The sequence below is a fragment of the Silene latifolia genome, chromosome 11 (genome assembly GCF_048544455.1).
Source record: "Silene latifolia isolate original U9 population chromosome 11, ASM4854445v1, whole genome shotgun sequence".
NCBI lineage: Eukaryota > Viridiplantae > Streptophyta > Magnoliopsida > Caryophyllales > Caryophyllaceae > Silene > Silene latifolia.
The window spans coordinates 105572357-105716535 of NC_133536.1; the positions used below are offsets into that span (position 1 = coordinate 105572357).

Here is a 144179-nt window from a genome sequence, read left to right on the forward strand (position 1 = left end):
AGATATGAGAGAAGTCTCAAGGTTAATTTTTCATTCAAAAAGTCTGCCTAAAACGGATGAGACACAGGTCCTTATATAGGCCTGGTCTTTGCATTATAATTCGAAACCCTAGCATCCAAAGGTCCAGAATTAATCTAAGATGAGTACAAACAACATAAATTATCTTACAAACTGGTAAATAAAGTGAACAAGTGAAAATAAAAGCAAATAGGTAAAACATACTGAAAATAAAGCATTGTTGCAGGCTGTCACTGTCACTTGTCTTCTTGTGCACATTTTGCTGCACATTTTGCTGTTCATTTGGTGGCTAGCTGAAGTCAAGGCTTCTTGTTGTTGTATTGTGGCAGGCTTTGTGGAAAATGCTGCAGTACCCTTTATAAGGAGCCTCACAAATGCCTCACCAAATTAGGAAATGTTGCTTTATGCTTTAACTTCAACATGTGACTGCCTTACTTTGTTGCTGAATTTTCTGCTGGATTACATTGCATTTTTAGGAGGACTGGTGTGGATGCTTAGGGTCCTTGCTGGAACTTTCAATTGAGACTCCTTTCAGCTGGCCAGGGTGGCAGCTGAAAGCTTGATCTTGTGAACCTCTTGACAGGTACCTCTGATGGTGCAGTGGGTGTTGCCTGGACCTGGACTGTGGCTTGATCAGGATTGGGAGCCCCTGATCCAGCTCCTGCTGCAGGAACACCAAACTTTGGGAAGAGAGTGCACGTGAGATTTGAGGGAATAACCGGAAAACGAAGAGTGAGGTGAAACTTCGGGGACGAAGTTTATTTTAAGGGGGGAAGATTTTAATACTCCGTATTTTATAATTATATAAATAATTTTATGTCATATTTTATACGGGTTATTTATGAGACAGAATAATATAATAATAATAATAAGTTACAACGATAATAATAATAATACGTAATACGATACATGTATAATATACGTAAACTATACCCACCTTGCTGGAAATATTAATCTCATTAATTTAACATATTCATATATGTGACATTTTAATTTAGTCATAAAATTAAATCTAGATCTTATGCATGCAAACATAATTAGAAATAGAGAAGAAATCATCAATCCTTACTATGATAGTTTCGGATTTAGGGCACAAGTGAGTTCTCCTTCTCACTTGTTCTTGAGCTTTCCTTACAAATGGAAGAACAAGGATTCAAAGATAGAATCCCTCCTTAAAGCATATACCCAAGATGACCCTTAAAAGACTATTATTATTTGATCTAGAATAATTATAATCTTACTAAAAATGTCCCAAAACTATTGTTTTGATCTCTATTATTTCGGTATAGAGAGGAAGGATTTTTGGAGTTTTTATTTTTCTAAACTTCTCCAAGTTTTTGGTTGTGTAAAGAATGAATAATACACTAGAGAATGTCTTAGTGTATATCACAATATAAATTGTAGAAAACCCTTTGCCTTTGCTCTAGGAAAACCGGGTATAGTGGGGGTGGCAAGGGCCAATGCATGACCAAGATGCTCTTCAAAAAAGCAACTAGGTGTGCATGGCTATCAATTAGGTTTAATGATTATGCTTCTTATATATATTATAAAACATAATACAAACCCCAACCCACCCCATTATTTCGGTACATATATTGTAAAATGGAAAGTCCATTTTACAATTTATTTGTCAATTTGTCACATGTAACATGTTCCATGACATTATGTGTATAAAATGTATTTTTAACAATTAAAAATCAACATATTAATAAAATATGTCACTTATAAAATTTAACCTAGTAATTCATAATTACTTGTACCAAAAAGTGTTTCCGAATTATAAACTACAACATTCTGTATTTATAATAATTTATTCATTCCGTTTCAATTGTTTCCGTAAACAATAATTTCATCTAAGTAATAAAACAATTCGATCACTTAGACCGTATCTTATTTAATCAAATTACAACGAGACACGTAAATATTACTTCCAAAATCGTCCGTCAATTTAAGTAATTTAATTAACTCGTATTGTCATACGATCAATTAAATATTCAATTAAGAGTATCATCCTATAGGTATGACCTTACGGGATCAACTGATCACCACCGTCGTACTACAGTAATGTCAAACTGTAGTCAACCAATCATTACCGATATGCGTGGACCAGTTGACTGTAAAATTTTACTTCCCACATGTATTCTTAAATATGAGATTTAAACATGTGATCATCATGATCAACAGTTGTGATCGCATTATTGTCGGAGGACACTTATTCCAACACACCTTATATACTTTCACCTCACCTTATATATACCCTACCTTATCCACCCCAACCCTTATCCTTCTTTAATCTCAACACAATATCCACCCATCCTTTTTAGAGAGAAAAGAGAGAAAGAGAGAAAGGAAGAGAAAGTGAAGATTTTGCCCTCCACCTCGAGATCGTAAGGTAAAACCGTCTTAAACTTATTTATATATATTATTTAATTAATACCATTGATCCACCTCGACCTTGACCCATCCTAGGACCGTTATTGACCACTCCTTTGACCACCATTGACCACCAATAACGAGTTTGGCCGAGTATATATAATGGGTTATAGCTGTTTTGTACGACCGTCTTAAGAAAGATTTTTATCCTTATTTCGTGGACTGACTTGGGGAGACTTTGGGTGGTTATTGTTGTGGGTAGAGTGGTGATCACGGTGGTGGTCTTGGGTGGTGGCTAGGGTGGCTGTGGTGGTCGGAAATAGAGGGTAAACATGGGGGTGTACGGACTGTTTTGTGAGGGGTGTCGTGTTTGTTGCGGTTGGTGTTGGTGTCGTTTGTGGTGGTGTTGTCGTCGAGTGGGCTGGCGGCTGATGTCGTGGGATGAGGGGAGGTTAGGGTGGTGGCCGAAGGTGGCTATGTGGTGGCGTTTAGGTGTTAAAAACATTGGTTAGTATGGGATGGGCGAGTGAGTGTGTTGTTGTTGAGTTGTTGTTATTGGTGTCGTATATGACGGTTAGGGCAGCGATCTGGTGGTGTTGATGGTGGCTACGCAGGCCGTGATTGTGGTGGTTGTGGTGACTATGGTGAGGTGGTACTTGGTGGTGTAAGGCGGTAGAGTTAATCGAGATTTTGGTTGGGGTTTGGGTAGCCTTAAGACGAGTTTTATTGTTTAATTAATTACGTATTATAATTTAATTAGATTAGTTAATAACTAAATATATTTAATTATCGTATTTAGGTGACGGTTTTATGGAGCGGTATTTATTATTGCATTGCTTATGGAGCTTGCTAAAATGTAGGTTAATCCTACTCGGTTTTAATATATTTTAAATGGTAATGTGAGTCGTATTTTAATGGTCATTGCATTATAACATGATATTGGATAATTGTACTGAATGAGTCGGTAATTGGTATGTTATCCGGTATCTTGCATTTATAGTATTGTCTTGTATGTCGGAGAACTTGGTGGATTACTGTGGACGCGGGCCCATGGGGGCGAAAAGCGAAGCAAGCTTTTCACTCTTTGTTTGTTTGCATTTGTGGAGTCGCCACCAATTTACTGTGGAAAATTGGAAACCGTTCGAATACCTCGTGTCATATCAAGACACAAAGTAATGACATGAACACTAAGCACTCGTTATCCTTAGCATTCTATGTCTAGAATGACTCTCGTGGATGCCAATGAACACAGATGTTCACAGAGATCTGGAGTAAAGGGTGAGGGTACGTATTAGGAAACTCTTTTGATCGAACACCTAATCCCGCCCGCCTCGATAGCGGCCTCTACTAATGATTAGGGAAATTGTCTATACTCGATATGTTGTCGATTATATGCATGCAATGCAACATCCATTAGATTAATCCTAGCATGTGAGAATTAACTAAGTCGGTGAACATGTAATTTAACATACAATTAATGCCGAGGTAGAAATTTAAGTTGATTACATGTGAAAACATACAAGCAATAATAAAGAAATACAATAATACATACAATAATGAAAATTACAATAATTACATCGGGATTATTGATTTATGTCGAAAATACATTTAAAACGGATGGTTTTAGGAAAAGAAAGAATAAACAAAATTAACGAACAGATAATTAGGTGATAATACGAGTAATAGTAAATTAAATACGTAATTAATAAACTAAGTCAAGGCAGAAACGGGATTTCAGGGACAGAAATCAACCGGGAACAGGCGCAGCAGAGTTGCGTCCCTTGGAAGAGGCGCAACACTTGCTGCGTCTGTTCCTGAGTTGAGTTCTGGCTGTGAAGCCGGAACCGCATCTCGTTAATGTTCGTTGGTGAATTTAATGGTTGATTATGAATAATTGACTCGGATAAAACTGATTTACATATTATTTACATGTGAATGAGGTCATAAAAACGATAAAACATGAATGAAACTAAATAGAATGAATTATTTAAAAGACGAGACTAATTAAAGAATTAAACAAACCAAACAAATTAATTAGACTAAACAGGCTATTAATGATGAACTAATGATGGTGACGGTAAATAACAGATGCAAATATATCAAAGAGGAATTCCAGAGATTCAATATGGGTAAATCGAACCTCTAAAACCCGAATTGATTTTAATGACGAAAACCCGCAATTATGAATTATAAGGGATTTAAGTCGGGATTTAAAAGATGAATTAATTATGAAGAATTATTAATAAATTACAGGTTAAAGATATCATGCTTAAATTATCACGTTAATGAAACAATGAACAATTGAAAACGAAACAAAACAATAGAATTATCAAAGGACGAAGGAAGAAGAGAGGAAGCAGGAACTGCGGCAACCTCACGAAGAGGCGCAGCAGGTACTGCGTCCCTTCGAAGAGGCGCAACAGTTGCTGCGTCCTTTCTCGACGGTTGTCTTCTGCTAATCCGTAAAAAGGGTTTTTTTAAACAAGGTTTTACAAATCGGTTTTAAGAATACTTTCGACATAAATCTTACAATATTAATTACAAAAAAATAAAGAACAATAATAAAAGATGGATTTACACCCTCAGACTTACATGTTTGACGAAACGAGATGAACTAAGTTAACGTTTAGTGATGCTCGACTCGAATGTACGAAAGTGCCCTCTAGGAGGAAAACGAATAAGATTGATTAATGTTGATTGATGTGGAGTTAGTCAAATTGGTCGGTCATGCAAAACGAGGTTGGTACTCAGAAGGATCCGAGCTTACGTGGTCGAAATTTCAAGCACGTAGACGCCAAAAAGCAAGAGCGTGGTCTAGAATGCAAAGGGAGAAGAGAAGGGCGGACACTCGCGTGAGAAATATGTAAGACCGAAGGTCTCTATTTATACTAATCACACGGAGGAAGTAGGGTTTTCGGAAAAACTTTGGAAGTGAATCTCGAAAATATACGGAAAATACGCAGAAAAGGACTGAGGAAGAGGCGCAGCAGGCACTGCGTCCCTTGGAAGAGGCGCATCACTTGCTGCATCCTTTCCTCAGTGGTTTCCTCTTGCGGAAGAAAGGTTTCCGCGTTTCTATTATGGAATAGCGGATTAATCTCATTTCCTTAATATTTTATGTGAATATTACGGGAGATATTTTACCAAAGATCAAAAGATTGGAAAAAATATGGAATAGAAATATCCGGAACATTCCAGAACATTCTGACTCGGTTATTAGAAAATGAAGACGGTTTTTTGACCCGGACTCCAAATGTACTCTAATTACTGCCAAAACGACCGTATCGGCACGTAGATGATAATTAAGAGGTAGACACAATTGTTTGAGCGATCACTTGACGATAAACTTATGAACTGTCACAAATCGTTCCGTATACCAAACATGCGGCCCAATCATCACCGGGTGGTTTGCGGGAGGTGCAGAAATGAGGTATCTACAATTACTTGTTGTTATGGAGACGTAAGGCGGTTGGGAGACCATCTTACGCTTGAGTCGCCTCTTGGAGCTTCCCACTCCAAGAGGTTTGTGCACATTAATTGCTTGAGTGACGAAGGGACTCGTGTGGTTGAGACATGACGTCTGGTAGGGAATCCGGTTGGCTTCCGAACCCGTTATGTCTGGCGTGTCCCGGTACCTATTTGTGGTTGTTGGTGTGGACATGGGCCACAGGCCGGTCTGTGGATTTGGGCCACCTACCGATCTTCGGTCACGGCCCACCTGCACGCCAAGCCAATCTGTGGACATGCAGCGGTATTTTGAAAGTCACGCTCGGCGGCGTAAAAATGCTTTCGACCGGATCGTTTTAGATCGGTCGGTTTCGTCTCGGTAAAGGTCTCGAAACGATTAGAGATGTTCGGAGTCGCCACCAAGCATTTGTGGGATGCTTGGAACCCGTTCGAATCCACTTTATACCTAGGTCAACCAAGGCAAAAAGCGGTGTTTGACATAGGTACTAAAGATAAGGACTCGTCCCCCTTTTAGCATTCTATGCATAAAATGACTCTCGTACGCCCTGGATAAGGCCATCCACTATCCAAAGGTTCTGAGTAAAGGGTGAGGGTACGTATTGGGAAGCCCTTTAATCGGACACCCAATCCCGCCCGCGTTTAGCGGCCTCTACTGATCGATCGTGGTTGTTTAAGTGCAAGAGTTGATAAAACGGTTTTAAATGCATGAATGCACATCCAAAAGTTTAACCTAACATGTGAGAGCTTTCTATGTCGGTTGATTTAATCCAAGTATCAAGTATAAGATGTCAAGTTGGATTTAGATTGATTTGCATGTGAAAACGGAAATTAAACATCGATTTACCAAATTTGGGTTATGATGCTTAACACGATCCATTTATTTGAAAAAGTGTGTTTAAAAGATAAAGTATAAAAACGTAAGCTTGTCAATCTGATCCGTCACGTATTCGGATTAACCGTAATCGGGATCATCCTAGACAAGTGCTAAAAACGAAGCAGAACAGTATCAGGCAGTCCTGTTAAGGCGCGAGCCTATTGGCGAGGTAAGGGGCTCTGCCCAGGTTTTGAAATATGAAAGCAAAGGGCCTCTTGGGGCGCGAGCCATGGGGCGTGTTGGGAAATGTGTCCTCAACAATAGTGCGATCACATGATTTAAATATCATTATTAAATCTCATTTTAAAGAATACAATTGGGAAGTATTTATACTGTCAACTGGTCAACATATATCGGTAATGATTGGCTGACTAGAGTTTGACATTACTGTCGTGCGACGGTGGTGATCAGTTGACCCCCTAGGTCATACCTATAGGGCAACACTCTTAATTGATTATTTAATTAATCGTATAACGTTACGAGTTAATTAAATTACTTGAAAATTGACGGACGATTTTGGAAGTAAAATTTACGTATCATATTGAAATGTGATTAAATGAGATACGGTCTGAGTAATCGAATTGTTTCATTACTCGGATGAAATTATTGTTTAAGGAAACAATCGGAATTGAATGAATTTTTGTAAATACGATTTATAAATTGGTAAAATATTTTGGCACAAGTAATTATGAAATTACTAAATCAATTTTTGTATGTGACGTATTTTTATTAATACGTTGATTTTTAATATGTTAAAAATACATAACAAATTTATGTGACATGTGACATGTAACATATTGTCAATTGACAAAAATAATATGGAATCCATATTAACTAAAAGTGCCGAAATATTAGAGGTGCATTAGCTAAAATTGTGTTTATATTTTAAATAGAAAACATAATGATGAAATAGCTAGGTAGAAATGCAACCCTATTCACCTTGTGAAGACTAATATGGGCATGCATTGGCTCCCCTAAAGCACCTCCACCCACCCGGTTTTCCAAGAGAGAAAAGGCAAGGGTTTTGTCTTATTTTTCTAGATACACTACTTTGTTTGGTGTGTGCATAATTCATTCCATCCATTAATCTAAAATAAGAGTTTTTAGAGAGATAAAAAGCTCCCATCTCTTCCTCCCCTAAACCGAAATATTTTCAAGTGTTTAATAATATTTTGGTTCAATTTTCTTCTAGATTTATATTATACTAGTTCTTATAATATCAATCTTAATTAAGAGAAAGCCTTGGGTATAAAGCTTAGGGAGAGATCCTACACTTGGATCTTGGTTCATCCATAAGGAAAGCTCAAGAACAAAAGAAAAGGAGATTTCTTTTGTGCCCAATAAAACCGAAACACTCATTGTAAGAACATGATTTCTTCTCTTTGTTATATTGTTTGCATGCATAAAATCCGTATTTAATTTTATGACAAATTATTTCGACATATATGAATATGTTAGTATGTATATGAATCTACATTTCCTTCAATCGGTATCAAGAGCCACGGTTGTTTGCATGCAAATTGGTTAAAAGTTTTTCCGAGTTATAAGAATAACAAATAAAACTTGTAAAATTTGTGTTATTATGATATATCACGAAATTATTACATGCATGTTAATATTTCTGGTCCTAAAATTTTTTAGGATATTTTGGTTAATTTTTCGGATTTTTATTGTTCATAATTTACAATAATGGCATTTAAATGTGATTTTATGAGTAAAAATGTCATTTTTGGTCTAAAAATAGCTATACTTCGAATTTTAAGTTGATTTTTGGATATGTTGTCACATATATTATTTTGAGATAACCTGTAAATTTTCATAATTTTTGGACTTGTTATGCTCGAAAAATGAATTTTTCATTATTAAATTCGGATTAAAGTGAAAAATAGGTTAATATGAGTTAAATTTCGAATCTGGTCATAGAAAATTAATATGTTGTCACATGCAATTTTATAAGATGTGTGTAAAATAATTGGCTATAAAGAAGTCTTTTTGCATGATTTATGAATTTTTGAAGAAAAATAGCATAAATAGTGACATTATTAGTGAAAATTAATAAAACATAATCTATGACTTAGGAAAAACGTGTAATGTTGCATTTTATTATCTTTTTCAGATCTAAAATTGAAAAGTTAATGAAAATAATTTTTCCATGTTTTTATGATTATTTTATTAAAAATCGATAAACCGCAACATTGTTTTTCCGGAAAAATTTCGAAATTTTTAACCTAAGATTTTGAACATTATGAGTGTCATGGAAATTTTCCAGAATGTTCATGAGTTTAAATTTCAAATTTTGAATTTATTTGAAATTTTGTGATTTATTTGAAGTTTAATAGCTTATTTTTGTATTTTTGGTCCATTTATGAACAATTTTATAAAATATGGGTTAATTATGGTCAAATTATTAGTGAAGACTAAATTTTGAGTCCTAAGAGGTTAGGGTAATTAACTTATGCATAAATATGAGTTTATGTATTTTTGTGATTATAAAATGTTGAAATCACGCAAATCCGTAAAAACCGAGTAATATACGATATTGGCTAATTAAAGGCGATTTAGCATAAAATTGAGCATGTTCTTACATATTATAATGCTGCATTTTCTTTATGATTGTCATAATTTTAATTTATGTAATTTTTGAATTATGTAATTTTACTTAGTATGGCCTTAGATTTTAATTGGTATTTCCCGAAATGTATGGGAATACCGATTCGGTTGTAATTTTTATTGTGATCTCGTATCACCGTTTTGTAATTTAATAGATTTATTTTATTTTAGTTACAAATGTATAATAGGAAATTATGTAATTTATTATGTAATTTTATTCATTCCGGAATTCCCAAAGACGGATTTCTTCAAGAATGGCGATACATAAAGACGGTGTTACCTCGAGATGCGTGCCACAACCGAAGTTCAAGGGACCAATGAAGTTGGTTTCCGAATATGTAATAGTTAAATAGTTTTTCTATTTTAGGAAGGCCATACTAGGATTTATTTATCTTTATGCTTGCATTTTATTTTATGTCACATGCATCGCTAAATCGCCATAACTAAAACATGCATCCTTATTTTATCGAGTTTATCGACCGTGTCAATTAAAATTATCGTAGTTCACCGCTTTAGTTCACTTAAAACGTGATAGATAATAAATTGACATGACCTCTCGCTAAAACAAACAATTGAGACATAGCCTTACCAAAGAGTAGAAACCATGAAAACCTATTTCGTGAGGGAGTGCACTCGGCCACACCGGGGTACAAACCTTGTTACGTAGGGGAAGTGGGTGATAAATGTCTATCCACCGAATTCATGTTGATGAGGGTTTCATCGGCCACACCGTGCCCAAGTTAATGTGGGTTTGGATCATGGACACATTTATTCGAAATTTGGATTGAACTCAACAAAAGTTTTTCGATAAGGGTTTTATCGGCCACACCGTCCCCTTGTTGAATGTGTTTTGGGCTATAGATAAATGTTAATGTAATATTATCGACCAAGAGTTCTAGAAGTAGAATCGATTAAAGCGTTAATCCACCGAGTTATATTGATAAGGGTTTCATCGGCCACACCGTGCCCAAGTTAATATGAATTTGAGTCTTGGAATCATTTATTATAGTTGGGTAGAGGTCACTATATAAATGTTCATATCTTGTTAAATTTGCAAGTATGATTTAAAAAAGACAAATGTTAATATTTCCTTTCCTCCATATTTGTAGTGCATTACAATGAATCCAACAAATGCTACCGCACCTATAACTATTGAGTCATATCACCATGTTCTTGACGACGTATGCTCCAACAATAATTTCGATACAATTAGAGAACTTCATTTCGGGATAGGTTCGGATGGAAACCTTAACTTCATCACCTCTTCTAAACCACCCACTTCTACTAGACCTCGTGTGAGTCCGTCTCAGGAAGACTACCTCATACGATCTATAGGGTCTATATCTCTGGAAGATAAGGATGCCAAAGCTAGTGGGAGCTCTAGCAATCAAGTTCTTGCTTCAAAGGGCAAGAGGTTCAAGAAGAAAGGAAAGAAAATCAAAAACTTCAAGCAAGTTAATGATGAGTGCCATTATTGCTATGGCATGGGACATTGGCTTAGGAATTGCCCTATGTATTTGCGAAATATAAGGGAAGGACTCATTACTCCAAAAGGTACAATTCCTAAAGAAATTTATGTTATTAATATAAATTATACTTCCACTACGACATGGGTACTAGATACCGGTTGTGATTCTCACCTTTGTAATCATTTACAGGGTTTAAGAGATGTGGAGAGGCTTAGCAAGGGAGATGTGGATCTACGCCTTGGAAATGGAGCTCGGGTAGCGGCCGAATCCAAGGGAACTTATGTTTTAGCTTTGCCAAATGGATTTGAGTTGTATTTGCATAATTGTTTTTATGTACCTACACTCTCTAAAAACATTATTTCAATCGCCATGCTAGACGTGGACGGTTTTTGTTTTGTCATTAAGAACAATCGTTGCTCTATTTCTAGGAATGATTTGGTTATTGGCCAAGCTACTTCCATCAATGGCACTTACATTTTAGAGACCTCAAATCCAATTAATGATATTTATAACATACAATCAAAGAAACTCAAAACAAGTGACCCAAGTGAAGCGTTCATTTGGCATTGTCGATTAGGTCACATAAACGAGAATCGCATCAAAAGATTAATTTCGACTAATGTGATTACACCATTTGATTATCAATCATATGGTACATGCGAATATTGCCTACTTGGCAAAATGACTCGTAATCCTTTTAGTGGTAAAGGGACACGAGCTAGTGAGCTATTGGGACTCATACACACCGATGTATGTGGACCAATGACTATCACCGCTCGTGGTAATTATGACTACTTCATAACCTTCACCGATGATTTAAGTAGATATGGGTACATCTATTTGATGAAACATAAGAGTGAAGCGTTTGAGAAATTCAAGGAATTTCAAAACGAAGTAGAGAACCAATTGAACAAAAGGATTAAGGCACTACGATCCGATCGTGGTGGAGAATACCTTAGCCTTGAATTTGATTCACACTTGAAAGGTCGTGGTATTATATCACAACTTACTCCACCTGGAACACCACAACTCAATGGTGTTGCCGAAAGGAGGAATCGAACCCTACTAGATATGGTTCGATCCATGATGAGTCAAACCGAGTTACCGAACTCGTTTTGGGGATTTGCGATACAAACCGCAATTCGATCTTTGAACAATAGTCCCACAAAGTCCACTGAAAAGACTCCATGTGAGATGTGGACGGGTAAGATCCCAAATATATCCTATATGAAGATTTGGGGATGTGATGCTTACGTCAAGACTAAACCCGACAATAAGCTTGCCCCAAGATCCGAAAAATGCATCTTTGTAGGCTATCCTTTGACCTCTCGAGGTTATTACTTCTACAAACCTCAAGATAACAAAGTATTTGTGTCTTGCGAGGCTGTCTTCTTAGAAAGACAATTTATTTCTAAAAGACAGAGTGGGAGAAATTTTGAACTTGACGAAGTTCAAGAGCCACAAACCGAGGTAGAGACGCAAGAAGATGTTCCTTCGTCGTCCAACGCGGTTGTACCTCCTCCACTAAGAAGGACGGGCCGAGTAATTCGCCATCCCGATCGATATGTGGGACTTATCGAGGAAGATGGAACACTCGATGTGTTGCTTATGGAAAGTGACGAGCCCGCCACCTACAAGGCCGCAATCTCTAGTCCTAATTCCACCTTATGGCTTGAAGCCATGAAGTCCGAAATGGATTCTATGCTTGAAAACCAAGTTTGGGACTTGGTAGATTTGCCTTAAGGGGCAAGACCCCTCCAATGCAAATGGATATTCAAGGTCAAAAATGGCATAGAAGGACATGACGATGTCTACAAAGCTAGGCTAGTGGCAAAAGGATTTACCCAAGTCCAAGGTCTCCATTATGATGAGACCTTCGCCCCCGTAGCCATGCTAAGATCCATACGGATTTTGTTACCGATCGCCGCATTTCATGATTATGAAATTTGGCAAATGGATGTCAAAACCGCTTTTCTAAATGGGCATTTAGAAGAGGAGGTGTACATGATACAACCCGAAGGTTTTGTTGATTCTAAAATCCTAACAAAGTGTGCAAGCTTAAGAGATCCATTTATGGTCTTAAGCAAGCATTAAGAAGTTGGAATCATCGATTCAATGATGTAATAAAGGAAAATGGTTTCACTCGAAATGTTGAGGAACCATGTTTATACATGAAATTTAGTGGGAGCAATGTTGTGTTCCTAATCTTGTATGTCGATGACATACTACTCATTGGAAATGATATTCCAATGTTGTCTTCTGTTAAGAAGTGGTTAGGTAACACTTCCAAATGAAGGATTTAGGAGAGGCACAACGCATATTAGGTATCCGGATCTATAGAGATAGATCCAAGAGGATATTGGCACTAAGTCAAGAGTCTTATGTTGATAAGATTCTTCGACGATTCAGCATGGACAAATCCAAAAGGGGTTTGGTACCTATGGTAACCGCAACGATATTGAGCAAGACTCAATGTCCCTCCGAACCCCATGATGTTGAACGCATGAAGTTGATCCCTTACGCTTCCGCTGTTGGATCAATCATGTATGCCATGATATGCACACGTCCTGATGTCTCGTATGCCTTGAGCATGACGAGTAGATATCAAGGAAATCCAGGTGAGAGTCACTGGATTCTTTGTCAAGAACATCCTTAAGTACTTGAGAAGAACTAAGGACTCTATCCTTGTGTTTGGAGGAGACACTGAGTTGCGTGTTAATGGATACACGGACTCAAGTTTTCAAACAGATAGAGATGACATGAAATCACAAGCTGGTTTTGTTTTCATGCTCAATGGTGGTGCCGTAAGCTGGAGAAGCTTCAAGGAAGTCAGAATCGCGGATTCGACAACGGAGGTGAGTACATAGCAAAGCATCGAAAGCTGCCAAGGAAGCTATGTGGATCAAGCAATTCACGGAAGGTCTAAAAGTAGTACCTACCGCCAATGATCCCATCACTCTCTATTGTGATAATAGTGGGACGATCTTCCAAGCTAAGGAGCCAAAGTCTAGTAATAGATCTAGACATGTACTTAGAAAATATCATGTAATAAGAGATTTCATTGAAAGAAAGGAAATTGCGATTTGTAAGGTTGGGACGGATGACAACATAGCCGATCCGCTCACCAAGCCTTTATCGCAGGCTAAGCATGATGGACATGTTACGTCCATGGGACTTAAACGTGTACCAAGTTTTTGTTAGATTTTGAAATGAAATAAAAGTGTTGTTTTTGTTCATGTTCATTATCACATTTGTCTTTTATCTTTAATTTATACATTGTTACATCCAAACGGGTTGTAGAGACAATTGAACACCGTTAAAGTGAACACGGATTAACATAGTATTTGCCCATAGTCACTTATATGAGGTGACGTCTCGAAGTGACTAGAGTGTGAGGCGATTGATGGCAAGTTCAAGTGCCATAGAGTCATGTGTGATGACTAGTCGATCACATAGGCAGACTGTTAGGAACATTTTGTCGGGCCTTATGACCGCTTATAGAGTTCTGGCAAATTTTTATAGCCTGGTCGTGGCGAGAGCTACTATAGTATTCTAATGAGTCGATTCTTTTGACTAAAGACTATTCGCCTAAGATGGCACAGTTTCAGATTAACTTTGATTTGTGTTACTACGACCTTCGTAAATGGGGTCAAATGGGCATATTTTGGGTTATGATGGCTGTGGCTAGTCGAAGGGAATGAGTGCGATAGGAATTGTCCACCCCTAGTCAGGGTTATAACAATATCTCAGGGCCACTCGAGGAGTAATGAACTGGAAATGCGTGGCCACGCTCGGAAAGTATCTATGATAGATAAGTCCGGTCAATCAGTTATTCTCCAGATCGAGGAAACCACTCTCGATATGATCACTTGCAAGTACGACCTGAAAGACACCTTGCATTGAGTGGGAGATAGTAATAGGACAATAGAATTGGTGATGCACACTTGTCGAGGACAAGTGGGAGATTGTTTGGAAATGTGTCCTCAACAATAGTGCGATCACATGATTTAAATATCATTATTAAATCTCATTTTAAAGAATACAATTGGGAAGTATTTATCTTTGTCAACTGGTCAACATATATCAGTAATGATTGGTGACTAGAGTTTGACATTACTTGTCGTCGTGACGGTGGTGATCGATTGACCCCTAGGTCATACCTATAGGGCAACACTCTTAATTGATTATTTAATTAATCGTATAACGTTACGAGTTAATTAAATTACTTGAAAATTGACAGACGATTTTGGAAGTAAAATTTACGTATCATATTGAAATGTGATTAAATGAGATACGGTCTGAGTAATCGAATTGTTTCATTACTCGGATGAAATTATTGTTTAAGGAAACAATCGGAATTGAATGAATTTTTGTAAATACGATTTATAAATTGGTAAAATATTTTGGCACAAGTAATTATGAAATTACTAAATCAATTTTTGTATGTGACGTATTTTTATTAATACGTTGATTTTTAATATGTTAAAAATACATAACAAATTTATGTGACATGTGACATGTAACATATTGTCAATTGACAAAAATAATATGGAATCCATATTAACTAAAAGTGCCGAAATAATAGAGGTGCATTAGCTAAAATTGTGTTTATATTTTAAATAGAAAACATAATGATGAAATAGCTAGGTAGCCTTGCAACCCTATTCACCTTGTAAAGACCAATATGGGCATGCATTGGCTCCCCTAAAGCACCTCCACCCACCCGGTTTTCCAAGAGAGAAAAGGCAAGGGTTTTGTCTTATTTTTCTAGATACACTACTTTGTTTGGTGTGTGCATAATTCATTCCATCCATTAATCTAAAATAAGAGTTTTTAGAGAGATAAAAAGCTCCCATCTCTTCCTCCCCTAAACCGAAATATTTTCAAGTGTTTAATAATATTTTGGTTCAAATTTCTTCTAGATTTATATTATACTAGTTCTTATAATATCAATCTTAATTAAGAGAAAGCCTTGGGTATAAAGCTTAGGGAGAGATCCTACACTTGGATCTTGGTTCATCCATAAGGAAAGCTCAAGAACAAAAGAAAAGGAGATTTCTTTTGTGCCCAATAAAACCGAAACACTCATTGTAAGAACATGATTTCTTCTCTTTGTTATATTGTTTGCATGCATAAAATCCGTATTTAATTTTATGACAAATTATTTCGATATATATGAATATGTTAGTATGTATATGAATCTACATTTCCTTCAGGGCGAACCAAGGGGAGTCTCCTGGTTGTTAAAAAGGTTGTTTAAAACCGTTTTTTGTGATTAATGATTTGCAAGTATGATTTGCATGACTCGGAATAATTACCATTATATTAGTAATATTCGTTGTCGGATTTGCATGTTTGAAAAGTATAGTTTGCAAATAACAATGTAAAATATTTGATTTGAACTAATCATGTTAAGTTCATTTCTTTGTAATTAGTCAAGTTAATCATCGTACTCGGATTAAACCGACATGGTATAAAGAACCATGGATGATTATGAATTATGACTAATATATTTGCAAATGTAAACAAATGAGAAAAATGGTAAATAAAAGAAAAGGGTGTTAAAATACCCATTAAAATGTAATTAACCAATAATATCATCGAGTCACGGAATAAACCGTCATGGTATAAAGAACCAAGGATGATTTTTGTAATGGTCAAAATATGTTTATCATAAAAATGAATTAAAATGTTTGAAATGGTAAAAACCGTAAAAGAAAAGAAGTAAAAATAAAAGAAAGTGTTGAAGGAAAGACGAGAACAAGCACGGATGAGTCTGACCTGGACACCCACAAGAGGCGCGAGCATCCATGCATAGCAAGGAGCTTCTGTCTCAGGCCAAAACTCGGTTTTGGCTCGTCTAACCTATATTTGAATCGTGTTATGCATTGTTCATGTTCATAAAGTTATGAAAACAGTAAAGACATGAAATGAGTGAGATATTTACACCCTCAAACTTACGTATTTCGATGTTTGCGTGGTAGACGACTTTAGAGACAGTTTTCACATTGTGACTACTCGCGATCAAAGAAGTTTAAAAAGAGTGCCTTAAAAAAGGATTTGGTTTTGAAAATATGTTGAAAACATGTTAATTAAAACATGTTGATTAATGAATTGAATTGGTCAAATGGGTCGGTCGAATGCACGACGACGGTACCAAACAATATGTGTAAGGCTTGCGTTTACGATCGGTAGGTCGTAAACACGTGTCGATTTTGTGACTTAGGAAGTCGAGTCTAGAAGTTTAAGAGAGATGTGAGGGGGTGGACGCTCGCGTGAGGATTATGGGGTGTGAAGGGTGGTATTTATAGAGAAATATGGGGTGGTAAGTTCGTTGTGTTTGCTTAGAGGCTAAGCAGACACCTGCTTTAGGCGCGAGCTACCTCGTGATGCAAATGGGTGTATTGTCCCTTTCAATTTGGACGTGGCCTATTCTCCATCCATTATTGATTTGTGGTAATCAAATAGGATATCGTGTAACAATATGGGCATCTAATAAGATGATTTTGGTGTTACTTGAGGTAGGTGTTTTGTGTGCTTGACCCTAGTGAGTCGGGATTTGAATTTCGAGTCGGTTTTTGGCCCGGTGTTGGTTTTGACTCTAATTAGGGTCATTTTAATGGAAATGACATGATGAAAACATTCATGTCATTATTTTTGACATTCGAGATTTGGGTTGACTCGGGTTGACTCGGGTTGACTCGAGTTGCGGGTTTCTGAGTCGGTTTTGGGTCTGAAGATGGTTTTCACTCTAAATAGTGTTATTTTAATGCAAATGAAGTTAGAAAAATTTTGAAATTATTTTTCATATCCGAGTAGTGCATTAAACCGTCTCATGTATAGCCAATCCACGCACATCAAAAACACGTTATAGTCCGATCATCATCGGGTGGTTTTTGGAAGGTGCAGATACTGGGTATCTACAGAGCCCCCACTTTGACTGAGGCTTAGACAGGGCGAAAGTCAAAGTATGATCTCCATGTCAATCGAAGATTACAACCTGAAGACCATTGCGACGTCGAGGCGACTCAAAAAGGTTTGAGCCAAGGACCTGCCGTCGGGAAGGGCGACGCCAAGGCGACTCGAGGGTACGAGCCAAGGACCTGTCGTCGGGAACAGTTTAGAGTATGTCGACTTTCGATTCAGGTCGTTTAAAGTCCATTAGACTACATATAAAGGCTCGCCAGCCATAAGAAAGAATCATACCTGAGGCATCTTCGGGATACGTCCTTGAATCATTTGCGCACAAAGGCTCGCCAGCCGGTGTTGAAGGCGGTGTGTTTTGAGGCTCGCAAGCCATAGGAAGGAGTCATACCTGAGGCATCTTCAGGTTATGTCCTTGAGTCGTATCTTGTGTGCGTGCAAAGGCTCGCCAGCTGTGATAAGGAGTCATACTCGAGGCATCTTCGGGATACGTCCTTGAGTCGTTTCTTGTGTGCGTGCAAAGGCTCGCCAGCTATGATAAGGAGTCGTACCCGAGGCATCTTCGGGATACGTCCTTGAGTTGTATCTTATTTGTGGACAAAGGCTCGCCAGCCATATGCGTTGTAAGGCTCGCCAGCCATCTATGGTCGAATGATCGACTGTGGAAAATAGCATGTGTGACATCCATTTGAAAAATCGGCACTCGCTGGGGAGTTAGAAACTTCTCAGGACTCGCCGGGGATACGAGTTGCTGCTCGCTGGGAGGTAGCGTAAGCCATGTAATCGGCGGGGTTAAAGCTCTTGGACTTGTGTGGGATTTATCTGTATGCATCCCTTTAATTTAAGGATTATAACGAATCATAAAGTGATGAATACTAGTCATAAAATTAAATTGCATAAACAAAAACATAAAGGATTAAGAAACAACCTTCGGTCCTAGCAAATTCGGCCTAAGAACAATATCGCAATGATATTCGCCTATTAGTTACACCCAAGACGATATGAGAAATGCCCTTAACTTGTTTGCTAGAATCGATCCACCAAAAATTAACTGATTAATTAGGTTTTTGTGTTTTTTAGATGAGAGGCAAAGAAAATGAGTTAGAATGAATTAGGTTAGAAAAATCACTCCTTCTACCTCTTAAACCGTGTATGAGGTAGATTAGGGCAGATTTTTCTTTCTAATCATTCGGCCCAAATACCGAAATTAGGAGAGTTATTTCTCTTATTTTCGGTTATTCCAAAAATGTATAAAATGTGTAAATTGTCATCTAGTGAGGATCGAACCCATGACCTCTTGGTTTGAGTACCCTCACTATTACCACTATGACACATTCATCTTGTTGATATTAAATATAATCGATTATTTTAAATTATGAATTAACAGATTAATTCGTCCAAGCTAACATTACATACATTTAATTAAATATAACTTATTATATTCAATTTACGAATTGACAGTTAATTCGTCTCAACTAATATTATTTAATCTTCATTAAATAATTGTCTCATCAACACATTGACTAACTGTTTAGTCATATAAGGCATCAATGTGATTATATTTCTATAACCACATCTCTCAAACACATCCTATAGGTGTGACCTTTAGGGACCAGTTGATCACCGCCATCTGTATGATAATAACGTCAAACTTTCTAGCAAGCCAGCCGTTATTAGGTAATCGTTAATCAACTTATTAAAATACGAAGTATACCCTTGTGAACCTGTAAGAGATTTACAAATGTTATCACACTAATTTGTGGAGGACACAAGCTCCAACAAACTCCCACTTGTCCTCACAAGTGTATGTGCGATAACCGATTCTCATATCCTAAAATTTCTCCCACTCAATGTAAAACAATTTGCAAAATCTGTATTCACAAAGGTCGTATTTTACAAGTGATCTGCATCAAGAGTGGTTTCCCCGACTAGAGAGTAACTTAAGTGATAAACGAATCAACATTCAAGCATGGCCATGCATTTCAGTTACAACTCCTCGAGTGGCCCTGAGAAATAACTATACCTGATAAGGGTTGGATATTTTCCTCAACTCGAATCCTGCAGATGTAAGCACAGTATGAAATGACCCAGAAAAAATCTACTTAGCCTCCGATTCGGCAGGACCGTGAGAAAGAAACCAAAGTCACCCAAAAACTGCCTTAATCTCAAGAGACAGTCGATAGTCAAAAGAATCGACTCTAGGAACACAATGGATGTCCTATCCATGACCTGGCACCGAATGTTTTTAAACATTTAGGACTCCATTACGTTGTCACAAAAATTTGTCCTACGAGGTATCGTTATAATCTCGTATTTGTGAAACGATCAGTCAACCGTTTGACTTATGGCTCGTTGAACCCACCATCAATCGACTGCACAATATAATAGCCAGAGTTATCAGCTCTTGGAGGCGATTACGGACCAAACAAAATATAATGTAATTCAGTTCACTTTGTGGCGTTCAATGTTGTCAGTACAATCCACATGAAAAACAAAATATTATATAAAAACGATGAAGTTATGAATAGTATATGAAAAAGATAATGTATCAAATCCATAATCAACTACTACAACTCTGGAACACGTTTAATTCCCATGGAAATAACGTGCCCTACATGCTTATCATAATTCAACGGTTTAGTGAGAGGATCCGCGATGTTATCATCCGTCGCAATCTTGTCTATCACTATCTCCTCTTGCTCCACGTAATCACGGATCAGGTGAGCTTTCCGATGTACATGTCTAGATTTGTTGCTAGACTTTGGCTCCTTAGCCCGGAAGATGGCACCTCTATTGTCACAATAGATGGTGATCGGGTCATTCGAACTAGGAACTATCGTAAGTCCTTGTAAGAATTGACGCATCCATATCGCTTCCTTAGCTGCCTCCGAAGCGGCATAGTTCTCGGATTCAGTAGTAGAATCTGCTACAACACTCTGTTTGGAACTCTTCCAGCTGACTGCAGCACCATTAAGAGTGAAGACGAACCCGGACTGAGATTTTGAATCATCTCGATCCGTTTGGAAGCTAGCATATGTGTAACCGATTGCGCATAGCTTAGTATCTCCTCCATAAGTCAATACCCAATCCTTAGTCCTCCGTAGGTACTTGAGGATGTTTTTAACAGCTATCCAGTGTGTTTCACCTGGAGTCTTTTGGTACCGACTCGTCATACTCAATGCATATGCCATGTCTGGACGTGTGCATATCATGGCATACATGATCGATCCTATTGCAGATGCATAAGGAACACGACTCATGCGCTTAATCCCTTCAGGCGTCGTGGGTGACTGAGACTTGCTCAACTGCATCCCAGTCGTAATTGGGAGGTTCCCTTTCTTGGAGTTGGTCATGCTGAACTTCTCAAGAATCTTATCCAAATAAGACTCCTGACTAAGTGATAACATCCGTCGTGATCTATTTCGGTAGATACGGATTCCCAAAATGCGTTGTGCCTCACCCAGATCTTTCATCTGGAAATGGTTCTTCAACCATCCTTTAACCAAAGATAGGAGAGGAATGTCATTCCCAATCAAGAGTATGTCATCGACATACAATATTAAGAATACAATCTTGCTCCCACTCGACTTGATATATAAGCATGGTTCCTCGACCGATCGAGTGAAACCATACTCTTTTATCACCTGGTCGAAACGATGATTCCAACTCCGAGAAGCTTGCTTAAGTCCATAAATGGAACGCTTAAGCTTGGGATGTTCAGGATCTATGAAACCTTCGGGTTGCACCATGTACAACTCTTCCTCCAAATAACCGTTTAAGAAGGCGGTTTTCACATCCATTTGCCAAATTTCATAATCATGAAAAGCGGCAATCGCTAAGATTATCCGAATGGAACGTAACATGACTACGGGTGCAAAAATTTCATCATAATGCAATCCGTGCACTTGAGTGAAACCTTTTGCCACAAGTCGTGCCTTATAGGTATCTGGTTGCGCGTCTACATAATGCTTTATTTTGTAAAGCCATTTGCACTGTAGAGGTTTTACCTTATTAGGTAAATCAACTAGATCCCATACGTTATTCTCATACATGGAGTCCATCTCGGATTGCATGGCTTCGAGCCATAGCTTTGAGTCGGAACAGGCCATAGCAGCTTTATAGGTTGCGGGTTCATTACTCTCTAGGAGTAAAACGTCATTCTCCTCGACCATATCAATGTATCTGTCCGGAGGATTAGAGACTCTACCCGACCTCCTAGGTTCCTCAAGAATATCAACCGTGTCATCAGTTGGAGGAACAACTTCCTCCATTCGTTCCTCGGTTGTTGGTTTTGGAATCTCCGACAGCTCGAAGGTTCTATTACTCGTCTTGTTCTCGAGAAATTCTTTCTCTAAGAACGTCGCACTAGACGCAACAAAAACTCGATGTTCGGTAGGCGAATAGAAGTAATGACCAAATGTTCCTTTTGGATAACCTATAAAGTATGTCTTGACCGATCGCGGGCCGAGCTTATCCTCATGTCTCCACTTGACATAAGCCTCGCAGCCCCAAACCCGAATAAAGGACAAGTTAGGGACCGTTCCCTTCCACATTTCATATATATGGAGTCTTGTCGACAGCTTTAGTCGGACTTCGGTTAAGTATAAGAGCAGCTGACAAAAGAGAAAAACCCCATAATGAATCAGGCACTACCGTGTGACTCATAATGGATCGAACCATATCAAGTAAGGTTCGATTTCTCCGTTCGGACACACCATTTAATTGAGGTGTTCCAGGTGGATTTAACTGCAAAACGATTCCACAGTCTTTAAGGTGTTGATCAAACTCATTTGAAAGATATTCGCCACTCCGATCTGAACAGAGTGCTTTAACCTTTCTACCCAGTTGGTTCTGTACCCTGTTCTGGTATTCCTTGAATTTCTCAAAGGACTCACTTTTATGCTTCATTAAGTAGACATATCCGTATCTACTTAAATCGTCCGTGAAAGTGATAAAATATCTATAGCCATCTCCAGCGGTAATTGACATAGGTCCACAAACATCAGTATGTATGAGTCCTAATAGGTCACTAGCGCGCATTCCAACACCTTTGAAGGAAATTCGAGTCATCTTGCCAATGAGACATGATTCACACGTGCCATATGTAGAAAAATCGAATGCGGGAATAGTCCCATTATCGACGAGTTTCTTCACGCGTTTCTCATTTATGTGTCCCATTCGACAATGCCATTGATAGGTTTGATCTTTGTCACCAACCTTTATTTTCTTATTATTCACGTGTAATACTTCTGTGGTTTGGTCTAAGATGTAAATTCCATTCATGGAAACTGTTTTGGCATAAATCATTTCATTGAAAGAGAAAATACAGCTATTATCCTTTATTGAAAATGCAAAACCGTCTTTAGCAAGTACGGAAACTGAAATAATGTTCTTAGACAAACTGGGTACATAGTAACAGTTATATAAAAATAACTCAAAACCACTAGGGAGTTGAATTACATATGTTCCCTTCGAGACATCAGCAACTCGTGCTCCATTCCCGACTCGCAGGTCCACATCACCTTTTTCGAGAGGTATGATGTTCTTTAGGCCCTGCAAATGATTACACAGATGAGAACCACAACCAGTATCTAGTACCCAAGTTCCGAAACTTGCATGGTTAATCTCAATCATATGAATATAAGATGACATACCAACAGGAACGACGCGGCCTGCTTTGATGTCCTCACGGTAGACGGGACAATTCCTCCTCCAATGTCCAGTCTTGTGACAATGGTGGCACTCAATGTCACCGCCCTTGCTCTTTCCCTTGCCCTGTGAGCCACTAGTCTCGCCGGGCCCACTCTTACCGTTTTCTGGCTTTTTAAACTTTGGCTTACCTACAGCTAGGTCGCCATGAGCCTTGCCCTTACCTTTACCCTTGTTGTAAATTGTGAGAACATCCTGCTTCATGCTCCCACTCAATTTCATATCCTTATCGGTCTGTACGAGAAGGGAGTGTAGCTCATGAGGACTCTTTTCAAGTCATTCATGTAGTAGTTCGCCCTGAAAAGAGCAAAACCATCGTGAAGAGAATGAAGCATTCACTCAATGACAATGCTCTCACTGATTTTACAATCAAGTGCCCCCAGCTTCTCGACATTCTCAATCATGTGAAGAATGTGTGGGCTAACCGGTTGGCCCTTCTGGAGTTTCGCATCAAAGAAGCGACAGGTATGCTCATAAGTAACGATTCTCGGTGCCTTTGAGAACTCGTTAGTGAGCGTGGTGAAAATCTTATCTGCACCTTGAGCAATGAAGCGTTTCTGCAAATTGGTTTCCATTGCAAATATGAGTACGTTCTTTATCGCACCCGCTTCCATAACGAAGTCACTATAAGCGAGTGACTCGTTGACTTCTGCATTGGGGCCTGGGTTGACCGGTATTGGCTCAGTTAAGTACTTGAGCTTACCGTCAGCAATGGTAGCATTCCGTAGTGCCGCCTCCCAGTCCGCAAAGTTGGACCCATCATTCTTCAGTCGCGTGGACTGATTCATGTGGTCCATGAAAGCTTTCAGCCAGGACTCGCGTCCAAGTGTGGCACTAGGCATTGGGATTGCGTTATTTCCAGCCATTTTGTTGTAACATTATTATCAAAATAAACGTGTTCTACACTGGGAGAAGAAGAATAAAAATAATAAGCATGTGCATCGATTTTAATTTAAGTCTAATGATCTAATGTCATAACGCGAAGACTCAAAACATTTATACAATTGACCTCCCTCAAGAATTATATAAATGATCCTAAGACTCAATTCTCTGTAAATTGATAAGCTAACCTTTTAGCTAATTCTACCGTTAGAATTCTTGGTCGATAAATTTCTGTAAATTCTATCTTTAGTCCATCATAATCACGAGAAACTCTTCGGACTATGATGTTGAGGTAAACTAAGTCAACACAACTACTTACCCAACGTAGAAGGGGTCATATTATGCCTACCGACGAAGAAGGGATTCATAGTTGTTTGCCCTTATAAAGACTAATCTCAATTTCCGTTTTAGAGGAAGATCCCATCAACTTCGTTTTAATTCATTTTAAGTGAACTAATATCTAGCATGCGTGAATGAATAAACTAAGGTGATGGCTTAAAAGCATGTGACATCTGTATGTCTATGAAAACTAACATACAACCTATATGTGTCAATTTTCATGCATTTTAGTAGGTGGTTTGGTTTTAAGCGGAACATGATGCATAAACTATCATGTGAATGAAAAGCAATAGGAATGAAAACCTAAGAACAATAAAAAGTCCTAGTGTGGCCTATCCTATCAAAATGAACATTAAATACAAGTTTGAAATCCATCCTTGGACCCGAGAAGCTTGTCTTGATGTTCCATCTTGATCCATGTAGCGGGAGTGAGCTCCAATCTCCATCTTTAGTCTTCTTTGAAAATTACAATAAATAAATTTACATAATAAACCTATTTATTACATTCTAATTTCAAAACCCAAAACTAAAGGAAAAATAAAGGAGATTCGAGATCTCATAATTACATAAAAATCATGTTTCCTTCATTACGAAAACATAATTTGACTAAGGCCACACTAAGTATTACAAATTACAACCGATTGCAAAAAAATACGTAAATAAATTCATTCAACGATTCATTCAACAAAATAAAAATAAATAAAATGCATCAACTAAAAATAAATTAAACATACATGACACAATTCCTTAATTATGTTGATTAATTTATCCAAACCACCTATTTAAATTAAATTAAGTGACAATTCTTCAATTAATCACATTAATTTCAATCTTAATTCATATTAAACTTGTAATATGAATTTAATCCATCAATATTTTAAACAGCTTTAAAATAATTAGGTATCTATTAATTATGAACCGCTTCACAATAATCAATTGGCCAAAATCAAAACAAAAAAACAAAAACCTTTTTTTTCTTTTGGTCTCGGCTGAAAAAAAAAAAAACAGAATTTTTTTTTTATAATTTCAGCACGGCTAGGCAAAAACAGAAAACAGCTTTCCTTTTTTTTCTTGTTGCTCACGGCAAAAAAAAAAACAGCAAAAACCTTTTTTTTTTCTTTTTCGGCCGGAACAAAAATAAACAGCAGCAGCCAATTCTTTTTTTTTTTTTTTTTTTTTTTTTTTTTTTTTAAAATTTTTATAAACGGCATTCATGAACAAAAGCATTCGGCCGAAAAATAAAATAAAAAAACAGCCCTAAAATTTATCTTTTGCGGCAAAAATGCCTTAAAACAAAAATTGTAGATGAACTAATTCGTTTATAGTAGCTATTAGCACAAGATTAGCATACAAATTAATGAAACATGATTAACTTATATGCCAAAAACTATATAGCAAAACAAATTATCATCATCAATCAAAACTATTCCATTTACATTTTAATTTAATCCTAATTAAATCAAAACATCTACAAATTTATCATATTATCATCTTAACCGATTAAAACAATCAATATGAAAAATCAAAATGGAATTCAAAGTGACAAAAACCGAGAACAACTCGGCTAAATTTTTTTTTTCTCGGCATAAAAAAACAACAGCCGATTAAAATTTTTTCCGAAACCCTAATAATTGTTTACATACAATTTTATGAAAATCATCAAAATAAATTCGTGGCCTTGTCTCTGATACCACTTGTGGGATTTATCTGTATGCATCCCTTTAATTTAAGGATTATAACGAATCATAAAGTGAAGAATACTAGTCATAAAATTAAACTGCATAAACAAAAACATAAAGGATTAAGAAACAACCTTCGGTCCTAGCAAATTCGGCCTAAGAACAATATTGCAATGATATTCGCCTATTAGTTGCACCCAAGACGATATGAGAAATGCCCTTAACTTGTTTGCTAGAATCGATCCACCAAAAATTAACTGATTAATTAGGTTTTTGTGTTTTTTAGATGAGAGGCAAAGAAAACGAGTTAGAATGAATTAGGTTAGAAAAATCACCCCTTCTACCTCTTAAACCGTGTATGAGGTAGATTAGGGCAGATTTTTCTTTCTAATCATTCGGCCCAAATACCGAAATTAGGAGAGTTATTTCTCTTATTTTCGGTTATTCCAAAAATGTATAAAATGTGTAAATTGTCATCCAGTGAGGATCGAACCCATGACCTCTTGGTTTGAGTACCCTCACTATTACCACTATGACACATTCATCTTGTTGATATTAAATATAACCGATTACATTTAATTATGAATTAATAGATTAATTCGTCCAAGCTAACATTACATACATTTAATTAAATATAACTTATTATATTCAATTTACGAATTGACAGTTAATTCGTCTCAACTAATATTATTTAATCTTCATTAAATAATTGTCTCATCAACACATTGACTAACTGTTTAGTCATATAAGGCATCACTGTGATTATATTTCTATAACCACATCTCTCAAACACATCCTATAGGTGTGACCTTTAGGGACCATTTGATCACCGCCATCTGTATGATAATAACGTCAAACTTTCTAGCAAGCCAACCGTTATTAGGTAATCGTTAATCAACTGATTAAAATACGAAGTATACCCTTGTGAACCTGTAAGAGATTTGCAAATGTTATCACACTAAATTGTAGAGGACACAAGCTCCAACAACTTGATGGGTCGCCGTTTGTTGGGAAGAACCCAGTACTCAATTGGAGTGAGTTTGTCTTCTCAAGATTATCTGCATGGTTAGTGACCACACAAATCCGCAGTCGCATAGACAAGCACGTTGAATGCAAGCATATAGGCACATAAGCACATAAGCATGTGAGCAGTTAGCATATAAGCAACTAGCATGTAATATCTCACGCGAAGGGAGATAGAATTTTTGAATGTTGTGAAGCTTAAAGGTGAGTCTTGTTACTCGTAAATCCGTGATTTGATAGATTGGAGACACGTGACCGTTGTGACACTGACTCACACAGACGCATACTGACAGACTGACAAATGGGCAGTCGTGAACGTGATGCCAATCAGTATCGACACGACACGGGGGTGACTCTGACAGAATTTGGACATTTAAGTACAACTCCTTAGCCAAGAAAAGGGTGACAATGCGTATCAAATACCTGAGGTAGAAGGTCCGCTCGGCTGGGGAACATGAATTGATTAACTTCTCCAGACATCTTTGCCCCCGTTTTCTTGTTTGAGATCCCTTCTCGAGTTTTGATGATTCGGAGAGCGGAACCAAGATCTTGTCATTGTCCGAACCGAGCACTAGGCTATGGGGGGTTTTATTTTGGGCTGTAGCTGAGACTTAAAAGATGTTTGTGGATAAAGGACGGGTGGCGTCTTGAAAGAGAAGCCCCCAGAGTGAGAAGGTGGGGATTTGACAAAACAGGGAATGGGCGACGTCTTAAGAAAGAAGCCCCCGGTAAAGAGGTATAAGATTAATTTTTGCAGCTGGGTGGGCTGCTTTTGAGGATTGATGTTGATGGTTGAGATTGAGATGGGTGCGCGGTTGTGTCCTTGTTGGAGGACTGCCTACGTATTCGCGTGTTTGCGAAATGAAACCATACCGTAGTTCTGAGCTGTGTGTTAAGGATTGAAAATTGGAAATGTTGTGAAAGGAGTATGCGGTTGTGCCTTTGTAATAGGACTGCCTACGTATTCGCGTGTTTGCGAAATCAAACCAGATTGTAGTTCTGAGTGTGTTTGTGTGCCTAAGTTAGTTGTTAGGACCTTAAATTGGGGGGGGGGGGGGGGGAGGGGGGGTCACGACGGTAAATTCCGTTTGGTGACTCGTCTGAATGTGTGCCTAAGCGAGTTGTTAGGACCTTAAAGTGTGAGGGTCACGACAGTAAATTCCGTTTGGTGACTCGAGAAATTGATTTGAGATAATTCCCCTCGATCATGAATCGAAGAGGTGTAATTTGTAAAAATGTTCCTTATCATGTGAGCACACTAAAAAGTTGACCCTAAGGGTAGATTAGGTACGTCCCGTTCTCGGTAGCAAAACATTTGAGGACTCCGTATCTGGGTCAGGGCAAAATGGCTTTGGCATTATGGAATGTGGAGCTCGGTAATAATAGGTTTGTTTGACAGATAAAAATCTGGAGTTTGTATTTTGTGGTGTTTAGGCCGATGGGTTACGCCTTGTAATGTGGTGTGGATTGGGGTCTCAGGCTTGATGTGGCCCTAGCATGAAATGGTTGGTAAATAATTTGGGATAAGAATCCCATGTCTGGACCTTAAAGGTTAATGTGTGATATTACGAGCTTGAGGGGAATCCTCAGAAGCCTAGATAGGTCTCCCTGTAGTAGTCTCTAGAAGGACTTAGGGGTGAAGCAGTGTTGGTTATGACCTTGAGGGGAATCCCCAGGATCCTAAATAGGTCTCCCTGTGACAATATCTGGAAGGACTTAAGGGTGAAGAAAGGTTGGGTTTGTTGTTAGTTGACGAGTCTTGAGCTATCATTTCAGCTCTTTGACATCAGGTTTTGGTATTTTTGTGTTTTGCACTTGTTAATCCCGGAGTTTGGAGGGAAGAAACGTTGGTCATGGGCTTTGGACTTGTTGGTCCTGGACTTGGTGTTTTGGACTGACTTGTTTGGTGTTTTGGACTTATCGATCCGGGATTTTGTGTGTTGGACTCGTTGGTCTTGGGCTTTGGACTCGTTGGTCTTGGACTTGGTGTTTTGGACTTACTGGTTCGAGATTTTGTGTGTTGGATGTTTTCTTTGGATTTTGGCCTTTTTGAGAAAAGGGTTTCAATCTTATTTTGTTTTGATTTTGGCTTGGGTCATGGCCTTGACGTAGGGTGAGTAGCCTTTGGCCTTGGCTTTCACTTTGAGTGAATTGACTTTGGTTTTTTGCTTTGAGTGAATTGCTTTTGGCTTTATTTTTTGCTTTGGCCTTGAGCTTTGGCTTTGGGTGAATGGATATTGGCTTGGGCCTTCGATTTTGGCCTTTCGCTTTGACTTTGGGGTGAATGGCTTTTGGCCTTGGTTTTTGCTTTGGCCTTGAGCTTTGGCTTTTGGTGAATGGCTTTTGACTGGGCCTTTGATTTTGGCCTATCGCTTTGACTTTGGCGAATGGCTATTGGCTTGGGCCTTGGCTCTGGTTTTGTTTTGGCTTTGGTTTTTGATTTATTGGTTCTTTGCCGTCCTTCATTCGAGGAAGGTAGAGGTGCAGACGGGGATGTACCCGTTGGTGAGAGGTTGATTCTTGGTGATGGGATGTTTTTGGGGGGAATGGGCTTGCCTTCCGTCATTGATCATGAACAAGGAGATGTTCTGGTTTGTTATCTAGGTTCGTCGTAGAATCCCTTTGATAGAAGCTCGTTCTAAATCGGGTTCTAATGAAAGGTTTCTATTGCCAGACATGGAATAGGTAAAGAAAATGGACACGGAGTTTCGAGTCCTCTGCTTACTCGGTACGGAACGTCACTCGAGTATACTCACATTGAATTGGAACATATTGTTCGTTTTAAATTAGTTCTCAAATCAATTCTCGTTGTCAACGGGAACTGGTAAAGGGGAGAATATATGATAGTTGGAAATTATGCTTTTATTTAGATAAATAAGAGGTTAGCACAGACTCGATGGATACATGTGACTCATGGGGACAACCTCCAGTTGTCATTTAGGAATAAAAGGACAGACACTAGGATAGATATGAGAAAGCCTAAGACTCGGACTCGGACTCAATCGTAGATACGAACTCCTAATCATCATGTTCCTCCTCGAAGGTCTCTTTCGCAGCATCCCGCGGTTTAAATGTCTGGTTTTCAGCATTGACCCACTTGAGCACTTCACCCTCGTTGTTTGGGACGCTCGAAGGATTAGATCCTAGAAGGTTGTCCTGTTTTTGAGGAGTACGACGCCCATGAGGGCCATTCATTTCCATTTAAATGATTTAGGGTTGATAAAGACAACTTGCCACGATCGAGCATGTTTTGGATGATATGTTTGAGCTTCCAGCACATCTCGACGTCGTACCCATTACCCCTATGGAATGGGCAATATTGGGAACCGTCCCAAAATCGGCCTCTCTTCTTGGGTGTAAGATCTGGAGTGTGGCCAATCGGCTGGATTATTCCTTCAGAGATAAGCACTCTTAAAGCGATGGCATAAGGCATGCCCAAATCAGAGAAGGACCTATGAGGTCGTCTGGTTTTGGTTTTGTCGATGGCAAGTAGCCTGATTTCAAGGAGCTTAACCCTTTGCTCAATATCAGAAGAGGGAAAATTCCCGGTTATCATTTTATCCTCAACATGGGAGAGACGAGTGCTCAAGTTTTCCACGGTAGCTAGGAGTCGAAGGACCATGTTGTTGGTTTCAGCAGAAGTCATGGCAGATGAAGGTTGATCAGCTTCTTGAGTTTCCGGTTTGCGATCGATGGCGCCCGAGGGATTCCTATTTGACATAACGATAGGCGTTATAACTTGTCTTGGCAAGGTATTGCACAAATAAAGGCAAGTGCGACACATATGTATAAAAGGCAGTTATGTCCTGAAGACGCGACGGTGTGACTAGGTTACGAGTTCATTAAAGATCGTGAATGACCTCTTGTGTTTGAACTCTTGGTGCATGACTTGAATTTAGACTCTAGTGTCGACTTTGGCATAGTGATGCCTAGACAGACGACTTCTGACAGGATTTGGAAGTTTGTTGCTGGCGTATTGTCGTTGGACAAGATATGTACACAAACTTGATCTTTGACCCGTAAGTAGGGGAAATGCAGGTTTAAAACCCGACATGTTTTGACTCTGCTAACGCCATTGAAGATGTCTCGACAATTAGGCGACACGACCTAGACCAGAAGGTAGGTATTAACTTCGGCGGAGATCCGACGTTATCTAGACGAGTTGACTTGAAATCGACTGGACTCTAATCGACTCGAGGCTGAATCAGAAAGGTGGATTGACATTTTCGAAAATAGAAATTTTCAAAAAGATCCATTTGCCGTTTTATAGACGGCTTCCGAAGAGTAGGGATCTTCAGAAGGTCGACCAGTTGAAAGGGTTGTCTTAAGTTTGTTTTCAAAAGACGGTTTGAGTTAAGACTGCGGCGGCTTTGAAAACATAGTGTTGTTTTCGAAGACGGTTTTTGAAATTCCGAATCACGATTTTGAAAATCGAGAATCGAAGAATTTGGAATTGTCATCACAATGGCCATGAAAACGGTTAAATTTGTTTTCAAAGATTTGATTTTGAATTGAAATTTGAAAACGGTTATATTTGTTTTCAAATGATTGAGTTTTGATTTAAAATCTGAAAACGGTTAAATTGGTTTTCAAAGATTTGATTTTGAATTGAAATTTGAAAACGGTTAAATTTGTTTTCAAATGATTTGAAATTGGGTTTGAAATATGAAAACGGTTAAATTTGTTTTCAAAGATTTGATTTTGAATTGAAATTTGAAAACAGTTAAATTTGTATTCAAACGATTTGAAATTGGATTTGAAATTGTGAGGATTGAATTCGTCATTACGACAGGTTAGAAAACCGTTTTAACCTTTGAAAGATGGTGTGCAAATCGAAAATTGTGAGAATTGAAATAGTCATTACGACGGCTTAGAAAAGCCAAATTTGATTTAGAAAACGACATTTGAAATTTGGAAAGTTGCACGGGTTGAAATCGTCATTACGACGGTTTGAAAAACATTTTTGTTTGAAAATTGATTTCGAATTTTGAAAATTCGAGGATCGAATTCGTCATTATGACGGCGTAAAAAGGCGCTTTGAGAATGCAACTGTCGGCAAGGGACCGAGGTTTGAAATGGCCATTATGACGACGTAAAAGGGTATTTTAAAATGGTTTGTGAAAACCAAGGTTTGAAATCGTCATTACAACGGTATGAAAAGGTGCATTTGAAATTGGTTATAAAAACCGGGTTTTGAAATGGCCATTATAACGGAATAAAAAGGTGTTTTGAAATGGTTATAAAAACCGGGTTCGAAAATCGTCATTACGACGGCCTAGAAAGGCGTGTTGAAATGGTTATAAAAACCGGGTTTGAAAATCGTCAGTACGACGGCCTAGAAAGGCGTGTTGAAATGGTTATAAAAAACCGGGTTTAAAAATCGTCATTACGACGGCCTAGAAAGGCGTGTTGAAAAGCAATGGTCGGCGAAAGACCGAGGTTTGAAACGGCCATTATAACGGCGCAAAAAAGTGTTTTTGAAAGTTTGAAAATGACACGGAAGGACTTACGATCAAGTAGCACATAAGCACTCACAGTTCATTATATTATGCATAATGCTGACACGGGTTTTGGCTTAAGAGGGTGGGTTACACACCAAGCAATCAAACCCCGATTTGCGAGAGGGATACCAATCCAAACAAAATGTGTAAGGAGGGTGCCCTAGCCCCGTGCTCGAAGGTGATGAAAGCTCTTTGACGAAACAGAAATGTGTAATGTCAATGGCATGCTTGACTCAATCGGGGTTCGAAACGCGGGGATGAGAAAACTCACGCCGACGAGACGAGCCAATTGGTCGAAAAGGGTTAGGTTGTGGGCCCGGACAAGGAACCCGACTTATGACCGTAATATCAATTAATGCATTTTAACCACGACCTCGTTCGAGTTTCACCTCTAAGGATCACAAAGACACAAGTGTCCTAGTTTTCCCCAGCGGAGTCGCCAATCTGTGGACATGGACCACAGGCCGGTTTGTGGATTTGGGCCACCTACCGATCTGCGGTCATGGGCCACTTGCACGCCAAGCCAATCTGTGGACATGCAGCGGTCTTTTGAAAGCCACGCTCGGCGGCGTAAAAATGCTTTCGACCGGATCGTTTTAGATCGGTCGGTTTCGTCTCGGTAAAGGTCTCGAAACGATTAGAGACGTTCGGAGTCACCACCAAGCATTTGCGGGATGCTTGGAACCCGTTCGAATCCACTTTATACCTAGGTCAACCAAGGCAAAAAGCGGTGTTTGACATAGGTACTAAAGATAAGGACTCGTCCCCCTTTTAGCATTTTATGCCTAAAATGACTCTCGTACGCCCTGGATAAGGCCATCCACTATCCAAAGGTTCTGAGTAAGGGGTGAGGGTACGTATTGGGAAGCCCTTTAATCGGACACCTAATCCCGCCCGTGTTTAGCGGCCTCTACTGATCGATCGTGGTTGTTTAAGTGCAAGAGTTGATAAAACGGTTTTAAATGCGTGAATGCACATCCAAAAGTTTAACCTAACATGTGAGAGCTTTCTATGTCGGTTGATTTAATCCAAGTATCAAGTATAAGATGTCAAGTTGGATTTACATTGATTTCCATGTGAAAACAGAAATTAAACATCCATTTACCAAATTTGGGTTATGATGCTTAACACGATCCATTTATTTGAAAAAGTGTGTTTAAAAGATAAAGTATAAAAACGTAAGCTTGTCAATCTGATCCGTCACGTATTCGAATTAACCGTAATCGGGATCGTCCTAGACAAGTGCTAAAAACAAGGCAGAACAGTGCCAGGCAGCCCTGTTAAGGCGCGGGCCTATTGGCGAGGTAAGGGGCTCTGCCCAGGTTTTGAAATATGAAATCAGAGGGCCTCTTGGGGCGCGAGCCATGGGGCGAACCAAGGGGCGTCTCCTGGTTGTTAAAAAGGTTGTTTAAAACCGTTTTTTGTGATTAATGATTTGCAAGTATGATTTGCATGACTCGGAATAATTACCATTATATTAGTAATATTCGTTGTCGGATTTGCATGTTTGAAAAGTATAGTTTGCAAATAACAATGTAAAATGTTTGATTTGAACTAATCATGTTAAGTTCATTTCTTTGTAATTAGTCAAGTTAATCATCGTACTCGGATTAAACCGACATGGTATAAAGAACCAAGGATGATTATGAATTATGACTGATGTGACCATAATTAGCGCATATTTAGCCCCCGAATTAGCCTTGTTCCCATGCTTTTTAGTGCATATTTGGGTCATTTATTGTCTTTAGTTCTTTCTTTTGCATATTCTTTGAGATTTTGATTCCTTGGTAGGAAAGGAGTAAGAATCTTGCATTTTCATGGCAAAACAAGACTAAATTGATCGAATCCAATGACCAAGCATCAAGGAGAGACAAGATTAGAAGGCCTTTGTACATATTATACTAGTTGGGCAAGTGACGAGAAAGGATCCTTGAGTCCCCAAGGAAATCCCCAAGTATTTTATGAAGAAAAGGGAAGAAAAGAAGAAGAAACTATGCTGAACAGCAATACGAGCGGATTGTACTAAATCCGCCCGTCCTCCAGAAGCACAATCCGTGCGTCTTCCTTCAAAGACGTCCGGGTTCGCTGACACCAGAGTCCGCCCGGATTCCCTTGAAGACGCCCGTCTTTCCCCGCCTGAATCCGCCCGTCCCGACTCCAAAACGCACGGATTCCAGTACAGCGCTTTTCGTCTTCTCCAAGCAACAAAGAAAGAAGCCCTTCCTTCGAAAAATACCGGCTCATCCCTGCTCAATCTAAAAAGTGTAATTACTAGTTTAGCCCTTAGTTAATCCTAATGCATCCACCTAATTTCCACTATAAATACCCCATTAGTCTAATTAGAAGAGCATGTTCTTCTTATCATTTATTAGAGTAGTTAATATCAATCAAATCTCTCTTTAGTATTGTAATCAACAATTAATCAAGTTCTAATACAAGTTTTATTTTCTTAATCTCTCTTTTGTTCATCCTTTATTTTGGGTAATTGAAGATTATTTGGGTTATTATTGGGAGATTGACAACCTCTCAATCAAGCATCAAGTACTTCTTTTATTCTTGCTTTATTATTGGAATCATTAGTAGGTATAATTCTCTTTATCCCTCTTTAATTATTGTTAATTACTTTCATTTGTTCATCATGTTTCATTTTGTTGGTATGATTGACAACCTTGCTAGCATGATCAACATGATAATGAGTGAGTAGTGACCTAGCCAGGGTTAATGGGTAATTAGGGGAAACCAACATGGGGAATGATTCATGCTTAAATTAATATGCTTTCATGGTTTATTTGCTTGCTTGTTTTGATCTCAACTTATGCACATGTTATGTTTGATGAAATGTGAGCCTATGAATCCTTGCATTTTTTTACCCATCACTTATCTTTTCAATGAGACTTGTAAGACATAAACCAACTCGAGTCTCATTAAACCATGCATGTTGTTGAGTAGGGAAGACTAATTCGACTTGTAGGTGTTGTACAATCTAATCGATTCGGCTCCGGGACCCAAATTTTCCTAGGATTGTAAGATATAACCCAACTCAATCCATCACAACAATAATTGCTTGCTTATAATTTGAGAACATGTTTGTATGATCAATTCCCATGATTCCCCTATGACCCCATGACACCCTAGTTCTTTTTATCAATTGTTTACAACCCTTTTCATTCATCTTGCTTATTTACTTTCATTGCTATTTAGTTTAGTGACCTTCTACATCAACCCAAATTGTGACACCCCTAAGACACCACTAGTTTCAATAGAAATCTCATCTCAATTCCCGTCCCTTGGGATCCGACCTTTACTTGCCTCTTTACTAATTGTAGAGTTGTTTGTGAAGCTATAAATTGTGTTTTGATTCGGACGTGACCCAACGACAACATCTATTCAATTGTGAACACGAAACGGACCGATCAAAAATGGCGCCGTTGCCGGGGACGGTGTTAAGTTGATTTAGATTTTCTTATATTGTTATTAGTTGTGTCTTTCTTTGCCTTGGGGAAGTAAAACTCCTCAAGGTTTGTTCTAATTGTTTTTGAGTTGTTTGATATTTTGCATGTCTAGAAGGTCACAAGGTGATTTGTTACCTTTTGACCGTGAAATTGAAAGAACCTTGACAAACAATAGAAGATTTGCTAGGAGGAATTTGAGAGGTATTAGTGAGGTTATTCAACCAACTATTGAGTTCATCAACCCTTTTGCAAGAGAAGGTGAGGAGAACCCAATACAAAATACCCCACAAAATCAACCTACAATGCCTAAGTTTTCATCACATTCCGTACCCACCGAGGAGAACCTACCCAATGGTACTCCCACACCACAACATCTAACCGGAAATTTCATTGACAAATCCGCATTTATCCAATTAGTCGAAAGGAGCCAATTTGGGGGGATGCCTAGTGAAGACCCTCATTCTCATATGGAAACCTTTTGTGACTATTGTGAGGCGATTTCTCAAACCGGTGTAACTCAAGACCAAATTCGATGGGTCTTATTTCCTTTTTCTCTAATCGGCACCGCAAAATAATGGTTGAAGGGCCTTGATAAGGCCACTCTTGGAATTGATTCTTGGAAGAAGTTGGCTCTAGCTTTCTACAAAAAGTTCTACCCACCGGAAAAGACTAACATGCTAAGAGCTCAAATTACGGGTTTTAAGCAAAGGGATGAAGAATCTTTGTATGAAGCTTGGGAGCGGTTCAAGGGAATTTGTCGCTCATGTCCTCACCATGGACTTAGCGAGTGGTTCTTGGTACAACAATTTTGGAACGGTTAATATGAAGATTCAAGGAACATTCTCAACATGGGATCAAATGGAATGTTCACCGAAGTTGATGACAATCAAACATGGAACAAGATTGAGGAAATGGCGGTCCATAACTCATAATATAGTAGGCCTCGCAAGGCTACTAGAGGAGGAAAGCATGAAGTGGACTCCGTTACTCAATTGGGTGCTCAACTTAGTGCTCACATTAACACAATCAATTTGAAGTTTGAACAAGCTATGGCTAGACTTGAAGAAGCCTCAAAATCAGCAAAGCATCATGTTAATGCCATGACGACATCCTCATCAATCCCAAGTGGGATATGTGACAATTGTGGAACTTTGGGACATGACCAAAGTGAATGTAGGGGAACAAATGAACAAGTGAATGCTTTCCAAGCATACAAGAGTGGTACCCCTTATTCCAACTATTACAATGAAAACACCAAGTTTCATCCAAATCTCTCATACAAAAGCCAAAATGTTCAAAACCCTCAAATAACATACACCCCACCACCCATGAGAAACCAAAATCAAAGACCCTTTTACAATCAAAACCAAGGTTACCAAAATCAAAATCCATACAATCACCAAAATGACCAAGGTTTTGATGTTCAAAAAGCAGTCCTCCAAATGCAAAAGAATCAACAAGAGTTTTTCACTCAAATGCAAAAAGATAGTCAAGCAAAGGAAACCACCATCAACAACATTCTAGCTCACACCAAGATGTTGGAAACCTAATTGACTCAACTAGCATCTTCAAGCTCACAAAGACAAAAGGGGCAATTACCACCTCAAAGTAATCCCCCAAGACATGAAACGGTTAGTGCCATTCACTTGACAAGTGGTACAAGGTATGAAGCACCGAAGAAGCAAGTTGAGGATGAAGTTGTGGAAGCTAGTGATAAAGAAGAAATTGTGCAAAACTCCAAAGATGGAGAATCATCAAAAGAAGAAATTTCAAAGAAGAATGAAGACAAGGTCAAGGAGAAGGAGCCCATTGTGATTAGACTTCCTTTTCCAAGTCGTCAAGCCAAGCCCAAATTTGATGACCAACTTGGAAAGTTTATGGAAATTGTGAAGAATTTGGAAGTCTCGATTCCTTTCACGGAATTAATCAATCACGTGCCGGCCTATGCGAAATACATGAAAGACATCCTCACAAAGAAGAAGTCGATCCGGAAACTTGAGACTATCGCCTTCACCAAGGTGAGTAGTGCAATACTTCAATGGAGTTCACCTCCAAAACTAAAGGATCCGGGAAGCTTCTCAATACCGTGTACCATTGGCGACACCACGATAAACAAAGCCTTATGTGATCTAGGGGCTAGTGTGAGTGTTATGCCGTACTCGGTGAGTAAAAGGTTGGGGATAGGAGAGCTTAAATGCACCAATATCACACTCCAAATGGCCGATAGATCGACGAAGACACCATTAGGGATATGGGAAGATGTCCCCGTGCGAATTGGGAAGTTTTTCATCCCGATGGACTTTGTCATTGTTGATATGGAGGAAGATTCCAACATTCCAATCATTCTAGGAAGACCTTTGTTATACACCGCGGGTGCGGTGATTGATGTAAAACATGGTGAGCTCACTCTAGAAGTGGGAGATGAGAGTATAACTTTCAATCTTGACAAGACTATGAGAGCTCCTCGTTTTCATGAACCGTGTTTCATGATTGATCATTATAGCCGAAGGGATGATAGGAAGAAGTCGGAACTCCAATAAAAGAAGAAAATTGAAGATGCTCCATTCAAAGAGCAAGTGAATTATGACAAGGAGAGCTTGCAAAGCTCATCAAAATCAAGCAAAGAAGAAGAGGATGGCCTCATTGGCCAAGAAAAGAAAATGGGAGGGTTGTCCCCATCAAATCAAGAGATTTTTAATGATCAACTTAATGAAGTTTGTGGTCTTTGGGACGATAAATTTGAAGGGATTTTTAATCCCTACATTGGTAATGCCATCGATCAAGACCGACAACAAGGGCCAAGGTCTATTGAAGACCTCTATCATGATAATGAACAAGCTTTTGATTACTTTTTCAAGGTGTTGAGCAACATCAACAACACCTTGGACATGCCCCCTTGACATCTCATCAAGAATGAGAATTTGGTGGAGTCCTCCCTAAACCACCATTTGTAAATATTTCTAACTCCCTAACTTGCATTTCAATTCTTATATTGAATTTTTGTTATTTTTGGATTTTTGTACTTTGATCAAGATAATTGTCATGTTTGAGAGAAGTGAGGGAGGGACTAATGATTTCAATTGATGTGTAGTGCTTTAGCTTAGTGTGGGGATAGCTATTGCCTAGGCTATCCATGCCTTAGTAGTGCCCCCACAATGAAGAACACAAGATACGAAGAAGAATGGAAAAATGACAAGGGATATGCATTGTACACGGACGGAACTGAATCCGGGTAAAAAGGGGTCGAATCCGAGCGGATTCAGGAGAATCCGCCCGTCTTCAGACAATCCGGGCGTGTTGGGTAGAAGACGCACGTCCCTCTGAGCTGAACTTTTGAAATGTTTTTGACTGTTGGCGAATCCGGGCGTCCTGCATTCTAATCCGCCCGTCTTAAAAAATCCGCCCGTCCTGAAGGGAAGACGCCCGTCTTTTTGGCTGAGGAAAACAAGAAAAATTCCTGTAAGAGAATCCGCCCGTCTTCTGTATAAGACGCCCGTCACGTGTTTGCAAATCCGAGCGTCTTCACTGAAAGACGCCCGTCTTTAGGCGAGTTTTTCCCAACCCAGAAAAGGCAGAATCCTCCCGTCCCGAGCAGAATCCGCCCGTCTTGCCCCTGCAGTTCAAATTTTTCGGGTTTTATAAACCCCCTCCCACATTCATTTCTTCATTCATAACATTACTCAAAACCCTCATCCTCTCCATCACAAAAACAAAATTCCTCAACAACATTCACCAAAATCAAATCAAAACATCCTTTTAACAACAAATCAATCACTCCTTTTTCAATAAAAATCAAAACCAAGCACAAAATCTTCAACCTTTGAGTCGATTTTTGAATTCATAAAGGCAAAGCCTTTCACCTTTGAATCGATTTGGGTACACTACAAATTGAAGATTTATCACTCTTTTCTTGGTTAATTCATCAATGGCAAGGACTAAGGGAGCAACAAAGGCAAAGGCACCAAAGGCAAAGACACTTTCATTAAGGCAAAAGAGTCTTCAAGCAAAGAAAGCATTGGCTATGGTGGTAGCAAACCCAAGCTTGGAAGTGCAACAACAACAACAACCTTCTATGGGAGCAACAACATCTACTACTCCGGAAATTGATCAACTTGCAAACTATCCGGAGAAGTTGATGATAACATTGATAAGGAAGCTTATGAAGAAGGAGAAGAGGATGATGAGCAAGGAGAAGAAGAAGGTGAAGAAGCAAGTGAAGAGGGAAGTGGCAATGAGACCACTTCTAATGAGGGAGATGATGATAGTGATGATATGATGGAAGGTTAGCTAGCTTTGGAGGCTCCTACCCTCTCAAGGTTTGTCTATTTCTCTCTTTGTTTTAATTTTTTTTCTTGATCATTGTTGGAGTAGTCCTAGCACCATAGAGGACTCACACCTCGGTACCATTGAGGTGTTCTCATTTTATTGTTCCCATTTTCAAAATCCAAAATGACAAATTAGTTTCATGCATTGCATAGTGTTTGCATGAACTACACCCATCCTTAGGACATTAGCAATAGTGTCTAACTCGGTTTGGGGAAGTTAATGCATACACAACGGGAGGTAATATAAATTATCCTCTCCGTCATAAACAAAAACCATGCATCATGTAATGTAGATTAGTGTAGATTGCATTTAGTGTAGAAATCATGCATCATCTTTGCATAATTTCCCATCATTTTGGCCATTGAGGACAATGCCCATATTAGTGTGGGGATGGGGAATTCTAACTTAATTCTAACTTAACTTTTATTAAAAAATCCAAAAAAAAAATTGAAAATTTTCGAAAAACCATAAAAATTTAAAAATTGAAAAGCCAAAAACATGTTCATTTCCTTTTGTAGTGTAGTCTTGTATATATTATTGTATATATTGTGTTTGTTCTATCCTCGTTCACGTTGATTGACTACGCCACATCCGAGACACGAGGATCATGAAGACCGCATGGTATGATCTTTCCAACCTCCTTTTTCCTCTTTATGTTAATGACTATGTGGCTTTATTTTGATTGATGCGGTATAACAATGTGAACTTAGGACTTGCATTTAGTTTATATGTCATATTAGTTGATAGAATCACTTGCATTAGGATGTGTATAATAGTTGCATCATAGCATATAGTTTCATTTAGATAAAAAGTTTTGAAAAGTGCCTAATTAGGAACTTTGACAAGAGCAACTAAGCCATTACAAATACTTTTTCAACTTAAGACTTTGCCAACTAGAATGGTTGTAAAACACCCTAAATTGTGTCATACTAGTGTCTTTTGACCCATGACCCAAAGCCTAGTCAAGGGTTTTCATGTGAGTCACCTATCCAACCCCGTGATGCGATGTGGACTTGGTTAACTTGTCTAGGTGACCTTGATTGACCTTGTGGTAAGGCAACCCAAAAATACTTTCTATCAATAAGTTTGAAGTGCTCATTTCAAAGAATTTTGTCATGTGGAAGTAATTTAATGCCAAGGAAACCTCAATTGTTATGAAATGTTGAAATGTTTGAGAAAATTTAGTTGTTTTGATGGATGCGTACCACTTCGATGTTCTTTGGAGCGGGATCCATTGAATTGGGCCCCCACACGGTTGTGAATTCGACCGCCCAGAGACAGAGTGACTATCACCCCGAAAAGCTATTGTCTAGAGGTTAACCGGTTGCCTAATAAGAGATTGGCGAAAGCAAAGGACACTAGCCCGGAAGGGACAAACCCCATCTTAAATTTTTGAAATGTGAAAGTTGAATGAGGTCAAATTTTGAATACTAGTCATATCCACCCTTTGTTTATAAAGATTTGAGCATTTCATTCCCAAAAAGCCTTTTTGTCAAGCCACTTTTTCGAGCTTGGGACGATCCATGACCTTTACTTTTGTAGAGAATTCGAGACTTGTCATGTCATATGCTACTAGCATCATAGGGATCATCATTCCACCACCATCCGATCGCCCTTGACGAAAGAATTTGGAAATTGAGGACGAAAGTAGTGTAGTTTAACACCATTTGGAGGTGATTTAGTGCCATCCTCTTAGCCTTAGTAGTTTGTTGAACTAGTATTTGTGAAGGATTACATGCTCTTAAATTTGTTCTCTCGTAGTGCCTCCGCCACTTGATGAGGAAGTGGCTATTCCTTTTGTAGATGCATCCATTATTTGATTTTGTGTGCTTAATGTTTGGATGTGTCACCATTTTGGCAAGACCCACCTTGCCTTGCAAGAATGCATCCTACCTCATGGTTGTCTTGTTGTGAGTTGAAGGGGCGGAGTGAGACCCGCTAATTGTCTCATATCGGCTATGTTATTAGGTTAGTTTAAATAATGGTCCTAGTCTTTGTCACCTCTTTACTCGGGATGAGCAAAGGTTCGGTTTGGGGATATTTGATGTGACCATAATTAGCGCATATTTAGCCCCCGAATTAGCCTTGTTCCCATGCTTTTTAGTGCATATTTGGGTCATTTATTGTCTTTAGTTCTTTGTTTTGCATATTCTTTGAGATTTTTATCCCTTGGTAGGAAGGGAGTAAGAATCTTGCATTTTCATGGCAAAACGAGACTAAATTGATTGAATCCAATGACCAAGCATCAAGGAGAGACAAGATTAGAAGGCCTTTGTACATATTATAGTAGTTGGGCAAGTGACGAGAAAGGATCCTTGAGTCCCCAAGGAAATCCCCAAGGATTTTATGAAGAAAAGGGAAGAAAAGAAGAAGAAACTATGCTGAACAACAATCCGAGCGGATTGTACTAAATCCGCCCGTCCTCCAGAAGCACAATCCGTGCGTCTTCCTTCAAAGACGCCCTGGTTCGTTGACACCAGAATCCGCCCGGATTCCCTTGAAGACGCCCGTCTTCCCCCGCCTGAATCCGCCCGTCCCGACTCCAAAACGCACGGATTCCAGTACAACGATTTTCGTCTTCTCCAAGCAACAAAGAAAGAAGCCCTTCCTTCGAAAAATACCGGCTCCTCCCTGCTCAATCTAAAAAGTGTAATTACTAGTTTAGCCCTTAGTTAACCCTAATGCATCCACCTAATTTCTACTATAAATACCCCATTAGTCTAATTAGAAGATCATGTTCTTCTTATCATTTATTAGAGTAGTTAATATCAATCAAATCTCTCTTTAGTATTGTAATCAACAATTAATCAAGTTCTAATACAAGTTTTATTTTCTTAATCTCTCTTTTGTTCATCCTTTATTTTGGGTAATTGAAGATTATTTGGGTTATTATTGGGAGATTGACAACCTCTCAATCAAGCATCAAGTACTTCTTTTATTCTTGCTTTATTATTGGAATCATTAGTAGGTATAATTCTCTTAATCCCTCTTTAATTATTGTTAATTACTTTCATTTGTTCATCATGTTTCATTTTGTTGGTATGATTGACAACCTTGATAGCATGATCAACATGATAATGAGTGAGTAGTGACCTAGCTAGGGTTAATGGGTAATTAGGGGAAACCAACATGGGGAATGATTCATGCTTAAATTAATATGCTTTCATGGTTTATTTGCTTGCTTGTTTTGATCTCAACTCATGCACATGTTATGTTTGATGAAATGTGAGGCTATGAATCCTTGCATTTTTTTACCCATCACTTATCTTTTCAATGAGACTTGTAAGACATAAACCAACTCGAGTCTCATTAGACCATGCATGTTGTTGAGTAGGGAAGACTAATTCGACTTGTAGGTGTTGTACAATCTAATCGATTCGGCTCTGGGACCCAAACTTTCCTAGGATTGTAAGATATAACCCAACTCAATCCATCACAACAATAATTGCGTGCTTATAATTTGAGAACATGTTTGTATGATCAATTCCCATGATTCCCCTATGACCCCATGACACCCTAGTGCTTTTTATCAATTGTTTACAACCTTTTTCATTCATCTTGCTTATTTACTTTCATTGCTATTTAGTTTAGTGACCTTCTACATCAACCCAAATTGTGACACCCCTAAGACACCACTAGTTTCAATAGAAATCTCATCTCAATTCCCGTCCCTTGGGATCCGACCTTTACTTGCCTCTTTACTAATTGTAGAGTTATTTGTGAAGCTATAAATTGTATTTTGATTCGGACGTGACCCAACGACAACATCTATTCAATTGTGAACACGAAACAGACCGATCAATGACTAATATATTTGCAAATGTAAACAAATGAGAAAAATGGTAAATAAAAGAAAAGGGTGTTAAAATAACCATTAAAATGTAATTAACCAATAATATCATCGAGTCACGGAATAAACCGTCATGGTATAAAGAACCAAGGATGATTTTTGTAATGGTCAAAATATGTTTATCATAAAAATGAATTAAAATGTTTGAAATGGTAAAAACCGTAAAAGAAAAGAAGTAAAAATAAAAGAAAGTGTTGAAGGAAAGACGAGAACAAGCACGGATGAGTCTGACCTGGACACCCACAAGAGGCGCGAGCATCCATGCATAGCAAGGAGCTTCTGTCTCAGGCCAAAACTCGGTTTTGGCTCGTCTTACCTATATTTGAATCGTGTTATGCATTGTTCATGTTCATAAAGTTATGAAAAGAGTAAAGACATGAAATGAGTGAGATATTTACACCCTCAAACTTACGTATTTTGATGTTTGCGTGGTAGACGACTTTAGAGACGGTTTTCTCGTTGTGACTACTCGCGATCAAAGAAGTTTAAAAAGAGTGCCTTAAAAAAGGATTTGGTTTTGAAAATATGTTAAAAATATGTTAATTAAAACATGTTGATTGATGAATTGAGTTGGTCAAATGGGTCGGTTGAATGCAAGGCGACGGTACCAAAGAATATGTGTAAGGCTTGTGTTTACGATCGGTAGGTCGTAAACACGTGTCGATTTTGTGACTTAGGAAGTCGAGTCTAGAAGTTTAAGAGAGATGTGAGGGGGCGGACGCTCGCGTGAGGATTATGGGGTGTGAAGGGTGGTATTTATAGAGGAATGTGGGGTGGTAGGTCGGTTGTGTTTGCTTAGAGGCTAAGCAGACAACTGCTTTAGGCGCGAGCTACCTTGTGATGCAAATGGGTGTATTGTCCCTTTCAATTTGAACGTGGCCTATTCTCCATCCATTATTGATTTGTGGTAATCAAATAGGATGTCGTGTAACAATATGGGCATCTAATAAGATGATTTTGGTGTTACTTGAGGTAGGTGTTTTGTGTGCTTGACTCGGGTTTGACCCGTGTGAGTCGGGATTTGAATTTCGAGTCGGTTTTTGGCCCGGTGTCGGTTTTGACTCTAATTAGGGTCATTTTAACTGAAATGACATGATGAAAACATTCATGGCATTATTTTTGACATTCGAGATTTGGGTTGACTCGGGTTGACTCAGGTTGACTCGAGTTGCCGGTTTCTGAGTCGGTTTTGGGTCCGAAGATGGTTTTAACTCTAAATAGTGTTATTTTAATGCAAATGAAGTTAGAAAACTTTTGAAATCATTTTTCATATCCGAGTAGTGCATTAAACCGTCTCATGTATAGCCAATCCACGCACGCATATCAAAAACACGTTATAGTCCGATCATCATCGGGTGGTTTTTGGAAGGTGCAGATACTGGGTATCTACAGAGCCCCCACTTTGACTGAGGCTTGGATAGGGCGAAAGTCAAAGTATGATCTCCATGTCAATCGAAAATTACAACCTAAAGACCATTGCGATGTCGAGGCGACTCAAAAAGGTTTGAGCCAAGGACCTGCCGTCGGGAAGGGCGACTCGAGGGTACGAGCCAAGGACCTGTCGTCGGGAACAATTTAGAGTCTGTCGACTTTCGATTCGGGTCGTTTAAAGTCCATTAGACTACATATAAAGGCTCGCCAGCCATAAGAAGGAATCATACCTGAGGCATCTTCGGGATACGTCCTTGAATCATTTACGCGCAAAGGCTCGCCAGCCGGTGTTGAAGGCGATGTGTTTTGAGGCTCGCCAGCCATAGGAAGGAGTTATACCTGAGGCATATTCGGGTTATGTCCTTGAGTCGTATCTTATGTGCGTGCAAAGGCTCGCCAGCTCTGATAAGGAGTCATACCCGAGGCATCTTCGGGATACGTCCTTGAATCGTATCTTGTGTGCGTGCAAAGGCTCGCCAGCTGTGATAAGGAGTCGTACCCGAGGCATCTTCGGGATACGTCCTTGAGTTGTATCTTGTTTGCGGACAAAGGCTCGCTAGCCATATGCGTTGTAAGGCTCGCCAGCCATCTATGGTCGAATGATTGACTGTGGAAAATAGCATGTGTGACATCCATTTGAAAAATCGGCACTCGCTGGGGAGTTAGAAACTTCTCAGGACTCGCCGGGGATACGAGTTGCTGCTCGTTGGGAGGTAGCGTAAGCCATGTAATCGGCCGGGTTAAAGCTCTTGGACTTGATGGGTCACCGTTTGTTGGGAAGAACCCAGTACTCAATTGGAGTGAGTTTGTTTTCTCAAGATTATCTGCATGGTTAGTGACCACACAAATCCGCAGTCGCATAGACAAGTACGTTGAGTGCAAGCATATAGGCACATAAGAACATAAGCATGTGAGCAGTTAGCATATAAGCAACTAGCATGTAATATCTCACGCGAAGGGAGATAAAATTTTTGAATGTTGTGAAGCTTAAAGGTGAGTCTTGTTACTCGTGGATCCGTGATTTGATAGATTGGAGGCACGTGACCGTTGTGACACTGACTCACACAGACGCATACTGACAGACTGACAAATGGGCAGTCGTGAACGTGATGCCAACTCAGTATCGACACGACACGTGGGTGACTCCAACAGACTTTGCACATGTAAGTGCAACTCCTTAGCCAAGAAAAGGGTGACAACGCGTATCAAATCCCTGAGGTAGAAGGTCCGCTCGGCTGGGGAACATGAATTGATTAACTTCTCCAGACATCTTTGCCTCCGTTTGCTTGTTTGAGATCCCTTCTCGAGTTTTGATGATTCGGAGAGCGGAACCAAGATCTTGTCATTCTCCGAACCGAGCACTAGGCTATGGGGGGTTTTATTTTGGATTGTAGCTGAGACTCAAAAGATGTTTGTTGATAAAGGACGGGTGGCGTCTTGAAAGAGAAGCCCCCAGAGTGAGAAGGTGGGGATTTGACAAAACAGGGAATGGGCGACGTCTTAAGAAAGAAGCCCCCGATAAAGAGGTATAAGATTAATTTTTGCAGCTGGGTGGGCTGCTTTTGAGTATTGATGTTGATGGTTGAGATTGAGATGGGTGCGCGGTTGTGTCCTTGTTGGAGGACTGCCTACGTATTCGCGTGTTTGCGAAATGAAACCAGACCGTAGTTCTGAGCTGTGTGGTGAGGATTGAAAATTGGAAATGTTGTGAAAGGAGTATGCGGTTGTGCCCTTGTAATTGGACTGCCTACGTATTCGCGTGTTTGCGAAATCAAACCAGATCGTAGTTCTGAGTGTGTTTGGGTGCCTAAGTGAGTTGTTAGGACCTTAAATTGTGGGGGAGGGGGGGGGGGGGGGGGTCACGACGGTAAATTCCGTTTGATGACTCGTCTGAATGTGTGCCTAAGCGAGTTTTTAGGACCTTAAAGTGTGAGGGTCTCGACGGTAAATTCCGTTTGGTGACTCGAGAAATTGATTTGAGAGAATTCCCCTCGATCATGAATCAAAGAGGTGTAATTTGTAAAAATGTTCCTTATCATGTGAGCACACTAAAAAGTTGACCCTAAGGGTAGATTAGGTACGTCCCGTTCTCGGTAGCAAAGCATTCGAGGACTCCGTATCTGGGTCAGGGCAAAATGGCTTCGGCATTATGGAATGTGGAGCTCGGTAATAATAGGTTTGTTTGACAGATAAAAATCTGGAGTTTGTATTTTGTGGTGTTTAGGCCGATGGGTTACAGCTTGTAATGTGGTGCGGAATGGGGTCTCAGGCTTGATGTGGCCTGAGCACGAAATGGTTGGTAAATAATTTGGGATAAGAATCCCATGTCTGGACCTTAAAGGTTAAGGTGTGATATTACGAGCTTGAGGGGAATCCTCAGAAGCCTAGATAGGTCTCCCTGTAGTAGTCTCTAGAAGTACTTAGGGGTGAAGCAGTGTTGGTTATAACCTTGAGGGGAATCCCCAGGATCCTAAATAGGTCTCCCTGTGACAATATCTGGAAGGACTTAAGGGTGAAGAAAGGTTAAGTTTGTTGTTAGTTGACGAGTCTTGAGCTATCATTTCAGCTCTTTGACATCAGGTTTTGGTATTTTTGTGTTTTGCACTTGTTGATCCCGGAGTTTGGAGGGAAGAAACGTTGGTCATGGGCTTTGGACTTGTTGGTCCTGGACTTGGTGTTTTGGACTGACTTGTTTGGTGTTTTGGACTTGTCGATCCGGGATTTGGTGTGTTGGACTCGTTGGTCTTGGGCTTTGGACTCGTTGGTCTTGGACTTGGTGTTTTGGACTTACTGGTTCGAGATTTTGTGTGTTGGATGTTTTCTTTGGATTTTGGCCTTTTTGAGAAAAGGGTTTCAATCTTATTTTGTTTTGATTTTGGCTTGGGTCTTGGCCTTGACGTAGGGTGAGTAGCCTTTGGCCTTGGCTTTCGCTTTGAGTGAATTGACTTTGGTTTTTTGCTTTGAGTGAATTTCTTTTGGCTTTAGTTTTTGCTTTAGCTTTGAGCTTTGGCTTTGGGTGAATGGATATTGGCTTGGGCCTTCGATTTTGGCCTTTCGCTTTGACTTTGGGGTGAATTGCTTTTGGCCTTGGTTTTTGCTTTGGCCTCGAGCTTTGGCTTTTGGTGAATGGCTTTTGACTTGGGCCTTTGATTTTGGCCTATCGCTTTGACTTTGGCGAATGGCTATTGGCTTGGGCCTTTGATTTTGGCCTTGGCTCTGGTTTTGTTTTGGCTTTGGTTTTTGATTTATTGGTTCTTTGCCGTCCTTCATTCGAGGAAGGTAGAGGTGCAGACGGGGATGTACCCGTTGGTGAGAGGTTGATTCTTGGTGATGGGATGTTTTTGTGGGGAATGGGCTTGCCTTCCGTCATTGATCATGAACAAGGAGATGTTCTGGTTTGTTATCTAGGTTCGTCGTAGAATCCCTTTGATAGAAGCTCGTTCTAAATCGGGTTCTAATGAAAGGTTTCCATTGCCAGACATGGAATAGGTAAAGAAAATGGACACGGAGTTTCGAGTCTTCTGCTTACTTGGTACGGAACGTCACTCGAGTGTACTCACATTGAATTGGAACATATTGTTCGTTTTAAATTAGTTCTCAAAATAATTCTCGTTGTCAACGGGAACTGGTAAAGGGAAGAATATATGATAGTTGGAAATTGTGCTTTTATTTAGATAAATAAGAGGTTAGCACAGACTCGATGGATACATGTGACTCATGGGGACAACCCCCAATTGTCACTTAGGAATAAAAGGACAGACACTAGGATAGATATGAGAAAGCCTAACACTCGGACTCGGACTCGGACTCAATCGTAGATACGAACTCCTAATCATCATGTTCCTCCTCGAAGGTCTCTTTCGTAGCATCCCGCGGCATGAATGTCTGGTTTTCAGCATTGACCCACTTGAGCACTTCACCCTTGTTGTTTGGGACGCCCGAAGGATTAGATCCTAGAAGGTTGTCCTATTTTTCAGGAGTAAGAAGCCCATGAGGGCCATTCATTTCCATTAAATGATTTAGGGTTGATAAAGACAACTTGCCACGATCGAGCATGTTTTGGATGATATGTTTGAGCTTCCAGCACATCTCGACGTCGTGCCCATTACCCCTATGGAATGGGCAATATTGGGAACCGTCCCAAAATCGGCCTCTCTTCTTGGGTGTAGGTTCTGGAGTGGGGCAAATCGGTTGGATTATTCCTTCAGAGATAAGCACTCTTAAAGCGATGGCATAAGGCATGCCCAAATCAGGGAAGGACCTATGAGGTCGTCTGGTTTTGGTTTTGTCGATGTCAAGTAGCCTGCTTTCAAGGAGCTTAACCCTTCGCTCAATATCAGAAGAGGGAAAATTCCCGGTTATCATTTTGTCCTCAACATGGGAGAGACGAGTGCTCAAGTTTTCCACGGTAGCTAGGAGTCGAAGGACCATGTTGTTGGTTTTAGCAGAAGTCATGGCAGATGAAGGTTGATCAGCTTCTTGAGTTTCCGGTTGGCGATCGATGGCGCCCAAGGGATTCCTATTTGACATAACGATAGGCGTTATAACTTGTCTTGGCAAGGTATTGCACAAACAAAGGCAAGTGCGACACATATGTATAAAAGGCAGTTATGTCCTGAAGACGCGACGGTGTGACTAGGTTACGAGTTCATTAAAGATCGTGAATGACCTCTTGTGTTTGAACTCTTGGTGCATGACTTGAATTTAGACTCTAATGTCGACTTTGGCATAGTGATGCCAAGACAGACGACTTCTGACAGGATTTGGAAGTTTGTTGCTGGCGTAACGCCGTTGGACAAGACATGTACACAAACTTGACCTTTGACCCGTCAGTAGGGGAAATGCTGGTTTAAAACCCGACAGGTTTTGACTCTGCTAACGCAATTGAAGATGTCTCGACAATTAGGCGACACGGCCTAGACCAGAAGGTAGGTATTAACTTCGGCGGAGATCCGACGTTATCTAGACGACTTGACTTGCAATTGACTGGACTCTAATCGACTCGAGGCTGAATCAGAAAGGTGGATTGAAATTTTCGAAAATAGAAATTTTCAAAAAGATCCATTTGTTGTTTTATAGACGGCTTCCGAAGAGTAGGGATCTTCAGAAGGTCCACCAGTTGAAAGGGTTGTCTTAAGTTTGTTTTCAAAAGACGGTTTGAGTTGAGATTGCGGCGGCTTTGAAAACAAAGTGTTTAGGCACTTGCTGGTGGCCTAGGACGTCAGGTATGAACCTTCCGTTTACTTCATTTTCGAATTTTCTAACCTTCCTTATGTTTGAAATGATTGACATGATTCAATTCTTGTTGTTTGCAGAGGGAGCGTGAGCTTGCCCAGTCCCGGGAGGAGACAGCTCACCTGCTGAGGGAGCTCGAGGTCCGCGACGCCGAGGTTACTGCTCTCGAGGCGAGAGTTGCTGAGCTAGGCGGCGACCAGCCGTAGTTTACTTGTTGTTTTTGTCTTCGGCTGTATTTTGCACATTTTATACATTTTTAGGACCTACATTTTGGACATTCGGACTTTGTTTTGGGGCTCGAGCCCCCAATTTGGTGTACATATCCCCTCTTGGTTGTATATATGATGGCCTGAGTGCCTTTGTTGCTGGGTTGCTTTGTTTGTACCTGCAGGTTAGCTTTGAACAGGTTTGGTAGATGACGGTTTATGCCGTCATGCTGCCGAAATTTACATAGAAATCACATAGAACATACATTTGTACACATGGCCTAAATTAGCGCAAAATAACGACTCGGAAATGCAAAAAAATGCAAAAAATTTGCCAGAAATGACCGGACGGTAGGGAGGGCTATCCCCTAAAAAAAGGAAAAAATAGAAACATATAAGTTTGAAATGTAATGTGGAACGGGAGTGAAATGATTCCCCAAAAAGAAAATTAAAAAGAAATGTATAAGTTTTAAAAAATGAATAAATTAAATTGGTGAAATGATTCCCCAAAAGAAAATTAAAAAAAGAAATGGATAAGCGTGCTAAGATGACGAAAATGTTGATATCGCCTCGAAATGCGTGCCAGTGGAATTAGGAAACACGAAACATGGCAATTTGACGGATTTACCAAAATAATAACCCGTATGAATAGGAAATTATTATTTGAGGAATTAGGAAAGATCCAACGCGAAAAAAACACAGAAAGAAGGCTGAGGAAAAGGCGCAGCAGGAGCTACGTCCCTTTGAAGAGGCGCAGCAGATGCTGCGCCTGTTCCCCAGTGCATCCGTCCTGACGGATTTTAGGAAACAACTTTTAGTATAAATATAGACATCGAGGGAGGTTTTATTCACATAATTCTTCCGTCTTTCCTTCGTCTTATTACATAAAGCTCTCAAAATAAGCATACATCATGAATACTCTCGAAATTCGTCTAAAAGAATGGACAAATGAGTTCTCCAATGTGGAGAAACACGACATGAGTGCTTATAATTTTGGATCACTTTTGAGCTTGAAGTTGATCAAGGTGGTCAAACCGTTCCTAGATGCTTGTCTTGATTATTGGGACCCGAATTATCACGTATTTGCCTTCCCTGGAGGCGACATTTGCCCATTTCCCGAAGAAATTGCTGCGATTGGTGGTTGGGACCCGGAACATTTGCCTGCTATTCCCTCTACTTCTCAAGGATATAAGAATAAGTTTAGGGATTTGCTTGGGTTGACAAGAGCTGAGGTGGACCGCCTTGTGACCTCAAAGGGAGTGCGAATGTTGGACTTCATTGATCGATTCATCAATAGGGCCGATCCCACTATCTCTTATGTTGCCAGGCGAAGGGCATTCGGGTTTTGCCTACTACATGTATATGTCCATCAAGGGCATGTGGATGAGGATTTGAGAGGTGATCCTCAATATTTGAGCCTGATTGAGCAAATGGAGCTGCGCAGGAGCCCAGCTTGCCCGTGCTTAGGAGAGATCCTATTGGGGTTAGATAACAGGAAAGCCAACCGTGACCTTCCTTATCTGGGAAGTCCCATCATATTGCAGGTAAAAGAATTAAAAAAACATCCTTCTTTTTTTCTTCTTTTCTTGTTTTTTTTTTTTTTTTTTTTTTTTTGTTTCTTATTTTTTCTAATACTTGCTTTTGGTAGGTCTGGCTTATGGAGCGTCTTCGATTGATCGAGCCCCCAGTTAATGTTCCTGCTTATCATGCTCGCTCAATCGCGATGAGGACCAGGCTCTACATGGTGGACTTCACTCCAGTCTGCAACTATTGGGAAAACAAATTGAAGAGTGACGATGGCCCCTTGATTAGATGGGTCGTACCATGGTGGCATCTTAAATCTGTCACTGGAGTATCATCCTTGGATCCTACCCAGTCTGTGCGCATTCCTGGCTTGGAGTTTATGATATGCATCTTCCCGGAGAGGTTGATGAGGTAGGTGGGATTGAAGCAGACGATTCCGAAGCTTGACACTGTCCCGTAGACTATCGTGGCCCTTACCACTGAGAGTCGAAGAGAATGGGCCATAAAATGGGCTCAAAGGAATATATGGTTCTTGAATTCTTCTGTTAGTGCTCTATGGGTGTCCGATTCCTATCTACGGTGGAGGAAAGCTACTACTCCGGAGGAGCGCGAGAGATTGAGGAAACGCGAGCCTGTTGACTACAAGGTTCGAGATGTAGAAAAGGAGAAAGAGAAGCATCTGACAGAAGGAGAGGAAGAAGCCGGGTTTCGAGTTGTTCATCCTTCGAAGAAATCGAAGACTTCTCCTGCCGTCGAGATGGTGGTTGACAAGAATGGCAAGCCTAGACCACGAGAGAGACCGTTGGTGATTAGGTCGGAAGTGGCGCAAGAGCGTCCGGCTCGAGGTCGAGACAAGAAATATGATAGAAATGACAAAGGCAAAGGGAAAATGGAGGAATAGCCTAAGTCTTTTATTATTATTTATTATTATTATTATTGTAATAAGAAGGTGGGGTTTTTAGAATCCTAGCCTATTTTTATGTTTTGATTTTTTTATTATGTAGCGTATTATTATTAAAAGAAATGAAATAAAAGAGGTTGATTGGTTATGAAACCGTTATGATTTTCTATCATTATTCTTGTCGAATTCCAAATGCATTTGCAAATGTCCTTCTATTCACATTTAAAATAATTAATGGGTTGCATCCTGTGAAGGATTGCCTACGTATTCATTTAAAAAAATGAAATCAAACCCTTGCGCGTAGTTCAAGTAAATGTAAAAGAATAATTGTTCTAAGCAAGAGCTTTTAATGAACTTAGAAAATAAGCATGAGCTTTCACTTACTCCTAAAATGCATTTCAGTTTATTTGATGATCTGAGGATGACAAATTGTCAAAGTGCAAGAGCAAGATGACATTAGCTTATTTCAGCTTGGCCAGGGGCCGTTTATTTCGTGCCACAAGAGCGACACGTGAGGTTACGCGAGACACGTTTTTGCTCCTATTCTAGGCATAGTAACGTTTCAGTTGGTCGAGGTTTGTCGGGTTGGCAAATTCGTTCCCATCTAAGTCTGTGATCCTAACCACACCCCCTGGAAGTATGGACTTGACTATTAATGGCCCGGCCCAATTGGGTTTGAATTTTCCTCGTGGATCGACAGGTAAAAGAGCTCTAATTGATTTGAGGACCAAGTCTCCTTCTTTGATGTTCCTTGGCTTAACCCTTTTGTTGAAGGCTCGTTTGATACGTGCCTGATAGGTTTTCACATTATGTAATGCACGTAATCTTCGTTCATCCAGGAGGATGAGGTCTTTATATCTATCCCTCTTCCAATCGGCTTCTGGGATTTGACTTTCGAGTAAAATACGCAAGGATGGTATTTCTAGCTCGACTCGTTGTACAACTTTCATGCCGTAGGTCAAATAGAAAGGGTGGCCCCAGTGGGCATCCTAACAGATGTACGGTATCCCCATAAACCAAGGGGTATCTTGCTTGGCCAATCTCGATAGTTTTCAATCATTTTCTTGAGAATTGTGATGACGTTTTTGTTTGCCGCCTCTACCGCGCCATTAGTTTGTGGTCTATACAGCGAGGAGTGGTGATGCTTGATTTTGTACTTGGCTAGCAATTGCTCAGTCTCAGCTTGGAAATGTGATCCATTGTCACTGATGATCTCATGTGGGCAACCGTGTCGACAGATGATGTTGGTTTGTATGAACTTTGCCATGTTCTTGGCTGTAAGACTGGTGTAGGAAGCCGCTTCTACCCACTTGGTGAAGTAATCGATTGCTACTAGGATGAAACATTGACCTCCTGTTCCGGCTGGAGTGATCTTGCCGATGATGTCAATTCCCCAAGCATAAAAAGGCTAGGGAGATGTCATGGTGTAAAGTAATGAAGGAGAGACATGTTGCACATTCCCGAAGATTTGGCAATTGTGGCAATGTCTTATATATTTGATGCAATCAGATTCCATTGTGGTCCAATAATACCCCAAACGTGTGATTTTCTTTGCCATCATGGGTCCACTCATGTGAGGGCCACATTCTCCATCATCAGAGGCGGATCTTACCTATGCTGGGACTGGGCCCGACCCACCCTGGGAGAAGGAAGAAGCCCAAGAGCGAAAATGGCTTATACGCCTTATAGTTCTATGATTTGGACCGTCAAGAATTGCCTCACGAGAAGTACTATTTTGCACGCATTTATTGTTTAGGGCCCGCATATACCTTACTTTACACAAATTCACATTTTTATTTCTAAATTCATTTTTATCAAATTTTGTCTTCGGTTGTACTCTTTAAGGAAGCAATAACTTTCACGAGAGATCGTCTCCCATTAAATTAGTGGAAAACAAAACATAAAAAATAGAAATTAAATAACTCCCCCCCCCCATCATGTGAGAGGTCTCTCAATAACGATATTGATATGCCGTCTCTCTTAATTTTTTGTGTAAAGGATAAAACTCTTGTCTATTTGATCTGTTTTCAAAGTTGCAAAAAGGCGAGTATGTTATTTTTAATGTTTATTTAAAAAAAATTATTTTGTCTATTTCATCTAACTATTTACCCTTTATTTTTCTTTAGAAAGGATTTTAAACAATGGTAAACAAATCGACTCGAGTTACGTTTATATTATATGTTTATATGAAACTAAAATGAAACTATCTACTTCGTATTTGATTAATAGTTAAAAAAGTTAGTAAAGTTCTCTCTATTATATTATTTTCCTTCTTTGAACCCGCTTTATTAATTTCATTTTTTCACATTTTTTTTAAATATGAAAGCATAATTTTGAGTAAACGTATAAATATGATATTGAGTAAGTGAATATAGATAAAGTCACAAAGATGATTTTTTCATTTACGAAAAATGCTCCTTCGTACTACATAATTTTTAGATTTGAACCGGCCCACCTTGAGAAAATGTTTAAGATCCGCCACTGTGACCATCATGGACTTCTTCCATCACTTTCCGTGCCTGTGAATGATCAAGACAGCGTAGGATTACACCCAGAGGTGTTCTTTTGTATAACTCTCCTTGCATGAGAACGTATTGGGAAGCTAGTAAGCGTATAGCACATTGTCCTCTTTTGTCCATATCCGGTGGATAGGTGCCGTTGAGTTTGAAGTTTAGGATCGCTTGGAACCAAGGTTCCTCTGTGATTTCGTCTTCATCGGTGATTTGGTGCACATAAGTTGGCTCTAACCGTCGTTCGATGCATAAAGGCATTTCTACCATGCTATCCGGCATATTAATCAAAGATACAAGTTTTGCAAGAGCATCTGCAAATTGATTCTCCTCTAGAGGTAAGTGTAGGTAGGTTACTTGATCGAAGAATTGGGCAATTTGGTCTATTCTGGCTTGATAAGGTGCTAAGCTTTCACTTCGGATTTTCCAAGATCCCGTAATTTGGTTGATGATCAAAGATGAATCCCCATGCACTCGAAGATTCTTGATGCCTAAACTTACTGCTGCTTGCAACCCAATGAGACAAGCCTCGTATTCTGCAGCATTATTTGTCACCTCGAAATCGAGTTTGACAGATATTGGTGTATGCTCGCCTTCAGGAGAAATGAGCAACACTCCTATTCCAAATCCTCTTAAGTTCGATGCTCCATCAAAATAAAGGTCCCAGGAGTCTACATCAGTTTGGAGTATATCCTCATCCGGAAACGACCAGGTGTCTATTGTTTGTGTATCATTAATGGGGTTTTCTGCGAAGAATTCGGCAACGGCGCACCCTTTTATAACTTTCAGAGGAACATACTTGAGATCGAACTCTGAGAGCATCAAAGTCCATCTTGCTAAGCGTCCATTGAGAACGGGTTTCTCGAAGAGGTATTTGACAGGATCCATTTTGGAGTATATTTTGACGGAGTAGCTAAGCATGTAATGGCGTAGCTTCTTCGTTGCCCACACAAGAGCGAGGCATGTCTTCTCGAGTGGTGTGTATTTGCACTCGTACTCCAAGAACTTCTTACTAAGGTAGTAGATAGCTCTTTCTTCTTTTCCTACGGTTTGAGCTAGCATGGCATCCATGGCCGTTTCAGTTACCGTGAGATATAAACCAAGAGGTTGATCTCGTTGAGGTGGCATGAGCACCGGTGGTTTGGCTAGTATTTCCTTGATTCGGTCGAAATCCTTCTGACAGTCATCATCCCACATGGTGTGATCTGTTTTCTTTAACTTCTTGAAGATAGGTTCGCAGATCATGGTGAGTTTCGATATGAATCGACTTATGTATTGCACCTTGCCTAGGAATCCTCTAACTTCCTTCTCCGTTTGAGGTTGAGGCATTTCGATTAGAGCTTTGTGACAGGGCAGTCGTATACCTATCAAAAATAACCAACTGGCTCTAACTAATATAGCTAGGGAAGTCGGGTCGATCTCCACAGGGAGATGGGAAAATGTCGGCTTCGTCTAAGTTCGTCACGGTAACCAAATTGGGGGTTTTAATTGAGTTGTTGTCCTAAACTAATGAGATTGAGAAAGAGAAAAAGGCAAAGAAAAAAGATTAAGCAGATAAAGAAAGCAGCTAAGACAGACGGTTCACCATGATCATTCGGTCAAGTAATCTAGGTTTCAGGTCAATGCAAGTATGGTCCGAGGAGCAGTGAATATCTCCTTCCGGTCTCAATTTGCCCTAAAGCACAAATAGCTTAGCTTCCGCCCTCACTACAGTGCCCTAATGTTCAGTTCGAGTCTCGCCCTTTCCAACCTTCCGGTCTAGGTCAAGGTTTACTATGATTTAAATGCTTAATTGCGTCGACTCAATTAGACAGATACAAATAAGTGCAGCGATTAACAACAAGGACTACACAAGCATTAACCTAATAATTCAATTGCTATCCCTTCATAATCATGGATCCCCTAGCCTTAGCAAAGGGAGATTAGCTATACATTACTATCGAATCAACAACAATAACATATAAATAATAGGAATTAAACATGATAACAAAGCTAGTAAAGATTGAATAGGGTAATGATGAAAGCAATAAAAGAAAGATAGAAATAAAACAACAATTATGATTAAGGAATTAAAAAGGAGTAATAATACCGATCACAAATTCGAATTCGAGTAGCAAAGAGTAAAAGAAAAGTAAAATGAAGAAGCAGTAGAAAAATATAGAGTGAAAGTGAATGAGGAAGAGTTACGCAGTCTACTGTATTTAGTAGTATGCGAAAATCCTCCTCTAAACCTAATCCATAGCCTAATTACAAAAGCCCATACGAAAATAGGCGAAAAAACTCTATTACAGGCAAAACCACTCGATCGAGCAACTAAGCGGCAAACCCTTTGATCGAGTAGTAATAAACCACTCGATCGAGTAACTCCTTGTAATGTCTTCTCGATTGAATACTGGAACTGCTCGATCGAGTAACCTTCAATATATAAAGCATTTGATCGACTAGAAATGTAGTTGATCGAGCTATTTTGGCACGTTGGACACTATGACACCTTCCGAAACCAGCTCACGCGTCTTCAAAGTGATAAATTCCAAGCTCCGGCTCCTTGTTCTCCATAAATGCATGCAAATGGGACCAGTTTAGGCTCGATTTATCTCCTCTTTGGTTTATTCCTGCAATTTACATAAAACGATCCAAAGTAGAATATTCGGGGGTATTTATAGCTAGATGCCAAGTAAATAGTACATAAATGCGTGTAAAAATGAGGTAAAAACCTTATATAAAATACACGCATCAAATCTCCCCAAACCAAACCTTTGCTTGTCCCCAAGCAAACTATGAATGCAACTAAGAATAAACAATGGAACGGGACCAACGCATCAGCTACAAATCATCCACCAGAACCAGTTTAATGCAACAACTAACAAAGTGGCAAATGATAAATGCAAACGAATTAAATCAATGTTTCAAGCTTACTGAACCGTCGACCTTGCAAGACTCAAAAGTATTGGACTCTCACGGGCCGCTCATCACTCAAATTTAGGCACCAGGTGAGTATATATGTGAAAGATAGAAAGAAGTAAAGACACTCACCTAACTCGACCTATAAGAACATGCATGCAGTTAACATGAATAATGTCTCTACAACCGTACATACGCATTCCAACCATACTAATAACCAAGACACATGCCGAGGACTTACATTTGGGTAAGTGAGGTAATGGGTAAGAAGGGGCTAAGATGAATTTGGATATGTGGAGTTAGTAGCCAGGCTAGCAACAACGAATCCAAATATTGAACTGCATCCCAACTTCGTACTCAATATAACAAAACAAAACAGTGCAAATTGAATGCACTCAACTCACAATACGCCATAAACTTGTCAACTCCCCATAAAATATAAATGAACCATGGGAGTGAAAATCATCATACAATTTCTCATTTTTCTCGCACATGATTGTTTTCTTTTTCTTTTTCGTATTTCCAATTTTCCTTTTCATTCTTTTTTTTTTTTTTTTTTTTTTTTCATTTTCATTCATCATTTTTTCATTCCCTTCAATCCTTCCACCAACTTCTGAAATCAGATAAAAATAACCAAACTGCAGCAAAGCATTCCAAATAGCTACTTATCACTAGCTCGGCTAGGGTAGGAAAAATTATAGTATGTAGCTAATAGGACAAAAAGTCAATTTGGCTATGTGGAGCTCATGGGTAGAATGAAATAAAAAGGGAATTTCCTCTCCTAACATGTGACACCATCCACAGACCGAATGCATATAGGTATTAAGAAGACTAGACTCATGCTTATGCAAATTGATGTTACATGCCTTAAAGAGAGTACTACTCACATCCTAAATGAAACCGGTCATGAATGTCACCAGTTTATAAAGCTCTAACCTCAGAATGTAATGTAGCTTGCCGATATATGAGTCAAGTCTATTCGTTCAGATAAGAGAGAGACAAAAACTCGTAGATCATGCATATAATCATGCCAACTAAATGTCAAGAATATGCAAGGCTAAGGTAAGGATTCAATGTAGCGTCAAAGTTCAAACGTTCCGACTCAAATTAAACGTGATTTTTTTTGAAATTTATGTGATTTTTGAATTAAAAACGACAATGCATGCGAAAATAAATAAACGTGCAAACGAAAATGCAAGAAAACATGCAGACATAGATATGAATGCATACCTCCCCAAACCAAACCGTACAATGCCCTCATTGTACCAAAAATAGGGAAAGAAATGCAAACTGAGGAGAAAAGGATAACTTGAGTCATAATACTTACAAAACGTCGTGAAGAGGGACCTCCCCAAACCGACCATGAACATGGGAGGTCAAAGGAAGTCAAGCAGTAGCTCAACAGACGAAAAGTAGCAGCTGGAAGATGAAACTACTCGATCGAGTGGATTGAAATAGCTCGATCGAGTGAATTGGTGTCAAAAAGTGCTCGATCGAGCAGATTGTTACTCGATCGAGTGATCTTGGTTATGCAGCTTGTCGATCGAGTAAATAAATCACTCGATCGAGTGAATATTATTTCAAAAGTGCTCAATCGAGTAGAAAAACTACTCGATCGAGTAATTTAACCTGCAAAACACGTATAAGAAGCATAGGGAATGTAGAAAAAGCATAGTTTTGTGTTCTAAAGTTCAACAAAAAGCGAAAAGCAAAGAAATAGTTCAACAAAAATACAACAAAACAGTCCGGGTTGCCTCCCGGAGAGCGCAGGTTTAAGAGGTCCCGCACGACCTTTCTGGCATCAATTAACTGGCGCATCTAGCTCGTCGAAGTACAGGACTTCAACACGATTGTCTGCTTCATTTGCCTCGTGATAATGCTTCACATATTGCCCATTCACCTTGAACCGGTTTCCCTCGGGGCTTTCTAGCTCAACGGATCCAAATTTAGTAACAGCTGTCACCGTATAAGGACCACTCCACCTAGACTTCAGCTTGCCAGGAAATAAACGCAGTCGAGCATTAAACAGCAGCACCTTTTGCCCAACATAAAACTCCTGAGGTAAAATTCTTTTGTCATGCCATCTCTTCGTCTTTTCTTTATAAATACGCGAGCTATCATAAGCATTAACCCTAAATTCTTCCAACTCATCTAGCTGCAAAAGACGATTCTGACCATACAACTTAGGATCAAAGTTAAGCTCATGAATTGCCCACCAAGCCTTACATTCCAACTCAACAGGTAAGTGACATGATTTCCCATAAACTAACCTATAAGGTGATGCACCAATTGGTGTCTTAAAGGCAGTTATGTAGGCCCATAATGTGTCTTCTAATTTAAGACTCCAGTCCTTCCGTGATTTAGAAACTACCTTAGTGATGTGACCATAATTGGCGCATATTTAGCCCCCGAATTAGCCTTGTTCCCATGCTTTTTAGTGCCTATTTAGGTCATTTCTTATCTTTAGTTCTTTGTTTTGCATATTCTTTGAGATTTTGATCCCTTGGTAGGAAAGGAGTAAGAATCTTGCATTTTCATGGCAAAACGAGACTAAATTGATCGAATTCAATGACCAAGCATCAAGGAGAGACAAGATTAGAAGGCCTTTGTACATATTATAGTAGAAGAGCAAAGTTGAGAAAGGATCCTTGAGTCCCCAAGGAAATACCCAAGGAATTTATGAAGAAAAGGGAAGAAAAGAAGAAGATTTGTTGCTGACTGACAATCCGAGCGGATTGTCACCAATCCGTCCGTCCCGCAGCAGCATAATCCGAGCGGCTTTGCCTTAATCCGCTCGGATCCCCCTCCACAATCCGACCGAATTCCCCTGAATCCGCTCGGATTCCAACGCCAGAATCCGCCCGTCCCGACCCTATTCTGCCCGGATTCCAGCACAACACGGATTGTCTTCTCCAAGCTACGAAGAAAGAAGCCCTTCTCTCAGAAAATACCGGCTCCTCCTTGCTCAACTTAAAAAGTGTAATTACTAGTTTAGCCCTTAGTTAACCCTAATGCATCCTCCCTAATTTCCACTATAAATACCCCATTAGTCTAATTAGAGGAGCATGTTCTTCTTATCAATAATTAGGGTAGTTAATATCAATCAAATCTCTCTTTAATATTGTAATCAAGTATTAATCAAGTTTTAATCCAAGTTTTAGTTCTTTAATCTCTCTTTTGTTCATCCTTTATTTTGGGTAATTGAAGATTATTTGGGTTATTGTTGGGAGATTGACAACCTTCCAATCAAGCATTCAAGTACTTCTTTTATCTTTGCTTTATTATTGGAATCATTAGTAGGTATAATCTCTTAATCCCTTTTTAATTATTGTTAATTACTTTCATTTATTCATCATGTTTCATATTGTTGGTATGATTGACAACCTTGCTAGCATGATCAACATGATAATGAGTGAGTAGTCTCTTAGCTAGGGTTAATGGGTGATTAGGGGAAACCAACATGGGGAATGATTCATGCTTAATCTAATATGCTTTCATGTTTTATTTGCTTGCTTGTTTTGATCTCAACTCATGCACATGTTATATTTGATGAAATGCTAAGCCTATGAATCCTTGCATTTACTATCATCTTCTATCTTTTCAATGAGACTTGTAAGACATAACCCAACTCGAGTCTCATTAGACCATGCATGTTGTTGAGTAGGGAAGATTAAGTCGACTTGTAGGTGTTGTACAATCTAATCGATTCGGCTCCGGGACCCAAACTTTCCTAGGATTGTAAGATATAACCCAACTCAATCCATCACAACAATAATTGCTTGCTTATAATTTGAGAACATGTTTGTATGATCATATCCAATGATTCCCCTATGATCCCATGACACCCTATTGCCTTTAATCAATTGTTTACACCCCTCTAATTCATCTTGCTTGTTTATTTTTATTGCTATTTTCGTTTAGTGACCTTCTACATCAACCCAATTTGTGACACCCCTTAGACACCACTAGTTGCAATAGAAATCTCATTTCAATACCCGTCCCTTGGGATCCGACCTTTACTTGCCTCTTTACTAATTGTAGAGTTGTTTGTGGAGCTATAAATTGTGTTTTGATTCGACCGTGACCAACGACCACATCTTAATTTGTGAACACTTAGCGGGATCGCATAAAAAATGGCGCCGTTGCCGGGGACGGTGTTTATTTGATTTAGATTTCTTTTTATTGTTATTAGTTGTGTCTTTCTTCGCCTTGGGGAAGTAAAACTCCTCAAGGTTCGCTCTAATCGTTTTCAAGTTGTTTGATATTTTGCGAGATGGATTTCATAGACTGTTTTGTAGACGACCACTTGAGTATCCCTTATTTCAAGGATCCCATGCAAGCATTAGAAGCCTTAGAAGCAAGTAAGGCTAAGAGCATGTATTGGGAGTTGGAGGTGGATCTCTTTGAGGCCGCTCTAGCTAACAAGGAACTTACTCGTGCACAATCCGAGTTGGTGCATAATATTCTAGTGGAAGCATGTCAACCCATAGAGGATGAGAAATCCATCCTAGAGGATATTTTACAAGCTCAAGAGCAAGAGGAACCCATCATGGGATTTGAATATGATGAGGTTGATGAAAGTGAAGTTGAGTATGCTATGAGAATGGAATGTCTAATGGAGATGGAGCAAATTCTCAATGAAACTCCAAAAGAAGAAAGTAAGGTACAAACTCCTACTTTGAAACCCCTTCCCCCAAATTTGAAATATGCTTACCTTGATGAATCAAAGACCAAACCCGTGATTGTTAATGATAGATTTGATGATAACCAATTGGGAAAGTTGCTTGATGTGTTGAAACAACATGAGAAGGCTATAGGTTATAGTCTAGATGACCTTAAGGGGATACGTCCCGATTTTTGCATGCATAGAATTCATCTAGAGGAAGACCATAGGCCTACCATTCAACCCCAAAGAAGATTGAACCCCCACATGCAGGAAGTTGTCAAAGGAGAAGTCATGAAATTACTTGATGCGGGAATCATATATCCCATATCGGATTCTTTGTGGGTTAGCCCCGTCCAAGTGGTACCTAAGAAAGGAGGTACCACGGTAGTGACAAATGAAAAGAATGAATTAATACCCACAAGAATGATCACCGGTTGGCGTATGTGCATTGACTACCGGAAATTAAACTCCGCAACAAGAAAAGATCACTTCCCCTTACCATTCATTGACCAAATGCTTGAGAGGTTAGCCTCCAACAAATTATTTTGTTACCTTGACGGGTATTCGGGATTCTTCCAAATCCCTATACACCCGGATGACCAACATAAGACCACCTTCACATGCCCTTATGGCACTTTTGCATATAGGAGGATGCCTTTTGGATTATGTAACGCCCCCGCCACTTTCCAAAGGTGCATGATGAGTGTTTTCTCCGATTACTTAGAGACCATAATGGAAGTTTTTATGGATGATTTTAGTGTTTATGGAAAGGACTTTGACTCATGCTTGCATAATCTTTCTCTTGTGTTGCAAAAGTGTGAAGATGTTAGCCTTGTTTTAAATTGGGAAAAGTGTCACTTCATGGTCAATGAAGGAATTGTCTTAGGTCATTTGATTTCGGAAAAGGGCATCGAGGTCGATAAAGCTAAAGTTGAGGCGATAGAGAAACTCCCACCCCCCGTGAATGTTAGAGGGGTGAGAAGTTTTCTCGGTCACGCGGGTTTTTATCGTCGTTTCATAAAAGATTTTTCGAAAATAGCAAAACCCCTCACTCAACTTTTGCTTAAAGATGCCCAATTCCAATTTACTAACGAGTGTATTGAAGCTTTTAATAGAATCAAAGAAGCATTAATCTCGGCACCAATCATTCAACCCCCGAATTGGGAGTTACCTTTCGAGATTATGTGTGACGCTAGCAACTACGCCGTTGGAGCGGTTCTTGGCCAACGGGTAGGGAGAGCTCTTCATGCCATCTATTACATAAGCAAGACCCTCGACCCCTCCCAAGTGAATTATGATACAACCGAAAAGGAGCTTCTTGCCATTGTTTATGCTTTGGATAAATTCCGTTCCTACTTGCTTGGATCCAAGGTGATTGTATTTTCGGATCACCGTGCTCTCCGACATCTCTTGATAAAGAAGGAGGCAAAACCAAGATTGTTGAGATGGATTTTGCTTCTTCAAGAATTTGACTTGGAAATAAGAGATAAGAAAGGAGCCGAGAATGTAGTGGCGGATCACTTGTCAAGGATCCGGTTTCATGATGAAAATGGAGAAACCCCGATCAATGACTCATTTCCCGACGATATTTTGATGGCTATTCAAACTCAACTTGAGAGGCACATCACCCCATGGTTTGCCGATTATGCCAATTATATTGTTGGAAAAGTGCTCCCTCCAAATTCGAACCACAACCAAAGGAGGAGATTCCTATTCGAAGTGAAGAGGTACTTTTGGGATGATCCAAATCTCTACAAGGAGTGTAGTGATGGGCTCTACCGAAGTTGCATCCCTCAATGGGAAGTCCAAGGAATCTTGGAAGGATGTCATTCATCACCCTACGGTGGGCACCATGGAGCAAGGAGAACCGTTGCAAAAATCTCCAATCGGGCTTCTATTGGCCTACAATGTTCCAAGATACAAGAGAATTCATCATTCATTGCGATGCTTGTCAAAGAACGGAGAATATATCTTGGAGGAACGAAATGCCACAAAGGGGCATTCTAGAGGTAGAGATCTTCGATGTTTGGGGAATTGACTACCAAGGGCCCTTTGTGACATCCAATGGGAATAAGTACATCCTTGTGGCCGTAGATTATGTCTCAAAGTGGGTAGAGGCAATTGCCACCCCAAATGATGATGCAAAAACGGTCACCAAGCTTTTCAAGAAGATAATTTTCCCAAGATTTGGAGTTCCTAGAGCGATCATTAGTGATGGAGGAACACATTTCCATCAGAAGAAGCTTGCATCCCTTTTGACTAAATATGGTGTTCAACATCGAACCGGCTTGGGATATCATCCTCAAACAAGCGGTCAAGTGGAAATTTCAAATAGAGAGATCAAGCAAATCCTTGAAAAAGTTGTGAACAAGACTCGGAAAGATTGGAGCACAAAACTTGATGATGCTCTTTGGGCTTATAGGACGGCCTATAAGACTCCCATAGGAGCCTCCCCCTACAAGCTTGTCTATGGAAAAGCATGTAATTTGCCAATCGAATTGGAGTACAAAGCTTATTGGGCAATCCGAGCACTTAATCTTGATCTCAAATTGAGCGGTCAAAGGAGGATGATTCAAATCCAAGAGTTGGAGGAGTTCCGACTACAATCCTATGAGAATGCAAAGATTTACAAAGAAAGAACAAAATTGCTTCATGATAAAAGAATTAGACAAAAAGCCTTGCACAAGGGAGACAAAGTCCTTCTATTCAATTCCCGCTACCGACTCTTTCCGGGAAAATTGAACTCTAGATGGATGGGTCCCTATGTGATAACCGAAGTTGGAAAATATGGAGATTTCGAACTCAAGGCGGAAGATGGGAGCAAGTTCAAGGTAAATGGTCAAAGGTTGAAGCCCTACTATGAAGGAGCGTTTGTTGGAGAGGTCGAGGCTACCTACCTCGGGCCTCCTCCCCCTTGAAAGGACCATCTAAGGGAGAGTTTGGTGGAGTCTTCCCTAAACTACCACTTGTAAATATACTAACCCTCTAACTTGTATTTATTTATTGCATTTGTTTTAATAAATAACATGAACTCTTTTTCATGAGCGTAAGTAAGGGAGGGTTACTAATGATTTTTGAATGAAGGAAGGAACAAATGCTCAAGTGTGGGGACGCGTCTAAGAAAGGAGAAGAAGTCAAAACTCGCAGCCTGAATCCGTGCAGATTCCCTGGAATCCGGCCGTCTTGCTGGAATCCGGGCGTCTAGAGGAAAAACCGTCCGTCCAGTTGCGCTGAAAATTTGAAGATTTTTGGACTGAGGTTGAATCCGAGCGTCCAACGAGGAAAACGCCCCTGGTCTCATAGAATCCGCCGGATTTGAAGAAAGACGCCCGTCTTTCTACTGTGCATTTCAAAGAAAATCTCGTAGAGAATCCGCCCGTCTTCTCAAGAAGACGCCCGTCCCATCTTAAAAGAATCCGAGCGTTTTATGCACGGGACGCCCGTCTCTGAAGCGTCAAAACTTGGAATTTCTCGCTGTGACAGAATCCGAGAGGATTGTCAAGAATCCGCCCGTCCCGTGGAGCACGAATCCGAGCGTCTTCAGCTCGAATCCGCTCGTCTTGACACGGTGTTTTGACCCGATTTTTCCTAATTAAAATACACCCCACCACACATACAGTGACACATCACTACTCCTTCCAATTGCACTATAAAACCCACCTACTTATGACTCCCATACATATCCAAATCACTCTCTTCACTCACAAAATCAAAAATCCCCAATTTTCTAGGGTTTCCAACACTCAATCAACAAGGAACATTCTTAGCAATTCTCAAATCAAAAGAACCCAACAAAAGAAACAAGAATGGCACCAAGGAGATCCTCTTTTAGGAGTGAAAGAAGACCAAGGATGGTGGGAAGTTCCTCTACCTCCCATCTCAACACCATTAGAAGGGAACATGTAGAGATTGTAGATCTCACAAGGCTCGATGATTTCTCAAATGTGGAATTCCTCGATGATGTGCAGAGATTAGTCTTCCACCGACTCCTAAGTAAGAATATTCTTCCCACTAAATTTCTATGTCATGCTACCTTGAGAAAGCTTGGGATTTTTCACCAAGTGGAAGCTCTCTTTGAGGTTTTTCGTCTTTCAACCCTTTTTCGCATGTATGAACCAACCTATCGGTCCCTTGTGCTAGAATTCTTAAGCTTTTTGAAGATTACAACCGTGAACAAAGTGATATGCATAGAGTTTAGGTTGGAGAATGTTTCTAGGATGATGACCCTTGTAGAGTTCGCCAATGTGTTTGGACTTGATGTTTCGCCTACCCGAACTTCGCCTACCCGAACATCGAAACCCAAAAAGTATAGTGTTGCACCTTTGTGGAGGGCCATGACGGGCCGGGATTTCATTCTTACCAAAGAGTGTCTTGCTTTTCATATCCAAAACTCGATCTTGAGGCTTACATATCGATTCCTTTCGGGTACTCTCTTCGCCCGCCGAGATCCGGCCATCGTGAACCAATTAGACCTTGTGTTTATGGAATCATACCTCAACATTCAAGGGAGAGATGGGTATCACTTCAATGCACCTCTAGTTTTTCTAGAGAAATGGGCAAAGTTTAGAAATGGGGATGATGATGGAATGAAGCACATAGTGAATGGAGAACTTATAACTAGACTTGCAAAGCACTTCAATTCAAGGTTCAATGAGAATAATGAGTACACTCCACTTACGGGGAGCACGAGAATTAATGAAGATCTCCTTGTCGTCCAACACCATTGGATAACCCTTGAGGGGGTCAATAAGCGGATAAAGTGGTTGACAAAAGGGAGCGATCCGATCTATCTCCCAATAACCGATCTACCACGGATCTCCCCAAGAAGAGGAAACTTGTCCCCAATACCCTCCTACCTCATCCCAAGTCAAACAAAGCAAGCACCACCACCTTAAAACCCACCACCGCAACAATAAGAACAACAAACCCAAAATGAGAAGATAAAAGTGCCTCCCTACCCTTTTCCCTACCAACCATATAACCATCCAAATCCCTTCATCCTCCCCCGTGACGACTTTGTCACGGGAATTTTGCAAGATTTACACTACCGCCAATATGAGACCTCCGTGGACACTTACTATGCTCTTTACCCCCAATACCATGAGATGGCTCAAAAAGGACGGATTAGTGAAGAAGGAGCTTTCCCCTCATGGGCTCAAATGGATTTGCTCTTTCCCAACTCGGAGAAGGCTAATGAAGGGGCGAACGGTCGCCAAGGGGAGGAGAGTGGCAATTCTTGTGGAGGTGACACGGTGAAGCTTGAGAGTGAGGAAGACGAATTCATGGATCCAAGTTTGAGTGATGCTTCAAGAGATATTTGGGATAGCGATATAGAGGGAGATGATGCCGATGTCTAAAAGACTACTTCATCACTAGGTGGAGCGGGCAAGAGGCACCCACCTAAGTTCAAGTGAAGTTTTCTCATCTCTCATCTCTCCTCTTTATCTTTATTTTTCATGAAAAGAAGTTTGTGTCTTGTTACCTTGTATTTTATATAATTTTGATCTTTGTTGGAGTAGTCCTAGCCCCATTAGAGGACTCATGCCTCGGTACCATTGAGGTGTTCTCATTCTATTGTTCCCATTTTCAAAATCCAAAATGACAAATTAGTTTCATGCATAGCATAGTGTGTGCATGAACTACACCCATCCTTGGACATTAGCAATAATGTCTCACTCGGTTTGGGGAAGTTAATGCATACACAACGGGAGGTAATATAAATTATCCTCTCCGTCATAACAAAAACCATGCATCATGTAGTATAGCTTAGTGTAGATTGCATTTAGTATAGAAATCATGCATCATCTTTGCATAATTTCCATCATTTTGGCCATTGAGGACAATGCCCATATTAGTGTGGGGATGGAAATTCTAACATTTAACTTTTACTCAAAAATCCAAAAAAATTGAAAAATTTCAAAAATCATAAAAATTTGAAAATTGAAAACCCAAAAACATGTTTATTTCCTTTTGTAGTCTTGTATATATTGTCTTGTATATATTGTGTTTGTTCTATCCTTGTTCACATTGATTGATTGACTACGCCACATCCGAGACATGAGGATATTGAAGACCGCATGGTATGATCTTTCCAATCTCCTTTTTCCTCTTTATGTTAATGACTATGTGGCTTTATTTTGATTGATGCGGTATAACAATGTGAATTTAGGACTTGCATTTAGTTTATATGTCATATTAGTTGATAAAATCACTTGCATTAGGATGTTTATATTAGTTGCATCATGGCATGTAGTTGCATGTTAGAATTGTTTTGAAAAATGCCTATTTAGGAACTTTGACAAGAGCAACTAAGCCATTACAAATACTTGTTCAACTTAAGACTTTGCCTACTAGAATGGTTGTAAAACACCCTAGATAGTGTCATACTAGTGTCTTTTGACCCATGACCCAAGGCCTAGTCAAGGGTTTGCATGTGAGTCACCTATCCAACCCCGTAATGCGATGTGGACTTGGTTAACTTGTCTAGGTGACCTTGTTTGACCTTGTGGTAAGGCAACCCAAAAATATTTTCTATCAATAAGCTTGAAGTGCTCATTTCAAAGAAATTTTGTCATGTGGAAGTAATGTAATGCCAAGGAAACCTCAAATGTTATGAATTGTTGAAAGTTGAGAAAGTTAAGTTGTTTTGATGGAGGCGTACCACTTTGATGTGCTTTGGTGCGGGATCCATTGAATTGGGCCCCCATACGGTTGTGAATTCGGCCGCCCAGAGACAGAGTGACTATCACCCCGAAAAGCTATTGTCTAGAGGTTAACCGGTTGCCTAATAAGCGATTGGCGAAAGCAAAGGACACTAGCCCGGAAGGGACAAACCCCATCTTAAATTTTTGAAATGTGAAAGTGAAATGAGGACAATTTTGAATACTAGTCATATCCACCCGTTGTGAATAAAGATTTGAGCATTTCATTCCCAAAAAGCCTTTTGTCAAGCCACTTGGTCGAGTTTGGGACAATCCATGACCTTTACTTTTGTAGAGAATTCGAGACTTGTCATGTCATATGCTACTAGCATCATAGGGATCATCATTCCACCACCATCCGATCGCTCTTGACGAAATCATTTGGAAATTGAGGACGAAAGTAGTCTAGTTTAACACCATTTGGAGGTGATTTAGTGCCATCCTCTTAGACTTAGTAATTTGTTGAACTAGTATTTGTGAAGGATTACATGCTCTTAAATTTGTTCCTCTTTAGTGCCTCCGCCACTTGATGAGGGAGTGGCTATTCTTTTTGTAGATTCATCCTTTATGTGATTTTATGTGCTTAATGTTTGGATGTATCGCCATTTTGGCAAGACCCACCTTGCCTTGCAAGAAGGCATCCTACCTCATGGTTGTCTTGTTGTGAGTTGAAGGGGCGGAGTGAGACCCGCTAATTGTCTCATATCGGCTATATTATTAGGATAGGTTAGTATTGGTCCTAGTCTTTGTCACCTCTTTACTCGGGACGAGCAAAGGTTCGGTTTGGGGATATTTGATGTGACCATAATTGGCGCATATTTAGCCCCCGAATTACCCTTGTTCCCATGCTTTTTAGTGCCTATTTAGGTCATTTCTTATCTTTAGTTCTTTGTTTTGCATATTCTTTGAGATTTTGATCCGTTGGTAGGAAAGGAGTAAGAATCTTGCATTTTCATGGCAAAACGAGACTAAATTGATCGAATTCAATGACCAAGCATCAAGGAGAGACAAGATTAGAAGGCCTTTGTACATATTATAGTAGAAGAGCAAAGTTGAGAAAGGATCCTTGAGTCCCCAAGGAAATCCCCAAGGAATTTATGAAGAAAAGGGAAGAAAAGAAGAAGATTTGTTGCTGACTGACAATCCGAGCGGATTGTCACCAATCCGAGCGGATTGTCACCAATCCGTCCGTCCCGCAGCAGCACAATCCGAGCGGCTTTGCCTTAATCCGCTCGGATTCCCCCTCCACAATCCGACCGGATTCCCCTGAATCCGCTCGGATTTCAACGCCGGAATCCGCCCGTCCCGACCCTATTCCGCCTGGATTCCAGCACAGCACGGATTGTCTTCTCCAAGCTACGAAGAAAGAAGCCCTTCTCTCAGAAAATACCGGCTCCTCCTTGCTCAACTTAAAAAGTGTAATTACTAGTTTAGCCCTTAGTTAACCCTAATGCATCCGCCCTAATTTCCACTATAAATACCCCATTAGTCTAATTAGAGGAGCATGTTCTTCTTATCAATAATTAGGGTAGTTAATATCAATCAAATCTCTCTTTAATATTGTAATCAAGTATTAATCAAGTTTTAATCCAAGTTTTAGTTCTTTAATCTCTCTTTTGTTCATCCTTTATTTTGGGTAATTGAAGATTATTTGGGTTATTGTTGGGAGATTGACAACCTTCCAATCAAGCATTCAAGTACTTCTTTTATCTTTGCTTTATTATTGGAATCATTAGTAGGTATAATCTCTTAATCCCTTTTTAATTATTGTTAATTACTTTCATTTATTCATCATGTTTCATATTGTTGGTATGATTGACAACCTTGCTAGCATGATCAACATGATAATGAGTGAGTAGTCTTTTAGCTAGGGTTAATGGGTGATTAGGGGAAACCAACATGGGGAATGATTCATGCTTAATCTAATATGCTTTCATGTTTTATTTGCTTGCTTGTTTTGATCTCAACTCATGCACATGTTATATTTGATGAAATGCTAAGCCTATGAATCCTTGCATTTACTATCATCTTCTATCTTTTCAATGAGACTTGTAAGACATAACCCAACTCGAGTCTCATTAGACCATGCATGTTGTTGAGTAGGGAAGATTAAGTCGACTTGTAGGTGTTGTACAATCTAATCGATTCGGCTCCGGGACCCAAACTTTCCTAGGATTGTAAGATATAACCCAACTCAATCCATCACAACAATAATTGCTTGCTTATAATTTGAGAACATGTTTGTATGATCATATCCCATGATTCCCCTATGATCCCATGACACCCTAGTGCCTTTAATCAATTGCTTACACCCCTCTAATTCATCTTGCTTGTTTATTTTTATTGCTATTTTAGTTTAGTGACCTTCTACATCAACCCAATTTGTGACACCCCTTAGACACCACTAGTTGCAATAGAAATCTCATTTCAATACCCGTCCCTTGGGATCCGACCTTTACTTGCCTCTTTACTAATTGTAGAGTTGTTTGTGGAGCTATAACTTGTGTTTTGATTCGACCGTGACCAACGACCACATCTTAATTTGTGAACACTTAGCGGGATCGCATCACTTAGACAAGATATCTTTCAACTCGCGATTAGAGACCTCAACCTGACCACTAGTTTGGGGATGATACCCTAAACCACGCCGGTGTTGGACACCAACTTTAGACAGAATGGAAGTTAGTTTCTTTTCTTTAAAGTGCATTCCCCCATCACTAATGACGACCCTAGGGACACCAAATCGGGGAAATATGACCTTTTAAAACATTTTTATCACGGTCTTGGCATCACAATGAGGTGAGGCAATTGCCTCAACCCATTTCGACACATAATCTACAGCCACTAAAATGTACCTGTTACCTTTACTAGACGGGAACGGTCCTTGGAAATCAATGCCCCAGACATCGAAAACCTCAAACTCTAAGATACCATTTTGTGGCATCTCATGTCTCTTTAAAATGTTCCCTGATCGTTGGCAGGCATTAGAAGCTGAAACAAAAGACTTAGCATCAGCAAACAAAGAAGGCCAGTAAAAACCAGACTGAAGTACCTTAGCCACGGTGCGCGATGGACCGTGGTGACCACCATAGGAAGAGGAGTGACAACCCTCCAGGACTACTTTGGCCTCCCACTGTGGAATACACCATCTGTAGAGACCGTCTGCATATTCCTTAAATAAATAAGGGTCGTCCCAAAAATACTGCTTAGCGTTATACAGAAAACGCTTCCTCTGCTGATGAGAAAGGTCATGCGGCAGCTTGCCACTGACAACGTAATTAGTTATATCTGCATACCAAGGCTCTTGATTAACAATAGACGATAATACAGCAAATAAAGAATCATCAGGAAAAGAATCATCAATAGGTAAAGAATCTTCCCCTTCTTGTCGCGACAGATGCTCAGCTACAACGTTCTCAGCTCCCTTCTTATCTTTAATCTGCAAATCAAACTCCTGGAGAAGGTGTATCCATCTCAATAGCCGTGGTTTAGCCTCCTTCTTAGCAAGGAGATGCCTCAAAGCTACATGGTCAGTAAAAACAGTAACTTCTGACCCAATCAAATAAGAACGAAATTTCTCTAAGGCATAAACTACAGCTAGCAGCTCTTTTTCAGTGGTTGTGTACTTCACTTGAGCCTCATCCAGAGTTCGACTCGCATATTAGATTGCATTTAAAGCTTTGTCTTTTCGTTGGCCTAGCACCGCTCCTAGTGCATAGTCACTGGCATCACACATTATCTCAAATGGCAAATCCCAGTCGGGAGGCTGTATGATCGGCGCAGAGACTAAAGCCAGCTTTAACCTGTGAAAAGCAGAAAGACACTCATCAGTAAACACAAAAGGGGCATCCTTAAGTAGCAATTGTGTAACTGGGTTAGCAATTATTGAGAAATCCTTGATAAACCGGCGATAAAAACCGGCGTGACCAAGGAAACTTCTCACTCCTTTGACATTAACAGGAGGAGGTAATTGCTGAATCACTTCCACTTTTGCTTTATCAACTTCTATTCCCCTATCAGAAACTAAGTGCCCTAAGACAACTCCCTTGTTGACCATGAAATGGCACTTCTCCCAGTTAAGCACAAGATTAACCTCAATGCAGCGCTGCAACACTTTATCAAGGTTAGACAGACAGTTAGAAAAATCACTTCCATAAACACTGAAATCGTCCATGAAAACTTCCATAATAGACTCAATATACTCTGAAAATATCCCCATCATACACCTTTGGAAGGTGGCAGGGGCATTACATAAACCAAAAGGCATCCTGCGATAAGCAAACACGCCCTGAGGACAAGTAAATGTAGTCTTAGCTTGATCGTCTGGGTGGATAGGGATCTGAAAGAACCCTGAATACCCGTCTAAATAGCAGAAAAACTTATGAGAAGCTAACTTTTCTATCATTTGATCAATAAAAGGAAGGGGAAAGTGATCTTTCTTGGTGGCGGCATTCAGCTGTCTGTAATCTATACACATCCGCCAACCAGTCACTACTCGAGTGGGTATTAACTCATTTTTGTCATTCTTAACCACGGTAGTCCCTCCTTTCTTCGGGACTACCTGCACTGGACTCACCTATTTAGAATGACCAACAGAATAGATAATTCCTGCATCGAGCAACTTCATTACCTCAGCCATCACAACATCTTGCATCTTCTGGTTCAGCCGGCACTGACCCTGTCTGCAAGGTTTGTGATCTTCCTCCAGCTCTATCCTGTGCATACAAATATCGGGACTAATCCCCTTGATATCGTCCAAAGAATAACCCAATGCTTTCTTGTTTTTCTTAAGTACAGCTAATAAAGAAGTTAGCTGATCATTATCAAGCTTAGCACTAACGATGACTGGATATCGCTCAGTATCATCTAAGAAAGCATATTTTAGATGAGGGAGAAGAGGCTTACGCTCAGGCACCTTTACCTCAATGGAGCAAAGAGTACTGATCATCTGTTCCACTTGCTCTCCCTCAGCGTCAGTGAGTCCACGCTCATCTAATCATCTATAAGCAAATCCATCACAGCATCATCGTCATCTGGTTTATCTGCACACTCATCCAAAAGCATAAGAGCTTATAGTGGGTCCTTCATAAAAGAACCCGACCAGAAGTCATAAATAGACTCGTCAATAATATCAACTAAATAACATGTATCCTCTATCATTGGCCGAGCTAAGGTACCAGGCAGACTAAAAGTGATCACGTCATCCCCTACTGCAAGAATGAAACGCCCTTGTTTGACATCAATAATGGCCCCCAGCTGTACAAAGGAACGGTCTTCCTAATATAATTGGGGTCCGGGTGTCCTCAGTTATGTCTAAAACAATGAATTCTACTGGTATAAAGAACTTGCCTATTTTCACAGGCACGTCCTCTAAGACACCCAAGGGTCTCCTAACAGATCTATCAGCCATCTGTAAGGTAATGTTTGTCAATTTAAGATGACCCATATTCAATTTCTTGCAGACAAATAGAGGCATGACGCTGACGCTGGCTCCTAAATCACAAAGAGCCTTATCAATAACCACATTGCCTATAACACAGGTAATAGAAAAGCTACCCGGGTCTTTCATTTTAGGTGGAGCCTTATTTAAAAGTAAATTACTAGACTCTTCCATAAATGAAACGGTCTCAAATTCACTTAGCTCTCTCTTGCGCGTCACAATATCTTTCATGAATTTAGCGTAAGTAGGTACCTGAGTAACAAGTTCGGTAAAAGGGACAGTTACCTAAAGGTTCTTCACAACGTCCACGAACTTACCGTACTGTCGCTCGACCTTCGCGTCCTTCAGACGACTTGGAAAGGGCACTCTGGTAGCAATGAGTGGACCCGCGACTCTCTCTTTACCTTTATCAGTGCGTGACGTCTCCACTGTTGGAATATGTGTCCTCCGACAATAATGCGATCACAACTGTTGATCATGATGATCACATGTTTAAGTCTCATTTTAAAGAATACAATTGGAAAGTATTTTTACTGTCAACTGGTCCACATATATCGGTAATGATTGGCTGACTAGAGTTTGACATTACTGTCGTGCGACGGTGGTGATCAGTTGATCCCCTAGGTCATACCTAAAGAATAATACTCTTAATTGATCATTTAATTAATCGTATAACGTTACGAGTTAATTAAATTACTTAAAATATTAACGGACGATTTTGGAAGTAAAATTTACGTATCTCATTATAATCTGATTAAATAAGATACGGTCTAAGTGATCGAATTGTTTTATTACTTGGATGAAATTATTGTTTAACGAAACAATTGCAAATTGAATGAATAAATTATTATAAATACAAGATGTTGTGATTTATAATTGGTAAATTATTTTGGTACAAGTAATTGTGTATTACTAAGTCAATTTTGTATATGACGTATTTTTATTAATGCGTTGATTTTTAATATGTTAAAAATACATAACAATTTTACATGACATGTGACATGTGACAAATTGACAAATTGACAAAGATAAAATGGAATCCATTTTATCTCTATATGGACCGAAATATTGGGTGGTATTAACAATATATATTATGTTAATTGAGTTAGTGGAAAACATGATTATTTTTCCTATAACTAGGCATGCAAACCTAGTGCCTCTTGTGAAGAGCACCAAGCTCATGCATTGGCCATTTTCCCACCCTCCTACCCGGTTTCCGTTGTAAAGAGCCAAGGGTCTTTTACTTAATAAGGCAAATTTTCACTACATGCAAAAGTGTGTGAATTATTATTCATTCTAACATCATAAAAATATTTTAGAGAGATAAAAATATTTCTTCCTTCTTCTTCCTCCTCTTGACCAAAATCCAAAGAGGACAAAAATATTTTTGGGTCATTTTTATTTAAATTAATGTTATTCTAGTATTAATAATATTAATTTTATTAAGAGTATATCTTGGGTATTATTCCTTGGGAGGGATACTATACTTGTATCCTTTGTTCATCCATTTAAGGAGAGCTCAAGAACAAGAGAGTAGGAGAACTCACTTGTGCCCATTGATCCGAAAATCAATGTAAGAATGAATATTTCTTCTTTATTTTATATATTGTTTGCATGCATAAGATCAACATTTAATTTTATGACTAAATTAAATCATTACATAATATGAATATGTTGAGTAAAGAGATCTAGATTTCGAACAAGCGGTATCAGAGAGCCTTGGTTGTTTGCATGCAAATCGGTTATAGTTTTTCCGAGTTATACGATTAACATATAAAACTTGTTAAATTTGTGTTATTATGATATACCGCGAAAATAACTATGCATGTTAAAGTTTCTGGTCATAAAATATTTTTAGGATATTTTGGTTAATTTATGGATTTTTATTGTTCATCTTATATAATAATGACATTAAAAATATGATTTTATGATTAAAATGTCATTTTCGGACTAAAATTGGCTAAACTTCGAATTTTTCAGTGATTTTTGGATATGTTATCACATGGTTTATTTTTAGATGACCTGTAAATTTTCATAATTTTTGGAGTTCTTATGCTCGAAATATGGATTTTTCATGATAAAAATCGAATTTAAATGAAAAATAGGTTAATATGAGAAAAATTTCGAATATGGTCTTAGAAATTTAGTATGTTATCACATGTAATTTTACAAGATGTGAGTAAAATAATAGGCTATATTAAAGTCTTTATGCATGATTTATGGATTTTTGATGAAAAATAGCATAAATAGTGACTTAATTAGTAAATAATTGCTAAAACATACTCCATGACTAAGGAAAAACGTCACATGTTGCATTTTATTATCTTTTTCGAATCTAAAATTGAAAAGTTGATGTATATAATTTTTCTCATGTTTTTATGGATTTTATTGATAAATCCGAAAAACCGCAACATAGTTTTTCCGATAGTTTTACGAAATTTTAACCTAAGTTTTTGAACATTATGAGTGTCATGGTATTTTTCCAGAATGTTCATAAGTTTAAATTTCAAATTTTGAATTTATTTGGAATTTTTGTGATTTATTTGAAGTTTATAGCTTTTTATTGTAATTTTAAGTCCATTAATGAACAATTTTAAGAAATATAAGTTAATTATAGTCAAATAATTAGTGAAGACTAATTTTGAGTCCTAAGAGGTTAGGGTAATTAACTTGTGCATAAATATGAATTTATGTAATTTTTTGTGATTATAAAACGTTGAATCACGCAAATCCGTAAAAACCGTGTAATATACGATATTGGCTCCTTAAAGGCGATTTAGCATAAAATTGGGCATGTTCATACATATTATAATCCTGCATTTTATTTATGATTGTCATAATTTTAATTTATGTAATTTTTGAATTATGTAATTTTACTTAGTATGGCCTTAGTTTTAATTGGTATTACCCGAAATGTATGGGAATATCGATTCGGTTGTAATTTATTGTGATCTCGTATCACCGTTTTGTAATTTAATAGATTTATTTTATTTTATTTACAAATGTATAATAGGAAATTATGTAATTTGTTATGTAATTTTATTTATTCCGGAATTCCTTGAAGACGGTGTCACTCAAGAAGGCGATACATAAAGACGGTGTTACCTCGAGATGCGTGCCATAACCGAAGTTCAAGGGACCAATGGAGTTGTTTTCCGAATATGTAATAGTTAATTAGATTTTCTATTTTAGGAAGGCCATACTAGGATTTATTTTATGTTTTGCATTTTATTTATATGTCACATGCATCGCGAAATCGCCATAACTAAAACATGCATCCTCATTTAATCGAGTTTATCGACCGTGTCAATTAAAATTATCGTAGTTCACCGCTTTAGTTCACTTAAAACGTGATAGATAATGAATTGACATGACCTCTCGCTAAAATAATCAATTGAGACATAGCCTTACCAAATAGTAGAATCCATGAAAACCTATTTCGCGAGGGAGTGCACTCGGCCCTACCGGGGTACAAACCTTGTTACGTAGGGGAAGTGGGTGATAAATGTCTATCCACCGAATTCATGTTAATGAGGGGTATTTCGGCACACCGTGCCCTAAGTTGATATGGGTTTGGATTATGGACACATTTATTCGAAATTTGGGTTGTACTCAACGAAAGTATTCACGACGATTTCCGGATGTGTTTCGGGCTAGAGATAAATATTAATGTAAATTTTATCGACCAAGAGTTCTAAAAGTAGAATCGATGAAAAGGTTAATCCACCGAGTTATGTTAATAAAGGGTATTTCGGCACACCGTGCCCTAAGTTAATTTGAATTTGGGTCTTGGAATCATTTATAATAGTTGGGTAGAGGTCACTATATAAATGTTCATATCTTGTTAATTTAATTACAAGAATGATTTAAAAAGACAAAATGTTAATATTTCCTTTTCCTCCATATTTGTAGTTCATTACAATGAATCCATCAAATGCTACCGCACCGATAACTATTGAGTCTTACCACAATGTTTTTGACGACGTTTGCTCCAACAATGATTTCGACACCACTAGAGAACTTCATTTTGGGATAGGTTCGGATGGAAACCTTAACTTCATCACTTCTACTAGACCACCTACTACTACTAGATCTCGTGTGAGCCCGTCTCAGGAAGACTACCTCATACAATCTATAGGGTCTTTGTCTCTGGAAGATAAAGATGCCAAAACTAGTGGGAGCTCAAGCAATCAAGTTCTTGCTTGAAAGGGCAAAAAGTTCAAGAAGAAGGGAAAGAAAGTCAAAAACTTCAAGCAAATTAATGATGAGTGCCATTATTACTATGGCATGGGACATTGGCTTAGGAATTGTCCCATATATTTGCGAAATATAAGGAAAGGAATCATCGTTCCAAAAGGTAAAATTCCTAAAGAAATTTATGTTATTGATATATATTATACTTCCACTACGACATGGGTACTAGATACCGGTTGTGGTTCTCACCTTTGTAATCATTTACAGGGTTTAAGAGACGTGAAGAGGCTTAGCAAGGGAGATGTGGATCTACGCCTTGGAAATGGAGCTCGAGTAGCGGCCGAATCCAAAGGAACTTATGTTTTAGCTTTGCCTAACGGATTTGAGTTGTATTTACATAATTGTTTTTATGTGCCTACACTCTCTAAAAACATTATCTCAATCGCCATGCTAGACATGGACGGTTTTTGTTTTGTCATTAAGAACAATCGTTGTACTATTTCAAGGAATGATTTGGTTATAGGCCAAGCTTCTTCCATCAATGGCATTTACATTTTAGAGACCTCAAATCCGACTAATGATATCTATAACATTCAATCAAAGAAACTTAAAACAAGTGACCCAAGTGAAGCGTTCATTTGGCATTGTCGATTAGGTCACATAAACGAGAATCGCATTAAAAGATTAATTTCAAGTAATGTGATTACACCATTTGATTATCAATCATATGGTACATGCGAATATTGCCTACTTGGCAAAATGACTCGTAATCCTTTTAGTGGTAAAGGGACACGAGCTAGTGAAGTATTAGGACTCATACATACCGATGTGTGTGGACCAATGAGTATCACCGCTCGTGGAAATTATGACTACTTCATAACCTTCACCGATGACTTGAGTAGATATGGGTATATATATTTGATGAAACATAAAAGTGAAGCGTTTGAGAAATTCAAAGAATTTCAAAACGAAGTAGAGAACCAATTGAACAAAAGGATTAAGGCACTACGATCCGATTGTGGTGGAGAGTATCTTAGCCTTGAATTTGATTCACACTTGAAAGGTTGTGGTATTATATCACAACTTACTCCACCCGGAACACCACAACTCAATGGTGTTGCCGAAAGGAGGAATCGAACCCTACTTGATATGGTTCGATCCATGATGAGTCAAACCGAGTTACCGAACTCGTTTTGGGGATTTGCGATTCAAACCGCAATAAAATCTTTGAACGTAAGTCCAACCAAAGCAACTGAAAAGACTCCATATGAGATATGGAGAGAAAAGGTTCCAAATCTATCCCATATGAAAATTTGGGGTTGTGATGCTTATGTCAAAATTAAAAATGATAATAAGTTGGCACCACGATCCGAAAAATGCATTTTTGTAGGATATCCCATGACCTCACGAGGCTATTACTTCTATAAGCCGCAAGAGAACAAAGTGTTTGTGTCTCGAGATGCTGTCTTCCTAGAAAGTGATTTTATTTCTAGTAGACAGAGTGGGAGAAATTTTGAACTTGATGAAGTTCAAGAGCCACAAACCGAGATAGAGACGCAAGAAGAAGTTCCTTCGTCATCTAACGCGGTGATTCCTCCTCCTCTTAGAAAAACGGGCAGAGTTATTCGCCATCTCGATCGATATGTGGGACTTATCGAAGAAGATGGAACACTCGATGTGTTCCTTATAGATAGTGACGAGCCCGCCTCCTACAAGGCCGCAATTTCTAGTCCAAATTCCTCCTTATGGCTTGAAGCCATGAAGTCCGAAATGGATTCTATGCATGAAAACCAAGTTTGGGACTTGGTAGATTTGCCTAAAGCGACAAGACCTCTTCAATGCAAATGGATATTCAAAGTCAAAAATGGCATAAAAGAACATGATGATGTCTACAAAGCTAGGATAGTGGCAAAAGGATTTACCCAAGTCCAAGGTCTCCATTATGATGAGACCTTCGCGCCCGTAGCCATGCTAAGATCCATACGGATATTGTTAGCGATCGCCGCATTTCATGATTATGAAATATGGCAAATGGATGTCAAAACCGCTTTTCTAAATGGGCATTTAGAAGAGGAGGTGTACATGATACAACCCGAAGGTTTTGTTGATTCTAAAAATCCTAACAAAGTGTGCAAACTTAAGAGATCCATTTATGGTCTTAAGCAAGCATCTAGAAGTTGGAATCATCGATTCAATCATGTTATAAAGGAGAATGGTTTCACTCGAAGTGTTGAGGAACCATGTTTATACATGAAATTTAGTGGGAGCAATGTTGTGTTCCTAATCTTGTATGTCGATGACATACTACTCATTGGAAATGATATTCCGATGTTGTCTTCTGTTAAGAAGTGGTTAGGTAACCACTTCCAGATGAAGGATTTAGGAGAAGCACAACGCATATTAGGTATCCGGATCCATAGAGATAGATCCAAGAGGATATTGGCACTAAGTCAAGAGTCTTATGTTGATAAGATTCTTCGACGGTTCAGCATGGACAAATCCAAAAGGGGTTTGGTACCTATGGTAACTGGGACGATATTGAGCAAGACTCAATCTCCCTCTGAACCCCATGATGTTGAACGCATGAAGACGATCCCTTATGCTTCCACTGTTGGATCAATCATGTACGCCATGATATGCACACATCCTGATGTCTCGTATGCCTTGAGTATGACGAGTAGATATCAAGGAAATCCAGGAGAGAGTCACTGGATAGCCGTCAAGAACATCCTTAAGTACTTGAGAAGAACTAAGGATTCTATCTTAGTGTTTGGAGGAGACACTGAGCTACTCGTTAATGGATACACGGACTCAAGTTTTCAAACAGATAGAGATGACATGAAATCACAAGCTGGTTTCGTTTTCATGCTCAATGGTGGTGCCTTAAGCTGGAGAAGCTTCAAGGAAGTCAGAATCGCGGATTCAACAACGGAGGTGAGTACATTGCAAAGCATCGAAGGCGCCAAGGAAGCTGTGTGGATTAGGCAATTCACGGAAGGTCTAAAAGTAGTACCTACCGCCAATAATCCCATCACTCTCTATTGTGATAATAGTGGGACGATCTTCCAAGCTAAGGAGCCAAAGTCTAGTAATAGATCTAGACATGTACTTAGAAAATATCATGTAATAAGAGATTTCATTGAAAGAAAGAAAATTGTGATTTGTAAGGTTGGGACGGATGACAACATAGCCGATCCGCTCACCAAGCCTTTATCACAGGCCAAGCATGATGGACATGTTGCGTCCATGGGACTTAAACGTGTACCAAGTTTTTGTTAGATTTTGAAATGAAATAAAAGTGTTGTTTTTGTTCATGTTCACAATCACATTTGTCTTTTATCTTTAATTTATACATTGTTACATCCAAACGGGTTGTAGTGACAATTGAACCCCGTTAAAGTGAACACGGATTAACATAGTATTTGCCCATAGTCACTTGTATGAGGTGACGTCTCGAAGTGTCTAGAGTGTGATGCGATTGATGGCAAGTTCAAGTGACATAGAGTCATGTGAGATGACTAGTCGATCACATAGGCAGACTGTTATGAACATTTTGTCGGGCCTTATGACCGCTTATAGAGTTCTGGCAAATTTATATAGCCTGGTCGTGGCGAGAGCTACTATAGTATTCAAATGAGTCGATTCTTTTGACTAAAGACTATTCGCCTAAGATGGCACAGTTTCAGATTAACTTTGATTTGTGTTACTACGACCTTCGTAAATGGGGTCAAATGGGCATATTTTGGGTTATGATGGTTGTGGCTAGTCGAAGGGAATGAGTGCGATACGAATTGTCCACCCCTAGTTAGGGTTATAACAATATCTCAGGGCCACTCGGGGAGTAATGAACTGGAAATGCGTGGCCACGCTCGGAATGTATCCATGGTGGATAAATCCGGTCAATCAGTTATTCTCCAGATCGAGGAAACCACTCTCGATATGATCACTTGCAAGTACGACCAGAAAGGCACCTTGCATTGAGTGGGAGATAGTAATAGGATAAGAGAATTGGTGACGCACACTTGTCGAGGACAAGTGGGAGATTGTTGGAGTAAGTGTCCCCGACAATAATGCGATCACAATTGTTGATCATGATGATCACATGTTTAAATCTCATAATTAAGAATACATGAGGGAAAGTAATATTTTACAGTCAACTGGTCCACATATATCGGTAATGATTGGCTGACTAGAGTTTGACATTACTGTCGTGCGACGGTGGTGATCAGTTGATCCCCTAGGTCATACCTAAAGGATAATACTCTTAATTGATCATTTAATTAATCGTATAACGTTACGAGTTAATTAAATTACTTAAAATATTGACGGACGATTTTGGAAGTAAAATTTACGTATCTCATTATAATCTGATTAAATAAGATACGGTGTAAGTGATCGAATTGTTTTATTACTTGGATGAAATTATTGTTTAACGAAACAATTGCAAATTGAATGAATAAATTATTATAAATACAAGATGTTGTGATTTATAATTGGTAAATTATTTTGGTACAAGTAATTGTGAATTACTAAGTCAATTTTGTATATGACGTATTTTTATTAATGCGTTGATTTTTAATATGTTAAAAATACATAACAATTTTACATGACATGTGATATGTGACAAATTGACAAAGATAAAATGGAATCCATTTTATCTCTATATGGACCGAAATATTGGGTGGTATTAACAATATATATTATGTTAATTGAGTTAGTGGAAAACATGATTATATTTCCTATAACTAGGCAAGCAAACCTAGTGCCTCTTGTGAAGAGCACCAAGCTCATGCATTGGCCATTTTCCCACCCTCCTACCCGGTTTCCCTTGTAAAGAGCCAAGGGTCTTTTGCTTAATAAGGCTATTATTCACTACATGCAAAAGTGTGTGAATTATTATTCATTCTAACATCATAAAAATATTTTAGAGAGATAAAAATATTTCTTCCTTCTTCTTCCTCCTCTTGACCGAAATCCAAAGAGGACAAAAATATTTTTGGGTCATTTTTATTTAAATTAATGTTATTCTAGTATTAATAATATTAATTTTATTAAGAGTATATCTTGGGTATTATTCCTTGGGAGGGATACTATACTTGTATCCTTTGTTCATCCATTTAAGGAGAGCTCAAGAACAAGAGAGTAGGAGAACTCACTTGTGCCCATTGATCCGAAAATCAATGTAAGAATGAATGTTTCTTCTTTATTTTATATATTGTTTGCATGCATAAGATCAACATTTAATTTTATGACTAAATTAAATCATTACATAATATGAATATGTTGAGTAAAGAGATCTAGATTTCGAACATCCACAGCAGGGGAAGATGACACGGTAGCGGAATTAGATATCAAAATAGGGTCTCCGCTGCTTCTGGTACTCGATCGAGTACTTTCTCACTCGATCGAGTGGTTTCATGTTGCCATTTACTCGATCGACCATTTTCTTCACTCGATCGAGTGATTTCTTTTTCAGGCTTACTCGATCGATCACTTTGTTCACTCGATCGAGTGATTCCTTCAACTATTTCATTCGATCGAGTAAGAATATCACTCGATCGACCATCTGTAAATTGGGCACTACTCGATCGACCACATTTATCACTCGATCGAGTGATGGGATGGATTATTTCACTCGATCGAGTATAATTTTCACTCGATCGAGTGTCTGGACAACACGCAGCAAGGATTTCGTCTAGAAATTCATCCAAATCATCATCCGGGGTATTATCAGCTGTCACAACCCCGTCTTCTGGTACTTTTGGTCCCTCATGAGCAAGACCACCTTGGGGATTCGTAGCATTAACTGGGTTGCATGTCGGTGGATGGTTGGCTTGGTCTTTCGCGAGTGTTAACTGCGCGACTTGTTCTCTCAATTCCACTATAACGGTTTCATTCCTATTGCATTTCTCCCCAAACTGTTGTGTTAAGCTCAACATTAGGGACTTCAATTCGGCAATTTCGCCATTCGTAGAAGGAGAGACCGGCTGCGGCGCTGGCGTAGAAGGAGTAGAAACATTCTTCATTCCTTCATATAATTGAGAAAAAGGGACCCCTTGCTTGTATTTCTGATAAGTAAGGACGCGCTCGATACTTGCCAAACAATCAATAGGGTCATGCCCCTCCATGCCACATCTACCACATATCTCCACATGCTCAGTAATTGAACAAACCTGTGCACTCTCACCTATAGCTTCCGTGATCTCCACATTACCTAGACTTTTGCTAGGACTTTCCACTGCAGATGCTACCAACTCTTTAACTTGCCCGCTACCTCGGGGATTTCCATATTCTGCAACATGGATAGCCATCTCTTCAATAAGACGCCACCCTTGATCATCCTCCACATTGTTAGTGAATCTCCCCTTAGCTACACTATCAAGAATAGCCCTCTGGTTCCGATATAACCCGTTGTAGAATTGGGTGCAAAGGAACCAACGCTTGAAACCGTGATGAGGCACAGAACTGACAAGCTTCTTGAACCTAGTCCAAGCCCCATCCAAGTCTTCAGTAGGCAATTGCTCAAAAGAAGTAATCTGAGCTCTCAAGGCATTGGTGCGCTGTGGTGGGAAATATCGCCTGTAAAAGGCCAAAGCAAGAGAACTCCAGTCGGTCACACGGCCTACCTCCCTATCTAAATCTCTCAACCATTCCCGGGCATCATCAACTAAAGAAAAGGGAAAAGAACTCCCTTCACTTTGTCCTGTGTCACCCCAACAGCAAGAGAAATGGTAGAGCAATACTCCGTAAACAGCTCTATATGCCTGCATGGATCTTCTACAGGTACCCCCCTAAAGAGATTTCTCTCGACCAGCTGTATGTATGATGGGTGGATTCCAAAGGTTCCCGACTTAGTAGTGGGTAGTAAGAAACCTTTGGGAAGGGAATCCACATTATGCTCTGAATGACTGGCTATATTAGGCATCTTGGCAAATAGAGTTTACAAAGCGGAACAGGTGTGATGTTGTTCTCTTATAGAACAGAATACCTGTAAAACTAATCAAAACTTTGCAAAAATGAGATCAGCCTCAAGGAATAAATTCCTTGAGACGAGAGACAAACTCAAATAAAGCAACAAAATTGCACCACCTCCCCGGCAACGGCGCCAAAATTTGACAGGGCAGTCGTATACCTATCAAAAATAACCAACTGGCTCTAACTAATATAGCTAGGGAAGTCGGGTCGATCTCCACAGGGAGATGGGAAAATGTCGGCTTCGTCTAAGTTCGTCACGGTAACCAAATTGGGGGTTTTAATTGAGTTGTTGTCCTAAACTAATGAGAATGAGAAAGAGAAAAAGGCAGAGAAAAAGGATTAAGCAGATAAAGAAAACAGCTAAGACAGACGGTTCACCATGATCATTCGGTCAAGTAATCTAGGTTTCAGGTCAATGCAAGTATGGTCCGAGGAGCAGTGAATATCTCCTTCCGGTCTCAATTCGTCCTAAAGCACAAATAGCTTAGCTTCCGCCCTCACTACAGTGCCCTAATGTTCGCTACGAGACTCGCCCTTTCCAATCTTCCGGTCTAGGTCAAGGTTTACTATGATTTAAATGCCTAATTGCGTCGACTCAATTAGACAGATACAAATAAGTGCAGCGATTAACAACAAGGACTACACAAGCATTAACCTAATAATTCAATTGCTATCCCTTCATAATCATGGATCCCTTAGCCTTAGCAAAGGGAGATTAGCTATACATTACTATCGAATCAACAACAATAACATATAAATAATAGGAATTAAACTTGATAACAAAGCAAGTAAAGATTGAATAGGGTAATGATGAAAGCAATAAAAGAAAGATAGAAATAAAACAACAATTATGATTAAGGAATTAAAAAGGAGTAATAATACCGATCACAAATCCGAATCCGAGTAGCAAAGAGTAGAAGAAAAGTAAAATGAAGAAGCAGTAGAAAAATATAGAGTGAATGTGAATGAGGAAGAGTTACGCAGTCTACTGTATTTAGTAGTATGCGAAAATCCTCCTCTAAACCTAATCTATAGCCTAATTACAAAAGCCCATACGAAAATAGGCGGAAAAACTCTATTACAGGCAAAACCACTCGATCGAGTGGAAATAAACCACTCGATCGAGCAACTAAGCGGCAAACCCTTCGATCGAGTGGTAATAAACCACTCGATCGAGTAACTCCTTGTAATGTCTTCTCGATTGAATACTGGAACTGCTCGATCGAGTAACCTTCAATATATAAAGCATTCGATCGACTAGAAATGTAGTTGATCGAGCTATTTTGGCACGTTGGACACTATGACACCTTCCGAAACCAGCTCACGCGTCTTCAAAGTGATAAATTCCAAGCTCCAGCTCCTTGCTCTCCATAAATGCATGCAAATGGGACCAGTTTAGGCTCGATTTATCTCCTCTTTGGTTTATTCCTGCAATTTACATAAAACGATCCAAAGTAGAATTGGGGGTATTTGTAGCTAGATGCCACGTAAATAGTATAGAAATGCGTGTGAAAATAAGGTAAAAACCTTATATAAAATACACGCATCACTTTGATCTTAGAAGGGTTTATTTCTATTCCTCGTTGACTAACAACGTATCCCAGGAGTTTACCAGATGTTACTCCGAATGCGCATTTCTGAGGATTGAGCCTCATGTTGTACTTTCGTAGCCTTGAGAATAATTTGCGAAGGTTCGCAATGTGCCCCTCTCTATCCTTGGACTTGACAATCATGTCATCTACGTATACCTCAACTTCTTTATGCATCATGTCAGGTAAGAGCGTAGATGCGATGCGTTGGTATGTAGCTCCGACGTTAATTAACCCAAATGGCATAACCGTGTAGCAATAGGTTCCCCATTGAGTGACGAAGGCGGTCTTATGCATATCTTCTATGGCCATCTTGATCTGGTTATATCCTGCATATCCATCCATGAAGGATAGTAATGCGTGATCTGCTGTATTGTCCACCAATATGTCGATATGTGGTAGAGGAAAGTCTTCCGTAGGACTCGCTTTGTTTAATTCTCTAAAATCAACACAAACACGGAGTCTCCCATCCTTTTTGGGTACGGGTACTATGTTAGCTACCCAGTCTGAGTACTCGGAAACTTTGATGAACCCGGCTTTGAACTGTTTATTGACTTCTTCTTTGATCTTGAGAGCCCATTCTGTCCTCATTCGACGAAGCTTCTATTTCACGGGTTTGAAACCCGGTTTGATTGGGATTTTATGTTCTGCAATGTCCCTGTCGATCCCTGGCATGTCTTTGTAGGACCAAGCAAAAACGTCTTTGAACTCGTGTAGGAGGTCTATGAAACTGGCCCTTTCGGTAGGGCTCAAGGTCGTCCCTATTTTAAGTTCTTGGGGTTCTAGTTCGGTTCCTACGTTGATGGGTTCAGTGTTTTCTATTACTGGTCCCCCTTCCCCCTCTTGTAGTATTTCTTTGGCTATGTAGAGATGTATTTCGATCGAGTCTGGGTCTGGGTCATCCTCAGTATCATCGTAAACAGAATTGCATTCAAGATAACACGAAGAGTAAGCAGAACCTGATTTATTCATATTAAAGTTTGAGAAAAGTTGAAACAAAGAAGCCATCTGATCTGTAGTCAGTGGCGGTAAAGGGACAGCTGCTGGGATATTTCTCGAACTACTGTTACTATTTGATGGTAAGCTAGGAGAGACAAGGGGAGTGGGAATGACGACAGGAGGAGACTCTCTAGGAACTTCTCTAGACTCCGACTCTGACTCTGACTCTAACCCTGACTCGAATTCATCGTCTTCTGGTTCTCCTTTGAACATCTCTCCTTCTCCAGTGGTGAGCTGGAATAGTCTTCCTTGATTGTTTGTCCACTTGATCGACTTTCTCCATCCTTTCTGCTGATTGGTGTTGGTTTCTGTGATTAACGCGGTAGGGTGAAAGTGATCGTCTTGAAGTATCATGGTAATGATCTCATCCTGCGCGGCTCTAACAAATCGATCTTCTCTAAATAGTAGACTAACAGCTTGTTCGTCTAAGCAAGGTGCTTGACGAGTCTTGACGGTAGGAACCGTTTCTGGAGGAATGAAGTAGAAATCGTGAAAGATCTCGATTCCGGCTAGCTTCCTTTCGAGATAGTGCCAAGGTTCGGGAAATCCGTGAAAGATATCTTGACTTCCTTCCCTAACGAAGTATCCATTTAGGGTAGGGAGGTAGGGTCGCATTTGGATTCCCACGTTCTTACGGTTTTGAACTTGAGCGAGCATCTCGAGAACTTCCTATTTAGTGGGTTTGTATCCTAGTCCAAGTGGTATTCTTTGTGAGTTGCCTTCATTGTAGGGTGCGAAGGTGTTCCTTCAGATAGGATTCAAAGGCATTCCTGAGAAGTATCCCTGGGATTTGAGCATGTGGTTGACCACTAAATTAGAGTAGGGATTGAAGTACAAAGGTGCCAACTCGCTTTCTATGACGTATATGCTATGGAAGCCCCCAAGTTCATATACTGGATCCGCAAGGACTTGATTACTTGACTTCTTTTCGATTATTGCCTTGATGGGTGACGAAGTGATCGTCACCACTTTACCATTTAGTGGGATTTTAATTTTCTGGTGAAGGGTGGATGTTACCGCTTTGGAAGCGTGAATCCAAGGTCTTCCCAGAAGTATGTTAAAGGATGCTTCTATGTCCACTATTTGGAAGTTAACCTTTCGCTCAATCGGATCTGTGGCTATGGTTAGGTTAACAAGTCCTACTACCTTTCGTCGTGTACCGTCATATGCGCGAACACCTTGGTTGGTAGGGGTCCAATCCGACTCTTTCATGCCCAATTTGTATGCCGTTTTCAAGGGTATGACATTGACTGCGGAGCCATCATCTACCAAAGTCATTGGCACATTCTTCTTTAAGCAAATGACAGTGATATAAAGAGCCAAATTATGACTAGCACCAAAGGGTGGCAAATCTTCATTCGAGAAAGTAATGGGATTACTTAGCTTTGGTGATTCTTGAATGACCAAGTTGACTACGTCATCGGGTGTGGAGTTATATGCCACATTTAGTTTGGCCAAGGCTTGCAGTAAAGCTTGGCGATGTGGGAATGAGCTTGCCACTAGTTGCCAGACTGAAAGATCAGTCTTTGTCATCTGTAGTTGCTTTAGCAAATGGTCGGTAGAGCTATCTTCATTATCATTTGGTGTGACCACATTGGTTGGACCATTCGCTATGGGACCATTTTGAGAAGTGTTTTGGTATGGGCGTCCCGAACGAGTAAGGTGGTCTACATCTTGATCTTCACAATTTTGGACTATTTGCTCACTAATTTTGATTAGGTAGTGTTCAGTGAGATATCTTCATCATCATCGGCCCATATTCCATTGACAGTAGCAAGTTCCCTCATTCTTATGATTTCGACCTCCAATTGGATAATTTGGTTGACTAATTCATCAACCATGGCTACTACTTCTTGCATCGTAGTGTTTTGAGAGAAGACTAGTGGTGCACGTTCTTTAGGTGTTGCGTTGGGATCACGTAGGGTGGCCACTGCACTTTCTAGTTCCCTGACTTGCCTATTCACACTTTTTGCTCATGTAATGAAATCGATGATGGTTGGGGAAATGGTAGAATAGTTCCCTTCATTCTCTATTGCATGAATTTCATCTTCGACTGGAGAAATGAGGTGTGAATAATCTATGGTAGATTCTTCACTTGTAATCACTAGAATTCCAAGAGGATTCTGAGTGTTGTTAGGCTTACCTCCAGGCGGTATTGGTAGGCGACCGTCTTCAATCATGTATTGAAGTACATTTTTCAGTTTGTAGCATTTCTCTGTATCATGTCCCTTACCTCTATGGTATTCGCAGTACGAATTCTCATCCCAGAACTTGGATTTCTTTTCTGGTTCGGGTCTAGGGCCTATGGGTTGAAGTTTACCCAGTTTCATCAACCTTTTTAGAGCATTGGAATATGTGTCCCCAAGATTTGTGAATTTCCTTGGTGGGGTACTCTTCTTAGATGGCTCGAGAAGGTTAACTTCATCAGTTTTGCTAGTAGAGCCGTAAGAACGACGTGTTGAGCCTTGATATCCACGACCTACTGTTTTGGACAAGAGCCCTTTACGGATGTCATCTTCGATCCTTGTTCCTAGTACGGTTAAGTCTTTGAAGGTCTTAATGTTTTGGTACCTCAAATGACTTGCATAGATGGGCTTTAGATTGTCCACGAATTTCTCCACGAGGGTAGCTTCATCTGGACGTTCATTAAGTTGAGTACTAGTCTTCCTCCACCTACTTAGGAAGTCGGTGAAACCTTCTTTGTCATTTTGGGTAAGAGCCTCTAAAGTGCGCATGTTGACTTGGATTTCAGCATTATCCGCGTATTGTTTGGCAAATTCAATTGCGGCATCGTCCCAGGTAGCAATTTTCTTGTGCTCTAGAGAATAGAACCATTGTTTTGGGATGGTGTCAAGAGATGAAGGAAAGATCCTTAAGAACATATCGGGTTTAATGCCTTTGATAGACATGTAATCCTTGAAAGCACGGATATGGTTCAAAGGGTTTTCATGCCCCTTGAATTTAGGGATATCCGTCATGTTGAAGTTGGTTGGCAACTTGGAACTTACGGCTTCATATTTACGATTATTTTCCCTATAAATGTCATCCCCTTTGAGATACATTAATTGTTCCTCCAAGTATTGGAGTCGTTTCTCAGCTGTAGTCATACTTATGGGAGGGTTTTCGTCCTCGAAGTTGTTCACAAATTCATCAGCCACTTCACTTTCTCGAGGAGGCATTCTCGTTTCCACGGCATATATTCGGCCGTCGATTGTGTCAAGGCGATCATACACTTTGTCTTGAGTGACTTGGAGATGAGCTAGTGTGGCTAGGATTTGATCATTACCATTCTGGAGTTGGTTGAAGTTCACGTCGCTTGTTTCAGGCATCTTGGAAACTAGATAAGAGATCGACGACGATTCAAAACACGGTCGACCATTCTAGCACACTTACTCGAAAAAAAAATGTTTTGACTCGTGAAGTGGGAGTGTGACACTTGTGTCAAGTGAGTTTTGGGGAAATGACAAAGTTTGAAAATGTTGGTCCTAGTCAACTTTAGTGTAGTTGTAGGAGTGGACTCGAAGTGAGGTTTTGAAATGGGTTTTGAGGCCCGAATTTTGACTCGACAATTGGACAGAATTTCGACTGGTTTTGCGCTAATATTAGGCTTATGTTTCGAAAGTTTTTTTACATTTTAAAAGGGATTTTGATTTTACAAAAATCGGCATGGCTTTGTTTAGAAATGGTGATCACATATGGTACGAACATTATACAAGCATTATAACGGGATGCTGAGTGCATTTAGAAGGGTTTTGGTTTTAAAGGGTGGGTTGCCATACCGAACAATCAAACCCGAGGTCTGTGGAGAGGCTCGTACCAAACAAGAGTAAGGCCGATTCCTAGTCCATTTCCTCAAGTAATGAAAGTCCTTGATACAAACAAGAGTAAGTACCATGGTATGGATGACGTCAATCGCTATCCATCCTTAGGCCCAAATAAGAATTAGGACCGTTTAGACGGGACGATTGGTCGAATGGGTTGGGTTGGGCCTAGGAAGACCGAATGAAACGATCTAGGAAGACCGAGTTATGAAAATCGACAATTGTCTTGTACAAACTATTCCCTAACCTTGTTTAGTTTGACCCTTTTGGCTACACGTAAGTGTATTATCCCCAGCAGAGTCGCCAAACTGTGGACACGGGCCCACGAGGGCTAAAAGCAAAGCAAGCTTTTCACTCTTTGTTTGTTTGCATTTGTGGAGTCGCCACCAATTTACTGTGGAAAATTGGAAACCGTTCGAATACCTAGTGTCATGTCAAGACACAAAGTAATGACATGAACACTAAGCACTCGTTACCCTTAGCATTCTATGTCTAGAATGACTCTCGTGGATGTCAATGAACACAGATGTTCACAGAGATCTGGAGTAAGGGGTGAGGGTACGTATTAGGAAGCTCTTTTGATCGAACACCTAATCCCGCCCGCCTCGATAGCGGCCTCTACTAATGATTAGGGAAATTGTCTATACTCGATATGTTGTCGATTATATGCATGCAATGCAACATCCATTAGATTAATCCTAGCATGTGAGAATTAACTAAGTCGGTGAACATATAATTTAACATACAATTAATGTCGAGGTAGAAATTTAAGTTGATTACATGTGAAAACATACAAGCAATAATAAAGAAATACAATAATGAAAATTACAATAATTACATCGGGTTTATTGATTTATGTCGAAAATACATTTAAAACGGATGGTTTTAGGAAAAGAAAGAATAAACAAAATTAACGAACAGATAGTTAGGTGATAATACGAGTAATAGTAAATTAAATACGTAATTAATAAACTAAGTCAAGGCAGAAACGGGAGTTCAGGGACAGAAATCAACCAGGAACAGGCACAACGGAGCTGCGTCCCTTGGAAGAGGCGCATCACTTGCCGCGTCTGTTCCTGAGTTGAGTTCTGGCTGTGAAGCCGGAACCGCATCTCATTAATGTTCGTTGGTGAATTTAATGGTTGATTATGAATAATTGACTCAGATGAAAGTGATTTACATATTATTTACATGTGAATGAGATCATAAAAACGATAAAACATGAATGAAACTAAATAGAATGAATTATTTACAAGATGAGACTAATTAAAGAATTAAACAAACCAAACAAATTAATTAGACTAAACAGGCTATTAATGATGAACTAATGATGGTGACGGTAAATAACAGATGCAAATATATCAAAGAGGAATTCCAGAGATTCAATATGGGTAAATCGAACCTCTAAAACCCGAATTGATTTTAATGACGAAAACCCGCAAATATGAATTATAAGGGATTTAAGTCGGGATTTAAAAGATGAATTAATTATGAAGAATTATTAATAAATTACAGGTTAAAGATATCATGCTTAAATTATCATGTTAATGAAACAATGAACAATTGAAAACGAAACAAAACAATAGAATTATCAAAAGACGAAGGAAGAAGAGAGGAAGCTGGAACTGCGGCAGCCTCACGAAGAGGCGTAGCAGATACTGCGTCCCTTCGAAGAGGCGCAGCAGTTGCTGCGTCCTTTCTCGACGGTTGTCTTCTGCTAATCCGTAAAAAGGGTTTTTTTAAACAAGGTTTTACAAATCGGTTTTAAGAATACTTTCGACATAAATCTTACAATATTAATTACAAAAAAAATAAAGAACAATAATAAAAGATGGATTTACACCCTCAGACTTACATGTTTGACGAAACGAGATAAACTAAGTTAACGTTTAGTGATGCTCGACTCGAATGTACGAAAGTGCCCTCTAGGAGGAAAACGAATAAGATTGATTAATGTTGATTGATGTGGAGTTAGTCAAATTGGTCGGTCATGCAAAACGAGGCTGGTACTCAGAAGGATCCGACCTTACGTGGTCGAAAGTTCAAGCACGTAGACGCCAAAAAGCAAGAGCGTGGTCTAGAATGCAAAGGGAGAAGAGAAGGGAGGACACTCGCGTGAGAAATATGTGAGACCGAAGGTCTCTATTTATACTAATCACACGGAGGAAGTAGGGTTTTCGGAGAAACTTTGGAAGTGAATCTCGAAAAGATACGAAAAATATGCAGAAAAGGACTGAGGAAGAGGCGCAGCCGGCACCGCGTCCCTTGGAAGAGGCGCAACACTTGCTGCGTCCTTTCCTCAGTGGTTTCCTCCTACGGAAGAAAGGTTTCCGCGTTTCTATTATGGAATAGCGGATTAATCTCGTTTGCTTAATATTTTGTGTGAATATTATGGGAGATATTTTACCAAAGATCAAAAGATTGGAAAAAATATGGAATAGAAATATCCGGAACATTCCAGAACATTCTGACTCGGTTATTAGAAAATGAAGACGGTTTTTTGACCCGGACTCCAAATGTACTCTAATTACTGCCAAAACGACCATATCGGCACGTAGATGACAATTAAGAGGTAGACACAAGTGTTTGAGCGATAACTTGACGATAAACTTATGAACTGTCACAAATCGTTCCATATACCAAACATGCGGCCCAATCATCACCGGGTGGTTTGCGAGAGGTGCAGAAATGAGGTATCTACAATTACTTGTTGTTATGGAGACTTAAGGCGGTTGGGAGACCGTCTTACGCTTGAGTCGCCTCTTGGAGCTTCCCACTCCAAGAGGTTTGTGCACATTAATGGCTTGAGTTACGAAGGGACTCGTGTGGTTGAGACATGACGTCTGGCAGGGGATCCGGTTGGCTTCCGAACCCGGTACGTCTGGCGTGTCCCGGTACCTGTTTGTGGTTGTTGGCATGTCTGGGCGTGTCCCAGTACCAGTGTGGTTGTCGCTATGTCTGGGCGTGTCCCGGTACCGTGGTGGTGGTTGTTTGATAGCATGTCATTCGTATCATAGTCATGCTGCATATTCACACACTCGAGTCGTGTCACACTTTATTGATTGAAACTGAGGTTTGTGTGTCTGTGTAATTGTCACCTATTTTCGGGGTGGCCTGTGTTAATCCATATGATATTTCTGATCATATGGGGAGCAGGTTGAGTACAGGTTTTGCTTGTTGACGTGATCGGGATTTGGGTCGCGTCTTGGACTCGGAGTCGAGTAGTGTAGCATGGATGACATAGTCATAGACGAGTTGTATTGCCTTTATTCATTTGTTTACATTTATGTAACCACTAAACTTGTTATTTAGTTAATGAAGTTTCTTAATTGTAATTCCGATTTCACTGTCTCGGAAAACCGAGACGGTAACATTTCCTAATTACCTTGGCCGGGTAAGAAGGGGGTGTTACAGTATACGTTGTTGGGAACGTGTTGGGAGTCGTTTAGGCATGATTCGGCTGAGTGTGGCAAGGTACTCGACCGAGTATCCTGGCATTCGACCGAGTATGGGTGTTTGTGATTTTGGCAGTAGCTACTGGAACATGACCACTCGACCGAGTAGAGTGAGTACTCGATCAAGTGGGGCGTACTCGACCGAGTATTATTTATGTGATATTTTGGTCAGCTACTGGAGTCTGAGCACTCGGCCGAGTAATAAATACACTCGACCGAGTACCGCTGTCTACTCGACCGAGTACCTCTTTGCGGATATGATTTTATTTTGAGCCGTAGGCTATGTGCTTACGTTTGTCTTGGTTATGAAGCTTAAAATGCCGCCAAAGAGATCTGCGTACATCAAGGCTTCTGAGATGAGCCTAGATGATATTGCTAGGATGTTCGAGCAACAGGAGGCACTAAAGAATGTAGGGAAGGGAATGGAAGTAGTTGTTGATGCATCCCAGATGCGCACCACTATTTCCCGCTTCAACTCTACCACCTATGAGGGCACATGCGAGCCCAAATTTATCGACAACTGGCACCGGCAGATGGGAAGTGTTTTGGAGGTTGTTAACTGTCCGAACGATATGAAAGTGGAACATGCTGCGTTCTATCTGAGGGACGAAGTGTAAGACCCCCATACACCAAGGTGCTTTACCAAGACCACCCTAGCACATGGAGATGCTACCATCTCGGTTACCCGAGGCATAGTAATCAAAGTATTGTTGGAATATGTGTCCTCCGACAATAATGCGATCACGACTGTTGATCATGATGATCACATGTTTAAGTCTCATTAAAATGAATACAATTGGGAAGTAATATTGTTACTGTCAACTGGTCAACATATATCGGTAATGATTGGTCGACTAGAGTTTGACATTACGTCGTGTGACGGTGGTGATCGATTGACCCCTAGGTCATACCTAAAGGGCAATACTCTTAATTGATTATTTAATTAATCGTATAATGTTACGAGTTAATTAAATTACTAGAAAATTGACGGACGATTTTGGAAGTAAAATTTACGTATCATATTGAAATGTGATTTAATAAGATACGGTCTGAGTAATTGAATTGTATCATTACTCGGATGAAATAATTGTTTAATGTAACAATTAAATTGAATGAATTGTTATAAATACAATCAGTTGTGATTTATAAATTGGTAAAATATTTTGGCACAAGTAATTATGATATTACTAAGTCGATTTTTGTATGTGACGTATTTTTATTAATACGTTGATTTTTAATAAGTTAAAAATTACATAACAAATATATGTGACATGTGACATGTAACATATAGACAATTGACAAAAATAATATGGACACCATATTATGTAAAGTGCCGAAAATAAGAGGAGGAATAAACTTAATATTGTGTTTATATTTTAATAAGAAAACATAATGATTAAAAGTAGTCTAGCCATGCAAGCCTATGAACTTTGTTTAGAGCAACAATTTCATGCATTGGCTCCCCTAAAACCCCTCCTCTTACCCGGTTTTGAGAAGGCAAAAGCCATCATGGCTTTTGTTTTATTTTTGCCTAATAATATACAAAATGTTGTATATTGTTATTTCATTCTATTCCATCATCAAATATAGAGATTTCTAGAGAAATAAAATCCTCTCTTCCTCTCTCCTAATAACCGAAAATGTTCAAGTGTTAAACAATATTTTTGGTTCAATTTTCTACTAAGATTAATATTATAACTAGTATTTGTAATATTAATTTAATTAAGAGGAGCCTTGGGTATAATACATAGGGAGAGATCTTACACTTAGATCTTTGTTCTTCCATTGGAAAAGCTCAAGAACAAGAAGAGAAAGGTGATCTCTCTTGTGCCCTAATAGCCGAAATTTACCATGTAAGGACATGATTTCTCCTCTATTTATTTTATTGTTTGCATGCATAAGATCCGTAATTAATTTTATGACAAATTATTTAGACATATATGACTATGTTAACATGTATATGAATCTACATTTCCTTCAATTGGTATCAGAGCCACGGTTGTTTGCATGTAAATTGGTTAAAAGTTTTTCCGAGTTATATGAATAACAAAATAAAACTTGTAAAATTTGTGTTATTATGATATATCACGAAATTATTACATGCATGTTAATATTTCTGGTCCTAAAGTGTTTTAGGATATTTTGGTTAATTTTTCGGATTTTTATTGTTCATATTTAATAATAATGACATTTAAATGTGATTTTATGAGTAAAAATGTCATTTTTGGTCGAAAATTAGCTATACTTCGAATTTTCACTTGGTTTTTGGATATGTTGTTACATATATTATTTTGAGATAACCTGTAAATTTTCATAATTTTTGGACTTGTTATGCTCGAAAAATGAATTTTTCATCATTAAATTCGGATTTAAGAGAAAAATAGGTTAATATGAGTTAAATTTCGAATCTGGTCATAGAAAATTAATATGTTGTCACATGCAATTTTACAAGATGTGTGTAAAATAATTGGCTATAAAGAAGTCTTTTAGCATGATTTATGAATTTTTGAAGAAAAATGGCATAAATAGTGACATTATTAGTTGGAAATTAATAAAACATAATCTATGACTTAGGAAAAACGTCTAATGTTGCATTTTATTGTATTTTTCAGATCTAAAATTGAAAAGTTAATGAAAATAATTTTTCCATGTTTTTATGATTATTTTATTAAATACCGATAAACCGCAACATTGTTTTTCCGGAAAATTTTCGAAATTTTTAACCTAAGATTTTGAACATTATGAGTGTCATGGATTTTTCCAGAATGTTCATGAATTTAAATTTCAAATTTTGAATTTATTTGAAATTTTGTGATTTATTTGAAGTTTAATAGCTTATTTTTGTAATTTTGGTCCATTTATGAACAAATTTGTAAATAAAAGTTAATTATGGTCAAATTATAAGTGAAGACTATATTTTGAGTCCTAAGAAGGTTAGGGTAATTAACTTATGCATAAATATGAGTTTATGCATTTTTGTGATTATAAAATGTTGAAATCACGCAAATCCGTAAAAACCGAATAATATACGATATTGGCTAATTAAAAGGCGATTTAGCATAAAAATTGAGCATGTTCATACATAATATAATGCTGCATTTTCTTTATGATTGTCATAATTTTAATTTATGTAATTTTGAATTATGTAATTTTACTTAGTATGGCCTTAGATTTTAATTGGTATTTCCCGAAATGTATGGGAATATCGATTCGGTTGTAATTTTTATTGTGATCTCGTATCACCGTTTTGTAATTTAATAGACTTATTTTATTTTAGTTACAAATGTATAATAGGAAATTATGTAATTTATTATGTAATTTTATTCATTCCGGAGTGCCAAAAGACGGATTTCTTCAAGAATGGCGATACATAAAGACGGTGTTACCTCGAGATGCGTGCCACAACCGAAGTTCAAGGGACCAATGGAGTTGGTTTCCGAATATGTAATAGATTAATAGTTTTTTCTATTTTAGGAAAGGCCATACTAGGATTTTTCTTTATGCTTGCATTTTATTTTATGTCACATGCATCGCTAAATCGCCATAACTAAACATGCATTGTCTTTTTATCGAGTTTATCGACCGTGTCAATTAGAATTATCGTAGTTCACCGCTTTAGTTCACTTAAAACGTGATAGATAATAAATTGACATGACCTCTCGCTAAAACAAACAATTGAGACATAGCCTTACCAAATAGTAGAAACCATGAAAACCTATTTCGCGAGGGAGTGCACTCGGCCCTACCGGGGTACAAACCTTGTTACGTAGGGGAAGTGGGTGATGAGTGTTAATCCACCGAGTTCATGTTAATGAGGGTTTCATCGGCCATACCGTGCCCAAGTTGATGTGGATTTGGATAATGGACACATTTATTCGAAATTTGGATTGAGCTCAACGGAAGTATTCGCGACCGTAGTTGCATGTGTTCCGGGCTATAGATAATTATTAGAGTAATTTTATCGACCAAGAGTTCTAAAAGTAGAATCGATTAAAATGTTAATCCACCGAGTTATATTGATAAAGGTTTCATCGGCCATACCGTGCCTAAGTCGATATGAATTTGGGTCTTGGAATCATTTATCTAGTTGGGTAGAGGTCACTAGAAAAATGCATAAAACTTGTTTAAATCATACATTTTTACGAGTATAATTAAAACGACATTTGTTTTACTCCTTATATTTTGTTTTGTAGACCACTTCTTATTCATAACAAATGGCAACACCAACTCCTAATGCTACACCACTCGCTACTTCATCATGGCTCCGATCCTTTATGGATCGATGTAAACTTGAAAAGAATGGGTCAAATTTCTCCGAGTGGGATGCCCAACTCAAATTAGCCGCCGAGGGTGACGACAAGCTTCGTTACCTTACCGAGGCCTCTCCACCCGAACCCTCCACTAGGTCCACCGCGGCCACTAGGGAAGCCTATGAGGCTTACCAAAAGGAGTCCGCCGCAATGAAAAATGTATTAATATTTGCGATGGAGGCGGAACTCCAAAGGAGAGCCTTCAAAATGGGCAATGCTAATGAGATTTACTCCAAACTTGTGACCATGTTTTCACAAACTCCGCGGATCGTCCAATATGAGGCGGCCGCGGCATTCTTTGATCTCGACTTCAAAGAGGGCCAAAAGGTTAGCCCTCATGTGCTCAAACTCATGGAGCTTGTCGAGACCTTGAAGATTCAAAAGGTTGAAATCCCCAAAGAACTCATCGTAGATAGGATTCTACACTCCTTGTCTAAGGTTAAGGCATATGTGCAATTCCGGGTGAATTTCAATATGCAAGACAAGGATGTGTCTCTTGAGGAGTTGCACAAGTTACTTGTGCAAGCCGAGAGGGACATGGGGTTAAATGTGAACCCTCCCAAGGATGTGCTTAACATAAGCACAAAGAGTAAGGGGAAGTTCAAGAAGAATGGGAGAAAGGGTAAAAAGCAAGCTCCCACAGTCACCAAAGCTAAGTCTTGTGAAGCTAGCACCTCCAAAGTCAAGAAGGGTCCTCTTGACAAATGCCATTATTGTAATGGCATGGGACATTGGAAGAGGAATTGTTCCAAATACCTTGGTGATATCAAAACTGGAAAGATCACTCCAAAGAGGTAAATGACTAACCTTCTTTTATGTTTCAAAATTCAACTATGGTATTATGATGCAAAGTTGTGATAATGTATCTCCCTTTTTATTGTAAATAGGGCCTCCACCAAGCAAAGACAAGAGAAAAGAAAAACAAACATGATAAACCATGGAGAAGCTAAGGATAGCTTTTATGGAGTTTTGTTTTTCATTGTCTTATTTTAAGTAATGTTTTGAATTTTAGAACTTTAAGTTTCCGTGTTCGACATGGAAAGGTATTTTGGATAATGGTTTGTATTTTGGATGATAGTGACTTGGTTTGCAACCCAAGTCACCCGTTTTATCATTTATCCTTTATGTTCTAAAAATTTCATCTTTAAATGCTTGCGTTTTGAAACATAAGATTATTCACTAAAAGTGATCTAATAGACCAATATAATGACCGGTTTCATTATATGTCCACATGCTTAAGGCTTGTGTATGATCATTTATGAAGCGATTTTGAGTCTATGAACTCTCTTAAAGGAATGTCAATCACCAAGAATTCATATGAAGTTCATAACTATTAGTCTATCTATGAGATAGTTCTCCTTATACTTCAACATCATTAATTTGTGTCTCATATGCTATCTTTGAATGTTTAGTGTATTCATTCTAAAGATAGAGTGGGAGAAAAATGAGGACACAAGGCAAAATGAAATTGTGTACTTGTGTATATGAAGATCTACGCAAAAGAAAATGATTTGAATAAAGGTATATCTATTTACATAGTATGCCGAATAGATGAGATCTATTGTCTCAAGTTAGTTCTACATGGCTAAAGAGACCAAGTGTGGTAATCATATAGAGTATTTTCGAAAGATAACTACACGAGGAGACCAAAAGAAAGTTTTGGAAGAAAAATAACTAATGTATAGTCTTAACAAGTTTTTGACTAAGTTTATGAAACATTTGACCAATAGTTTCAATCATGAGTTTTACTTAAGAGCCTAAATAAATCAAAGTAACATACTAGTTATGATCAAAATCAAATTGCAAAATTGATATTCCGATATCTTCTATAGCCAACGTTTTAACCATACAAATGTCATTGCTTAACCTCCCTATGAAATGGTTAAATCTCCTTCCAAAAGGGTATTTGCGAGGGACGTATTTTAAATAATATTTACTTGAATAATGACATTCATTTTGCACATCATTATGACATGAGTGTGTTAGAGATTTAAAATCTCTTTCTATATGGTTGAGATGAGACCACTTCAAAATAGGCATTTTGAAAGGATATGATGGGAACATATATGGTTTTATCCTAGTAACTTGGCAAAGCGATTTATATTTATATTCTTGACAAATTTCGATTGAGAAGTCAATTTCGAAATATGTGGAATTGAGTGGGAGTTAGGAAATTCTCATGTGAAGACATGGAATTTAGTGGGAGCTATCATCCTTGAATGTATAAAACCCATTACTCATTAAAGAATGACGAGCTAATACCTTCTTTCATAAAAGAGCTTTTGAGTTTTCAATTCTGGATGAAAATGGACAATGATGAATCCAATTACATCATGGGATGTTGGATTAGTATTAAGAGATACACATCACATCAACATACGCGTAGGTTATTCGTATGAATGAAAATGGGATTACCATTAGCAGTCATGGTAGTTCATTGAACCGATGAACGGTTGATCTCATGATTATTAGTAACTAATGTTTCCGCCATTAGAATAATCATGTACATGTCCAATCATAAATCATATGCATAAGAGCATGATGATAGACTATGGTGAGCCAAAATAGAAACGTCATGAATTCTCAAGTAGAATCCGATGAGCGATTTCAGTGTTTGACAGAATGTTCTATTGTGTGTCAAGAGGTTGCACATATTGTAGAAAATCCGAACACATATGAGGATTTATGAGAATCCCAAATCTTTTAAGCCTAGAAAGAGAAATGAGAAGTTTTGGAAAGATGCTTGATTGAATAAGAGGTTATTCATAAACAATCTTTCCTAGTAAAAGCTAGGACTTATGAGAAGTGCTAAGCTAAATAATCTTGTCAATTGTTACAAGATTCTACAAAACACATACCTAGTACATTGTGTGTGGATGAATACTTGATCAGTACAAGTTGTATTATTCATCGCAAATTTGTTCGTTATGAAATGATCAGTAAGAGAGTTCTTTCAAGTTAAAGAACCAAAACCAAGGTCGAGAACCTTGATGTGTACTTGGTAAGATTCATGCTATAAGAGAGAACATGAATGTGAAGGAAATTGCAAGTGCAAGAAGTTTGAACACATGGACACGTGAGATGTTAAACTTCTATTGCAATCAATAAGTGTTTACACTTATGATAAACATCACAAGGTTGTAATATGATATTGACTACCTGAGTGTGATGTCGACATTTGTCGTTTGAGTTATTATTAACTCACTTGGTACATTGTTATATCCAAACGGGCTGTGGAGACAATTGAACCCCGTTAAAGTGAACATGGATTAACATTGTTTTTGCCCATAGTCACTTATATGAGGTGACGTCTCGAAGTGACTAGAGTGTGATGCGATTGATGGCAAGTTCAAGTGCCATAGAGTCATGTGTGATGACTAGTCGATCACATAGGCGGATTGTTAGGAACATTTTGTCGGGCCTTATGACCGCTTATAGAGTTCTGGCAAATTTATATAGCCTGGTCGTGGCGAGAGCTACTATAGTATTCAAATGAGTCGATTCTTTTGACTAAAGACTATTCGCCTAAGATGGCACAGTTTCAGATTAACTTTGATTTGTGTTACTACGACCTTCGTAAATGGGGTCAAATGGGCATATTTTGGGTTATGATGGCTGTGGCTAGTCGAAGGGAATGAGTGCGATAGGAATTGTCCACCCCTAGTCAGGGTTATAACAATATCTCAGGGCCACTCGAGGAGTAATGAACTGGAAATGCGTGGCCACGCTCGGATGGCATCCAGAGTGGATAAATCCGGTCAATCAGTTATTCTCCAGATCGAGGAAACCACTCTCGATATGATCACTTGCAAGTACGACCTGAAAGACACCTTGCATTGAGTGGGAGATAGTAATAGGACAAGAGAATTGGTGACGCACACTTGTCGAGGACAAGTGGGAGATTGTTGGAATATGTGTCCTCCGACAATAATGCGATCACGACTGTTGATCATGATGATCACATGTTTAAGTCTCATTAAAATGAATACAATTGGGAAGTAATATTGTTATTCTTGTCATCCGGTCAACATATATCGGTAATGATTGGTCGACTAGAGTTTGACATTCTTGTCGTGTGACGGTGGTGATCAGTTGACCCCCTAGGTCATACCTAAAGGGCAATACTCTTAATTGATTATTTAATTAATCGTATAATGTTACGAGTTAATTAAATTACTAGAAAATTGACGGACGATTTTGGAAGTAAAATTTACGTATCATATTGAAATGTGATTTAATAAGATACGGTCTGAGTAATTGAATTGTATCATTACTCGGATGAAATAATTGTTTAATGTAACAATTAAATTGAATGAATTGTTATAAATACAATCAGTTGTGATTTATAAATTGGTAAAATATTTTGGCACAAGTAATTATGATATTACTAAGTCGATTTTTGTATGTGACGTATTTTTATTAATACGTTGATTTTTAATAAGTTAAAAATTACATAACAAATATATGTGACATGTGACATGTAACATATAGACAATTGACAAAAATAATATGGACACCATATTATGTAAAGTGCCGAAAATAAGAGGAGGAATAGACTTAATATTGTGTTTATATTTTAATAAGAAAACATAATGATTAAAAGTAGTCTAGCCATGCAAGCCTATGAACTTTGTTTAGAGCAACAATTTCATGCATTGGCTCCCCTAAAACCCCTCCTCTTACCCGGTTTTGAGAAGGCAAAAGCCATCATGGCTTTTGTTTTATTTTTGCCTAATAATATACAAAATGTTGTATATTGTTATTTCATTCTATTCCATCATCAAATATAGAGATTTCTAGAGAAATAAAATCCTCTCTTCCTCTCTCCTAATAACCGAAAATGTTCAAGTGTTAAACAATATTTTTGGTTCAATTTTCTACTAAGATTAATATTATAACTAGTATTTGTAATATTAATTTAATTAAGAGGAGCCTTGGGTATAATACATAGGGAGAGATCTTACACTTAGATCTTTGTTCTTCCATTGGAAAAGCTCAAGAACAAGAAGAGAAAGGTGATCTCTCTTGTGCCCTAATAGCCGAAATTTACCATGTAAGGACATGATTTCTCCTCTATTTATTTTATTGTTTGCATGCATAAGATCCGTGATTAATTTTATGACAAATTATTTAGACATATATGACTATGTTAACATGTATATGAATCTACATTTCCTTCAAGTAGAGCATAAAGAAACGTAATTTAAGTAATAAAGTTTAATGTGCGTACAACAAAACCAAACTGAAAGTGAAATACAACTGTTCTCAAAACTGCAAACCAACTAAGTAAAACTGTCGTAACAAAACATAGCGGAAGACTAAAGACTCTGATATGTGATGACTCCATCCCCAGTAGATCCCGCGCGTACTCCAAAGAAATACCTGCTAATCAACTGTTCACCATCCCCGAATGGATCACCACAGTTTTCAAAACATTTAAATAGGGTCAGTTACTGCATAAACAAAATAAGAAATCAACAAATCCAATTACACAATCACATTCCTCCAACTCCATCTCATCACCAATTATTTGACTACACCGCCAGAATATCCATCACAACATATATTCTTCGCTGCTAGTGGGGACCACAGCCGTACCACCAAAGCCCCACTCAAACCATATAGCGAATAACCCATGTCCATTAATGTGCACATCCCCCTTGTGACAGGAACCACAAGTGGCGAATCAAGGGCGTGAAGCCACTTGATGTGACACATATTTGAGCACATTTAGTCCCCGAATTAACCTCGTTCCTATGCTTTATAGCACTTATTTGGGTCATTTACTATCTTTAGTTTCCCGTTTTGCATATTCTTTGAGGTTTTGTCTCCTTGATAGGGAAGGATTGCTAACCTTGCATTTATATGGCGAAATGGAGCTAAATTGATCGCATCTAATGACCAAGAATCAAAGAGAAGACCAATACTAGAGGCCTAAGTAGATAATAAAGTGAATTGGGCAATGATGAAAGGATCCTTGCATCCCCGAAATGATCCTTGCGGATTGTGGAGGAAGAAAAGAAGAGTAGCTGACTGCCCAGGGATCTGAGCGGATCATACACGATCCGGGCGTCTCCTTTCAACACCATCCGGGCGTCTTTAGGCCAAGACGAGCGGAACTCAGCACAGGGAGCCGAGCGTCTCCCAACCAATCTGCACGTATCGAAGGTCAGAGAGCCCAAGCTACAGCTCAAGACGCACGAATTATGGCAGGACTAGCAACACGGATATGCTCATTTCCTTCGAGAGGAGCATTTCCTCAACTTTTCTTAAGGTCTTAATAGTCATTTAAGCCCTTAATAACCCTAATCTTTGTATCTAATCTTTAGTATAAATACTCCTTTGTACTACCTAGATTAGCATGATCTCTCTATGCTCTCTTAATCAAGTTGTAATCATCCTTTAATCTAGTAGTAATCTTGTAATCAACTCTTAATCAAGTTTTAATACAATTCTCAATATTAATCTTTCCTTAATTTCTCTATTGATCTTCATTTATTTTGGGTAATTAGAAGATTATTTGGGTTTATTTGGAGGATTGACAACCTTCCATCAATCATCAAGTACTTCTATTATTCTTAGCTTTATTATTTGGAAACTCCATAGGTATAATTCTTTTAACCCTTGTTTTAATTATTGTTAATTATTTTCATTTGTTCATCATGTTTAGCCTTGTTAGTTTGATTGACAATCTTATTAGCATGTTGAATTTGGTAATGAGTGAGTAGTCTCCTAGCTAGGGTTAATGGGGAATTAGAGGAAACCAACATGGGAAATGATTCATGCTTAATCTAATATGTTTTCATAATTAAATTGCTTGCATGTTGTGATTTCAACTTATGCACATGTTATGTTTGATGAAATGCGAGCCTATGAATCCTTGCATTTTTTACCCATCACCTATCTTTTCAACGAGGCTTGTAAGCTTATACACCAACTCAAGCCTTATTAGACCATGCATATAGTTGAATAGGAAGGATTAAGTCGACTTGTATGTGTTGTACAATCTAATCAATTCGGCTCCGGGACCCAAACCTTCTTAGGGATTGTAAGCTTATACACCAACTTGATCCCATCACAACAATAATTGCTTCCTATATAATTGAGAACATGTTTGTATGATCAACTCCCATGAATCCCCTATGAACCCATGACACCCTAGTGCTTTTAATCAATTGTTTACATCTCTTTTTAATCATCTTGCTTGTTTTTATTACTTTACTTTTATATTGTTGATTAGTTTAGTTAATCTCCTATCTCAACCCAAATTATGACACCCTAAGACACGACCATTTACAATTTAAAATCCTACATCAATACCCGTCCCTTGGGATCCGACCTTTACTTGCCTCTTTGCTAAGAGTAGTTTGTGAAGTTATAAATATTGTTTTGGTTGGTAGCTTTTGACGACGAGTTTGAAACCCCACCAAAAATGGCGCCGTTACCGGGGACGGTGTTAACTTGATTTGATTTTCGTTAATTGTTTCTAGTTGTGTCTTTATTTACCTTGAGGGAGAGCACTTCCTCAAGGTACTTCGCACCGTTTTCTTAGTGTACTTGGAAGATGGATATTATATATTTTTGTGTAGAGGACCATGTGGGCACTACTCTCATTAAAGACCCTTTGCAAGCATTGGAAGCATTGGAAGCCTTAGAAGCAAGTGCGGCCAAAAATAAGCATTGGGAATTGGAAGTGGATCTACTTGAAGCCGCTCTAGCTTGCAAGGAGCTCACATATGAGCAACCCATGTTGATAAATGACATTCTCGAGGTAGCATAACGATCCATTAAAGTTGAACAAGCAACCGAAGATCCTACCATACAAGAAGAAGAGATGGACGAATATGTCATAGAGTTTGAGTATGATGGGTATGAGGAGCTTGAGGAACAAGTCGAATATGCCGTGAGAATGGAATTTTTAATGGAGATGAAGCATGCCCTTAGTGAATCCTCAATGGAAGAAAGTGAGGTACCTACTCCAACTCTAAAACCCCTTCCCCCAAATTTGAAATATGCTTACCTTGATGAATCTAAAACTAAACCCGTGATTGTTAATGACAAACTCGATGAGAATTAATTGAAAAGTTTACTTGATGTGTTAAAACAACATGAAAAGGCTATAGGTTATAGTCTAGATGACCTTAAAGGAATTAGCCCCAATTTTTGCATGCATAGAATTTATCTAGAAGAAAATCATAGACCTACCATTCAAGCCCAAAGGAGACTAAACCCCCACATGCAATAAGTTGTAAAAGCGGAGGTTATGAAATTACTTGATGCGGGAATCATATATCCTATATCGGATTCTTTGTGGGTTAGCCCCGTTTAAGTGGTACCCAAGAAAGGAGGTACCACGGTGGTGACAAACGATAAGAATGAGCTAATACCCACAAGGAAGATCACCGCTTGGCGTATGTGTATTGACTATCGTAAATTGAATTCCGCAACAAGAAAGGATCATTTCCCCCTACCATTCATTGACCAAATGCTTGAGAGGTTAGCCTCTAACAAATTCTTTTTCTACCTTGACGGGTATTCGGGATTCTTCCAAATCCCGATACACCCGGATGACCAACACAAGACCACCTTCACAAGCCCTTACGATACTTTTGCATATAGGAGAATCCCTTTTGGCTTATGTAATGCCCCCGCTACTTTTCAAAGATGCATGATGAGTGTCTTCGCCGATTATCTAGAAACCATAATGGAAGTTTTTATGGATGATTTTAGCGTTTATGGAAAAGACTTTGACTCTTGCTTGCATAACCTTTCTCTCGTATTGCAAAAATGTGAGGATGTTAGTCATGTTTTGAATTGGGAAAAATATCACTTTATGGTCAATGAAGGTATTGTTTTGGGTCATTAAAGGGCATCGAAGTTGACAAAGCCAAGGTTGAGGTGATATAGAAACTCCCACCTCCCGTGAATGTTATAGGGGTGAGAAGGTTTCTTGGTCACGCGGGTTTCTATCGCCGTTTTATAAAAGATTTCTCAAAAATCGCGAAACCCCTCACTCAACTTTTGCTTAAAGATGCCCAATTCCCATTCACTAATGAGTGTGTTGAAGCCTTTAATAGAATTAAGGAAGCACTAATCTCGGCTCCAATCATCCAACCACCAAATTTGGAGCTACCATTTGAGATCATGTGCGATGCAAGTAACTACGCCGTTGGAGCAGTTCTTGGCCAATGGGTAGGAAAAGCTTTACATGCTATCTATTATATAAGCAAGAGTCTTGATGCCGCCCAAGTGAACTATGATACTACCGAAAAGGAACTCCTTACCATTGTCTATGCACTAGACAAATTCCGTTCCTATTTGCTTGGATCAAAAGTAATCGTTTTCTCGGATCACCATGCTCTTCGACATCTCTTGATAAAGAAAGAGGCAAAACCAAGGTTGTTGAGATGGATTTATATACTCCAAGAGTTCGATTTGGAGATAAGAGATAAGAAGGGAGCTTAAAATATGGTAGCGGATGACTTGTCAAGAATTCGATTTCATGATGATGAGGGAGAGATACCGATCAATAACTCTTTCCCCGATGATATCTTGATGGCCATTCACTCACAACTTGAGAAGCACACCACACTATGGTTTGCCAACTATGCTAATTACATTGTTGGAGGAGTTCTACCTCCAAACTTGAACTACAATCAAAGGAAGAGATTCTTGTTTGAAGTAAAAGGTATTTTTGGGATGATCCCAATTTTTACAAGGAATGTAGTGATGGACTTTACCGAAGGTGCATAACTCAATGGGAAGTTCAAGGTGTCTTGGAAGGATGTCATTCATCACCTTATGGAGGACACCATGGAGCACGAAGAACTATTGCTAAAGTCCTCCAATCGGGCTTCTTTTGGCCTACCATGTTTGAAGATGCTAGAGAATTTATTCTCCATTGTGATCCTTAATTGCCAAAGAACCGGAAACATTTCTTGGAGAAATGTGATGCCACAACGAGGAATATTGGAGGTAGAAATTTTCAATGTTTGAGGAATTGACTACCATGGACCATTTGTGTCATCTCAAGGAAACAAGTACATTCTTCTAGCCGTTGATTATGTGTCAAAGTGGGTAGAAGCAATTGCTACCCCAACCGACGATGCCAAAACAGTTACCAAACTTCTCAAAAAGATAATCTTCCCAAGATTCAGAGTCCCTAGGGAAATCATAAGTGATGGAGGGACACATTTCCATGAAAAGAAGCTCACATCCCTTTTGGCAAAATATGGTGTTCAACATAGAACCGGCTTGGGATACCATCCTCAAACAAGCGGTCAAGTTGAAGTTTCAAATAGATAGATCAAACAAATTCTTGAGAAGGTTGTCAACAAGACTCGTAAGGATTGGAGTATGAAGCTTGATGATACTCTTTGTGTAACACCTCGGCCCAAACCGGGTCGGGAGCGGTTACTCATGATAGCTCACTAGGCTGTGTACATGGCCCACAGATCAACACGGGTCCTTTATAGCGCATTTTGTCCTCACCCATGCGCATCCCGGAAACCTTCCCAGGAGGTCACCCATCCTAAGACTACTCCCAGTCAAGCACGCTTAACTTTGGAGTTCTTTCGCATGGATGACCATAAAGAAAGTGCACTTTGTTGATATGAGTAGTACTTCCAATCCCTTTAATCACTAGTCATTTAAGCCTATCACTGGACCTCTTCAATTACCGTGGGGTGTTACAGTCACCCCCACTTGAAGAACGCAACGTCCTCGTTGCGCCTGGGAGCATAACCGTTAACCCAGAATCCTCCCCCGCTAGGTGTGTGATCACAATGGAGCGTATAACCACTGCCTCCAGAAGCGTATAACAACTGCCTCCGATCACCACACGGTCGCAGGGTTGCTCTGATACCACTTGTAACACCCCGGCCCAAACCGGGTCGAGAGCGGTTACTCATGATAGCTCACCAGGCTGTGTACATGGCCCACAGATCAACACGGGTCCTTTATAGCGCATTTTGTCCTCACTCATGCGCATCCCGGAAACCTTCCCAGGAGGTCACCCATCCTAAGACTACTCCCAGTCAAGCACGCTTAACTTTGGAGTTCTTTCGCATGGATGACCATAAAAGAAAGTGCACTTTGTTGATATGAGTAGTACTTCCAATCCCTTTAAGCACTAGTCATTTAAGCCTATCACTGGACCTCTTCAATTACCGTGGGGTGTTACACTTTGGGCCTATAGGACGGCCTATAAGACTCCCATAGGAGCCTCCCCTTACAAGCTAGTCTATGGAAAAGCATGTCATTTGCCAATTGAGCTAGAATACAAAGCTTTTTGGGCAATCAAAGCTCTTAACCTTGATCTCAAGCTAAGTGGTCAAAAGAGGATAATGCAAAGTCAAGAGTTGGAGGAATTCCGACTACAATCCTACGAAAATGCCAAAATCTACAAGGAAATGACAAAATTGCTTCATGACAAGAGGATTAGGCAAAAAGCTTTGCACAAGGGAGACAAAGTCCTTATATTTAACTCCCAATATCGACTCTTTCCCGGGAAGTTAAATTCTAGATGGATGGGTCCCTATGTGATTACCGAGGTAGGAAAATATGGAGACTTTGAGATAAAATCGGAAGATGGAAACAAATTCATAGTCAATGGCCAAAGGTTGAAACCATATTATGAAGGAGCATTCATTAGAGAAGTCGAGGTCATCCGCCTCGGACCTCTCCCACCATGAGAAGACCATCAAAGATAGAGTTTAGTGGATTCCTCTCCAAACCACCATCTGTAAATATACTAACTCTTCTCACTTGTATTCTTAGCTTCATTGCATTTACATAAAAGCATGATTCTTGACATGAGAGTAGGTGAGGGAGGGTTACTAACCCTTTTGATGAATGAAGGATTTAGGAATTCAAGTGTGGGGAAGCACTCTTATCAAATGAGGAAGAAGAAGATAAAAAAGGAGGAGACTCCTACGGGCATACCTGAGCCCGTGGGAAATGCAGGCAATTCGAGCGTCCCAGAGGGGAACCCGCTCGTTTTGGGCATGTTCCGAACGTCTCAGCCATAAGACGCTCGTCTTGGGAGAGCTGGCATTGAAGATTTGGGACTGTTTTAAAATCTGGGCAGATAAAAAAGAAGACGACCGTCTCATTCCAGAAGACGCTAGTCTCAGGAGCAATCTGCGCGTCCTGACTTGTGCAAAAATTGAGATTTCATACTGCCTATAAATCCGAGCGTCCTCAGGTGAAGACACTCGTCCCCAGCCAAATCCGCCCGTCTTGAGCAAAATCCGCGCGTCTCACCACAGATTGGAAATTCCAAAGTGCACTGACTATGGATCCGAGTGTCCTGAGCTCGATCCGCTCGTCTCCTGAGGCACAGATCCGCTCATCCCGAGCACGGCCCGCTCGTCTCCCTGCCGTCCTGCTCCTCTATTTTTCGACAATTATAAACTCCTCCCCACTACACATTTCATGAGAGCTCATCCTTCCTTCCTCTATAAAACATAAAACCCCCTCCTATATAACCCAAATCACAACAAAAGCACTCATTCACCTCTCTAAATTAAAAACCCCCAAAACCTAGGGTTTCAAGGAGGTTCTCAATTACAAAGAATACCTTCATCTTCAACAAGCCAAGTTTCTAGATCCACCTTTAAAATGAGATCAAGAAGGAATCTCCTTAGAGAAAGAAGAAGACCAAGGATAATTGGAAGCTCCTCAACATCTCACCTCAACACATTGAGGAGAGAGCATGAAGAAATAGTTGATCTATCAAGACTTAATGAGTTCTCCAACATAGAATTTGCCAATGATGTGCAAACGCGTGTCTTCCATCGCCTCCTCGGTAAGAACATTCTACCTACTAAGTTTATGTGCCATGATACTTTGAGGAAACTTAGCATCTATCATCAAATCGAGGCACTTTTTGACTTATTCGGTCTCTCATCTATGTTTCACATGCAAGAACTCACTTATCGGTCTTTAGTTCTTGAATTATTGAGCTTTCTAAAGATTTCTACCTTGAACAAGACAATTTGTGTGGAGTTTAGACTAGAAAACACAACTCGAATGATGACTCTTGTAGAGTTTGCTAGTGTATTGGGTCTTGATGTATCGCCTACCCGAACATCAAAGCCGCCGAATTATAGCGTAGCACCTCTATGGCGAGCCATGACGGGTCGCGATTTCTCTTTCATTAAAGAATGATTGGCTTTTCACATTCATAACCCCATTATTCGGCTTACTTATCGATTTATCGCCGGCACTCTCTTTGCCTGCCGTGATCCCGCAATAGTGAATGAACTCGAACTTGTTTTTATGGAGTCCTACCTCAAGTTACAAGGGAGGAGCGACTATCACTTTAACGCCCCCTAGTACTCCTTGAAAGATGGGCTAAGTTCCGGAATGGAGACGATGATGGTATGATCCACATCGTTAATGGGGGATTAATAACAAAGCTTGCAAAATTCTTCAACCCCAATTTCAACCACAACAATGCCTATACACCTCTTCCGGGCAACACAAAGATTGATGAAATGTTGATTCTACGGCAACACCATTGGATAGCCCTTGAAGGCTATGAGAAAAGGATTAAGTGGATAAACAAAGGGAGAAGCCCCATCTACCTTAAAATGGAAGGCTTAACAAGGATTTCACGGCGAAGGGGTCCTCTCTCTCCAATACCATCTTATCTCATCCCAACTCAAGCAAATCAAGCAAATCAAGCCCCACCTCCCACACAACCTCAACAACATGAACTCCAAGAAAATGACAAAGAAAAAGTTGTTATCCCGCCTTACCCATTCCCATATCAACAGTATAACCATCCAAACCCCTCCATTCTCCCACAAGATGACTTTGTCACGGGCCTACTTCAAGACATGCATCAAAAGCAATATGAAGCTAGGGTTGACAATTACTTTGCTCTCTACCCACAATTCCACCAATTGGCCCATCAAGGGCATATTAGTGAAGAGGGAATGCGTCCCTCTTGGGCACAAATGGATATCCTTTTTCCGAACTCGGAACACGCCAATGGTGGGACACATGGAGTAGGAGATGAATGAGGGTCAAGTGGCGGTGATACGGTGGAGGTCAATAGTGAGGGGGATGAGTTCATGGACTTTTATGAGAGTGATGAAGTGCAAGAACAAGAGGATAATGATCTTGGAGGGGACGACGACAACTATTGAAGATCTTCATGAGCTAGGTGGAGCGGGCATGAGGCACCCACCAAGGACAAAGTGAAGTTTCTTTCCTTTTTCCCTCTCATTTTTCATAACAAGAATTTCATGCTTTGTTAACTTGTTTTATAATTGATTGTTTCATTTTTTGTGGTGTCATTGTAAAATTGAAGAACACTATTATTCCACCTTGGCCACATCTAGGTGATGATAAATTTATTGTTCCCACCTTGTACAATCCAAAATGACATTTAGTTTCATGCATAGCAAACTTGTGTATGAACTCCCCCAATTTCTACACGAGCAATAGTGTCATATTTGGTTTGGGGAAGTTCAAGCACAAGAAATGGGAGTTAATTCAAATTATGCTCTCCGACCAAAGAAAAAAAAATTTCATGCATCATATAGTGTAGTTTAGAATGCATTCACTTGTTTATATATGACATATAGTGCCCATACTAGTGTGGGGATAGGGAATTCTAACTCGACCTTTAAATCAAAAAAATGATAAAAATTGAAATTTTTTGAAAAATTCAAAAATATGTTCTTTTGTTCCATAAAATCAAGAACCCTAAAAATTTGAAAAATTGAAAAAATCAAAAACATGTTCATTCCTTTATAGTGTACTATTGTATATATTGTATATATTTCTTTTTTTGTTTGTCTATCCTTTTTTACATTGATCGACTACGCCACATCCGAGACATGAAGATCATGAAGACCGCATGGTATGATCTTTCCAATCTCCTTTTTCCTATTTATGTTAATGACTATGTGGCTTTATTTTGGTTGATGCGGTATGAAACAATGTGATTATAGGAGTTGCATTTAGATTATTTGGCATACTAGTTGGTAGAAGCATTTGCATTAGGTTGTATATATGATAGTTGCATCATGGCATGTAGTTGCATTTAGAAAATTTTTGTGAAAGCATATATTTGGGAAACTTGACAAGTGTATATAAGGCCCTTGTAGATACTTTTTCTTCTTGAGACTTTGCTCATTAGAATGCTTGTAAAACACCCTAGGATGTGTCATGCTAGTATCCTCTGACCCATGGATTAAGGCCTAGTCAAGTGTACCTTGTGGTGTGATAACTCCTTGGCTACCGTTTATTCCAAGGTGACCCTTGAAGCCATGCAACCATCTTCCACATTGTACCACATTTTGTCAACAAAAGGGAATGGGCACAAAAATTGTTCAAAATTTGAGTTCAAGCAATGAAAAGAAATGAAAAAGTTTGCAATTTCCATCAAAAGAAAAGAGGAGCACAAAAATAAAAACTCCTATACTTCAAATATAAGGCACCCTCGTTACTAATTGGGGTGACTTTGAAAATGTTCAAAAGAAAATGCAAAAAGTTGAAAGTTGTCAAGTATTTAAATGCCAAACATCAAAAGAAATGGCAAAAATAAAGTGTTCTCAAATGTCAAATGCCACAAGAAATTGGGGGGAAAAACAACAACAAAAGCAAACTTCCACATGAAACTCAAAAATCTATTAATCTCTTTTCCATCGAATCCGCTTTTGTGCATGGTAGAGAGGGGATGACCCTTCTTCTTCTCTAGGCAAGGAGGGGAATTCCGCGATCCTCCAGTGTTTCTAACACCATAGGGAGTCTACTCTTGACGAAAGCATTTAACAATTGAGGACAAAGGTACCATAGCTTGACACAACTTGGAGGTGATTTATTGGTATCCTTCTAGGCTTAGTAGTTTGAAGAAACCATATCTATGATGGAGTGTGTACCCTTAGATTTCTTCCCTTGTAGACAATTTCCTCCACTTAGATGAGGAAAGTGGCTATTCTTTTGTAGATGCATCCATTACTTGTTTTCTATGCTTAATGATTGGATGTATCGCCATTTTGGCAAGCCCCACCTTGCCTTGCAAGAAGGCATCCTACCTTTGGTTGTCTTGTTGTAAGTTGAAGGGGCGGAGTGAGACCCACTAATTGTCTCACATCGACTATATTAGTAGGTTAGTTTAAATAAAGGTCCTAGTTGTAGTCACCTCTTTGCTCGGGACGAGCAAAGGTTCGGTTTTGGGATGTTTGATCTGACTCATATTTGAGCACATTTAGTCCCCGAATTAACCTCGTTCCTATGCTTTATAGCACTTATTTGGGTCATTTACTATCTTTAGTTTCCCGTTTTGCATATTCTTTGAGGTTTTGTCTCCTTGGTAGGGAAGGATTGCTAACCTTGCATTTACATGGTGAAATGGAGCTAAATTGATCGCATTTAATGACTAAGCATCAAAGAGAAGACCAATACAAGAGGCCTAAGTAGATAATAAAGTGAATTGGGCAATGATGAAAGGATCTTTGCATCCCCGAAATGATCCTTGCGGATTGTGGAGGAAGAAAAGAAGAGTAGCTGATTGCCCAGGGATCCGAGCGGATCATACACGATCCGGGCGTCTCCTTTAAACACCATCCGTGCGTCTTTAGGCCAAGACGAGCGGATCTCAGCACAGGGAGCCGAGTGTCTCCAAACCAATCCGTACGGATCGAAGGTCAGAGAGCCTGTGCCACAGCTCAAGACGCACGGATTATGGTAGGACTAGCAACACGGATATGCTCATTTCCTTCGAGAGAAGCATTTCCTCAACTTTTCTTAAGGTCTTAATAGTCATTTAAGCCTTTAGTAACCCTAATCTATGTACCTAATCTTTAGTATAAATACCCCTTTGTACTACCTAGATTACCATGATCTCTCTATGCTCTCTTAATCAAGTTGTAATCATCCTTTAATCTAGTAGTAATCGTGTAATCAACTCTTAATCAAGTTTTAATATAATTCTCAATATTAATCTTTCCTTAATTTCTCTATTGATCTTCATTTATTTTGGGTAATTAGAAGATTATTTGGCTTTATTTGGAGGATTGACAACCTTCCATCAATCATCAAGTACTTCTGTTATTCTTAGCTTTATTATTTGGAATCTCCATAGGTATAATTCTTTTAACCCTTGTTTTAATTATTTTTAATTACTTTCATTTGTTCATCATGTTTAGCCTTGTTAGTTTGATTGACAATCTTATTAGCATGTTGAATTTGGTAATGAGTGAGTAGTCTCCTAGCTAGGGTTAATGGGGAATTAGGGGAAACCAACATGGGGAATGATTCATGCTTAGTCTAATATGTTTTCATAATTAAATTGCTTGCTTGTTGTGATTTCAACTTATGCACATTTTATGTTTGATGAAATGCGAGCCTATGAATCCTTGCATTTTTTACCCATCACCTATCTTTTCAATGAGGCTTGTAAGCTTATACACCAACTCAAGCCTTATTAGACCATGCATATAGTTGAATAGGAAGGATTAAGTCGACTTGTAGGTGTTGTACAATCTAATCGATTCGGCTCTGGGACCAAAACCTTCTTAGGGATTATAAGCTTATACACCAACTCGATCCCATCACAACAATAATTTCTTGCTATATAATTGAGAACATGTGTGTATGATCAACTCCCATGAATCCCCTGTGAACCCATGACACCCTAGTGCTTTTAATCAATTGTTTACATCTCTTTTTAATCATCTTGCTTGTTTTTATTACTTTACTTTTATATTGTGGATTAGTTTAGTTGATCTCCTATCTCAACCGAAATTGTGACACCCTAAGACACGACCATTTACAATTGAAAATCCTACATCAATACACGTCCCTTGGGATCCGACCTTTACTTGCCTCTTTGCTAAGAGTAGTTTGTGAAGTTTTAAATATTGTTTTGGTTGGTAGCTTTTGACGACGAGTTTGAAACGACACCACCACTCCCGCAAGTGACTCCACTCAGCCGAGGGCGTACCTCGCGAACCATAAGCAAACAAACAACCAATCCACAATACCAATGTAAACATGCCAATTCCAATTAACAATAACAATAATCATTCCAATCAACCAATCATGCCATTTTATAATATTTACGCAGTCAACTGAATAGGGAAACCCTACCTAAGACGGAATCACCAACAATCAACACAACAGATCAAAAACCTTCCTCTACGAAATCACCTCTTATAATCAAAATCACATAATCATAACTCTATCACATAATACTCCCAAAACCCCCAATTCACCCAATTAGGGTTTAACCAACATAAACTATCTGACATAAAATAATACAGAAACGTTACACACAAGATGACGATGACAAAGGTATGATGAACTCAGAAATCCGACAAACCTAGCTTTGATTTGATAGAAAAGAGTGAAGAAGAAGAACGTCATTTTTTTTCTTTTGTAAAAGGTTTAGAGAAATAAAAGTAAAAAGTAAAAGAAAACTGTCGAAATCACTTTATATAGCTTTTCACGGATTACTACAAATCCGGCCGAAAAACCGTGAAACCCGACTTACTCGATCGAGTAACTAACGTACTCGATCGACTAACTAACGTACTCAATCGAGTACCGCCTACTCGATCGAGTAAATACGAAGCAGAACACTATCCAGAACGCGTCAAAGACTTACTCGACAGAGTAAGCCCTACTTGATAGAGTACCCAACAACTCAAATATCTGAGGTATTACAGTCTTCCCTCCGTAAAAATGAACTTCGTCTCTGAAGTTCAAACCCACACTGAAAAACAACTCACTATACTCAACTATAATGCAACGACACAACTATAAATCAAAACAAAACATAAAACACAACTTACTATAACTCAAAACAAACACTAAACTTTATCAAACCTGACCAAAAACCGTACCAAAAGCTTATGCGATCATCTCATACCCCCCCCCCCAAAAGAAACATGGTTACGTCCCAGTAACCACACATACCTGATTAAAAAGAGACGGATAATGCTCCTTCATAGCTTCTTCCGCCTCCCAAGTTGCTTTCTCAACGTTGTGATTGGACCATAAAACCTTTAGCAACACTGTCTCCCCGGTTCTAGTCTTGTGAACCTTGCAATCTAGAATCTCTTTTAGCACCTCAAGGTAAGAAAAAGATTCATCCAACTTAATGTTATCAACCTCTAGCACATGATAAGGGTCACTCACATACCTCCGTAGTTGAGACACATGAAACACATTGTGTACACGATCCAAAGCTGGTGGCAAAGCTAACCGATAAGCAACATCTCCCACACGATCCAAAATCTCATAAGGGCAAATGAACTTCTGGCTTAGCTTCCCTTTCTTACCAAATCGCATCATACCACGCATAGGTGACATCTTCAAAATAACCTTATCCCCAACTTGGAACTCAATGTCCCGACGATGCAAATCTGCATAACTCTTTTGTCGATCCAAGGCCGCTTTCATCTTTTGCTGAATCAACTTCACTTGTTCCACCATATCATGTACCATATGTGGTCCTAAAACCAGTGCCTCTGTGCTATCATCCCAGCAAATTGGACTCCTGCATCTCCTCCCATACAATGCCTCAAACGGAACCATCCCAATACTCGTATGGTAGCGGTTATTGTAAGAAAACTCTATCAGATTCAATCTATCTCCCCAGCTACCACCAAACTCCATCACAAAAGCCCTTAACATGTCTTCCAAGGTCTTGATTGTTCTCTCTGTCTGCCCATCTATCGCAGGATGAAATGTAGTACTCATCTTCAAAGTAGTCCCCATCAATTCCTGCAACTCTCGCCAAAACCGGGAAATGAACCTCGCATCTCGATCTGACATGATGTCCTTTGGCACCCCATGTAACCTCACTACATTCTTCTTGTAGCCATTTGCCAACTGCACCTTACTCCACGTATCTTTCATGGGAATAAAATGAGCTGACTTGATCAAACGATCAACGATCACCCAAATCATGTTATTACCTTGTTGTGTCCTCGGTAATCCCACAATGAAATCCATGGAGATAGATTCCTATTTCCACTCAGGTACCTATAGAGACTGAATCATACCTTGCGGTCTTCGCTATTCCCCTTTGACTCTCTAGCAAGCAAAACATCGATCCACAAACTCAGCTGTCTCCCTCTTCATCTTAGGCCACCAAAACATCTTCTTAAGATCCTTATAAAGCTTGTCACCTCCTGTATGCACTGAATACGGAGTGCAATGAGCCTCTATCATGATTACCCTTTTCAACTCCTCATCCTTAGGTACACACTATGTCCCATCAAACCGAACACTCCCATTAGAATGAATAGAGAACCGAGACACTGTCCCCTTCCTTACTCCAACCCTCAACTCTTGAATCTTAGGATCAATAGCCTGTTTCCTGCGAATATCATCATAAAGATCTGGTTCAACTGTCAAGTCTCCCCTAACACCCCCTTCTGGATCACATTAATCCCCATCTTGGTCACTTCATCTTATAACCTTATCAGTGACATAGCTGTAATTAGAGAATGCACACTCTTCTTACTCAACGCATCGACCACAACATTAGCCTTCCCTTCATGGTATATAATATCCATGTCATAGTCTCCACTGAGCTGCATCCACCTCCTCTATCACATATTCAACTCTTTCTGAGTAAAGATGTACTTTAAACTCTTGTGATCAGAAAACACATTAAAGGTCGCCCCATATAGATAGCGTCTCCAAATCTTAAGAGTAAAAACAACTGCACCCAACTCTAGATCATGCGTCGGATAGTTCTCCTCATAAGACTTCAATTGCCTAGAAGCATTGTCAATGACTTTCCCGTTCTGCATCAACACACAACCTAACCCGTTTTTCGAAGCATCTGTATACACCTCGAAATTCTCACTCCCTTAAGATAAAGCTAAGACTAGAGTTGTGGTTAAACGCTCTTTTAAGGTTTGAAACGCCATCTCACAACTTTTATCCCATCGAAACCTGTTCTCTTTCCTCATCAAAGCAGCCATAGGCCTGACAATCTTTGAAAAGTCTTTCACGAACCATCGATAGTACCCTACCAAACCCAAGAAACTCCCGATCTCGGCCACATTTTTCGGCGCCTCCCAGTTGGACACCGCCTCAATCTAGCAAGGATCAACATATACACCCTCTTTGGAAATCACATGGCCTAGAAAAGCCACTTTCTCTAACCAGAACTCACACTTAGATAACTTTGCAAACAATTGGTTGTCACGTAGTGTTTTAACACTAATCATAAAGTGCTCCTCGTGCTTCTCCTTAGTCTTAGAATAGACTAAGATGTCACCTATAAACACCACCACAAACTGATCCAAGTACTGACTGAAAACACGGTTCATCAGATCCATAAACCCCGCTGGCGCATTAGTCAACACAAACGGCATCACCACATACTCATAGTGGCCATACCGCGATCAAAAAATTGTATTTGGTATGTCTTCATCCTGAATCCTCACCTGATGGTACCCCGACCTTAAGTCAATATTCTAAAAGACACCAGCTCTACTCAATTGGTAAAAAAGATCATCTATCCTTGGTAAAGGATACCTGTTCTTCAATGTAACATGGTTCAACTCTCGGTAGTTGATACACAGCCTCAAACTCCCATCCTTCTTCTTCACAAACAAGACTGGTACACCCCAAGGCGATACACTTGGTCTAATGTACCCCTTTTCCACCAAATCATTCAACTATTTCTTTAACTCCTCCGACTCTTTAGGTCCCATATGGTATGGGTCCTTAGAGATAGATCACGTCCCTAGTTTTAACCCCACACCGAAGTCGATCTCTCTCTACGGCGGTAAACCCGGTATCTCATCTGGAAAAACATCTGAAAACTCCCCCACCACTGGTATCTCAGCTGCTGTCGGTTCTACCATGCGAGTATCTTTCAAATGGCAAAGTATCAAAGGACACCCCTTTCTCAAGTAAGACTTCAATGTCATTGCTGCAATCACTTTGACATTGGGTTTGATAACAAACCCACGATAAGACATACTAGCCCACTTAGAACCTCTCAAAGACACTTTCTTTTGGTGACAGTCTATTATATTCTTATACTTACCCAACCAGTCCATCCCGACTATCATCTCAAAACCATCTATAGGAAACTCCAACAAGTCAACTGGAAGATCTACCTGCCCAATGACCATAGACACCCCTTTATACAATTTCCCACAAGACGCAGACTCCCCAGACGGCATAAAAAATTCATCTTTTACAGACACAAACTCTCCCAAACCCATAGACTTAGAATGACTTGACGATACAAAAGAATGTGATGCCCCTGAATCAAACAAAACAAAAGTAGGAACGTTATTAACAAGAAAAGTACCGGTGATCACGTAATCATCATCCTCAGCAGCTTGCTTATCCATCATGAAAAGTTTGCCACTTCTCTTTTGACCTCCTCCTTGAACCGTACTAGCTGATGTAATAGGCTTGGCAGCTGACACCTGATTGTTATTAGTCGCCGGTCGCTGATATGAATTACCACCATTGCGGTTAAACCTACCTTTGTTATTACTCTGACCACCTTAGTTATTCCACGACCTAGCTGGCCGGTTACTAGCATAACTCTACGTCGGTCCCTGAGAAAAGTTCCCCTGAGACTATCTCAGAAAGCCTCTCCCAACCGCACTAGTACACTCATGCCTCTTGGGGCCAACACTGCCACAGTTAAAACATGCGATATACCAGTTGCTGCTACTGCCACGACCACGCCCGTAAGAAGATCCTCCACTGAAACCTGACCCTGAAGAATAAGCCTTTGCCTGATTGTGGTTACCACGCTTGTAACCAGATTGAACACCGCCGTCACTCTCAGCCTTCCTCTTTTCCGATCCCTTCTCTCTAGTTTCCTTGGCTATTTCGACCAACCTCTCAGCCTGTCTAGCTCTCTTATAGACCTTATTAACTCCAGTAAGAGTCCCTCCCGATAGCGTCTCCATGATCTGGTAAGTTAACCCTTTCTAAAAATAAAGGGCTAAGTTCTCCGGACTTAGCCCCACATCCTCAGCATACCTTGACTTCTCGTTGAACTTGTGGTAGTAATCTGCCACTGTCATGTCCCCGGTCATCTTAAACGAGTCGAACTCATCACGCAACTTGCTGGGAACATGATCTAGAGCTGTAACACACTCCTATACACCAAGGTGCCTTATTAAGACCACCTAGCGCATGAGAATGCTACCATCTCGGTTACCCGAGGCATAGTAATAAAAGTAGACCATCCAGAAATGTACTTTAAGTAAATAAGTTTAATGTGATTACAACAAAACCAAAACTGAAAAGTAAAAGTACAACTGTTCTAAAACCAAAATCCAACATCCAACTAAGCAAACGTATTATGACAAAACAGCGGAAGACTACAACTCTGACACGTGGTGATTCCATCCCCAGCTAGATCCCGCGCGTATCCAAGATATATCTGCTAAACAACTTCTCACCATTCCCAAATGGATCACCATAGTTTTCAAAATATTTAAACGGGGTCAGTTACTGGATAAATAATATAAGACATTACAACAGACAGTTACACAATCATAATCCTCCAACTCCGTCAGATCACCAAACATGTGACTACACACTAAAGTGTGTAGCTGGTGGGATGCAAGTAGAATTGTCCTCTATTATATGCCCTCAAACAATATTTATAATCTCAACAAACTACTCTTATTAGAGCGGTAAGTAGAGGTTGGATCCCAAGGGATGGGTATTGTATTGACTTATTGGCTGTAAATAGCTATGTCTTAGTGTCACAATTTGAGTTGAGGTCGAGATTTGGAATTTAAAATACTTAACAAAAGGAAGGGTAAATAAATTAAATCAAAGCAATGTAAGCAAATAGAGTTTGTAAAGAATTGATTAAGAACACTAGGGTATCATGTGTTCATAGGGTAATCATGATGAGAACACAAAAGTGGAATACGGGAAAAGACTAGTAAAAAACCCTAATGAGAGAAAAAACCCTAATGAGAGAAAAAACCCTACTAAGAATTTAATGCAAATTAATTTTGATTTTTGATTTGATTTTTGAGACAATGGCTAGGAAATCAATCCAACAGAAGCAGCGTGAGATGACATTAAGAGGATGTAGTATTCAAGTTACTGCAGAGGCATCATCGCCTGTTGAAGAGATAGAGGAAAACGATGGAAACACAAACCCTAATGAAATTCAAACAGGTCCGGATGGTGAGAATGCAGGGAAAACAAAAAATATTAATGAGATAACAGGAATTCCTAAATTGGAGGTATAAACTGAGGATGAAGAAGAAGATGTGAAAGATATAGAGGATGAGGAGGAAATTGTAATCGAAACGGTAAAAAAGAGGACTGAAACCTCTGAGGAGATTCCAGAAACAGAGCATGATGATTTATTGCAGATTGAACATGATGATGTAGAGGAGGAGATTGAATACTGGAGTCAGGCTGTTGTATGCTATATCTTAGGAGCTAATCCTCCTTGGGAGGTGATAGAAGGGTTTATTAGGAGGATTTGGACCAAGTTCAACATTGATAAATCTCGTTTATGCCTAATGGTGTGTTTTTGGTTCGTTTCAAATCTGTAGAAATGAAAGACAAGGTGATGAACTCAGGTTATTATATGTTTGACAATAAACCAATGATTGTGAAATCCTGGACACGAGATTTAGAGATGAAAAAAGAGGAGGTAAGCTCTGTTCCTGCGTGGATTAAGTTGCATAATTTACCATTGAAATTTTGGGGAAAGGGGCTGCCTAAGATAACTTCCTAGGTTGGCAAATACATCAAGAGTGATGTAGCTACTGAGGAAAAAACTCGGTTAGGTTATGCAAGGGTGATGGCTGTGTTAATGGTGGATCAAGAATGGCCATAAAAGATAAAATTCAAAGATGAACATGGTATTGTGCTTCAAATTGAGGTAGAATATGAATGGAGGCCAGTTAAGTGTAAAAAGTGTATGGGAATGGGACATGTGGAGGAAAATTGCAGGAAGAGTGATCAAAAGAAGGGTCAGAAAGCTCAGATGGTCTGGAGACCAGTGGTGAAGAAGGCTTCTTTACCTCCTCCTGCTAATCCTCCTGGGAGTATGCAAGGCCCAATTAAGAATACAGATGCTAGGACTGTTACTCCTGTTAAAAAATTAGTTCAGTTGCAGAGACAGGACTACAGTGGAGGTGGATACAGCTCTGACTCTTTTGGTGCACATTCATACAAGGAGGTGGTCTCATCTCCTCCTAGAAGAAGTGGTGGTTCAAATGGTAACAGTCCCAAACCTACAAACCCTAATGGATAAAATAGGTTTCTGGAATGTGAGAGGTATGAATAGAGTAGGAAAACAAAAAGCAATAAATTTTTTCTTACACAATAAAGAGATCAGATTGTTTGGTTTGCTAGAAACTAAAATAAAGAGTAAAGTTTTGAAGAAAGCTGTAAATAATTTCAATAACTGGTGCATATCAACTAATAATGGTCATCACAATGGTGGGAGGATCTGGATTTTATGGCAATCACAAGCTGTGAAGGTTCAATTTCTAGAATATAATGCACAATTCATCCACATGAGAGTTGAATCTTTAGAGACTAGAAGTATTTTTTACATGACAATGGTCTATGCTTTCAATTCCATTCATGATAGGGCTCCTCTATGGGATCATTTAAGAAGAATTGCTAGTCATGTTAGTGGTCCTTGGGCTATTGCTGGAGACTTTAACTGTGTTTTATCAGCTACTGAGAGGGTTGGTGGCAACACACCTTCAGGTGAGATGGAGCCTTTTAGGCAATGTGTGGCAGATTGTAGAGTCATTGATATTGATGCTACAGGATCTCTTTTTACATGGAACAATAAACAAAAACCTGAGGAGAGAATTTATAGTAGGATTGATAGGTTCCTGATCAATAAGGATTGGTGTGATCATATGCCTGATCTGTATGCTCATTTCTTGCCTGAGGGTTTGATGGATCACACTCCTTGCATTGTAAGTAGCTCTAAGAATTCCCAGAGGAAACGTTGCTTCAAATATTTCAACATGTGGGGAGATGCAAAGGAGTTCTTGCCTACTGTTAGAAGTAATTGGGACAAGGATCTTATGGGCACTAGCATGTTCAGGCTGGCTAAGAACCTAAAAAACCTGAAACCTGCTTTGAAAAGACTGAATAAAGAGGGGTATAATGATATTGAGCATTCAACTAGTAGACTCCTGAAACAGGTCCATGATCTGCAGGAATAACTTGGAAGGAATCCTACAGATCTTCAATTGCTTAATGCAGAATATGAGGCCTCTGAGGAATTAAAAAAGTTAATCATAGCTAGGAATAGCTACTTGGCACAAAAGACAAAGCAGTTTTGGATGAGAGAGGGGGATACAAATAGTGCTTATTTTCATGGCATTCTCAAAAAGAGAAGAAATGGGAATAGGGTGATCATGATAGAGGTCATGAATGGCAAGATGTGTGACAGTCCAGAGCTTGTTCAGGCAGCATTCCTGGAGTACTATATGCAGCTACTTGGGACTAAACAGGCCACTACTAGAATACACAGGAAGATTATTGATCAAGGACAAAGGTACAGGGAGGAGCACAGTGCTATCTTACTGAGACCTGTCACTGGGGAGGAAATTAGAGCAATTGTTTTTAGTATCCCTGATAACAAATCACTGGGTCCTGATGGATACACAAGCAAGTTCTTTAAGGATGCTTGGAATGAGATAGGAGGGGAGGTAATTAATGTTGTCCAAGATTTTTTCAAAACTAGGCAGCTGCTGAAGCAAATGAATGCAACAAATGTGACTTTGATCCCTAAGTGTGATAGGCCTCAAACTGTGCTTCAATTTCGTCCTATAGCCTGTTGCAATGTAGTCTACAAAGTAATATCTAAGCTGATATGTGCCAGACTAGCTGAAGTGTTACCTCTTATCATTGATCAAAATCAGGGAGCTTTTATACAAAATAGGAGCATACAAGAAAATATTATTATCTGTCAAGATCTAATTAGGTGTTATGAAAAGCCTAATGTATCCCCTAGATGCCTGTTTAAAATAGATCTCCAAAAGGAATATGATACTGTGGAGTGGATTTTTGTTGAGAAGCTTCTTGATGAGCTAAGGTTTCCTGTGGAGTTTAAGGAAATGGTGATGCAGTGCATAACTACAGCTTCCTTTTCTTTATCCCTCAATGGGGAAATGTTTGGGTACTTCCAAGGCAGGAGAGGTCTCAGGCAGGGAGACCCCCTCTCTCCATTAATTTTTACATTATGTATGGAATACCTGACAAGAACCATTAAGTATGCTGCTGCTAATATGAGTTCAAGTATCACCCTATGTGCAAGCAAGTTCAATTGGCTAATTTGATGTTTGCAGATGATGTGCTCTTATTTTGTAATGGGGATGCCAAGTCTATAATGTTGCTACTCCAATCCTACTCTACCTTTTCTAAAGCAACTGGGCTAAAAATAAGTGCTGCAAAGTCTAATGCTTATTTTAGAGGTATTCCTGATCAGCTCAAACAAGACATCCTGAGTGTGTCTGGTTTTGCAGAGGGTAAGTTGCCATTTAAGTATCTAGGTATGCCAATTCAGGCTACCAGATTGCAGAAACAGGATTGTGAATGTTTAGTTGAGAAGATTTGTAGCAGAATACATGACTATGGAGCAAAGAAATTTTCTTATGCTGGGAGACTTGTCCTGGTGAAAGCTGTCTTGACTACTTTACATTCTTATTGGGCATCATTGTTTGTTTTGCCAAAGGGAATTCTTGAAAAGGTTGAGGCTACTTGCAGGAATTTCCTATGGGATAACTGTGCTGACTACCATAGGGTTCCACTGGTGGCATGGGACACTGTGTGTAGGCCTAAAGTAGAGGGTGGACTAGGGATTAAAAACCTGGAATTGATGAACAAGGCTCTGATAGGTAAGCTGGTCAATTGGATTGCTGAGGATAAGGACACTATATGGGTAAAATGGGTGAAGCATAACCATCTTAAGGGACAGACCTGGATGCAGTACAAGCCTAGTACTAACACAAGTTGGGTGTGGAGGAGAATTTGTAGAGTGAAACAGGATCTGGCTGCTGCTTACACAAATGGGGCCTGGGATATACAGGGGACAGGTTTCTCTACTGCTCGTTGTTATGAATGGCTCCTGGGTGCTCGTCCTAAGATTAGCTGGGGTAGTGTGGTATGGAATGAATGGGTGGTCCCAAAGCACCAATTCATGGGCTGGCTTCTTGCACATTGAGCTTTCAGAACCAAAGATAAGCTGATCAGGTATGGGTTGGACATTGATGACTGCTGCTACTTATGTGGACAGGCACCTGAAGACTTGGAACATATGTTCTTTAGGTGTGATTACAGTTCCAGGATCGTTCAGTGTATGCAGCAAAAAACTGGCCTATATTTATTAGTTGACAATGTGATTGAATGGTGTATACAAGCTGCTGGAACTAAGATGCAGAAAGGGGTACAGGCAGGTCTGGTTTTGGGAGCTGTCTATCATGTGTGGCATCATAAAAATAAGTGCAGGGATGATGGTGTCCTACTAAGGCCTGAAAAGGTTGTAGCACACATTGTTAATGACATGAGGATGAGAGTTCGAGGAAGGGACAATAAGAAGCTAACTCTCTTAGAACTAGAATTGTTGGAATAAGTGTCCTCCGACAATAATGCGATCACAACTGTCGATCATGATGATCACATGTTTAAATCTCATTTTAAGAATACATGTGGGATGTAATATTTTACAGTCAACTGGTCCACACATATCGGTAATGATTGGCAGACTAGAGTTTGACATTACTGTCGTGCGACGGTGGTGATCAGTTGATCCCCTTAGGTCATACCTATAGGGAAATACTCTTAATTGATTTTTAATTAATCGTATGCCGATACGAGTTAATTAAATTGCTTAAAATTGACGGGTGATATTGTGAGTGAAATTAACGTGTCTTATTATAATTCGATTATATTAGATACGGTCTAAGTAATTGAATTGTTTTATTACTTAGATAAAATTATTGTTTACAAAACAATTGAAATTGAAATTGAAATTGAATGAATAATTTATTATAAATACAAGACGTTGTGATTTATAATTAATAAACCATTTTTGGTACAAGTAATTATGAATTACTAAGTCGATTTTTGTACATGACGTATTTTTATTAATACGTTGATTTTTAATATGTTAAAAATACATTATATTGTGACATGTCATGTAACATGTAACATATGACAAATTGACAAATGACAAAATATAAAATGGACTTCCCATTTTATAAGTGCCGAAAAAAATGGAGGGAATAAGGTTAATATTGTGTTTTGTTTATGTTAAGTGGAAAACATGATGATTAACCTAAATGACTAGCTTTGCATGCCTAATTGCTTTTGTGAAGAGCATCTTGGCCATGCATTGGGTCCTTTTCTTCCCCCACTCGGTTTCGACCTAGAAAAGACAAGGGTTTTTCCTCTCTATTATTATTCATTCATTTTTCTACATAGAATATCTAGTGTAAGAAATTACCATTATTCTCTCTACATCTTATGAAAATTCTAGAGAAATAAACCTCACAAATACTCCCTCTTGAACCGATTTTTCAAGAGCAAAACTATAATTTTTGTGTCAATTTTATAGTAAGACTCATATTATTTCTAGTACAAAATAATATTAGTTATTAAGAGATTTCTTTGGGTATATGCTTTTGGGAGAGATTCTAAACTTGAATCTTGTTCATCCATTATTGGAAAGCTCAATAACTAACAAGAAGGAGATCTTGTTGGTGCCCATAAAACCGAAATCATATAGCAAGAACAATGATTTCTTCTCTTATCTTATTTATGTTTGCATGCATAAGATCTAGTTTTAATTTTATGACTAAATTAAAATGACACATATATGAATATGTTAATTAATGAAATTAATATTTCTAACAAGCAGTATCATGAGCCTTAGGTTGTTTGCATGCAAATCGGTTATTGTTTTTCCGAGTTATACGATTAACAAACAAAACTTATAAATTTGTGTTTATTATGACATATCATGAAATTTATTTGCATGTTAAAGTTTCTGGTCCTAAAATGTATTTAGGATATTTTGGTTTATTTATGGATTTTTATTGTTCATTTTATATAATAATGGCATTAAAATGTGATTTTATGATAAAAATGTCATTTTTGGACTAAAAATAACTAAACTTCGATTTTTCCAGTGGTTTTTGGATATGTTTTCACATATATTATCTACTGATGGCCTGTAAATTTTCATAATAAAATGAGTTGTTATTGTCGAAATATGGATTTTTCAAGTTAAAATCGTATTTAAATGTGAAAATAGGTTAATATGAGTTATATTTCGAATCTGGTTATAGAAATTTAGTATGTTGTAACATGCAATTTTACAAGAAGTGTGTAAAATATTTGGCTATAATGAAGTCTTTATGCATGATTTATGAATTTTTGATGAAAAATCACATAAATAGTGACTTTAATTAGTAAAAATGCTAAAACATACTTCATGACTAAGGAAAAACGTCACATGTGGCATTTTATCATATATTTCAGATCTAAAAGTGAAAAGTTAATAAAAATAATTTTTCTCATATTTTTATGGTAATAATTGCTAAATCCGATAAACCGCAACATTGTTTTTCCTCGATAATTTTCGAAATTTTTAACTTATGTTTTTGAACATTATGAGTGTCATGGTATTTTTCCAGAATGTTCATGAGTTTAAAATTTCAAATTTCAAATTTATTTGAAATTTTTATGATTTAATTTGAAGGTTATGACATAATTTTGTATTTTAAGCCCAATTATGAACAATATTAAGAAATATAAGTTAATTATTGTCAATATGTTAGTGGAGACTAATTTTGAGTCCTAAGTTTGTTGGGGTAATTAACTTGTACATAAATATGAATTTATGTAATTATTGTGATTTTTAAAAGGTAAAATCACGCAAATCCGTAAAAACCGATTAATATACGATATTGGCTCCTTAAAGGCGATTTAGCATAAAATTGGGCATGTTCATACATATTATAATGCTGCATTTTATTTATGATTGTCATATTTCAATTTTATATAATAGGAAATTATGTAATTTTACTTAGTATGGCCTTAGTTTTTAATTGATATTACCCGAAATGTATAGGAATATCGATTCGGTTGTAATTTATTGTGATCTCGTATCACCGTTTTGTAATTTAATAGATTTATTTTTATTTTTAATTACAAATGTATAATAGGAAATTATGTAATTTATTATGTAATTTATTTATTCCGGAGTACCTTGAAGACGGTGCCACTCAAGAAGGCGATCCATTAAAGAAAGTGTTGCCTTGAAATGCGTGCCAAGACCGAAGTTCAAGGGACCAAAGGAGTTAGTTTCCGAATTTGTAGTAGTTTACTAGATTTACTTTTTTAGGAAGGCCATACTAGGATTTTATTTTTTATGCTTTGCATTTTATTTATATATGTTGCATGCATCGCTAAATCGACATAACTAAACATGCATTTTATATCGAGTTTATCGACCGTGTCAATTACAATTATCGTAGTTCACCGCTTTAGTTCATTTAAAACGTGATAGATAATAAATTGACATGACCTCTCGCTAAAATAAACAATTGAGACTTAGCCTTACCAAAAAGTAGAAACCATGAAAACCTATTTCGTGAGGGAGTGCACTCGGTCACACCGGGGTACAAACCTTGTTATGTAGGGGAAGTGGGTGATAAATGTCTATCCACCGAATTTATGTTAATAAAGGGTATTTCGGCACACCGTGCCCTAAGTTAATATGAATTTGGATCATTGACACATTTATTCGAAATTTGGATTGAACTCAACGAAAGTATTCACGACGATTTCCGGATGTGTTTCGGGCTAGAGATAAAAATTAATGTAATTTTATCGACCAAGAGTTCTAAAAGTAGAATCGATTAAAGAGTTAATCCACCGAGTTATGTTAATAAAGGGTATTTCGGCACACCGTGCCCCAAGTTAATGTGTATTTGGATCTTGGAATCATTTATCATAGTTGGGTAGAGGTCACTATGTAAATGCTTTACTTGTTATTTACAAGTATTAATAAAACGATAAATGTTAAGTTTTCCACTATTCCGTTATCATATTGTTCTATTTCTTTACCAAAATTCATATACTATATCATTTCGATTTTAGTTCAAATCTCCATTAAAACATCGTAATTAAAGACAAAATTTGAATGTTCTTCTAAAAACCTCGTATTATCCATTGTAAGGATCTCTTGTGAAGAATATAGATAAAAGTTATTCGTGATCAAAAGGGTTTTTGATTCTTGACTAACATATCTACTTACAATGAATTGTTTCTCATATGCTTAATTGAGTTAAGTACTTTGAAACATTACATCATTTTGGTAACTAGATTTGTTTGAAATCAAAATTGACCAAAATACCGCAACCACTTCAATGAAAGTTTTAAGACTAAACAAACGAATGAAGAGTAGTCTTCATGAATTTCAATTTTGCTTCTCTTAGCAAAAGACTCATTGAAATGAGTGGGAGCATTCTCTTAAACCGTTAAGAAAATGATAAGGTTTTAAGAAGTAAAATTAGAATGGAATTGATACAAGGTAATGTTAAAAGTAAAGTTATTGAGAATAACGATACTAAACCTATCAATCCCGACCGATAAAGTTTCCATTGTCTTAAATTGTTGGACGCTAGAAAGGAAACTACCCCAAATTATTGAAGAATCAGCAAGTTAGTTGTGGGACATCTAATGGGACCTTCTTCTTTAAATATTTATTCGATTGACATAAATTTTGCTAATACTACTTCGTCAATATTAGAAACCAGTGGTGGTTTTCATCAATGTATTTGATACATAGGATGATTAGAATATGAAGACTAGCAACAATGATGTTCAGAGATAGAGTCATTGTGTACTCAATCTAGTTTTGGGTTTAAAATTGTACTTAATTATGACTATTAAGTGCATAAACTCTGAATAAGAATATAATCTTGTTAAAATACAAAAGAGGTTTCACTTTTGTGACCCTATACACCACGATTTGATGTATCGCTAGCCCATTATCAAGGTGAATATATTCTAAACCAAACTAGAATGATACATCATGTAGATGATGCAAGACTCAAATTGGTAACCCAAGATTAAACCTTAAATTCTGAATGATGAACGCAAAGAGTTATCGAGTATTCTTGAAACCATTAGATTGTTAATCTTATGGTATATGCGTATCATGTATTCAAAGCAAGATGTCTCGTGCCTTTTGGTTGAAAAGGAGATCGAGGTTGTAAATCATTGATCCAAAATAGGTTGATCATTTTCTTTTACCAACGATTTAAGTTGACGCTAATGTGTTCACTTAATAAGGTAAATAGAGAAATCTTTGAAGAAGTTCAAAGAGTTCCAGAAATTATGATTTAGTCGTGATGGGATTATCAAAGTGAAGACTTTGATATAAGCCAAAAGAAATGTGATATAGTATCACAAATTAATCTCTCTTAGCACGCATTATGGGATAATGTGTAATTGGATTTAAGTTACTTGATCTTATTTTGGGGATTTTATCATTTTGTCAGTTATTTTTCCACTAAATCTAAACGATTCATATGAGATATGAAATGGTAGAGTACCATACTTGTAAGTTTTCAAAAGAAACAAGTGCTCATTTTTCCTTACTATAATCACGAGTACAACAGGTTTGTGGCTCGTGAAGCTGTCTTCCTAGAAAACAAGTTTATTTCTAGAAGACAGAGTGGGAGAAATTATTCAAGAGCCACAAAAGAATGTTATGTCGCAAGAAACTGGTCTTTCTTGACTACATGAGACGTTTTGTGTAAGACGTTGTTTCTCCAAAACCTAGGAGGTTAAAATCATCACTTGTTGAAGATGATGAATTAGTGTTAATTTTAGAAAGTAAAGAACTTGCAACTTACAAAGAAATTGTTTTATTCAAGTTACTTCTGGAAAGTAATGATCATATGACTTAAATAAGAGTGTTTAAGTGTTTTAGATTCACTCGTTATATGTATATCATCATAATGAAATACAATCCCTAAGAAGATCCGAATACTGCAAAACACTTTACAACTAATCAAGCTTTGATATCTCTCTTAGATATCCAACAATTCCACTCGGAATTTGTTTCGGATTATCATGGCTCTAAGCCTTGTATTGAGTTGTTATAAAACTTTTCTCGATAAGTCGAGAAGTTGTGTTTATACATAAAGTTTAGTGGGAGTTACGGAGATTTTAATTAGTCTAATATGTGGATGATATATTGATCATTGCGAATGATTTAAGACTTGGAGATATATATAATACATCTTTAATATCCAGATTTATGGAGATAAATACACATGATATTAGCGTCAAATAAGAAGTCTTATGTTGATAAGATTCATGACTAGTTCAATCAAGTTGAACATATTTGATTGATTCCATTTGCTTCCGCTGCCGAATCAATTAAATAGGAAATGATGTATAACACTTCATATACTTTGAGTATGATGAATTGTTTCAAATCGAATTTAAGTAATAGTTACCATGTAAGCCATAAATATTACCCTTAAGTGCTTGCAGAAGCATTAAGGATGTAAAGCAAAGTGTTTTTGATGCAATTTTCTGTAAGGGTGTTACACAAATGACAACTGACAATTGAGATTGCGCATGGTTTCCGACAAAACCATAATCAAAACACATCAGGATGGTTAAGATACCATTGTGGCTATGTTATTTAAGAAATAGATTTTCTAGAATCATTCTAGGCAATAAAGAACAATGAGAAATATTTACAACGGAAATTGAGTACACTTGCAATCATGGGATGTGCAAGAGGGATGAGTCACCTTTGTGAAAACAGTGGGAGCTATTTTAAGGCAAGAAAGCCTATGTCTAGATTGGATCTAGACACGTACTCAAAAAGTTTTGTAATGCAAATGTATACATTACGAAAGGAAAACAAGTATGTAGCAAGGTTGAGCAGGGAGTTGCTAAGACCTACTTACAATGTCTATTCATAGGCTTAACATGATGAGTCATGTCATTTCAATTGGATTGAGATGAACAACTACATACAAGATCAAATTAGATTATAAAATATGAAGTAGCAATCAGGTATTGACTATTCATATGTGATAATCACATTTGTCGTTCGAGTTTTAAATCTGAAAACTCCTTTTATACTTTGTTACATCCAAACGGGTTGTAGAGACAATATTGAACCCCGTTAAAGTGAACCCGGATTGACTTGGTATTCGCCCATAGTCACTTGTATGAGGTGACGTCTCAAGTGACTAGAGTGTGATGCGATTGATGGCAAGTTCAAGTTCCATAGAGTCATGTGAGATGACTAGTCGATCACATAGGCAGACTGTTAGGAACACTTTGTCGGGCCTTATGACCGCTTATAGAGTTCTGGCAAATTTATATAGCCTGGTCGTGGCGAGAGCTACTATAGTATTCTAATGAGTCCATTTTTTTGACTAAAGACTGTTCGCCTAAGGTGGCACAGCTTCAGATTAACTTAGATTTGTGTTACTACGACCTTCGTAAATGGGGTCAAATGGGCATATTTTGGGTTATGATGGCTGTGGCTAGTCGAAGGGAATAAGTGCGATATGACTTGTCCACCCCTTGTCAGGGTTAAAACAATATCTCAGGGCCACTCGAGGAGTAATGAACTGGAAATGCATGGCCACGCTCGGAAGGTATCTATGGTAGATGATTCCGGTCAATCAGTTATTCTCCAGATCGAGGAAACCACTCTCGATATGATCACTTGCAAGTACGACCTGAAAGACACCTTGCATTGAGTGGGAGATAGTAATAGGACAAGAGAATTGGTGACGCACACTTGTCGAGGACAAGTGGGAGATTGTTGGAATGAGTGTCCTCCGACAATAATGCGATCACAACTGTCGATCATGATGATCACATGTTTAAATCTCATTTTAAGAATACATGTGGGATGTAATATTTTACAGTCAACTGGTCCACACATATTGGTAATGATTGGCTGAATAGAGTTTGACATTACTGTCGTGCGACGGTGGTGATCAGTTGATCCCCTTAGGTCATACCTATAGAGAAATACTCTTAATTGATTATTTAATTAATTGTATGCCGATACGAGTTATTAAATTGCTTAAAATTGACGGGTGATATTGTGAGTGAAATTAACGTCTCTTATTGTAATTCGATTATATTAGATACGGTCTAAGTAATTGAATTGTTTTATTACTTAGATAAAATTATTGTTTACGAAACAATTGAAATTGAAATTGAATTTGAATGAATAATTTATTATAAATACAAGACGTTGTGATTTATAATTGATAAACCATTTTTGGTACAAGTAATTATGAATTACTAAGTCGATTTTTGTACATGACGTATTTTTATTAATATGTTGATTTTTAATATGTTAAAAATACATTACATTGTGACATGTCATGTAACATGTAACATATGACAAATTGACAAATGACAAAATATAAAATGGACTTCCCATTTTATAAGTGCCGAAAAAAATGGAGGGAATAAGGTTAATATTGTGTTTTGTTTATGTTAAGTGGAAAACATGATGATTAACCTAAATGACTAGCTTTGCATGCCTAATTGCTTTTGTGAAGAGCATCTTGGCCATGCATTGGGTCCTTTTCTTCCCCCACTCGGTTTCCACCTAGAAAAGACAAGGGTTATTCCTCTCTATTATTATTCATTCATTTTTCTACATAGAATTTCTAGTGTAAGAAATTACCATTATTCTCTCTACATCTTATGAAAATTCTAGAGAAATAAACCTCACAAATACTCCCTCTTGAACCGATTTTTCAAGAGCAAAACTATAATTTTTGTGTCAATTTTATAGTAAGACTTATATTATTTCTAGTACAAAATAATATTAGTTATTAAGAGATTTCTTTGGGTATATGCTTTTGGGAGAGATTCTAAACTTGAATCTTGTTCATCCATTATTGGAAAGCTCAAGAACTAACAAGAAGGGGATCTTGTTGGTGCCCATAAAACCGAAATCATATAGTAAGAACAATGATTTCTTCTCTTATCTTATTTATGTTTGCATGCATAAGATCTAGTTTTAATTTTATGACTAAATTAAAATGACACATATATGAATATGTTAATTAATGAAATTAATATTTCTAACAAGAATGGCTTAAGAAAATTGGAATTATGTAATCGGGTTTTAGTTGCTTTGTACCCATGACATCTATTTTTTGATACATATATATATACATCTCACATTTCACCAAAAAAAAAAAAGAATCATGATGAGATCACATAAATCGGTTACATAGATGCAAACAATTATTGTTGTAATGGAATCGAGTTAGTTTATATCTTACAGTTCCTAGGGAGACTTAGGTCTCGGAGCCCAGTTGGTCATAACTTTACAACACCTACATCGACTTGGTTCTCCCTATTCAACTATATGCATGGTCTAACAAGCCTTGAGTTAGTTTATGTCTTACAAGTCTTGTTGAAAGGATAAGAGAATCATGCTAGGTTGTCAATCAAGCATTTCATCAAGCATAACATGTGCATAAGTTGAAACTACAACAAACATGAATTCATATGAACTTATTAAGTATAGATCTACCCCATGATTAACTCCTCTAATCTCCCACTAACCCTAGTTAGGGAACTACTGACTCATTATCATGGAAAACATGTTAACAATGGTGTCAATTATCTTAACAAGTATAAACATGATGGAAGAGTAAAGCAATAAGCAATAATTAAGTAAGGAGTAAAGAAATTGTACCAATCTTAAGATGAGCAAATGGAAAGGAAAGAATAATAGAAGAAAACTTTGATTGATGATGAAGAGTTGTCAATTCTCCAATAAAAACTTAAATAATCTTCAATTACCCAACTAGATCTAAGAATGATTGAACAATAATTAAGGAAGGATTAAAATGTAATTAAGCTAATTGATGTCTAATCTCTAATTTTTCCTCTAATATACTTGTTTTTGATCTCCTATTACAAGGTAGTATTTATACTTGTGGGATTTATCTGTATGCATCCCTTTAATTTAAGGATTATAACGAATCATAAAGTGATGAATACTAGTCATAAAATTAAATTGCATAAACAAAACATAAATGATTAAGAAACAACCTTCGGTCCTAGCATATTCGGCCTAAGAACAATATCGCAATGATATTCGCCTATTAGTTGCACCCAAGACGATATGAGAAATGCCCTTAACTTGTTTGCTAGAATCGATCCACCAAAAATTAACTGATTAATTAGGTTTTTGTGTTTTTTAGATGAGAGGCAAAGAAAATGAGTTAGAATGAAATAGGTTAGAAAAATCACCCCTTCTACCTCTTAAACCGTGTATGAGGTAGATTAGGGCAGATTTTTCTTTCTAATCATTCGGCCCAAATACCGAAATTAGGAGAGTTATTTCTCTTATTTTCGGTTATTCCAAAAATGTAAAAAATGTGTAAATTGTCATCTAGTGAGGATCGAACCCATGACCTCTTGGTTTGAGTACCCTCACTATTACCACTATGACACATTCATCTTGTTGATATTAAATATAACCGATTACATTTAATTACGAATTAACAGATTAATTCGTCCAAACTAACATTACATACATTTAATTAAATATAAATTATTATATTCAATTTACTTAATTGTGATTAATTCGTCTCAACTAATATTATTTAATCTTCAGTAAATAATTGTCTCATCAACACATTGACTAACTGTTTAGTCATATAAGGCATCAATGTGATTATATTTTTATAACCACATCTCTCAAACACATCCTATAGGTGTGACCTTTAGGGACCAGTTGATCACCGACATCTGTATGATAATAACGTCAAACTTTCTAGCAAGCCAACCGTTATTAGGTAATCGTTAATCAACTGATTAAAATACGAAGTATACCCTTGTGAACTTGTAAGAGATTTACAAATGTTATCACACTAATTTGTATAGGACACAAGCTCCAACAATACTAAGTACAAGTATTAGGTTAACTAAGGGCTTAAATGATGATTAAGCCCCTTAAATGAAGTATAACGGCTTGCACGTCCTAGCTTGGGACGCAAGACCTCCTTCTGATGGACGCTCATCCTGCATTGAGGGACGCTCGTTCTGCCTTGGGGACGCCCGTCCTTATCATTGGGACGCCCGTCCTGTCTCTGGGACGCCCGTCCTGAAGGGCAGTTTTGCTTCTTCTTTTATTTGGCTGCCCCCTAACTCGTGGGGATCCTTCAGAAGTCGTGGGGGTCCTTCTTCATTGCCCATTTACTTGTTTTATTGACTTAAGCCTTTAGTATTGGTCTCCTCCTTGTTGCTTGGTCATTACATGCGATCAATTTTGCTCCGTTTAAGCAAGGCTAGCACTCCTCTTCTACCAAGGGCACACAACCTCATAGAATATACATAATAGGAAGCTAAAGATAAGAACCAACCCTAATGCATGCTAGAAAGCATAGGAACGAGGCTAGTTAGGGAACTAAACGTGCGTAAATACTAGTCACATCAAATATCCCCAAATCGAACCTTTGCTCGTCTCGAGTAAAGAGGTGACTAAAACTATGACCTTTATTTATACTACTCTAAGAACATAGCCGATGTGAGGCAATTATCGGGTCTCACTCCACCCCTTCAACTCACAACAAGACATCTATGAGGTAAGATGCCTTCTTGTAAGGCAAGGTGTGGCTTGCCAAAATGGCGATGCATCCAAACATTAAGCACACAAAACACGTCAAAGGATACATCTACAAAAATAATAGCCACTTTCCTCATCTAAGTGGCGGAAATCATTTAGAGCGGATGCAATCTAAGGGTACATATTCCATCGTAGATATTATTTCTCCAAGTTATTAAGTCTAAAAGGATATCAACAAATAACCTCCAAGTTGTGTTAAACTAGGGTACTTTCGTCTATAATCGCTAAATGCTTTCGTCAAGGGCGATCGGATGGGGTGGAAGGATAATTCCTATGATGTTAGTGGCATATGACATGACAAATCTCAGATTCTGTACAAGTGTAAAGGCCAAGGATCGTCCCAAGCTCAACAAGGTGGCATAACAAAAAGGCTTTTAGGAATGAAGTGCTCAAGTCAATTAAGACAAAAGTAGTGTATTTGACTAGCATTCAAAATTTGGCCTCATTTCAACTTCCGCATTTCACATTTCAAAACTTTAAGATGGGGTTTGTCCCTCATTTACTAGTGCCCTTTGCTTTCGCCAATCGCTTATTAGGCAACCGGTTAACGTCTAGACAATAGCTTTTCGGGGTGATAGTCACTTTGTCTTTGGGCGGTTGAATTCACAACCGTGTGGGGGCCCAATTCAATGGATCCCTCACCAAAGCACATTGAAGTGGTACGCCTCCATCAAATTTCTCAGCAATTCAACAATTCAAAACATTTGAGGTTTATTTGGCAATTAAAATGATTCCACATCACGAAACTTTTGAAATGAGCACTTCAAACTTATTAATGCAAAGTATTTTTAGGTTGTCAAACCACCAAGTCAATTAAGGTCCCCTAGATAAGTTGATCAAGTCCATATCACATCATAAGATTGGATAAATGACTCACATGCAAACCCTTGACTAGGCTTTAGACCATGGGACAAAAGATACTAGTATGACACAATCTAGGGTGTCTTGAATGTGTTCTAGTAAACAAAGTCTCAAGGAGAAAAAACTATCTACAAGGGCCTTATATACACTTGTCAAGTTTCCCAATTAGGCATTTTCACAAATTTTTTTCTACCATGCAACTACATGCCATGATGCAACTAACATATATACAACTCTAATGCATATGCTTCTATCAACTATTATGCCATATAAACTAAATGCAACTCCTAACATCAGATAGGTATAAACCGCATCATCAAAAAGTAGCCACATTGTCATTAACATATAGGAAAGGGAGAAGGAGATTTGGAAAGATCATACCATGTGGTCTTCTTTATATCTCGCATGCTTCGAATGTGGCGTAGTCGTCCCCATATGATAAGAGTGACAAACAAACATGTATATACAAGTCTATGCTAAGAAGAAAGAACATGTTAATGGAATTTTCAATTTTTCAAATTTTATCATTTTTATAATATAGGTAAGATGTTAGAATTTCCCATCCCCACCCTAGTGTGGACATTGTCCTCAATGGATAAAACGATAGGAAATATATGCAAATGAAAATGCATGAAACTATATGAAATGGATGAATTCTATACTAAATGCATACTACATGATATATATTACACCTGATACAAACTAAGCTATCCTACATGATGTATGCTTTCTATTAGGTTGGAGAGCTAATTTGAATTAACTCGGGTTGCTTATGAATGAACTGCCCCAAACCAAACTAAACACTATTGCTAGTGCATAAATTAAGAAGTTTATTCATAAGGTATGCAATGCAAGATATGTTACTAGGACTCAAAAACTCTTAGCCATAAAGAGTCCAAAAATGACTTTCTAAATGCTCTATACTATATGTTATGGAAAGTATGTAATCATGAGATAGAAAAAACAAAGCAAAAGGAGGGGTAGGAGACTCACAATGGTATAGGATGAGATGTTATGGAAGCCATAAAATTCTTAATTGCGTCGTCCTCCTTTTGCTAGTTCAACAATCAACTATCACTAATCGTGATATCATCATCATTATCATCATCATCATCCTCCAAGGATCCGGAGGCATCACCATCATCATCTTCACTTGAACTTTGATCACTTTCTTCATTACTTGCTTCACTACTCTCCCCATGTTCATCATCAACATGTTCCTCACTCCTAGCAACCCGGATTTCCCTTTCTTGATCTTGGGAGGCTAGAGGAAGCAATACCTTTCTACCCACCCAATCCGGAAAAATGACTTTTAGGGTCAAGACGTCCTTGCCTAACAAGGTGAAAGAGTGGTGTATATTGGGCATAGTAGGCATTCACCCGATCCTTGTAAGCCTCTTTATGGATATGCTTTATGAACTTAGTCAAGTAATCGTTGCCTTCCACAACATTTGGATCATCGATTATGAATTCTTCAAAGGCAAAAGGATAAAGCGGTATAACTATGGAGGAGTGGTCTTTATTTGGATTTTGTTGTTCGTTGATGATTGTCTTGGCAAGTCGGGAGACGGGAATATGATAGTTGTTTCGGTGAGTGGAAATGCGGCAAATAGTTTGTGGTAAGACTATAGAGTCAGCTCCCTTGATTATCCATTTGTATCCCGGGGTTGAGTTATCATGTTTCATTCAATGGAATTTGTGAATTAGCGTACTCATATCAAGGAGATGACCACCCTTAACCGGCTTGTAAGCTTTGTTCCCATTTAAGTTTGAGTTAATATGTTTAGCCAACTTTGTTATCAAGCCACCTTTTCTTTTCCTTCTTTGATGTCCATCCACCTCTCCAATAACAATTGGAGAATTTTGTACTCATTCTTAGACTTCCCATGGACATTCATGTGAGACTCTAAGTAGGCAAGGTCAATTTTGGTCATATGATTTGCTTCCTTTCTAGCTATTAAGTTATTAGCTATGGATCGATGTCAATACCTAATACCCGGATGGTGGATATACAAGGCATTGCACTTCCTAAAAGTGGTCAATTTGCGTCCGGCAATCACCTTCCATAGGGGTTTGGCATTGAACTTTAGAGGCTTATTGAAGAAATCCCAATGGTCACGAAGCCCAAGTACCTTACCGAAATGACCCTTAATCATGCGCCTACTTTGGTTATCAAGCCGAAACTCATCATATCTTCGAGTTTCTACCTTATACTCCTTTAAAGAACTAATGAACTCCAAAGTAAGGGAGGGGTAAGTCAATACATCTCAAACAAGGTAGATAACCC

General features: G+C 38.8%; 1 non-coding gene across 1 annotated transcript; it reads right to left on the reverse strand.

The window, feature by feature from the left end:
• Positions 1-36995: 36995 nt before the first annotated feature.
• LOC141616333 (small nucleolar RNA R71) lies at positions 36996-37102 on the reverse strand. Its single transcript, XR_012530688.1, has one exon. It is a non-coding gene; the product is annotated as a small nucleolar RNA R71 (small nucleolar RNA).
• Between the last annotated feature and the right edge of the window lie 107077 nt (positions 37103-144179).